General features: G+C 50.9%; 2 protein-coding genes, 1 long non-coding RNA gene and 1 pseudogene across 8 annotated transcripts; 1 reads left to right on the forward strand and 3 right to left on the reverse strand.

Annotated features, from left to right (window-relative positions):
- Positions 1–2,962: 2,962 nt before the first annotated feature.
- Positions 2,963–26,104, forward strand: PODN (podocan). 2 transcript variants are annotated; one of them, XM_063613845.1, is made up of 12 exons: positions 3,023–3,067; positions 4,054–4,309; positions 10,477–10,821; positions 12,189–12,282; positions 15,255–15,319; positions 16,507–16,616; positions 17,835–17,991; positions 18,330–18,445; positions 19,014–19,671; positions 21,371–21,519; positions 22,623–22,839; positions 25,095–26,104. In XM_063613845.1, exons 3-11 carry the CDS (start codon positions 10,510–10,512, stop codon positions 22,810–22,812), a joined length of 1,851 nt encoding a protein of 616 aa, XP_063469915.1. In that variant the 5' UTR covers positions 3,023–3,067; positions 4,054–4,309; positions 10,477–10,509; the 3' UTR covers positions 22,813–22,839; positions 25,095–26,104. The 2 variants fall into 2 exon arrangements, with proteins under 2 accessions (XP_063469916.1, XP_063469915.1); XM_063613846.1 differs by lacking the exon at positions 4,054–4,309 and having other exon boundaries at positions 2,963–3,067.
- Positions 13,731–14,057, reverse strand: LOC129458594 (HIG1 domain family member 1A, mitochondrial-like; annotated as a pseudogene).
- A 1,706-nt stretch (positions 26,105–27,810) lies between the features above and the next one.
- SLC1A7 (solute carrier family 1 member 7) lies at positions 27,811–79,338 on the reverse strand. Of its 4 annotated transcripts, none has more exons than XM_055234037.1 (11): positions 79,015–79,338; positions 70,902–70,981; positions 51,149–51,364; positions 42,693–42,735; positions 40,302–40,524; positions 34,059–34,158; positions 33,157–33,390; positions 31,211–31,405; positions 30,399–30,533; positions 29,478–29,580; positions 27,811–28,854 (listed from the first exon to the last, which is right to left on the reverse strand). In XM_055234037.1, the coding sequence occupies exons 1-11, from the start codon at positions 79,189–79,191 to the stop codon at positions 28,636–28,638; spliced, it is 1,725 nt and encodes a 574-aa protein (XP_055090012.1). In that variant the 5' UTR covers positions 79,192–79,338; the 3' UTR covers positions 27,811–28,635. The 4 variants fall into 4 exon arrangements, with proteins under 4 accessions (XP_055090012.1, XP_055090011.1, XP_055090013.1 ...); XM_055234036.1 differs by having other exon boundaries at positions 31,211–31,582; XM_055234038.1 differs by lacking the exon at positions 51,149–51,364 and having other exon boundaries at positions 27,811–28,873.
- Positions 79,339–97,845: 18,507 nt separating this feature from the next.
- On the reverse strand, positions 97,846–109,354 carry LOC134731989 (uncharacterized). 2 transcript variants are annotated; one of them, XR_010114767.1, is made up of 3 exons: positions 109,147–109,354; positions 108,471–108,618; positions 97,846–98,770 (listed from the first exon to the last, which is right to left on the reverse strand). It is a non-coding gene; the product is annotated as an uncharacterized lncRNA (long non-coding RNA). The 2 variants fall into 2 exon arrangements; XR_010114766.1 differs by lacking the exon at positions 97,846–98,770 and adding an exon at positions 105,638–107,889.
- Positions 109,355–124,419: the final 15,065 nt, after the last annotated feature.

Genomic DNA, 124,419 nt, shown 5'->3' on the forward strand with positions numbered 1-124,419 from the left:
ATTTTGAAGTCTGTAACCTTAGTTACATCTGCAAAGTCACTTTCATCACGTAACATATTCAAAGGTTTTAGGGATTAAGGTGTGGATATCTTTGGGGTGGGGGTGGAGGGTATTCTGCCTATCACAGTGGTATTTTAGGATGAGAGGGGAGAGCTTACAGAACATGAGATTCTTGCCCTGGAGGACTCACAATCCAGTGGGAGAAAGAGGAAAAACAGCAAGAAAATTCCAATAATAAAGAGTCTGTATGAGATGTTATAGGAGCCCAGGAGACTCCTTGTGTACTTGACTTGGACTGGAGATTTTTCATTATTCTCTTCTTGTTCCCTGATGAGTCTTGCCTTTCATCAAGGTCCTTCAGATGGAATTCATATACCCCAAACACCACCATGTAATTTGATTCCTTAAATGTCCAGAAAATCAAGCTGCTGCCATAGCTATTTGGGACTCTACTGCTTAATAAGGTCTCAGCCCTCAGCTCAAAGTAGAAGGAATTATTTTCTTCTTTGTTGATGAGGCATAACAAGAGCGCATTGTTCCTCATCTCCTGTTTCTCACATCAAACCCCACTGAGAGCCTTCTTGTTCTTTACTCCTAGCTCTCTCTACTGTGCCAATGTATGTCTTTCCTCCCTCCTCTTTGGAATGTTCTTATTTCTTATTGTTTTGAATTAGAAGGCACTTGTCCTGGGCAGTGCAGAGGTTACTGTTTAATTCTTGCCACTTGTCATTTCTACTTTAATAATGTTTCCTGGCTATTTGGTCAGGTCTGGGTGATAGTTTTGTAGTAATAACTACCATTTACTGAGCACTTACCATGTGCCAGGTACTATGTAAAGTTCTGTACTTGCATTTTCCAATTTAGACATACTGTGAGGTGTAGGTACTGTTTTTATATTCATTTGAAGCTAGCTAGGATTTGAACCCAGCTCCAAGCTTAAAGCTTGTACTTGACACGATGTACTTCAGTAATATCAAACAGGAGCTGAGATTGAGGAGCAGCATGAAGGAATTGAAGCAGCACAAGTAGATTCAGGAAACCTCAATTTCAAACTCTGCCTTTACAATCCTTCTGAAAGAGGATTTGCTTCTAGAGCACCAAGGTTGCCTCCATTTTTCCACCAGAGACACTCAAAGTGATTCCTCTTGCAGCTTGTGTCTATAGTAGCAGCCAACCACAAAGCACACATGGGCATTGGCTCAGCATTCCATAGAAGAGCCTATTTCTCTGGGAGGTGCTGCAGACTGGGCGTGTGGTGTGCCGTGTAGCTGGCCCCTGAAACACCCTGGCCTTAGCAGTTATAGGTATAGAGAATATCTTCCCCACAGGGTTAGGACAATTAAGATATTTTAAGGATTTAGGATGGTGCCTGTCACTTATTAGGCCCTCAATATGTGCTGGCTCTCATTGTCCTAAAAGATTTTTAGTTCATGAGTATTCAGGCTAGTAGAATCCTGTCCTTTTAGCTCTGCTTGAATCTAGGCTCAATGTTCAGGAGAAGACACGAGATGCATCTCTGTTGGTCCAGGTCCAATGCTGTGAATCATACCAACTCTTGTAAGTTTGAGCTCTGAAAGGACTGGAATTTGAAGCCAAAGAAGGCAAAATATTTTCCCTCCCCATTCTTGCTAAGTTCTTGAGTTGTTGGTGTAATGGAAACAGACAGTCCTGGGTTCAAATCTAGGCTCTACGTTTGCCTGCTCAAGTTACCTGCCTGTTTCCATCATGAGAAGAACTTGGGCTGTGGAGAAGGGTAAACCTGGGGTCAAAACCCCAGTTCTGCCAGTGAATGGGCATTTTACTCAGTCAAGTATCCTTTCTGAGGCCATCTCTTTTCTATGAAGTGGGGCAGCAGCAGTTCTTCCTTTGCAGAGTTGTGAAGCAGAGCATAATGCATGTGGTATAACCAGGCTGCCATGGGGACGGCAGCCAGTGAAAAGTCTGGAGCTGCTTTACAGGGGCCATTCATTCATTCATTCATTCAGGTTAAGGTTGAGCAAGCAGTCCCACGTGTGACTTACGCATCCTTCTCCCTCTTCAGTGGGAGGGCAGCCAGGTGAGGCAGCTGTGGGTGCCCTGCCCACAGGCCAGAGCAGGTAAGGAGAAGAGGCTTGCTACACAGTGGAGGTGCCAAGTACCACCTAAGCCCAGCCCCATTGCCTGTTCCACCGCCGAAGCCCCTGGCGCCAAACAGTGTTGCTTCAGCTGGGAGTAGTTAATGCTCCTTTACTTGGAAACATTTGCAGCTCCTGGGAGCAATATGGTGGCGTGAGGTTTCACTGTTCACCCGCCCTGTTTCTCTGTGACTGGGATCTGCATGCCCCTGACTCTGGCCCAATCTACCATTCTTCGAGGCTCACCAGGCTGTGGGCCCAGGGCCAACAGGGATGGGAGTGGAGGGTGGGGTGGAGCGTGGGGAACTTTTCCGGGAAGAGGCCCAGCAGGGTCTTGGCTGGCGGCCCCGTTAGCCACGGCCCAGGACCCCAGGGTGGGAGAGTGAACGGAAAGGTACTCGTGCCTGGAGCGGTTGCAACATCCTCTGTAATGAGGAAGATACAGCTCAGAGGCACTGGGTCGAAGGACCCCTCTCCCCAGCCCTCCTTTCAGGTGTCGGGGCCTAAAGGGGGTCCAGTTCCAGTGCGGAAGGCTGGGAACTAGGAAGCGTCGCGGACCAGACAGCCCGCCTTCCCGGTCTCCCGGGTGGGGGTTCGCGGGGCGTGGTGCGGCGGCCGGGGCTGAGAGGGGTCGGTGCAGCGGCTCTGCCTCCCCGGGAAGTAGGGCCCAGCCAAGCCCCGCGCGGGGAGGGGCAGGCTTTCTCCTGCCCGCGCCTGGGGGGACCCTACGCCTGTGTCCGAAGGAGGCCGGCGTCCAGCAGATGCTCGCGGCGGGGTGGGGAGTGGGGGAGGGGGGCGGGAGAGAGGCGGGGAGGAGAAAACCCACAACAAAACTTGCGTCGCGGAGCGCCCTGCTTGACTTGAATGGAAGGAGCCCGAGCCCGCGGAGCGCAGCTGAGACTGGGGGAGCGCGTTCGGCCGGTGGGGCGCGGCTCGGCGCTGGGGCGCAGCAGGTACAGGGCGCTGGCGGCCGGGGTGGGCCGAGGGGCCGGGGTCTGAGCCCGGGCAGCGCACTCAGACGTCCCCGCCTCTCCGGATGGCTCCAGTAGCTGCCTGGGGCAGGCCCGCCGCATCTCACCCCCTCTGTAGGACCCTGCACCCAGGGGACGGCCGGAGATCTCCTCCTCTGGAGTGCGACCCCCGCGCAGTCAGGACCCAGGCAGGGGCCTTCTCCTCTCTGAGCAGAGGCTGGTCCCCGTCCCCAGGCCCCTCCCGCTGCGCACATCTGGAAAGAATCTGAGGGCGGATGGGGGCGGGGGCTGGAGTGGGAGGACGCCGGCGAGCGACAGGGAATGTGGGGGGCAGGTGGAACTGTGTAGAGGCGGGGACCCCTGTCATGAGAGCCTGGGCCCGAAGTATCCCCGCGTCTTTCCACGTCAACTCATCAGGCCCCCTAGCGAGTCCAACCTCCACCTCTTTATAGATAGAGAAACTGAGGCCCAGAGAGGGGCAGAGGTCTGGCCCCAGGGCGCGCCGGCCGCCGGGTGGGTCCTCTCCGGGGCTCGGCTTCCCCGGCCACTGTGCCGCCCCAGTTTAGTGCCAACCACTAGTTGAGCTAAAGGTCTCAGCTGGCGGCCTGGAGTCCGTCTGTCTGTCTATGCGGCTGCTTCCCAGCCGGGACAGCTGGACGGAGGAAGGGGTTGGGGTCCGCGAAGCGCGAGGAGCGAGATCCGCGCCTTCCTGCGAATGCGGCAGAAGCCCCAAGATCCAGGTCCCAGAGCCACAGCCCGGCCTGGGGCGGGGGACGAGATCGTGGCGTTGGAATACCTGACGCACCGTCAGGTGGAAGAGGAGGTGGTGGCGGGGCTGTGAGGCTCCTGGCAGCCTCGGGGGCTGGGGCTAGGAGTGGCAGCCGCTGCCTCTGGAGAGGAGCAGGCGCGGCAGCAAGGGGCGAGCACCCTGGCCCCGGTGCGCGGCACTGACTGACCTGGTCCAGCAGGCGCGGAGGATGCTCACCCAGCGCTTGGAGTGAATTACTGACCTGTCTGTCCTTCGATTACCGGCTGGCCAGGGAAGGGGAAGCTGTGGTCTGCCCTGCTCCAAGAGGCGCCACTGGTGTGAACCGGGAGAGCCCCTGGGTGGTCCCGTCCCCTATCCCTCCCTATGCCCTTCCACACTGGGAAGGCAGCGGCGAGGCAGGAGGGCTCATGGTGAGCAAGGAGGCCGGCTGATCTGCAGGCGCACAGCATTCGGAGGTAGGTCACTCAGAAGAGCCCGTGGACTGCCCTGGGAAAGACCAGTGGGGACTGGTCTGGGGGTTCTGCTCCCTCATGTCCACTCCTAGGGCCCAAGACCCAGTCTACTCTAGCCTAGAGTGCAAGTTAACAAATGTCAGAGTCACATGACTGTTTCCATGTCATCTGTGGGAGCACACTTTATCCCTTCTGCCTGAGTCTAGGGTAGGGGATTACTAATGGTGGCACTTTTAGGCTTGGTGTAGTCATACATGAGAGTGCTGGCCGTGTCCTGCTTGGAACCCTTAATGAGTCCCTGTCACCAACACTAGCATGGCGGTGGAGGTCCTTGGCCACCTAGGCCTCCTGCCCTGTTGACCCTTCCTTAAACAAACGTCCCTCTCCTCTAGCCCCACCCCTGCCTTTTGATCACACCCTACCTCTGCCTGGAGGGCTGTTTCTCTCCCTTCGTCCACTTGGAGAACTCCTGCTCAGTCTTCAAGGCCAACTCAAGGCTCTGGGCAGGAGTCGGAAGACCCACATTTTACTCTTGGCCTTGGCTTTAACACACTAATTTGCAAACTGGGGGAGTCAGAGCAGATCATATTGCAGATCTTTAGATCTTTTCCAACTCTGCCTTTCACAAAGTCATTCATTCAGCAAACATTCCCCAGCACCCACTCCATGCCTGGGGAGACAGGGGAGGCTCAGCTGAGACTTGAAGGATAAAGCCGGCCAAGGTTGCTGTGGAAGCACCCAGAAACACCCTAAGCCAGCCAAGGGGGCAGGAGAGGCTTCCCTGAGCAGGGGCCTTTGAGCAGGAGCTTTCTAGGGATGGGCAGCAATGCCAGCCCTTTGTACTTGAGCTTCAAATCTGCAGAATAGGGAGACGAACACGTAGTCCCAGGAGTTCTATTAGAGTCAATAAGATGCAGCTGTTTGGGGCCCAGCACAGAGCAGGTGGTCAGTTGATTTGTACTGAATTTGAGTGGAGAAGGAAGGTAGTGCTGGGGGCTGAGGATCCGCCTCTTGATTTGGGGCTCCCTTTCCCTTCCTTCTAGTCCTACCTTAACCTCACACTTTGGGCCTTGAGGTTTGGTTCCCTGGTGGTGGTCAGGGGAGACAGTGGGTCCCACTTACTTTCTCAGTAACAGTAACCCCTGGTGTGTCACACCTACTTGATGCCAGCGGCGACAGGCTGAGCCTATTTCATTTAATTCTCACAAGTAGCTCCCGACTCCATTTCTTAGACTAGTAAACAGAGGCTCGGAGCAGTAAAGTGGCTCATCCAGGCTTACACAGCAGTCAGAATTGGAACCCACGCCCTTCTGTCTCTAAAGCTCTCCACATGGGAAACCCTCACTGCTGGCTGAGCTGCCCCGCTGTCCAGGGGTTTGAGCTGTTCCTCACCAGGTGGACTTGAAACTCCTGGAGACCAGGGAGCTCCCCTATTCTTCCCCACATACTTCCCACATGGCTGGGTACACAGAAGGGGCCTTGGGGGCTTATCGTGCTCCATTTTTAGAAGAGCAAGGCTGGATACAGTGGCTCATGCCGAGGCAGAAGGCCAGAAGTTCAAGAACAGCCTGGGCAACATAGTGAGACCCCATTTCTAAAAATAAAAAATTAGCCAGATGCTAGGTGTGGTGGCACATGCCTATAATTTCAGCTACTCAGGAGGCTGAGGTGGGAGGATCACTTGAGCCCAGGAGCCCAAGGCTGCAGTGAGCCATGACTGTGCTACTGCAGTCCAGCCTGGGTAACAGAGTGAGACCCTGTCTCAAAAAAAAAAAAAAGAAGTTAGAAAATTTAGACTCAGATGGGTCAGTGGTATGGCCAAGGTCACACGGCAAACCAGGTAGTAGGGCTGGACCTTCCCAGGGTCTCACAGCCCTGAGAGTGGCTGGCCAAGCTGGAGGGACCACTCTCCAAGCCCTGTCTGTCCTTCCTACCTCTCCCTCCATTCCTGCAGTCCAGCACCCCTCTCTCTGCCAGGGGCAGGCCCCTTAGCCCTCACCTGTCCCAATTGCACAGCCTCACGTCCACCCACAAACCTGCCTGTGTCACGCTCCTGCCCTTCAGTGATCCTCGTCTTCCAAAGACAAGGCCCACACTCCCTAACCTACCCTTCACGTCTCTCCTTTGTGGCCTGGGCTTGTGGCGACTGTGCCTTTTTGTATCACTCCCAGTCCCTATCCCCCACCAGACAGTCTTGTGAGTGTGAACTGTCTTGCCTCTGGGCCTTTGCACACACTGACCCCCTTGCTTGTATGACCATTTCCCTTTTGCCCGGTAGTCATCCCTTAGAATGGGATTATAATACTCAGCTTATACATAATGCTGCAGACCAGCACTGTCCAATAGAAATATAATGTGAGCCACAAATGCAAGCCACATATGCAATGCAAAATTTTCTAGAGGTCTTTTTTTTTTCTGAGACCGTCTCACTCTGTTACCCAGGCTAGAGTGCAGGGGTGCGATCACGGCTCACTGCAGCCTCAACCTCCTGGGCTCAGGTGATCCTCCCACCTCAGCCTCCTGAGTAGCTGAGACTACAGGTGCATGCCACCTCACCTAGCTAATTTTTTGTATTTTTTAGAGAGATGAAGTTTCACCATCTTGCCTAGGCTGATCTCAAACTCCTGAGCTCAAGTGACCTACCTGTCTCAGCCTCCCACACTGGGGTTACCGGCATGAGCCACCTTGTCTAGCCAGAAGCCACATTTTAAAAAGTAAAATGAAACTGGTAACATTTATTTAACCTGTTCAAAATATTATCATGTAATCAATATAACAATAAACGGGATTTGATGTCATTAATATTAATATTAATAAGGTATCCTACATTTTTTTTTGTACTACGTCTTTGAAATCCATGGACACTACATTTTACACTTGTGTGTAAATGTGGACCAGCCACATTTCAAGTGCCCAGTAGCCACATGTGGCCAGTGGCTAATGGAGTGGGCAGTGCAGCTGTGGGCCTCTGAAGGGCAGAAGCCACGCTGAGTCTTCTGTCTGGGTCCCCTGCTTCCTGTCAGGCTTGGCCTAGGGGAGAGCAGCGTAGCATTGTTGATATGATGTGGGCTGGGAGCTCAGCTTTGCCACTTAATGGCTGTTCACTGGCTGACCCCATTGGGCCTCGGCTCCCTGAGTTGTAAAGTGGTGATGATAACATTTTCAGTACGGTGCAGAATGTTAATATAAATTCAATATTTTTATGGATAGAGTTTACAGATTTTTATAGATACCAAACGGAAGGCGAGGAGGCAGAACAGCCTGCCTGGTGCGTGCACAGGATATGTGAGACCAGAGGTCCTTCCCCTGGATTCTTCTCCTTGGCCTTCTGCCCTGATTGAATTTGGGACCTGGGCCTGTGCCCACACTCCTGCTCTCAGAACCCCGGACTACAGTGGGGTCAGATGGGCAAGGGGCTGACGGCTGTTGAGCTGGCTGTGGAGTTTATGATGTGCTGTGGGAATGATGGTCTGTAGACTGATGTTGGGTCAGGGGGCAGGGGCAGCAGGGCTATGGAGGAGTGAGCGTACGGCTGGGCTGCTGTGGGTGCCACTCGCTGCTGCCGACTCATCCCTGGAGCCTGGAAGCTGCAGATGTGCCGGGCTCCCTGGTTCTCTGCTGGGCCAGTGGCTGAGACCTGAGTCTCCATAAACCACGTGGATCTGTAGGGTCAAGCAAGCCTGGCTGCCACCCCTCCTGTCTCCTCTAGGGTCTCCTACTCCTTGGGACCCCTTTTACTCTGCCCCCCCCACCCCAGTCTGGGTGGGCAGTGGTTATTGGTACCGGGATCTGCTGCCCCCTCCAGATGGAGGACAGGGATCTTTTCCACCTCACCTGTGTCCCCAGTGCCCAGTTTAGGCCCAGGCACAAATAGGCCCTTACTTCAGAGAACTGGATGAGCCACCGAGTGAGACAAAGTGGTATCTGGAATCCCACAGCCCACAGGGCAGCAGGAACTCAGAGGCAGCTACGATGTCTGCATCATCTTCTGGGAGGAGGTGGGCCTGGGATTGGGTCAGAAAAAACCCAAACGAAGGACCAGGCCAAGTGGCTCATGCCTGTAATCTCAGCACTTTGGGAGGCAAAGATGTGAGGATCACTTGAGGTCAGGAGTTTGAGACCACCTGGGCAACATAGAGAGACCCCATCTTTACAGAAAATTTAAAAATTTGGCTGGCGTGGTGGTGCACCCCTGTAGTCCCAGTTGCTTGAGAGGCTGAGGCTTGAGGAGCTCAAGATTACAGTGAGCTATGATTGCACCACTGCACTCCAGCCTGGGTGACAGAGTGAGGCCTTGTCTAAAAAAAAAAAAAAAAGCCCAGCAAGATCTACAAGATCTAGACAAGGGAAGGAAAAGGAGCAGGAGCAGAGGATTCTGGAGTGAGCAGTGGTGTGGCAGGGGTGTAGACCATGCCCACGGAACAGACAATTAGTGGCAGGAAAAGCTAACGTTTATTGAGCACTTACTATGTGCAACACATGCATTTCACTGACCCCTCTCAGTCTTCCCATAAGGACAGTGCTGTTATCATCCCCATTTAAACGATTATAGTCACGTAAGAGCCAGAGCTGAGGCCAGAGCCAAGGTTGCAGCTCTGGCCGCTAGCTCCAGACATCAACATCATTGTCAAGCTCCCCAGTTTACGAAACCCTCCTAGGTCCAGGGTCTTGCCAGACCCTTCTAGCTGCTTTATGGTCGTAGTTTCTGATCTGGTGATGGGGAGAGAGGCTTAGCCTGAGCCAGTGCTTGTGGCCACTCAGCTCAGGAGTGAATGTCCTCCGTGCTGGAGGCGTCCACAGCAGGTCCTTGCCGCTGTCCCTGCTGCTCACTTAGTGCAGCGTGTTACTGTGTGTCATTGCTGCAGTGGTGACAGCAGCTCCTCACCACCTAATAGCATCACCTTATCACCTCATCACCTAAAAGCCAGGTGCTTTGCGTCTAACCTTACTCCACAGAAGCTGTGTGTTTAGATGTATTATCTGCATTGTACAGACAAGGAAACTGAGGCTCAGCAAGGTCAGAGGTGGGACTCAAACTGGGATTTGTGGGACCTGAGAGTCAGTGAACCTGAGCTACCAGCATGTCTTGTCAGAGCCCAGAGATGTCTGAGTCCCTGTAAAGAGAAACCAGGAACCCACCAAGAGCCAAGCCTATACCACGGGACTGCTGGGACAATGGCATCTTCCAGCATCTTCCTCTATGGGCCTGAGATCATCCCCTGTACCCCGTCCTTGCCAGACCCAGGGGCAATGCCGGGGAGTGGTCTCTGGCACATGGCAGTGGTCACTGAGCACATCAGGCCCTGGGGAGGGCAGCTGAGGGGATACACATCGGTAATGGGACTTGGGAGGCCATGAGGGCGGCGGCAGCTGTAGTTGCTGATGCTTTCTCTGTGCTGGGCTCTGGGCTTGACCTATCCCCAGACACAGAGGGTTGCTCACAGCTCTCTGTGGGAAGAAGACACCTTTGCTATTCAAAACCCAACCCATCTAATGCTAAGCTCTGGGTGAACACAGTCATGGGGAGCCCCGGGGCATCTCAGCGTCCCGCTGCTCCCGCTCTTCCCATGTTCATAGCACTGGAGTTGGTTCCTAGAAAAGAAAATGCTGATTGCACAAGACAGAGGAAGGGCACTCTAGGCAGAAGGAACAGCATGTGCAAAGGCCTGGAGGGAGGAGCTATTCAATAGTCCTGTAGAACTGGGGGCAGTTGAGGGGACAGTTGGAAGAGAGTCAGGACCAAGTCAGGAAGACCTGAGAATGGCGAGCTGGAGAGCCGGGACGCACCCTGCCAGCGCTGGCTCACCATGGCCTGTGGCTGCTGGAGGAGGCAGGGGGTCTTCCCACACTGCCAGTGCCAGGATAGCAAGGGCTCAGCACAGTCCAGGTCGTGTCTCAGCTTCCCCTTCTAGGAAATAGGGGTACAGACTCCTTAGGGCCAAGCCTGCGGAATGAAGGCTGCAGAAGGTTTTGCAGACCTGCCAGAGGACAGGGCTTTACCTCGTCCCCCACCTCTGGAGGGCAGCCTTTTGGGGGTTGGGCAGGTGCGGAGGGCGGCAGTCAGTCCTCGGCTGGGCTCTGAGGACAGTCCAGAGTGGGTCCTGCTTTGTGCTCGGGAAGTCCCTGTCATGACTTTCGAGGGCCCCAGCTGTGTCCACTGTACCCCACAGGTTCCGTCAGCCCTGGCGCCCCCTGCAGGCACCATGGCCCAGAGCGGGGCGCTGCTGCTCCTGCTGCTTCTGCCGCCACAGCTGCACCTGGGACCTGTGCTTGCCATGAGGGCCCCAGGATTTGGCCGAAGCGGCGGCCACAGCCTGAGCCCCGAAGAGAACGAATTTGCGGAGGAGGAGCCGGTGCTGGTCCTGAGCCCCGAGGAGCCCGGGCTTGGCCCAGCCGCGATCAGCTGCCCCCGAGACTGTGCCTGTTCCCAAGAGGGCGTCGTGGACTGTGGCGGCATTGACCTGCGTGAGTTCCCGGGGGACCTGCCTGAACACACCAACCACCTATCTCTGCAGGTGAGGTCGGCGTTGCACCCGTGGTCATGGGGGCTGCCCCACACACCCTTGGCTCCCATCCCAGAACCCTGACACTCCCAGCAAATTGTTCACCCAGAACCTCCAATATGTGCGGCTTTCCACTCCCAACCACAGGGTGCTGGGGCAGGTCAGATTTCTGGGGCCCTGGCCGCACCAGGTGACACCCTCCTGATGTCCCAGTCACGGAGCACTGTGATAGTACAATAAAACCCACTTTGCTCACTTAGAGTCCAGGCTGGGCCCAGTAAGTTGAGCCAAGCTCTGTCTGATAATGGACACAGACCTGTCCAGGAGCTGACCCTCTGAATGCACAGCCACCATTACACGGCCAGGGAAACCAGAGCAAAGTGGACCTGACAGAATACTCTGGGGCCTCGGAGGATGGAGCGCTGTCTCCAGCCAAGGGACAGGCTAGAATTTGGAACCTTGAGAGGTGGGACACAGTGTCCAGACCGGGAGCACCCTGGAGTGCAGGTGCACCCATCCTCGCCTTGTGCGGCCCAGGCAGCCCTGGGGAGACGGAGGGGCTGCGGCACCCATTCCCACAGGTGATCAGGCCCAGTGTGGGAGAGTGACTTGCCTACTGTCACCCACACTGGTGGGTCTGAGCTGGTGGCCGTGGGAGCCCAAGGCCAGGGCAGCCACTGAGAGAAAGGGCCACACTGAGGGCAGCTCTTACTGTCGGTTCCTTTGCTCTTTCATCCACACATCAACTCTCTCAGGCGCCTGCACTGGGCCTCTGGTCCTGTGTGGGGGCTGGGCATGGAGGCAGGGCTCGGTGTTCCCTGCCCTGTGCTTACAGTCAGTGGCAAGGCAGAGACTTAAACAGATAGAGGCACCAGATGGAAATGGAAGGACTGTGTGTGGGGCCCAGAGCAGCCTCCTAATCCAGCCCCAGCCCAACCCAGGAAGGCTTCTGGAGGAGGTGGTACCTGCCCCAGCTTTCCATGCATTCCAAGGGGAGAGGGGACTGCAGGGCCAAGGAGGGGAAGGAAAAGTGGTTTCTGGCTTGGGGAGCAGCTGCGGTTGCCTGTCACAAGGTGGGAACGCTCCAGGAGCAGGCCTGGAGGAGATAGCATGTTGAGTTTGAACTGCCCGTAGATGTCCATGTGTGGGCTCCCTGAAGGCAGGATCCACACACCTGTGGTGATCACTGCTGTGACCCACAGCCCATATGCAGACCTGGCCCAGAGCTGGCACTGGGGGTCTGCTGCCATGGGGGAGAATTCTAAGGGAGGTGGCCAGCAGGTGGACTGATTCTAGGACTGGAGCTACGAGTAGGGAACGGAGTCCAGGGCACACCCCACTAGGCTGATGCTGCTTCCTTGTGGCCCCTTACCCCCCAGAACAACCAGCTGGAAAAGATCTACCCTGAGGAGCTCTCCCGGCTGCACCGGCTGGAGACGCTGAACCTGCAAAACAACCGCCTGACTTCCCGAGGTGAGGGGCCACCCAGAGCCCAGGGTCAGGGACACCAAGTGGGGCCTTGGGGGCCTGAACGATGCTGGGTGCCCAGGGGGAAAGCTTGGCCCTGCGGATCTTGGGGTGTGGATGGAAGAGAGCAGGCCCGGGCTGGGCTAGCAGTGGGGCTGCATGAGAACCAGCTCCACACGGGCAAGGGGCTTCCCTATTGTTGCCTGAATACTACACGGGTATTTCTTTTTTTTTTGACATAGTCACTTACTTTAAGAACAATACATATACCGTGTTATCACCATGGAATGTGAATTCAGGTTAGACAAGATAATTTCACAAGTGTAATAATATTCTGTAGTATATAAAAGTTTGTGTATACTGTCTGGCCAAACCAGCATGTGCTCATAAGTCATTCATCAATTCCATTGCAGGTCATTTGTTTAGTTGAATGTTTATAAGCAAAATAAAATAAAATGAATAAAAAATAAAATAATATAAAATAAAATTAAGATAAAATAAAATAAAAAATAAACATAAGCAGTGCACACATTTTTAAAGTGTTCACTTACTTTTGCAAGAGTTAAAATACATGATTCTATTTCAAGATGACATTTAAAAATGATTCTAATATAACAGCAGCAAAAATATAATTATGCAATTATGAAAGAACTAAACTAGAATCCTTAAGTTATTTTCATGTTTACAATTGTGATTCTTTAATAAATAATATTACTGTGCAACTCTATCGTAAGCTTTCTAAATTTGGTTTAAACACACACATAGATAATATCAGTTGTGGGAGGCTTTACAAGTTATATTCCATGCATTTTTGGACAGAGTTCTAAAAGAGCCAGCCAGTCCACAAGACAGGCAGAAAAAAGTTAAATTAACTGGGGCAAATAGGACCCTTATATAACATCCAAAACGTGAGATTCTGCAGCAACCGGGAGTACGTCAGGGTTGGCCTGGACAACCCCAGTGCCCTCCCATTCTTGTGTCTCCAAACTTTTCTACTCCTTGGACTTGAGACTCAAAGGTCTGCCTGCCTCCTTGACATTTTCGCTAGATGTCCCTGTCTTCTTTATAACTAATTTCATCTGAACAGTTTAAGAAGGTGGACATTTCAACACCATCAAGTACATTCAGGTGACATGTTTCAAGATGTCTAACTAGGCCGGGCGCGGTGGCTCACGCCTGTAATCCCAGCACTTTGGGAGGCCAGGGAAGGTGGATCACCTGAGGTCAGGAGTTCGAGACCAGGCTGGCCAACATGGCGAAACCCCGTCTCTACTAAAAGTACAAAATATTATCCTGGCGTGCTGACAGGCACCTGTAATCCGAGCTACTCAGGAGGCTGAGGCAGAAGAATCACATGAACTCAGGAGGTGGAGGTTGTAGTGAGCTGAGATGGCACCATTGCACTCCAGTCTGGGCAATAAGAGTGAAAAAAGCTGTCTAACTAAAGCAAGCTCTTCCAACAAGACCAAGACAGGATCTCTCCTTCTAAGGCTTAGGATTTGCCCAGAATTCCTGATACACGGACTAGCCCATACCAACAGTCATGGCTCCTATAACAAAAGCTTGGGCTGCCACATGCATGTGGATCAGATGAAGGGACATTTTCGTATTTCCCCTGCTCTTCAATTTGTATAATCCCTATGCAACAATGGCTGCAAAGCCTGCCATTCCTATGGGACAAATGGTGCATCTTTAGCTTTCTGAAGAAGTTTGGATCCCTGATCTTCATCATGTGAAAAATGGGAAACCTCTGTGTCTGTTGACATAGTGATTGCTTGAAGAACCTCCCTAGAGTGAGAAAACCTCTTATACGCCAACCAGCTTCTGATCCCTCCCGTGCACCCCAGGCGGGTGTTTCTAAGACCTGGGGGATGCGCAGGAGAGAGGCTTCAGAGAAGCTGAGCTTCCAGAACCTTGTCGCAGGATCTTCGGTTCCGAGGGCCTTTAGAACCCAAGAGTTGCAGGGTCCTCACATTTTAAAAAGACATTTTTTTCCTGATGATGAAAATAACATCTGATTGGGATAGAAACTTTGTAAAATAAAATGGAAAGAGAAAATTTCTCATAATTTTGCCACTTGGAATTAACTACTATTGACATTTTGGTAAATTTGTTTCCATTTTTAAAAAAGCAGCTTTTTTGAAGTATCATTTATATATCGTAAGATTTACCCAATTTGAAGGTATAATTGGCTGAGTTTTAGTCAGTGGCGCAGCCGTCACCATAGTCCGGTGGTCTTTTTTCCTTTGTGTTTTAAACTTGCGGCTGAACACATGCTATGATATCACAGCCTGCTTTGTTTCGCTTAGCTGTCGGCTCAGCCGCCTCTCTCGTGTTGCTAAAGCCTCTCATTGACCATCATCTTACATAGCGGCAGCAGGGTGTTCCATGGAGAGACATGCCAGTTTATATAACTGTTCCCTCTTGTTAGATATGTGGGTGAGGTCCAGCATGTGGGGGTCTTGGAGCCCAGAAACGAGAGTCAGAGGCCGGCCTGGCAGGGCTCCCGGTAGCAGCTGAGTCCTGACACATCTGCCAGATGGAGCAGGGGTGAGCCAGGTGGTGAGGAGGCCCAGAGCCGCAGCCCCACCCTGCGTGGAGCCATTCCCAGCCCAGCCCACCTGCCTGTGGACGTGGCTCTGACCTTCTGGGTCTCTCCTGGAGGGAAGCACTTCTTTCTGGCAGGAAAGGCTCAGGCTGGGTGCTCTGCTGCTGGCCTGGCCTCTCAGGGGCCATCCCCACTCAGAGCGAGGAGTCAGTCTCTCAGCAGACAGCTGCCTGCTCCTCTGAGCCTGGGCTCATGTGAGCAAGGAGAAAGAACAGGGCTGGGCAGGCCCCCCGACTGCTCGGGAGGAGATCTGAGCTGCCTCTGCCTCCCCAGTCCTGGCAGGCGGGTTGCGGGGGAGGGTGGGTGCTTGCTGTGCTTCCCTGTAGCGTCTCCTCCATCCAGGGCTCTGACCGATGCCTGTCCTTTGAAGGGCTCCCAGAGAAGGCGTTTGAGCATCTGACCAACCTCAATTACCTGTACTTGGCCAATAACAAGGTGAGGGGCTTGAGGCAGGGTGGGGGGATGCTGCCCTGTCCTCCAGGCATTGTCTTTCCTGAATTCCATGAACTTTCACCAGGGCCTTTCTGGACTGGCTGCTGGGTCCCTGTTGCTGCTCAGACATGGCCCTGGGTCGGGGTTGGGGGAGACACGGACCCCATGCCCATAACTCAGGGCATCAGAGTGCGTCAGGTCATGAAGACAGAAACCAAGGCCCACAGGAGTGTAGAGGGGGAAGAGCTTGTCCTCACTGGGGAAGGCATACCTGGAGGGCTTCCTGGAGGAGATGCTATTTGAGCAGGGGCAGGGAGGTTAATAGGATTCTAGGCAGGGGCCCCAGGGTGGGGGGCTCTGCAGTAGAAGGAATGTCATGAGTGAAGGCACAAGGGTACTCATGTTCAAAATATTTGGTGTGCTCCAGAGCTCTGTCCCAGCCCCAACTCTCTGAACTCTCTGGAGGTGACCTGTGCCCTCCCAGACTCTGTCTCCCGTCTGCGTCGTGGCCATGTTCAGTGGCTGTCTCCAACTCTTTCTGCTCCTTAGACTTGAGACTCAAAGCTCTGCCTGCCTCCTTGACATTTCCCCTAGACGTCCACTGAAAGGAAGTTACAGCTTCCCGCCCACAGCCCCCAGACCCAGTCCTCCTTGTCATCCCAGCTCTGTAAGGGGGCATCTCCAGCCACCTACAGCCCCACTGGTCCAAGCCACAAATGGTGCCTCTGGGCCCTGAGCTTCCTCACCATGTCCAGTCCCACTGAGGTCCTCAGCTCTTACCGCACTGGCCCCAACCCTCACCTGGACGCTTGCCTCCTCACTTGTCCCCCATTCTGGGAACAGCCAGAGCAACCTTAAAGTCACACCCATTGCTTCTCGGCCTTTTGGCTAAGATCAGGTGTAAAAGCGACACCCGCCTCTGCCCCTTATCCACTCAGGATGAACCCAGGAGGACGGGCAGGGCAGGGGACAAGTCCTGAGGGCCTTGAATGCCAAGCTGAGTGCTGAGGAGAGCCAGAGAGGTTTTGTTTTTGTTTTTGCAGAGGGGGTGGGACAGGTTTCAATTTGAGAAAGATGGCCTGGTTGCAGGGAGACACAGTGAAGGGGCCCCGGTGGGCAGCAGGCAGTGGGACCCACAGCTGGCCTCTGCTCCTCCATTGCTCTTTCGGCCCCAACTCTTCCCTTCCCAGCTGACCTTGGCACCCCGCTTCCTGCCAAACGCCCTGATCAGTGTGGACTTTGCTGCCAACTATCTCACCAAGATCTATGGGCTCACCTTTGGCCAGAAGCCAAACTTGAGGTCAGAGGTCGGGGGTGGTCAGGGCTCGGGCTGGGGCAAGGGGAGGGGCTGAGGTGGAGGCTGCCATCCTGTGTGAGGCAGAGACAGGTCCCGAAGGAGGCCCTGCAATCGGGGCTGTGGTGGAGGGACACCCAGGGGCCCTAACAGAGGAGGACGACTCGGGCCAGGAGGTGAGGACAGAGAGTGTTGTCTACAGGAATTGTGGTGAACCAGTGAGGATGTCCCCACTTTCCCAGCCCCTGGGGAAGGGAAGCATCTTTCAATAGGCAGAACTGCCCTTCGCTGAGCTGCACTGGGAGGAGCAACCGCCCCCCAGCATAGGTGTGTGAGACAGCAGAGTGGTGCGGGCGGGGTGGGGGGCTGCCGGGGAGCCGCCCCCAGGACAGTTTGGGGGCTGGACAACCCCAGTGCCCTTCCGTCCCTGCGTCTGCCATCTCATTGACTCTCTCCATCTGTCTGAGGACCCAGGACCACTGTACATGGCCCCATCCCACAGACGGAGGCTCAAGAGAGGCCACACAGCAAAACTGAGCTGTGTCTGTCACAGATGACCCTTGTTCCTTGTCTTCCCTCCTTCTAGTATGTTGGCTCCACGGGGGCAGGGTCTGTCCCATTGGTCATGTCCACTGTTATGCCCTCAGTCTAGAACAGCTCTGGCATCTTGTATATATATTTATTTATACACCTTTTATATGTATATGTATATATCTATATTTAATACATTATATTACATAATATATTAACTATATATTTGCTGAATGGATGAGGGTCACCTCCTCTGAGACGGGCCCTGTGCTGGCACTAGGGCCAAAGAGGCAGGCAGAGATAGGCCCTGTGTTTAGGAAGTCCTAGGAACTCAGAGCCAGGCTGCATGGAGTTGACAGGCAGGGATGCAGGGGCCGTGAGTCAGGCAAGGACTCCAGGGCTGAAAGGGTCAGGGGTCAACTGAGACCTTGAAAGGTGTGGAGGGGCCTCCGCCAGGGGTCAGGAAATCCTATTTCTCCCACTAGCTTATGGGACCAGCTGTGGTGGGGCACGGCCCCTTCTGGTCCTTGGTTCTGTCAGCTGTGTAGGCAACATCTGAGGTGCTTCTAACTTTGTACCCTTGAGTTTGGATGGAAGGAGAGCAGCCTGGGCAAGGGTTTGGAGGCTCACCAGGTGAGCTGGCGCAGGGCCCGGGGAGCCCAGGTGGGTGAGGACCTGTGCCTCGACCCCCAGGTCTGTGTACCTGCACAACAACAAGCTGGCGGACGCCGGGCTGCCGGACAACATGTTCAACGGCTCCAGCAACGTCGAGGTCCTCATCCTGTCCAGCAACTTCCTGCGCCACGTGCCCAAGCACCTGCCGCCTGCCCTGTACAAGCTGCACCTCAAGGTGGGCAGGGGAGGGGTAAGGAGGAGCACAGCAGACCCCATGGCCAGGGCACTGGGGCAGGGGCCTGCAGGGGAAGAGCTCAGGCCCACATGGGCACAGGTGCTGCCCAAGTGGGGCCCTGGGGCTGAGAGCAAGGAGTCTACTGCGGAGAAGTGGGCAGAAACCCAGGCACCTGGCCAGTGGGTTGTGTGTGGTGTTGGTGGCCCCACACCTGGGTTGCTTCAGGTCTGAGTGCCTTCCTGGTGGCTTCCCAGACTCCTCTCCACACCTCATCCCGAGGCCCTGACCTTGCCCTCGGCCCTCCCTCACACTCTCCTCCCTTCCCTTCCATCCCCCAGAACAACAAGCTGGAGAAGATCCCCCCGGGGGCCTTCAGCGAGCTGAGCAGCCTGCGCGAGCTGTACCTGCAGAACAACTACCTGACGGACGAGGGCCTGGACAACGAGACCTTCTGGTGAGTCCTTGTCTCACCAGGTCCTTGGCGTGACCACGGGGCCCGGGCAGCTCCTTCAGGGCCAACCATCCAGGCCAGCCCAGCCCAGCCCCTCATGCACGTCCCCTGCCACCTTCCCTGGAGAAGGAACTTTAAGCCTTGTGCCTCTGTTGACATTTCTGTCCCTGGGAACAAGGACTCTGTAGAAGTGAGGCCTTCCAAGATTCCAGTGGGGCAAAGAAGAGTTGGTGGAGGCTGGCTTCTTGGTACGAAATATAGACTCGGGCATTCTTGTTGAAGGCAAATACATTTTCATTTTTATAAGGGACCAGGGTAGCCATAAAAGGCTATCAAAAGGTTAAACAGTGGTCTTCAAGTAAACTCCTGTGTGTCAGAAAATGCCGGATCCTTCCTACACCAGAATATCATTGAGTCAACCCCAGGAGCAAGGACTGAGGGCCCACAGTCAGTGAGCAGCAGAGCTGGGAGGAGCTAGTGGCAATTCCCCAGCCACATCTCTTGGGAATCGTGGTGGAAACGAGCACAATGTGGGCTCTTGCCAACCGTCCTAATTCCCTCCCTGCCCCAGGAAGCTCTCCAGCCTGGAGTACCTGGATCTGTCCAGCAACAACCTGTCTCGGGTCCCAGCAGGGCTGCCGCGCAGCCTGGTGCTGCTGCACTTGGAGAAGAACGCCATCCGGAGCGTGGACGCGGACGTGCTGACCCCCATCCGCAGCCTGGAGTACCTGCTGCTGCACAGCAACCAGCTGCAGGCACAGGGCATCCACCCACTGGCCTTCCAGGGCCTCAAGCGGCTGCACACAGTGCACCTGTACAACAACGCGCTGGAGCGCGTGCCCAGTGGCCTGCCTCGCCGCGTGCGCACCCTCATGATCCTGCACAACCAGATCACAGGCATTGGCCGCGAAGACTTCGCCACCACCTACTTCCTGGAGGAGCTCAACCTCAGCTACAACCGCATCACCAGCCCGCAGGTGCACCGCGACGCCTTCCGCAAGCTGCGCCTGCTGCGCTCGCTGGACCTGTCGGGCAACCGGCTACACACGCTGCCACCTGGGCTGCCTCGAAATGTCCATGTGCTGAAGGTCAAGCGCAATGAGCTGGCTGCCCTGGCACGAGGGGCACTGGCGGGCATGGCTCAGCTGCGTGAGCTGTACCTCACCAGCAACCGGCTGCGCAGCCGGGCCCTGGGACCCCGTGCCTGGGTGGACCTCGCCCATCTGCAGGTAAGTGGAATGAAGGGGGCTGGGCCATGCCTATGGAGGGGGGTACTGGCATGGCTGCCCTGAGCCCACCTGTCTGAAGGGTGAGGAGAGGGGCTGGGTGGTGAGGGAGGTTCCTCTGGTATGGCCAGGCTGAGCTCATTCACCTTCAGGTATCTGCTGGGGATGCTGGCTAAGGCGAAGCTAGGCCTTAGGGGAGGCAGGAGGTGGGTCAGGCAGAGGGTGTGGCTGGCATGCCAGGGTGAGCCCTGCCCACCTGCAAGTACAAGAGTGAGGGGCAGAGTACAGCTGGTATGGCCAAGCTGAGCTCACCACCTGCAGATACAGGTTTGAGAAGGGCTGCGGAGGTAAGGAAGGTCATGGCTGCAGGTAGGGGCCCCAGGCTTAGGAGGACCAGGGGCCAGTTCGGATGGTATGTATGGGAGAGTCAAGCTCACCCGTTTGCAGGCACAGGAGTAGGTATGTGGAGAAGGCTGGGCTTTGGGATGGGAGGTAGAGGGGACAGCCTGAGCTGTGGGCCCACCTCACCAGTCTGCAGAGGGCTGGAGGTGGGGATCTACTCATGCTTTCTGGGGCTGGCCAGTTGATGTGGCTGCTGTGACCACATGGTCAGAATTAGGCAGGGATGCCTGGGCACATAGTTCACTTTGGTAACAAAACCCCCAACTCAACCAGTGTGGGTGAAAGAGAAATCCACTCTGTACGCCAGCTCATGCCTGAATCTCAGCAGTTAGAGAGGCTGAGGCAGGAGGATCACTTGAGCCCAGGAGTTTGAGGCCTGCCCGGGCAACATAGTGAGACCTCATCTCTACAAAAAAATAAATTAAAAAAATTCAGCCCGGTGCAGTGGCATGCACCTCACCCTGGGAGGCTGAGGTGGGAGGATCATTTGAGCCTGAGGAAGATAGAGCTGGCAGTGAGCTATGATCACGTTACAGCACTCAATCCTGGAGGACAGAGTGAGACCCTGTCTCAAATTAAAAAAAAAAAAAAAAAAAAGGAAACTCATCAGAGAACCTGGGAGGGAGGGTGGGGTGCTGCCAGGTTAGGCGCTGCCCAGCGGCTTCAGTGGCTCCCTGTGGGAACCCACTTTCCTGACTGCCCTCCCCTGGATGCCAGGCATGTGATGATCTGAGACAGAATGGCCTGGGGTCTGGCTGTTGTGCTGGGGTCACTGTGGGTCTCACACCCTTGCTCCTGGCCTCTGCACGTGTGGCCCCTGAGGTCCATAAGTGAGCAGTCCCACTCAAGCAGCTCCCACTGCACCATCCAGGGCCAGTGGGGTGAGATTCAGTCTGGAGGATCCCTGGGCTCTGCACATTTGAGGTCTTTGGGAATGACCAAGTCTAATGGGAATGACAAGTGTGTCAGGAGGAAGGACTGTGACACCCAAACATCTTGGCTGTGGGTTTATGTGGGAAGGCACAAGAAGCTGGGTAGGACATTCATCAATTAGAATAAGGGTTTGGAGTCAGGCGCACCCGGCTACAGCCTTTTATAGGTTATGTGACTTTGGAAAGATCACTTAACCTCTCTGAGCCTCTATTTCCCAATCTGGGAAGTGGGGATAATTATAGACACCCCCTCCTCCACACAGGGTTATTGTTAGATTTAGATGGGCTGGGGGCTTGGTGGGAGTTTTGTAAGCTGTTAAGTGCTTTGCACAGGTGGGAGTCCCTGACTCCCTTGGTCGCCCCTGCAGCTGCTGGACATCGCCGGGAATCAGCTCACAGAGATCCCTGAGGGGCTCCCCGAGTCACTTGAGTACCTGTACCTGCAGAACAACAAGATTAGTGCGGTGCCTGCCAATGCCTTCGACTCCACGCCCAACCTCAAGGGGATCTTTCTCAGGTAGGAGCCCACTCGCGGCACTGTACACGCCCCCGTGGGGCCCACCCCAGCTCCAACGGGACAGGTGATGCACATGGGAACAGCTCGGCTCCACTGCTGACTGTGTAACCACGGCTCAGCTCTCAAGGGTGGGGCCAGTCCTGGCCAGGCCTGATATGGTTCCTAGGTTTGTAAAAGGGCTTTGGAAACGTTAGAAACCAGTGCGCATGGGTGTTGTGAATGTTACTGTGGCAGAAAGGATGCCAGACAGCATCTTCCCGGTTTGCAGCTGAGAGAGCTGAGGCCCTGAGAGCACAGGTGACTGCTGTGTCTGCAGCCATCCAGGCTGGGCCCGGGCCTCACACTCAGGAATAGATGTTCAGGTCCTCCCTGGGTTCTGGGGCTAAGAGATGGGGATTTGGAGTGATTCAGGGGATGCAGCTCCCTGAAGATATGAGGGGCTTCCATGCAGCAGAGCCAGGGTGGTTCTTCCCAGCACTTCCCACAATCCCTGCCCCCAAATCAGAGAGAAGGAGACAGGGCAGAGATGAGGAGTGTGTGCTCCTACGAGCTCGGCTGCCCAGAAAGCCCGGGGCTGGATGACATCAGGGTGGCTTGACGTGTGCCTCAGGCATCTGCAGGGGAGCCGAAGCACAGAGAGTGAGGGGCCTGAGATCAGAGCCACAGCCTCTCCACCCCTGAGTGTGGCCCTGGCCCGGCTCAGCGCTGGCCTTGCCTGTGTGCCACTCCGCATCAGGCACTGCGGTGACCCCTGGCTACCGCAGCCCAGGAGCCTCAGGCCTTGGGGTTAATGCCAGGGATGGCATAGAGACAGCTCCCAAAGTTGTGGCTTCCAAAATAGCAGTGAGAGTGTGCGCAGAGAGAGACCCCTCACTTTGCAGAGACCGGCCCAGTGCCAGCCCCACCACAAGCTGCAGCTGCCCTGACCGGCCCGTACCTTCCATCATGTACTGCGCTCTCAGCCCCCGGGCTTTCCCGCCTGCTGCACCACTTTTCCGGAGGGCCATTCCCTCCCCTGTTACCTTCTGGAGAGGTCAGTCGGGGGAAGGGAGGGTTCCTTGGGGGTTGGGCTCCTGGCATTGACTGCCTTGATGCTCACACAGGTTTAACAAGCTGGCTGTGGGCTCCGTGGTGGACAGTGCCTTCCGGAGGCTGAAGCACCTGCAGGTCTTGGACATTGAAGGCAACTTTGAATTTGGTGATGTTTCCAAGGACCGTGGCCGCCTGGGGAAGGAAAAGGAGGAGGAGAAAGAGGAGGAGGAGGAGGAAGAAGAGGAGGAGGAAACAAGATAGTGACAAGGTGATGCAGATGTGACCTAGGTATGTGGCCTGTATGGGGCAGCGCTACTTCTGCTCCCTGCATTTTCCCCTTCCTGACCCTGGTAGAGGGCCTTTCTGTCCATTCTTCACCCTCTGGCCTCTCCTTCATCCGCCCATTTAGCAAATTTATAAGAGCGCTTAGGATGTACCGGGCCCTGGGTAAAAGGTTGAGGCCCACACCTTCCAGAAGATTCTCACCCAGCGTGAGGGTGCTGTCACGGGAGTGACCGGGGGGCACTGGACATGTGGGTTGGGGCTCAGGAGTGAGGTCTGGTCTGGAGAGAGGGATCCAGGCATTGTTAGCCTGGAAACAGTCACTCAAGCTGCAGGGGGCTGGGGAAGCTTGCCATGGGAGAGTGAGTGAGCGGGGCAGGTGACTGAGACAGAGCAGTTAAGAAAGGAGGTAGGAAAACCCCAGACTGCCATGGGCAGAGGGCGTTTGCACATGTATGTAACACAGGCACCCACATGTGCACATGCACACAAATGTACACGGATGCACCAACACACATACATTCATGTGCACACACGTCTCAACATGTACACACATCCACAAACCACACACAGGCAGAACACACACACCACGCACATGCACACAGACACACATACATGCTTGTACCCCATTACACATTTGCATGCCTAGACTGTGTACATACTTGCACACACGTGTTACGTGTGTGTGAGTACATGCACACAAAACACCCATGCGTACCCACGTATACAGGCTCTTACATGCACACCTGCATGCACACACGTACACATGATGCGCGCATGCACAGGCCTGTCTAGAAGTGGGGACTTGGCTGTGTCAGTGCTGCTGAGGGGCTGAGGGGCCTGAGCACTGAGGGAGCTGAGCGATGAGGGAGCTGAGCACTGCGGAGCGCCCACTGGGTTTTTCCACCTGGAGGTTGTCTGTGACTTTGTAGCAGTAGGGGAAGCTGGGATGAGGAGAACAGCTGGAAAGGAAGTGGGTCCAGGCACTGCAGGCCAGCCTTTTGAGAAGTTTGGCTGTGAGAGATGAGAGAGGGCAGAGGTGGGAATGGGGTGTGAAGTTCAGGAAGCGCTCCTTTTCTGAGCCTCACAGGAAGCAAAGGCCTCTCGAGGGGAGCCCTGTGTGAGGGGCTCTGGGAAGATGCCCTGACACACATGCATCTTCCACACGCATCCTCGTAATGGAGGGGGCTGGCTTGGGTGCTGGTGGGAAGAGGCTGGCCTGGAGGGGGAGTTACCGATATAAGAAAGAGCTGGCTGTGAGGGCCCCTGTGGGAATGGTAGAAGTTGCTGGCTTTAGCAGGCGGAACAAAGGGCAGGGTGGCTGCTGTCACAGGCAGGTTGGTGGCTTGGTGGCCAGATGTGAAGCCATGTCAGCCGGATGCCTCCAGTCTTCCGTTTTCTCTGTGCAGCAGGGAGGTGCTCCGCAGACCAAAGGTATGGAGAAAACGGACAGGTGGATCCACCCACAGCTGGGTTTTTCAGCCAAGAGTTCAGGACAGGAGGGCAAGGAACAAGGGAGTGCATTGGCCGGAGGCTGGCTGCAGGCGTGGGTCCTGGGGTCAGGCTGCGTAGGGAAGGAGGGGCAGATAGGAGGGCTGGTGGGCAGGGACTCAGAGAAGGACATTGGCGAGGAGCCAGGAGCGGCTGTGTGGTCCGAGGAGAGAGGAGAGCTGGTGAGGAGTGAGCCAGGCTGGGGGTCACAGGGCCAGGGCGTAGCCGTGGGAGGGGCTGCCGGGCCACTGTTGAGTGCTGACTGAAGTAGGGCCTGGGACAAAGAGGAACCAGAAGGGGCTGTGCACAGGGTCGGGTATCAGTAAGTGTGGAGGGGCTGGCAAGAGGCTGAGCTTGGGGGTCACCTTCCCCAGCTCCCAGGGCCCGGGAGTATGAAGGTGGAGCTGGTTCTCTGAGGCATTGTCCTCACACAGAGTTGGGGTGGGCGACAGGGTGACTGGCCATTCATTGAGGACACCACAGCCCTCATGAGGGGCTGTGGAGTCCTGGGGCGGGTGAGGATCCGCCCCATCTCAGGTCAGTTGAATGGGGCTCTGGAAGAAGCCCTGGGGAGTGGCTGGTGGGACCCAAAGGCCTTCTGGCACCCCGCTGGCTCTGGGCTCCCAGGGCCAACACTCCCTCCCTACTCACAGTAGCCTGGCCTTTCCAGAGCCCCCTCCAGCAGGGCTCCCCACAGCAGGCCCCCTCAGGCTGCTTGGGCTGGTGGGTCTGCCCTGAGCTGGCCCCTGACTCTCTGACATGTTCCACAGGACGATGGACCGCCGGACTCTTTTCTGCAGCACATGCCTGTGTGCTGTGAGCCCCCCACTCTGCCGCGCTCACACAGACACACCCAGCCGCACACATGGGGCATCCCACATGACACGGGCTGACACAGTCTCATATCCCCACCCCTTCCCACGGCATGTCCCATGGCCAGACATGTGCACACACGTCACACCCTCACACACCCAGCTCAGCCACACACAGCCCGTTACACACTGCCCTCCAAACCACCACAGTCTCTGTCACACACCCACTACTGCTGCCACGCCCTCTGAATCATGCAGGGAAGGGTCTGCCCCTGCCCTGGCACACACAGACACCCACTCCCTCCCCCTGCTGACATGTGTATGCGTGTGCGTACACACCACACAAACACACACACACACACACACATGCACAAGTCATGTGCAAACAGCCCTCCAAAGCCTATGCCACAGACAGCTCTTGCCCCAGCCAGAATCAGCCATAGCAGCTCACCGTCTGCCCCATCCATCTGTCCGTCTGTTCCCTGGAGAAGACACAAGGGTATCTCCATGCTCTGTGGCCAGGTGCCTGCCACCCTCTGGAACTCACAAAAGCTGGCTTTTGTTCCTTTCCCACCCTTTGGGGACAGGAGCCTTCAGGACTGCTGGCCTGGCCTGGCCCACCCTGCTCCTCCAGGTGCTGTGCGGTCACTCTGCTAAAAGTCCCTCCCTGCCACGCCCTGGCAGGACACAGGCACTTTTCCAATGGGCAAGCCCAGCGGAGGCAGGACGGGAGAACCCCCTGGGTGCTGCTGGGGCCTCGGAGCAGGAGTGAAGCAGAGGTGATGGGGCTGGGCTGAGCCAGGGAGGAAGGGCCCAGCTGCACCTAGGAGACACCTTTGTTCTTCAGGCCTGTGGGGGAAGTTCCGGGTGCCTTTATTTTTTATTCTTTTCTAAAGAAAAAAATGATAAAATCTCAAAGCTGATTTTTCTTGTTATAGAAAAACTAATATAAAAGCATTATCCCTGTCCCTGCAGCCTGTGGCTGTGTCTGTGCTTGCTTCCTGCCAGGTGCTGGCCTGGTGCCGGGTGGAGGGGGCAGGGTACAAGCCCCTCAGTGCCCTGGCCAGACCAGCAGGCATCAATGGAAAGTCCAGTTCTGGGGGTCCCCAGAGTAGCTGCACAGGCAGGCATCCCGGGAGAACAGGGCATAGCCTCCGGCGAGGGGGCCTGAGGTGTGTGCAGATGGCCCACTCAGGAATAGTAGGTGAGGCCTGAACCAGCACACGCGGCCTGTGAGCTTGCTGTGCATTCCCAGAGGTGGAGGATCCAAGCAAAGGACCTCCTGGGCTTTGGGCCTGTTAAGGACTCACCTGGAGGGTCATGGGTCACCTTTGCACTGAAAGGGCATCACCACCACTGGTGGTGGAGGAGAGCAGGGGACTGGAGGCAGGCCTGGGACCTGGAGCAGAGCTGACTTGGGGGCCCAGGTCTCTGAAGACCTTCCCAGGAAAGAGCTAACAGATGCACCCAGTGTGCTCCCCACCCCAGTGGGGGCAGAGCTGGGACTGGGAGAGGAAGCCACCGGGAGGTGGTACCCAGCTCTGAGCTAAGAAGAGCCTCTGATGGGCAGAGCTGCCCCACTGTGGGTTGAGATGCTCGGGAAGTGGTGACCTCCCTGCTGCTGGAGGTGTGTAAGGATGCTCCTGCCAAGTCCACTAAAGAGCAGACTCCTGCCTTGTGCTGGGACAGACTTGGTTGCTCAAGGGGTCTTAGAGATGTGACACCGAGAAGGGGCTGCTAAGCTTGTCCGAATGAAGGTGGGATGACCGATTGCATGACATCTGACCTCTCCCAGGTGAGGAGGCCTCAGGGAAGGAAGGATGCTCTCGTGGAGGCTTGCAGCCCCCAGCCTTGCAGTAGGAGGAGGTGTCCTGGGGTCATTCTCTTCCCAGACTCCTCAGACTCCACCCCGGGAGGAAGATGGAAGGAGTTCAGGAGTGGGGCACTGGGAGCAGGTGCCCTCCTGACGCTGAGTGACCTGGGGGAGGCCTGTCCCCTCCCTGGGCCTTAGTGTCTTCATGGGCATCATGGTGCAAGCCCCTCCAGACCCCAGAGCTGTATCTTCTCCCCAAGGCATATCTGGAACAGGCTGTGTTGCCAGGGTCCTTCTGTGTGCCCTGCAGGCCTCCTGGAGGCAGCCTGGGGTGGGAGAATGAGGGAGACCATCTGGAAATGTCCCTGGGCACGCCCCTGTCTAAAGCAAAGAATTCACCACGGGGAGCCAGACTGGAAAGGAAATCTGTTTCTTCTTTGGGGACTGATCTCAAGGCCCTGCCTGCAGAGCAGAGCCTAGGCCATGGCAGAGAGGTCTGTCCACACTGGACAACGCCCAGCTGCCCTGTGGTTATTGAGACAGGCTCCTGGGTAGGCTAGCTTGTACTCTGTCTTCTGCATGTGACAGCTCAGACAGGACTGTCCTTACTGCAGCCACCAGGACAGGCTCCTCTGCACTCTGGCTGCCCATGCAGGCCTGTCCACACACTGGCAGCCTAGACAGACCTGTCTACACTCCAGCCAAATGGACAAGCCTGTTAGATTCTGGCCACCTGCATAGGCCTGCCCATATCCTGGCTGCCCAGACAGGCCCGTCTGCACTCTGGCTGCCTGTATTAATTAGCTTAGTAGCTAATATCATATTCGCTGGCTAGCATAAGGTGTTGAAGCCCACAAGAAGTGAAAAACAAAATACCTTTATTTAGTTAACACTGAATTTGCAAACACAGAAAGGAATAGAAAACCTGACTCCACTTGGATGCACAGGCCTTTGGGGAGTTCTGACACCAGGGCCCCATCGGCAGCTCCACCAGAGCATCCTGGCTGCACCTCCTTCCCGGAGTCCTGGCTTGCCTACCTATCCCGTGGGAGGTTGGCCTGGATGTGTCGAGGGGGCCTTTCAGCTCTAGTAGACATCTGTCTCCATATCCAAGGAGCTTTGCAAGAGACATGTGGCAGGACAGGAGACTGGACGCACTGTGGCCTGGGGAAGGCAGCGGGGCTTGGCCCTGGGCTGCTCCCCTTGGGGAGAACTATGTGGCTGAGGCCACCTGTTATGGGGTTGGGGCCTGGGCCTGGACACAGCTGCAGGCTGCCCTGTCCTCTAAGAGGAGAGGCAGGGCTTGAAAGGTTTGAGTTAGTGTCTTGACCTTAACGTGAGACCTTGGACAAGTGTTTTCAGCTCTCAGGGCCTCAAGTCTGTCATCCAGAAAGTGGGGCCGGATAACCCCTGCCTGCCGCCCTCACCGGGCTCACACTGGGGAAACTGTCACAGCAGGGCCTCGGGCAATGCCGGGCCCATCACTCCCTGGTTGGGGCTCCCCCATGCAGCCTTTCCTTTCTCTGAGATCCATTTTCCGTCAAGCGGGGTTAATTCCAGCCTCTCAAGGGTGAGAAGAATGAGTGATCCTGGCCCCTGCCGGCTGCTCAGGAGGGTTGGAGAGTTGAGTTCCTGCCTCTGGACCCTGCCCCTGGAGGCCTCGCCCGCCCCTGCAGCTCCGCAGGCTCAGACATTGGTCTCCAGCTCGCTGATCTGGATGGTGCAGTGGTCCAGACTCGCAGCGGGTGGCTCCTCGTCCTGCTCCACTTGAACGGGGACGTGGTGGGGGCAGGTGGGGCCCAGGGTGAGCTCGGAGGCCTTGGCTACACTCTTCACACAGCCATTCTGCTGGGCTGCCACGATCTCCTGGAGGCTCACTGGCTTGGTCTCGCCGGGCAGCAGTTTCTGGTGAAGGGAAACAGGCCTTGGTAGCAGCAAGAGGGACCAAGGTTAGACATCAAGGAGGACTGAGGGCCAGGGGGGCAGAATGAGCTCAGGGCTAGGAACCACAAGATGGAGTTTCCTGCAGACACGCTGTGTGACCTCGGCAGGTCATGGCCTCCCTGGGCTCCTCTTCCCAAGCTGTCCTGCCTCCCACTGGAGCTGCTTAGTAGAGGAGGGAATCAGTGGCTCCCCTGCCTGACCTCAGCTTCTTCCCCATGATGTGGGGACAGCCTTCTCCGTTTGCCTGTAGAAGGAGCCTGAAGCCCACACAGCCTGCACAGACCTACAAATGCTCACATGGTGGCTAAACTGGACAGACCATCCCGACATGAGGGCGGGGAATTTTATTATATCTTGTTCCACTGTTCCTCCTGTGTCTATGTCAGCGCCAGCCACAGTGGGTGCTCAATAAATAGATGTTAGAGGAATTAGTCACCCTGTTAACGGATGAGGAGACCAAGGCCCAGAGGCATGGAGGGAGGGATTGGCTGGAGGCTGCCTAGCTGGTTGGTGGAAGATTTGGTGCCCTGCCCACCCCGCCTGGCTCCACCCTCCTGGCGGCCTCTGGACCTCACTGCTCTCACCTCGGTGCCTGTGTCCCGAGCAAAATCCTTCCGACATATATGGGCCATGATCCCCGCTGCCAGCGCATCACCCAGCACATTAATCATGGTGCGGAAACGGTCCCTGGTGAGCCAAGGTGGGGGGTGAGTGGTGGGCACTTGAAGGGGAGCTGGAAAAGGGCAGTGCTCAACCCACTGCAGCACAGCATGGCCGGTGACCAGCTGTCATGCAGGGCCTGCAGCCAGATGGCTTCCTGGCTCCTCCCAAGCCCACCCTTTGGCATCATTGAAGCAGCTTCTTGGCATGTGGCAGTGGGTTCCACAGGTCCCCATGCTTAGAAGGGTTAGGTTTGGTTTAATCCTCTGCTGTTTCTGTCTTGAAATTCTTTATAGGTTTGTTTTTTTGTTTGTTTGTTTGTTTTTTGAGACAGAGTCTTGCTCTGTCACTCAGGCTGGAGTGCAGTGGTGCCATCTTGGCTTACTGAAACCTCCATCTCCCGGGTTCAGGCAATTCTTGTGCCTCAGCCACCTGAATAGCTGGGATTACAGGCACATGTCACCACTCCCAGCTCATTTTTTTTTTTTCTAATTTTTAGTAGAGATGGGGATTTTGCTGTGTTGCCCAGGCTGGGCTCTGGAATTCCTGGGCTCGAGGAATCCTCCTGCCATGGCCTGTCAAAGTGCTGGGATATATAGGCGTGAGTCATCATGCCTGGCCTTTATAGTTTTTGGACTGGGTTCCACATTTTCATTTTCGAACACTGGACCCTGCAAATTACGCAGCCAGGCCTGTGCTGATGAGTAGGGCACTCCCGCGGTGCCAAGTGGGGCAGTCCCCAGCCTCCTACCCTGGGGAAGGGACTCAGACCCTCACCCTGATCCCTGCTGACCCTGAAGTCAGCCCCTCCCGGAGCGCTAGAGCTGGAGGCAAAGTCCACTCACAGAGCCCAGTCAACGGCAATGATGAGAGTGATGTCATCGGTGGGCAGTCCCACGGAGGTGAGCACGATGACCATAGTGACGAGGCCGGCCTGGGGGATGCCAGCTGCCCCAATGCTGGCTGCAGTGGCTGTGATACTGCAGGGGGTGGGAAGGGGAAGAGGAGCAGCAGGAGGGGCGGGGTGCATTGTCAGGGTCTGGCTCCAAGGAAGAGGTTGAGTGTCGGGGCCTCTGGGACAGCCATTTGGTGTGGGGGGTGGGTAGAAATGCCACGCCAGGGAGCTCTCGGGGTCAAGTCCCTCCTCACAGTCCTGTAGCCCCATGGACCCCCATTCCTGGCCTCAGGAGAACCCCTGGGGAATGTGCAAACACCTGTGTCTGAAGCTGTGCCTTTGTGGGTTCCAGGTAGCTATATTGCTATGGAGCTGCCCAGGGACTCTGATTGACCCCCACGTGGCTCTGCCGGCTTCCCTCTGGGGCCTGGCCTCCAGGGTCAGACCTGTGTGCTTGGCTGGCCTGTGAGGCCTCCGTCAGCCTCAGCCCCATCCCAGCACTCCTTCCTCGGCTCCTGCCACACCGGCGGCCTCTCCAAGGTCCTGAATCCTGTCCCTGGCCTTTGCTCGCCCTGTGCCCACCAACAATGCCCTCCCTCCTGGCCTGTCCTCCAGGCTCGGAGCTCCCAGCCCTGGCCCTCTGCCTGCTGTGCCCCGAGCCCAGGCTCGCTCGCTTCAGAGACCCCTCAGGTCTGGGAGCCTGGGAATGCCCAAGGCCCCCAGCCCCCGCCCCATCCACACAGGTGCAGTGTCAGGGAGCACCTGATGGTGATGATCTGGCCAAAGTCCAGCTCGTAGTTGTTGACCTGGGCGATGAAGATGGCGGCCACGGCCTCGTAGAGCGCAGTGCCGTCCATGTTGATGGTGGCACCCACGGGCAGCACGAAGCGCGCGATGCGCCGGTCGATGTGGTTGTTCTCCAGCAGGCACTTGAAGGTGATGGGCAGTGTGGCTGAGCTACGGTTAGAGGGGCTAGTGTCTGCCCAGCACCCTCCTCCAGGATGGCTGGGGCCTCCGTCGGGAAGCTCACCCCACCCCAGGCAGCCACCCCACCAGGAGTGTTTGTGCCCCTGCGGCGCTGCTCCAGCAGGAGGGAAGGACTGCAGGCACTGCAGTGCTCTCACTTGGTTCTTCCTATGAGGGAGGTGTTTGGGTGCATTTTACAGATGAGGAAGCTGACGCCCAGAGGGCGGGGCTGACCCATGTCACACTGCTGTGCCAAGGCATGTGGAGGTCTGAGCAGCAGGGCCCTGGGCCAGGCTGTCTGGGCTTAGATTCCAGCCTCCTGTCAAGTGGCCCTGGCAAGTTCCTGAACCCTGTGCCTTAGCATCTTTGTCCCAAAAAGACCTGGGTCACAGAGCTACTAGGAGGATTAAACGACTACGGGCTTGAACAGCACCTGGCCCATTGTACCCACTCAGTCAGTGGTGGCCATGACTATTATTGTTACTATGTTTGTCATGAGAGTTCCTAGTGGCAGTGCTGGGACTAAAACAGGCCGGTGTGGCCCCCATGTTTTCCTCTTCCCCGGGCCTCTGCCTGGAAGGCCGGTTCTACTTGCCAGAGCCTCTCAGGAGCTCCAGACCTGCTGGGCTTGAGGCTGCGGTTCCTGCTGGCAGGAGATGGCCAGGGGGCTGCTGGCTCTGGCAGGCTTGGCCCCTGGCATGGGAGCTGGCATGTTGGGGGCTTTGTCCTGCCCCCTGACCCCCTATCTTCGGGAAGGTGTTCCTGGCAATGGCTCTTGGGCTTTTCTTCACTGGGGTCTGCTCCTCCTGAGTCCGGCAGGAGGTGCATCTGCTGCCAAGGGTGGGTGTCATATGACTGCTGGGTACAGAGGCCTGCAGGGCATTTTACAGATGGGGAAGCTGACGCCCAAGTGAGGGCTAGAGGGAAGAGTGAGGCCTTCAGTACCAGAAAGATGTGGGTTAAGTTCCTGCGACTCCCTTAATGTGGAGCTCAGACACTTGCCATGGGGAGAGCCACCCTGCCTTCACAGCACTAAATGCTCCACAAGGGACCACTTCCTTCTTGCCCCCTCCACCAACGACGTGGTTTGCACAACTCTAAGTTCCTGAGGTCTCTGCACTGGGCTGCGGTTTGGGATCCTTAAGGCCAAAGTGCTGGTTCACCTGGCCCAGCCTGGCAAGCAAGAGCTCAGCCTCCACAGCAACCCTGTGCGCTGGAAGCTGGAATCTCCCCCAGTCTGTGCATGAGGAAAGCAATGCCCAGGCACAGCGAGTGAGTGACAGAGCCATGGCTCAAGTCCCTGAGGTCTAGCGACACTGCCAAAGTTGTGACAGGGCACCCAGCCAGGCCATCCCAGCAGCAGTGGACAGGCCGAGCTCCTAGAGCAACACAGAGCCCGACTCCAGGAGAAGCACCTTGTGGGGCAAAAGGCAGCAGCAGTGCGTTGCTGATGTGATTTCCCACTGACTCGACTGCGCTGTCTGCCCTGGCGCGTCGAGGCCGTCCCCATGCGGACTCAGTGAGCTTGAGGGCTGGGGCCGTGGGGGAAGGGGAGGCCTCGACAAAGGCCAAAAGTCCCCCACGTCAGTCTTGTTACCCTAGCACCAGCCGTCCCCGCATTTGTGAGGTGGGCCACACTGGCGCTTTGGTGGTTCTGTAGCTATGAACAAATGATGGCTGGACAGACGGACAGGGCTCACCCCCTCCCAGCTCCCAACCGTCCTGCCCGTCCCCGGGGCTACCTGGAGGAGGTGGCCAGCGCGATGAGCAGGGCCTGCAGGATGCCGCGGATGAAGACGATGGGGTTCTTCTTGGTGATGAAGAAGTAGAGCAGGGGCAGGATGAAGAGCCCATGGAGCACCAGCCCGCACACCACGGTGACCGAGTAGAAGCCCAGCTTCTTGCCGACGGCCCTGGGGTCGTCCATCTCCAGGATCTTGCCGGCGATGAGGAACACAATGCCGAAGGGGAAATACCTGGGGGCGGCGGGGCAGCCAGGCTCAGGAACCAGGCGGGCAGACGCACCCCGGCCCCAGCCCCGCATCGCTGCGCGGCCTTCTCCCTGAGCTTCCTGGGGCTCCTGCGAGGACAGAGCGAGACTGTGCCAAGGTGCCCGGCCCAGGCTCAGCACATGGCGTCCTTCATACCGTTACCTCCACCGCCCCAGCTCCGGACAACCTCTGCCACTCCTTCCCCCGCCCTGCCTTCAGGAGGCCCCCATTTCAAGCCTAACAACGCCAGAGCCTACACAGTGCGCCTGGGCAGCCCTCCCTCTGCGTTCCCCACTGAGCTCCTGAACTCTGAACTCTGGACCAAGGAATAGCAGCTAGTTCTCACCGCCAGCTTTCTTTTCTCCAAAAGCTGAGCTGATAAGGCTCCACGTGATGGAGAAACTGAGCCCAGGAGAGCAGCAGAGCCAGGCTGAGCTCTTAGACCAGGCTGGAAGGGGCAGGCCCAGGGCCGGAGCCAGGCCTGGCTGGGGCTGGGGGACCCATGGCAACACATGTAGCTCCAGAGGCCCCGGCCCAGGGCTGAGCCTGGGCGCAGCTTTCTGCTCACTTTAGGGGAGAAGAGGGTGGGGTCATGTCTTCCCTCCATCCACCCAGGGCTGGCCGGGGTGAGGTGAGTAAATGAGGAGGCTTACCACACAGCCACCGCCACGATTTTCATGACCGACTCATTGAGGCACTGGCAGAAGCTGACCAGGGGGGCCCCGCTGTCACCCATGCGGCCCAGCATGATGCCTGCGGGTCAGGGACACAAGAGCATGTCACACCCCCAGGCAGGGGTGTAGGCACGCTGTGGTAAAGCAGGGACAGACCCACAGGCCCACATGGGTCTCAGCATAGCTGGCTTCCCAGCAGCCTTGATGCTCCAACACTTCTCCCACTCCCCCCACTCTCTCTCTCCCTGTCTCCTCCTCCACTCCACCACCGACCCCACAGTGCTCTCACGTCTTTCTCCTCTCTCACCTTCCTCCACGCAGCAGCCAATGTCATCTCCTCAAGATAAAAATGCTCCCTGCCAAGCGCACCCCTGGCTTTGCTGTGCACTTAGGCCATGACAAGCTCCCCGCGGCCTCACGCAGCTCAGTGCCTCAGCCCCACTCGAGTGGGCCCTGCCTGCCCCTCCCTCCTGCTCCTGCCCATCTCACTGTGCCCTGGCACCACTGGCCTTCTTAAGTTTCTGGAAAGAGGGAGTCCAGCTCTTCACTGCCTCAGGGCCTTTGCGCAGGCCATTTACAATGCCCGGGGCACTGGCTGCCTGCTCTCCAAACAGCTTGGAAGCCATCTCCACTCCCCTTTGCAAACTCCCACTTATTCTTCAATATCTCACCTCTTAGGGCCTATTACAACATAACTGTCTGGGTTTTTTCCTATCTCCTCCGCGAGGTTAGCTCAGCGAGAGCAAGAACTGCATCTCCTTAGCTGGAGCATGTTAGATGCACAGTGATCAATGGTGAGTGAGGACTGGGGCCTTTCCTGATGCTCCTGGTGCTTCCCCGGGCATTCTAGGCCTTCCTCCCCAGCTCGCACACACCAGGAAAGGGTGGTGTGGGAACGGCTCCGTGGGGTGAGCGCCATCAGGCCAGTCCTGAAACAGGGACTGAATGGCTGCCCTACCTCCTGGTGAGACCGACGTGGGGAGCAGAGCACTCTCTACAGCTGCCCTCATGAGGCCCACTGTCATGGTGCCGGGGCTCAGCCAGGGAGGCAGGGTGGGATTCAAACCCTGGCCTGTGGGACACCAGAGAAGGGCTCCTTCCCTGTCCTGAGAAGCCTGAGCCACACAGTCTATGGAGCAGCTACCCCGTGGTGACAGGGTGAGGTGGGAGCCCTGCCAGGGTGGGCAGGAGAGGCTGGAGTTGGAGGTGACCCTGGGCCTACCCCTGCCCACCAGTCTTCCTGCCGCCTGGCTGATGTGGACCCAGATTCCCCTGCCAGCTCCGCCCTCCCCAGGCTCCACCACCACCATGCACGGGCTTCCTGCCCCTCCTCAGGCCCATCTGGATTTTCCCCGGGGGGCATCCAAGGACTGGCTGCTGGGAGCCAGTGTGCATGGAACCCTGGTGTGGCATGGGGGCTCCCTCACGCAGGGCCAGCAGGACCTTAGCACCAGCCACATCCCAGGGATGGGATGGGGAAAGGAGGCTGGGTTGAGGGGACCAAAGAAAGCCCTGCTTGGAGCCGCTGTGCAAGTGTGCTCACTCACACACGAGGACAGACACTGGTATCTGCACCAACAGGCACGGGCACCGGCAGATGTGGACACTGACAGGCACAGGCACACACAGAAGCAGGTGCACACAGACACAGGCACGGAAAGAACAGGCACACGCTGATGCGGGGACACAGGGATGCAGATGCACACAGACATGAGCACAGGCAGATGTGGGCACACGCAGGCATGAGCACACACAGATGCAGGTGCACATAGACACAGGCACAGGTAAGCCAGGCACACGCTGATGAGGGAACACAGGGACACAGGTGCACACAGACACAGGCACGGATGGGCCAGGCACACGCTGATGCAGGGACACAGAGATGCACGTGCACACAGACACAGGCACTGGCAGATGTGGGCACATGAAGGCATGAGCACACACAGAGTAAGCCACCCACTGCCTTGGTACACACACACCACGCCTCGGTACGCTCCCACCGCCTCGGTACACTCACATACCCCGCCTCGGTACACTGACACACCCCGCCTCAGTACGCTCCCACCGCCTCGGTACACTCACACACCCCGCCTCGGTACACTCACACACCCCGCCTCGGTACACTCACACACCCCGCCTCGGTACGCTCCCACCGCCTCGGTACACTCACACACCCCGCCTCGGTACACTCACACACCCCGCCTCGGTACACTCACACACCCCGCCTCGGTACACTCACACACCCCGCCTCGGTACGCTCCCACCGCCTCGGTACACTCACACACCCTGCCTCGGTACACTCCCACCGCCTCGGTACACTCACATACACTGCCTCAGTACACCCACACCACCTTAGTACACTCACTCTGCCTCATTACACTCACACTGCCTTGGTACACTCACACACCCTGCCTCAGTACACTCACCCTGCCTTGCACTCACACACCATGTCTCATTACACTCACACTGCCTCGAAACACTCACACCCTGCCTCGGTACACTCACAGCCCGCCTCTGTACACTCACACACCCTGCCTTGGTACACGCACACATACTGCCTTGGTAGGCTCACACATACCACCTTGGTACACTCACACACACTGCCTCGGTACACTCACACCACCACAGTACACTCACAGCACCTTGGTACACTCACATAACCTGCCTTGGTACACTCATACATACTGCCTTGGTACAGTCACACTGCCTCAGTATAATCACTCTGCCTCAGTACACTCACACACCCCTCCTCGGTACACTCACACTGCCTTGGTATCTCACACACCGCCTTGGTACACACACATACCCCACCTCGATACACTGACACACACCACCTCAGTATGCTCACACAGCCCGCCTCGGTATACTCATACACCCTGCCTTGGTACACTCACACACCTCGCCTCAGTACACTCAGCCGCCTCAGTACACTCAACCGCCTCAGTACACTCACTCACACCACTTTGGTATACTCGCACACCACACCTTGATACACTCACACACCCCACCACGATACTGTCACTTTGCCTCAGTACACTGACACATACCACCTCAGTACACTCATACCCATTGCCCCAATATATTCACACCACCTCGGTACATTCACACTGCCTTGAAACACACACACCTTGCCTCAGTACACTCACACCACCTCAGTACACTCACACACACCACCTCGGTTCACTCATACCCCTCCTCATTACGCCCACACACCTCACCTTGGCACACACCCTGTCTCAGTACACACACCGCCTCAGTACACTTACACACCCCACCTTAGTACACTCACACACCCTGCCTCAGTACATTCACACACACCACCTCGGTGCACTCGCACTGCCTTGGTACACTCACACACCCCAACTCAGTACACTCAGAAACCATGCCTCTGTACATTCACACACTACATCACCTCGTTATACTCACACCATCTCGGTACACTCACACACCCCATCGGAGTACACTCGCACACATTGCCTCAGTACACTCACACACTGCCTTGGTATACTCACACACTTTGCTTCAGTATGCTCACACATCCGCCTCAGTACACTCACATCACCTTGGTACACTGCCACACCCTACCTCAGTACACTCACACACTTTGCCTTGGTACACTCGGACTGCCTCGATACGTTCACACACCCCACCTCAGTCCACTCACACACTCTGCACCAGTACACTCCCACACCCTGCCTCGGTCCACTCACAAACACTGCCTTGGTCCGCTCACACACACTGCCTCGGTCCACTCACAAACACTGCCTTGGTACACTCACACACACTGCCTTGGTACACTCACACACACTGCCTCGGTCCACTCACACACACTGCCTCGGTCCACTCACACACCCCGCCTTTGTCCACTCACACACCCCGCCATGGTACATTCATACAACCCACCTCAGTACACACACACACCACCTCGGTACACTCACACACACCACCTCGTTATACTCACACACACTGCTGCAGAACACTCACACACCCTGCCTCGGTACACTCACACACCCTGCCTTGGAACACTCACACAAATCATCTCGGTACTCTCACACTGCCTTGGTACACTCACATACCCACACACACCACCTCGGTACACTCACACACCCCACCTCGGTACACTCACACACCCCACCTCGGTACACTCACACACACTGCCTCATTACACTCACACACCCTGCCTCGGTACACTCACACACACTGCCTCATTACACTCACACACCCCCCCCCCGGAACACTCACACATACCGCCTCAGGACACTCACACACCTCACAACAGTATATTCACACCACCTCGAAACACCCACACACACCGCCTCGGTACACTCACACACCCTGCCTCAGTACACTCACCCTGACTCGTTACACTCACGCACCCTGCCTCAGTAGAGTCATACCTCCTTGGTACACTCACAGAACCCGCCTCAGTACACTCACACACCTTGCCTCAGTACACTCACACTCTTCATCTCAGTACACTCACAAACTATGTCTCGGTACACTCACACACACCACCTTGGTACACTCACACAGTGTCGGTACACTCATACACCCCATCTTGGTACACTCACACACCCTGCCTTGGTACACACACACACCGCCTCGATATACTCACACACACTGCCTTGGTACACTCACACACCCTGCCTCGGTACACTTATACACTGCCTCGGTACACTCACACACACCACCTAGTACACTCACACGCCCGCCTCGGTACACTCACACTCTTTGGGTATACTCACACGTCCCACCTCAGTACACTCACATGCCCTGCCTCAGTACCCTCATACGCCCCGCCTCAGTACACCCACACAAATGTTCACGGATGCATGGACAGTTACACATGCGCAGTGAATGCTCAGTGAGTTGAGTCCAAGGGTCTCTGGTTCTTTTGCTCTGCCAGCAGATGCCCTTTCCCTATGTTCCCAGCCCTGAGAAAGGCTGAGTTTGGGGACTGCTTGTCAGATGTGCCGAGAGGCACTTTCAGACGTTGTCGTTTCACACACTTGGGTCACCGAGGCCCTGGCCCCTCTGCACGCCTGGCGTTTTGGCCCAGATGAGAAGAGCTCCATTACCCATTGTCACCCAGCCGTCCACCCATCTCCCTACCAGGTCTGCTGAGTGCCTGCTCTAGCCACGGCAGCGGTGGGCTCTGGGGTGGATGGAGACAAGCCCGTCTGCCTGCGTGGGGCTGGTCGTGGCTGTGCAGACAGCAAGCAATGATATCCTTGCAATCGAGTCTAGTGCTCACAGAGTAACCAGGCAGTGTAGCCCGGGGCACTCGGCCTAGTCTGGGGAGGACTCTCCTGAGGGCATGGCGCTTGTGGGGAGCACCTTGAAGATGACAAACATGGAGGGGGAGTGGCAAGAGCAGCCAGGCTGAGGGAGGCAGTGGCCTCCCGTGAGTGGCGGGGCTTTGAGGAGAGGAGCACATGGACCAGTCTCACAGGGCTCTTCAGCTGGCACTAGGGGTTTGGCCCCTTTCCAGGGGCAATGGGCAGAGCACGGTCAGACTTGTGACCTTCTGAGCTGGACACACCAGCAGGGACAGCCCTGGAAGCTTTCTAGGCAGCTTTCACAGGAACCAGGCGAGAGACCACACGGCCTTGACCCGGGCAGTGACCTGGGGTAGAGGGAAACGCGCGGCTTGGAGAGGACTTTGGGGGCACACCCGACAGGATGCAAAGGTGGGGACCAAGGCAGAGGATGAGGTAGAAAGTCACCCCCAGAGTTTTTGCATGAACGAGAACGGTGAGGTCTTTTCCTTGACAGGAAAAGCCAGTGGAGGAGTCGGGGATGGCAGGCAGGATGTTTCCACAGGCTTTGTGGGGTCTGAAGCTTGTGTAATTTGGGACCCCTCTTTAAGAAAAATAACACAAAATTTAAAAGCCAAGGTGCGGGCCTCCAAGGAGCTTGCATAGGTGAGGGGCCTGGCATCCCAGAGGAGGGCAGCAAAGGGAAGGGTGCGGCAGGGATGCCAGCTGTGGGCCTAAGAAATGGCCCAGACAGGCCTGAGGCGGAGGTGCCAGGGAGAAGCCCCTGGGGCGGGGTGGAGAGGCGAGGGATTTAAATAAACAGGGGTGGTAAATATTTCCAGTTTTTCACAGTAAACCTCTCCAGCATTCTCCCCAGACCTCAGTAAGAGGTGGAGGAGCAGGCTGCTGGGAGGGGCTGGGGGCCCGGCTCCACAGCACTGCTGGGCAGGTGGGCAGCACATACCCATGGTGGCAGAGAAGAAGACGATGCCCAGCACGTTCATGCCATCGCTGGTGCCTGGCTCTGACTTGTAAACGACCTCGGGCGGCGGGGTCAGGTCCAGGGCGAAGTTCTGCACACGGGAGCCATTCTCCTCCTGGACCCCGTAGATGAGGATCCGCCGAGGAGGGGCCTCCTCTGGTGCCACCTTGGGGGACTTGACAACTGGGGTGGTCTTGGTGCGGTACTGGTGGGTGACACCCCACGCAGAGAAAAGTCACGGCCAAGGGTTGTTATTAATATTAACGACAACAATAATAGCATCTTGAAGGCACATTTGTATCCATTCCTATCCTATTTGATTGACAGTAACCCTGTGAGGCAGGCAGAGCAGGGATTGCTATCGATATTTTACCCAGAGAAAGCTGCAGCTCCTTCCTCTACCACCACACCACCCAGCCACGCTGCCTCCTGCCTTCATTCCTCTGCTTCCTTCTATACATCATCACCCCATCTGGGTCCCTCTGAACTGCCTGCCCAGCCCCTTATCCACCCAAGTAACCCTTCATCCACCCATCTGTCCTCTCCCAATCATCCAGTATCCATCCACCTGGTGGCCTGCTGGCCCTGCTGCCCACTAGGTGGAAACTTGGAACTTCTCTTTGAAGAAGCATAGCCTGCCCCAAGCCTTGTTGATGAGATGAAGCCCATGCACAAGAAAGTGACCCTCCTGAGCCACGTACTTTTCCCTCTCGGTCCCCAGAGCATTCATGGGTCTCACCCCATCATCCCTCAGGTACTGGGAACCCAACAAGGGAGCCTCCTCTCCCCTCAAACATCACTGCATCGATAAGGCCAACCACACAGGAAACATATGAGACCTGAAGTCTCTGCTTCCTTTTCCTCCTCTGTAAAATGGGATCTACTGCATGAAATGAAATGAGATGATGTATATAAAGTGCTTACAACAGTTCCTGGCACGTGGTAAGCCCCATGGAAGCATTACTGCTACCATCATCATCATCGTCATCATTATCATGTTGAACACTCTGTGCTGGTTGCTGGATATGCACAAATGAACTTGACATGATTTCTGCCTTGGGGAGGGAGTGACTAATTGGCTGAAAGAGTTAGACAGCTTCACAAAGAAGGGAACATTTGACTTGAGTCCTGAAGGATGGGTAGGAGTTTGCCAAAAGAAAAAGGGCATTCCAGATAGTTACAGAGTAGAGCAACATTCTTTCTCTTTATCTCTCACACCCTCAATGATTCCCAATCACAATAGAAACTCCCTAGCCTAGCATTCAGTCCCCTTCACAATCTGGCTTATTTCATAGATGTCAGGAGAGACGCGGCAATTTGCCAAAGCTTTCACAGCTCCCTATTCAGAAGCCTCCTCTCTACCCCTCAGCCACTTCCTTTGTGTCCCCAGGCTCAACACAGGGCCCAGCCCAGGAAAGGGGTTCAGGAAACCCTTGCTGGATTAAGTCAACCAACCAGCTGACAGTTTAGAAAGGGAAAAAAAATTGGAAATTATTCAAAGGGCAGGCAAAGACTGATGCACAAGGACATTCACCACAATTTCGACAAAGGAAAAACTTTGAAAACAACCTAAGGGAACACTGAAAGGGGGAGTGGGAAATAAATTACAGCCCAGCCTTATCACAGGCCATTGTAGTACCACTAAACATTGTACTTTTCAGAAATATTTCATAACCGGGGAAAATGCTCAGGATATAATAGAAGTGAAAAAAAAGCAAGATGAAAACTGTGTATGCACTATGATTATAATATTATTTAAAAATATGTAGAGGAAAAAAAGACTAGAAATATACCCTCTGCTACCAGGGACTACGTACTAGAACTAGAGATGATTTTTATTTTCTACTTTATATTGTTTAGTATTTTCCTAATTTTCTACAGTGAACATCATTATTATTCTTGTTGGGGGAGAAATGATTACTTTAAAAAGAAAGAGAAAACAGGCTAAGAAGATGGGCCTGGGTTTACCTACTGGCTTTGTCATTTACTAGTGGTATAACCTTGGGCAAATCATTGATTCCTCGGAGCCTCAGTTTCCTCATCAGGAAGTGAGGCTCGTCCTACCTCAGTGCTGAGTTACTGTGAGGATGGGCGAGATGGTGTACGTGGAGGCAGTGCAGGCACTCAGTGAAGGCTTCTCTCCACCCCTACACTTTTTCATCATGAAAACTGGAACCCAGGACAGGGATGTGGCCATGGGGGGCTCTAAGGATCTAGGTTCCCCAGCGTACCCTCCCCTCTAGGATCCCACCTCCAGGAGACAGCGTGACTGGCCAGTACACCAGTCACTTCCCAGCCATGCCACTAGCCCTGCTGCCTGCCCTCCTGCCTGCTGCCCCTTCCCTCCCCTCCACCGCCCAGAGACCCACTCACCTGTTTGAATGTGGCTTCTACTAGGTTGGCTGGGAACATGTTCCTGGGAAGAGAATCAGCAATTGAAAAATTCCAGATCCCAGGACGGGAGGGCCCTGGCGGTGGGCCCTTGGGGTCATCTGGACATCTCCCTTGGTGGCCAGGCCTTCCTCAGGCCAGCCTCCTCTGCAGTCTCACCCCCCACATCATGGACACTCCACGCCGCCAGCGCCTGCCGCCCCCAGACTGTGCCACGTACTTTCCAGAGCCAGGCATTTGTCTACACTGTTCCCTCTGCCCGGAATGCCCTGCCTGCCTCTCTGTCTGGTAAACTCCTTAAATCTACCACAGATCAAGCACCTGTTCCTCTGTCCAGCCCTCCCTGACTGCCCTACGAGATCCTGTGGCCCTTCTGTGTGTGGGTCACTGCCACTCCACCACACCACTGTGCGGTCTCTGGCTCACCTGTCTGCCTCCCCCATATAGTGGCCGCCTTGCAGGTGGGACTTGGTTGTTCATGTCCTGTCTGTGGGGCCCAACACAGGACCTCACACACAGGTGGGCTTATTATTCTCAGTAACATATTTTATTATAAAGCTGAAGGTGGAGGAGTCTTTCCTACCAGATAAAAAACGGTGGCTCACGCCTGTAATCCCAGCACTTTGGGAGGCCGAGGAGGGCAAATCACCTGAGGTCAGGAGTTGGAGACCAGCCTGGCCAACATGGCAAAACCCCGTCTCTACTAAGAAATACAAAAATTAGCTGAGTGTGGTGCTGCTTGCCTGTAGTTCCAGCTACTCGGGAGGCTGAGGCTGGAGAATTGCTTGAACCCAGGAGGCGGAGGTTGCCTGGAGCTGAGATCGCGCCTCTGCACTCCAGCCTGGGGACAGAGTGAGACTCTGTCTAAAAAAAAAAAAGACAAAGAAACCATAGAAAGTTAGAAGAAATATAGGTTAGATCTTATCATGTCTCAGTATCGGAAATGACGCTCTAACAACAAAATGAGCAATAAATCAGTAGATTTTACTACATGAAAATAAAGAAATCCCTAAGCGCAACATAGCATCCTGGACTGGATCCTGCAACAGAGAAAAAGGACATTCGTGGAAAAACTGATGAAATCCAAACGAGATCCGTAACTTGGTTAATAGTGTTGCACCAATTTAATTTCTCAGTTTTGACTAACGTACCCTAGTTATGTAAGCCGCTAACACCAGGGGAGGCCGGGTGAAGGGTGTGTGGGATCTCTCTGTACTGTCTACAACTTTTCTGCAAACCTAAAACTATGCTAAAATGGAAAGCTGAATGCTTGAGAAGCTCTCTAAGACAGATTGCAATACAAATATAACCACAAAGCAAGTGACGAGCTGGAGAGACTGCGTGACCAAGCACTACCATCCTAAATCTACTAAGAGCTTTTACCAATCTTGGCCTATTTCTACCTTCACTATCTCCTCTCATCAGAATATCAGCTCCCTGGAGGGCGGAGACTCTCTGTTTGTTCACTGCTGTGTCTCCAGCCCCGGGAAGAGTTCCCGGCACATACCAAGTACTCAGTAAATATTTGCTGCGTAAACCAGTAGACCACAAAAACCCGACAGGAAAATGATGGAAAGATACGACCAGGCAATTCGTGTTACAAAAGAAGAAAAGTCAATGGCCAAAAATGCTTTTTAAAATGTTTAGTTTCATCAACAAATTCAAGATATTTCCACCTGTCAAACTGACAAAGTATTTTTAAAATGACAGTGCACGGTGTGGGAGGTTTGGTGAGATGGGCACCCTCACATGGTCCCGGCAGCAACCTTTCTCTAAAAGCATTTGTATCTTTGTCTTCACAGTCCCCTTCTAGGAGTGTGTCCTGTGAGAAATGCCAACTCTGAGGTTAGCATCTGCTAAGAGGTTTCCGTTGCGTGCCTGCTCTTCCTCCAACCTGCCGCCCCACGCTCACACTGCCTCCACCTGGGTCGCCTCCCACTCACTCTTTTCCTCGGTAACCCTCTTCCCCTCTTTCAAGACTCAGCTCACACACACATGGAGAACGTTTGGACGGTCCTAAGAAGCCAAATGGAACTTATACCTGTATAGACATTTCTTTACAACTTCCTTTACAATTACAATCATTTTAAATGTGGGCCCTGGCAGGGACAGCTAGTTGCCTATGCAGTCTCCATTCTCCCGTCCTTCCTTAATAGAAGTCCTGTTATGTTGTGGGGACCAAATGGGACCTGCCATCAAGCCCTGATTCTCTTGCTAATGGGGTGGCCATCGAGAGGTGAGTGGAAGTCGTTGGGTGGTGATTCCTGGAAAACTCTTAAGGAGGCGCCCATTCAGCCAGGACCCTTTGGTCCATTCCTCCAACTTTCTTCTTTCTGCCTGGAACATGGAGATAATAGCTAGAGCTTGAGCAACCTTCATGGACCATGAGACTCAGATGGCACAGCACACAGAAGGGCAGGGCCTGGGACCCTGGTGACTGCCAGCTACCCACCTCCCACTTCTGGACTGCTCTTCAGGAGCAAATGCAAACCTTACCTTACTTAAGCCTGTGCTGATCTGGCAGCTAAAAGCAAGTCCTGACTCGTGCGTGCTCATACTAACAACCAATGAATTTATCCTGCAGATTTTAATCAAGAATTATACCTTTGATTATTAAATGGGGAAATGTACATTTTCTTTTGGCTTTGAGCCTTCGCGGGAAGACTTTTCTGCTTGTCCCATGAGGTCCGTGCTCCTGGTGGCGGCTACATAAAACACAGAACGTGCCTGGGGACATTAATAGCCATGCCTACACACTCTGCAATACCCACACACTCTGCCCTGTGCCTCCCTGCACTTTTTCCAGGCAGAGCCAGAGTCCACCTCTCAGCTCCCCTCTTCACCTGCCACTTGCAAATTCTCACTGAGATGCTTCCAAACCCACCCCTAATAACATGTCACCAAACCAAGCCCTAAAGGTGGGAATTGTTCCTTCCCAAGCACAGCTCCTGGAAGCTTCTTCCAATCCCTGAGAGGGTAGCCGGGAGCTATAAATAGAGCCCAGTCATTACTTAATCTCTGTGGTGTTTTAATAAGATTGGAAGAAAAAGAGAAGGGGCCAGACCTGATTAGGGCTCCGCTTGGGTTTCTGTTTTGCGCGCTGCACTGTGAGCAGGCGCCAGCGTTCTGGAGCACCCCCCCGGAGCCTTGGAAAATGAATTCCTGTCTTGGCGGGTCATCCAGGGACATGGCCTGTTGTGTTCCTCTGGAGTCAAAATCTTTGAGACATGGATGCAGATCTTTGCCCCTGAGGTGTGCCTTATGTCCCCACGCAGTGTGCTCCCGCTTTTAATTTGTCCCACTTGCCCTGGTTCTCAGTTCTCTTCCTGGTCATCCGTGTTTTTGTTCAGTCTTCAGCACCTGGTAGGCACCTGTTCTGGGCCAGGGCAAGGGTCAGGAGGCCCCTGGTCCCTCACTGCCAGTGTCCCCATCTCCTTCACAGCCTCTCAGAGCATCAGGAGTGGCCGTCAGTGCACCCACTTGTCTGTCTGTCCTAAGATGGTGGGCAGCCCTGCGGTGGGGGCGTGAGGAGCATTTGTACTTGCTCCCCAGCTCCCAGCACAATATCTTCACCCGGAGCAGCAGCTGAATACAGGGGAGCTGAATGGAAAGGAAGTGACCGTGCCCCTCCCAGGGCACCCCATCCATGCTTCTGCTCACCTTCTGTCCACTCCACCCTGCTCTAATCCATCCTTCCCAAACCCACCAGCTTCCCATTCCCAAAGCCTAACAGCCAGCCCCTCAACCTGGGCTTCCTGTCTTCAAGGTTGGGCTCTGCCCAGCCCTCCCAACCTCATCTCCCAGAACCTGCCTCCAGAAGCTTCGGTTCATGCCCTGCAGCCTCCTCACTGGCTCATAGGCCTTTGTGTTTCAGAACTACAGAGCTAGATGGGATCTTGAAAATCACTGGGGAAACTGAGGCCTGGAGAGGGGAACTGGCCTGCCCAGGGTCACACAGAGACTTATTATTGTGAGAGTGCAGATGAGGCCACAGGTCTCCTAGGTTCTGGTTTCCTGTCCCAGGACGCCTGTGTTCTCTCCCTGCAGCCCCGCTCTCTGACCAAGAAATGGTGAGAGCGAGGCCCAACACCCAGCTTTGCAGAACAACTTGCCTGAGGGTTGAGAGCGGGTGGGGTAGGGCTGGGGTGTGGGGGGTGCGGCTCTAAGCAGCAGGATCAATTTTCACCACGTGAAAAGCAACCCAAGAGCAGGAAACACTCTGGAACATTTGACTGTGGCACGTGTGTCTGATCTGGAGCCCTGCAGCCCCTGAGCAGGGGCAAGCGGTGGTGAAGCAGGCAGCACCGACACCTCCTTCCACCATGTGGAGAAGCCATTCTGAATCATAAGACCCAAGAAACCATGAATCACAGTTACCAGATCCTAGAAATAACAGATCTTACAAATGAGGTTTCTTGAAGTTCCTCTTTCCTCGTCTTTAGGATATCCACTCTCCTAGTTCTCCTGCCTCTCTGCTTGCCCCTGCTCTGTTTGCTGTGCAAAGCCCTCAGTGCAGCCGTGAGCCAAGGCCTGTCCTAGGCCTCTGCACCTGCTTGCTGGGCACATTCTCCCTGGACCATTCTAGCTCCTCCTGGGGGTCAGACCCCAACGCCACTGATGACCTTGAGCCCCATGTGTGCATTCAGCAAACTCTGTGCATCCACTCCGTGCCAGGTGCTGTCCTAGGCTCCAGGATACAGCAGGGAGCAGAGGTTAAAGAGCCAGGCTTCACGGGGCATATTACATTCCAGTGGGAGGAAAAGAAACACACAGATGTGATCATATTGGGTAGTAAGAAAGGCTATGAGGAAAAGTGACTCAAGAGAAGACAACAGAGAGACAGAGCCTGGGAGGTCTCAGGAGAGGTGACACCCAGGAGAGATGTAAATGGAGTGAGGGAAGGAGCTGCATGCTTTCTGCAGGGAGGGCCACCCAGTGAGGAGGCAATGACATCCAGACAGGAAGGACAACGAGGCGGGTGGGGCTGGAGCCAGGGCAGGGAAGGGGAGAGTCGGGGCAGAGGTCAGAGTCTGATGTGTGTCAGCAAGTGCCTGTAAGCTGCAGTGCGGGCTATGATTTTGTTGCCATGTGCTAGGTTGAGAGCAGGTTTCGAAAAGGATGCCTCTGGCTGCAGTGCTGAGAACAGACGACAGGAAGCAGAGAGGAAGCGGAGGCCAGGCCGGACACCGGAGGGGGCGGCAATGGTGGGAGTGGCAGGGGAGGTGGAAGGTCCATGGCTTGGGATTTGGTTTTCAAGGTAGAGCTCACAGAATTTGCTGAGGAACTGGCTGCAGGGTATGAGAGAATGAGAGATGTCAGACCAAGACGGGCAGGGCAAGAAAAGGGCAGATTTATGGAGAAATCAAGAGTTGAACTTGGGCCTGTTAATTTTGAGATGCCTCTAGACACTTTATGTGAGAATCTGGAACTCAGGTGAGAGGTTTCCAGGCTGGATACTAAATTCAGAAGTGCCAGAGTCCAGAAGGTGTTCAAAGCCCTGCTATTGGATGAAGTCTCGCCGGCCAAGTAAGCATACACAGAATAGACCCTGCCTGGATCTCTTTCTGGCTCCAGACCCTATAGGTGACAGCCACGCGATAGGAACAGCATGGCAAGTATTTGATGTTCTTTAGTTCATCAAACACTCTAAAGGGTAAAAGAGAAGCTGAAGATCTTCCTGGAGAAATGAAGAGAGTGGTAGACTGATTACATCGACGGCCTCGGTTTGTAGACTCCATTTCCCTTGTAACATTGTGGTACCTTCCCGCCTTGAGTCTGGGCTTGGCCACCTGACTTGCTTTGGCCAAGAGGATATTAGTGGACTTGCTGAAAGCAGAGGCTTGAGAAACATTTGCATGTTTTGATTTCCTCTCTTGCTCCTCCACCTTTGTTATTAAAAATATGCCTGGGCTAGCCCTCTCCTGGAATCCTGTCACCACCATGAAACAAATCTAGGCTGGCCTGCTGGAGTACAAAGATCACAGAGTATAGCTGAATCATCTCAGCCAGACTCCCCTAGACCAACTGTTCCCCAGTTGAGCCACCAGCTGCCTGCAGACATGTGAGCGAGCTCAGTCCAAACCAGCAGAACTTTCCAGCTGACCTATAGACTTGTGGCTGTTGTTTTAAGCTGATAAATGTTGGGTTAGTTTGTTATGCAGCAGTAACTAGCTGATACAGGGAACAAGAGTTTCTTTAGAGAGCGGGTGGGAGCCTGTGTATGGGCATCTATCCCCATGGGGGAGGAAAGGAATGCTTCTCCACAACCTTAAGCCAAGAGAACTATGCAGAGACCTTGGCTTGAGTCTCTTAGAATTTGAGGAATGTAGGGGCTGGTGCCTGACTCATGTCCAAAGGCCCTGGGAAAGGCCAACACTTCCAATAGGGATATGTATGCTTCCCATGGGCCAGATATGACCCAACAGGGTCACCCAGAGGGGTGAGGTGACCCCAGCAGAGGAGTCAACCGGAGCCTTGGTCTAGGGGATGTTATAAGTAGCCAGATGGCATAAATTGACTGAGTCCAGGGGACAGCAGGTGAGAGATGCGAGAGAGGAGGGGCTCCAGAGAACCCATAGAAGTAGTCCTGGAGAGACACAACCAGGGAGCACCTGCTCCAGCTCACCCCACTCCCAGTCTGGGCAGCCCTTCCTAGCCCACTCCCTCACCTCTCACCAGGGAGCAGGCAGAGCAGGAAAGAGAAGCAAACTCACCACGACCCTCTTCCCACTGCAGCCTTCCCAGTCTGAGTCAGATCCAAAAGGCTAAGACAGGGTTAGTTTAAACTGTGTGAGTTTAGAGTTTTAATGTTAGGCCTAGACTTCTTAGATCTGAAATTGGCCAGAAAGTGAGAGGTACTAGAAGGTGTTCCCTGAGCGGGTTTACTGGGGTAGCCTGTGGAGCCCAGCAGACCATTCCTGGGTGGGGCTTCCCAGGCTCCATCCCAGACCCTGCTCTCTCACCACCTGTCCTGCAAGAGCCCCTCTGCCACTAGGGTAGCACCTAACACCTCTCCCTGGCGACTTCCAAACCTCTGTCTCCAGCTTAGACTCCCCCATGAGATTCTCATCCACGGGCCAACCATCAGTGGACACCTACCTCAGGATGCCTGCACCTGCTGCAGACCATCCATTGCTTGGTGACCACACCACCATCCACTTGGATGCCTGGGCCAGAAACCTTCATGCTGGGTGATGAGCACACCTCACCTCCTACTCACCCGCCTCCTGCTAAGGATCCCTCCTGAGCAGTCCTTCCACCTGCCCCTTTCCCCAGCCCCAGGGCCACCGCTTGGCCCTGTCCCTGGCTCTGCCTTCCCCTCCTACCTCCCCTGAAACTCTGACCCCTGGTCAGAGCGAACCTTCTGAATTGGATCATGCCGCTTCTCTGTATAAAACCCATTTTCTGTGGCCTTTAGGATAAAACTTAGCTTTTGGCCTGGTTCACGGTGACCTTTGAGGTCTGTCCCCACCTGAATTCTCCAGCAGGGGTTTCTGCCCACCTCTCACCCCTTCTGCTGTGTCACACTGATTGTGCTATGCCTTCTCCCCCGACACGGTTCCCTGCAGCTCAGGACCTTCGCACAGCTGTTGCCCCCATGCCTGCCCTCCCTGCCTCCCCATCTTCCCCTCCCTTAGAAGGGCAGTGGCTTCCTGCTGTCACCGGCAGCCCCAGCTTCCCCATTGCAGCCCCAGGCCCCCACGCTGTCCCTATCTGCTCATGGGTCTGACCACTCCTCCAGGGCAAGGGCTGGCTCTGAGTCCGCTGGTCCAGGACCTGGCACAGAACTGGCACTGGTGAGGGAGCGAATGCACGAAGGAGAGGAGCAGGGGTGACCTGCCGGGGACCCGGGGAAAGGGAGTGGAAGGTGGCTGTGCCGCTGGGTCTGCAGTGCTTCCCTGGAGAGGGAGCCTAGGTCTGAGAAGCAAGGTCAGCTGCACTGCTGTGGCTAGGATGTGGCACTGCCGTGGCTAGGGGGTGGCACCACAGGGCAAAGGTCATCGTCCTTGGAGTCAGACAGGACTAGGTTGAATCCTGTCTCTACTACCTACCTACTGGTGACTCTGGAAAAGTCACGGCACCTTTTTGAGCCCCATTTCCTCATCTGTAAAAAGAGGACCAATAAACAAAGGGAGGGGCCGATAACCGCCAGCCTCCCACCCTACAGGCTGGGCATCAGCAAATGCTCACAGGCACCTGCTCTGCGCCCAGCCACAAGCAGAGAGGGGCAGACCCCGTCCAGCCTGCAAGGTGCTTGCAGCCTGGTGGGGCAGACGATGCAGCATGAGCCTGGCGGGCAGCCCAGAGCTCAGCCCACCAGGGTGATCATGGCCTCTGTGATCACCCCCATCCCCACACCCCGTCCTGGCCTCTGGGGGACCCAGCAGGGCAGGCTCGGGCCTGGCGTTCCCAAGCGGGGTGTGGGCGGCAATAGTTACCGGATGAGGTCCAACAGGGCATCTGCTGAGCTCATGATGGGCTTCCCACTCTGCTCCGTGGTCTCCTTCTGGGCCGCACTGCCTGGGTGGATGATGGAGACCATAAAGATGCCCACGATGACAGCCATGAAGGTGGTCCACAGGTAGTACGCCACGGTGAGGACGCCCAGGCGGCTGGAGGTCTTGGCATCCAGGGAGGCAAGTCCAGACATCAAGCTGGGAGGGCGAGGGGGTCAGGGGCTGTGGTGGGGAGGCCAGGGCCTGGCCGGGCACTCAGCGCTCACTCAGCCCCTCCTGGCCATGCCCAGCTGCCTCACAGTGCTCCAGGGAACCCCGTTCTTCCAACAATCCAGTCCTGTGCTCCTTCCAGCCTCTATTTCTGCTCTGCCCTCTCCCTCACGCCCCGAGGCGCAGGCCACGCACGTCTGCGCCTTGAGACCTCTGCACTGCTAGGCAGAGAGCCCAGGCCAGGGTGGCTGTGGGACGGTGGGGAAGCTGTGGGGAGAGTGAGAGATTAATTAAGGAAATACCTGTGCTTTGCTTTGTTGCCTCAAGTTTCCCATGCTTGGTGTCTTCTCAGGAGCTTCCTTCACTCTCCTGACCCCTGCCCACCAGGCAGGACCAAGCTCGGGCTACCTCTGAGGTCTACCTGCCTCTCCCCCAGAGCGAAGAGCCCATTCTAGGACCCCCACAGCCCCTGGCTGCTCCATCAGGACCCTGCCTGTCTGTTTGTGAGAGGAGGAATGAGTCTGACTTCCCTGTGGGTCGGCACTGCAGGCGGTTCCTGCAGGCTCATGGACAAGCTAACGAGGGAGTGAGTGAGAGCGCTGGGCTGGGGGCTGGTGACCCGGGTCCTAGTCCCAGCTCTGCCAACTGGCTGTGTGGCCTCAGGCAAGCAAGTCACTCCCCCATCTTTGGGCCTCAGGATGTCCATCTGTAAAATGGGGACATCTTGGGTTTGTGCCTGGGCCCAGGCTCCTTGTCATAGGGGGCTGTGTTGAGAGGGCTGTGGTTCTCTCTCCTCTCGGCTCCTCCCCACCCCTAGCCACCCTGGCCTGGGCTTTCTGCCTACCAGTGCAGGTCAGCCCCAGAGTACTGGAGCCCCGGAGCCCCACAGCGACGCTTCTTGCAGCTGTTGTGGGGAGTGTGGGATGGTGGGGGGCGTGGGGGGAGTGAGAGATTAATTAAGGAAATGCTTGTGCTTTGCTTTGTTGCCAAAAGGATTTTTCACCAAAGCCCTTTCATTCTTTCAGATAAAGAAGTATTTGTCTGGTTTTAATCATGTAAACAAGAGCAGATAATCCCCAGCCACGCTCCTCTTATCATTAGATTCCACGCAGCAGCATCCAGCCCCAGGCTGAGCGTGAACAGCGGCCCCTCCCCCAGCGGGAGCCACAGCCTGTGAGGGCCCTGCCCTGCCTGCTTGCTGGCGTAATGGCTTACTCTTCTGGTAAGACACAGTTTGAGCGTCCCCTCCTCCAGGAAGCCTTCTCTGACCACCAGGCTGAGTTAAGCCTCCTTCTCTGGCTCCACAGTCCCTGTGCCTCCCACTGTCTCTGCGCCTCCCACTGTCCCTGCCCCCACCTCACTGGACTGCGGACTCTTTACTGGAAGCGCCTCCAGGGTTCGGCCAGGTTCTGATTGAATGCTGGGTCCACTGTTTGGTAGCACCGGTGAAGGAGTGAATGAATGAATGAATGAATGAATGAATGAATGAGTGTGTACAATCTCTGCTCATCCTCGTCTGCCAGGATGCCATATGTTAGTGATGGGCTTAGGGTGGGTCTTAGACATAAATCCTGAAGGGCTCATAATGGGATTGTGCAGCCAGATGAAATGGGGGGCTGCCCTGCAATCATTATCCAAGAGAGATTATCCCACGCAGGGCCGGCGCATCAACCCAGGGCCAAACAGTCCTCCCACCATGACAGAACTCCCCACAGTGGGGTCCAGCCACCTCAGGCCACAGGGAAGCCATGTCCCCGAGAGCAGGCCCTGCCTGAGATCACACAGGACAGCAGTGCCCGGCTGGGCCAGAACTCAGGGCCAGACCTAGGCCTGTCCTCTTTCATTCATGTGTGTTCAATCCTTTTGCACATGCCCACTCCGTGCCATGCCCTGTGCCCACAGGAAGAAATCAGAGCCTGTCCCTGACCTCAAGGAGCTCTTAATCTGCCAGAGAATGGGGAGGGAGATGGAAAGGACACTGGGCCACAAGTGCACTCAAATGGCCCCTGGACTATGTGCGAGCATCAGAACCACAAGGGAAGCGGGGACAAGGAAATGCTGTCTTTATTCAGAGAAAGGGGAATCACTTCAAGCTAGGGAAGTCAGGAAGGGCTCCCTGGAGGAGGTGGCATTTGAGCTGGTTCTTGGAAATGGGAGAGGATTTGGAGATGGGGCAGACATGCCCAGCAGTGAGACAGTGGAAGGCAGAAGGGAGGCTGGAAAGTGTGAGACACCGTGCTGTTCGATGTGGTCCGAGCTCAGGTAATATCAGAGGATTAGTGACAGGTTGGTGACAGAAGGGACAGAGAAGACAGGCTGAGCTCAGGAGTAGGGTGGCCTTGTGGCACTTCAGCACAACTCAGGCAGCAGAATTTGCTGGATGTCTAGAAGGGAGAACTAACAATTCCTTCCATTTGAGAAGATCAAAGTACACATGGTGTACTGGGAGGGTCACTGAAGTAGTATTTGTAAGATCGAAAACCTGACCTAAGAACTGGCCAATGCAGATTAGATAGACAGGGACGGCATAGCAGCCATCAGGAGTGATCGTGTCCCTGGAAGGATGTTCCTAAATCAATGCTAAGTGGAAAAGCAAGTTACCAGATTGTTTGCATCTCTGCAGTGAGCCCTGGAACCTCCTGGGATGGTGGACTCCCCTGGATTTGCAGTCTAGGCACATAGACGTGTCTGAGGGATTGCGTGGAGTGGGGTGCAGGTGAGGACTGGATTTCAGAAAAGGATAAAGGCCCCTCAGAAGGCCCCCCCCGGGGACAAAGAGGCCTAACACGGGGGTGGCGCCAACTCAGGGACAGACTGAGATGTGGGAGGGAGTGTAGGTTTTAGACAGAGCAAGAGGGACCCCTGAACCCACCCTGGGGCCCCCATCGGCTCTAGACAGGAGAGTACCCATGGACGAAATGGAGAAAATCCTGGGACCCAAGTCGTTCTGTGCTGGAGCCTCCCTCCCTTCCCACAAATGGCGGAAGGGAGAGATGAGCAGCCGCGGGAACTGCTGGTGACAGCCTCCCCTGGCGTGCCAGGGTCACCGCAGGTGAGGGCGGAGGCCAAGAAGAATGGAAGCTGGGCATGCAGAGGGCGTGGCTTCCACTCGGAGCTCACAGGCACAGAAAGGAGGTGTAAGGCCCTGCCCTTTGGCTTTTTGAGGGGTTCCTCCCTGCTGAGGCTCCTCAAGGTCCCAGGCTTCAGGGTCAAGCTGTAAAATGTGACTTTTCTGAGAACTTGCAGCTGGTGCCCAGTGGTGGTGGGGGACCAGGTCACGTGGACAGGCACGGAAACAAGCAAACTCTATAGGAAATGTAACTGTTATCTTTGGGTGTTATAAGTAATTTTTGTTTTGTTTTGACTAGTCCTTCACATTCTCTATTCTTTCTAGATTGAGCCCGTCTTCTTGTGTGATGGAGAAGACACCTCCTGGAGGATCCAGCAGCCTCAGAAGCCATCATCTCTCTGGGACTTTACTGTTCCCCGGACACCTGAACACCCAGCTCACTGGATCCTTAAACAACTTTCTGAGTGAAGCACTGCGGACTTCCACTGCGAGCCACATTTGTAATTTAGAATTTTCTAGTAGTCACATTAAAAAGTAAAAAGAAACAGGTGAAATTAGTTTTTTGGTGAAATAAAGATTAATACTTTATTTAACCTAGTTTATCTCAAATATTATCATTTCAATGTGTCATCAATATAAAAATTTTTAGGCCAGGCCCGGTGGCTCACGCCTATAGTCCCAGCACTTTGGGAGGCCAAGGCAGGCGGATCACCTGAGGTCAGGAGTTCGAGACCAGCCTGACCAACATGGTGAAACCCCATCTCTACTAAAAATACAAAATTAACCGGGTGTGGTGACACATGCCTGTAATGCTAGCTACTCGGGAGGCTGAGGCAGGAGAATCGCTTGAACCCGGGAGGCAGAGGTTGCAGTGAGCTGAGGCCGCACCATTGCACTCCAACCTGAGCAACAAGAGTGAAACTCCGTTTCAAAAAAAAAAATTATATTGCTTCAGGTTTTAAACTTTAAATTAAATTAAATAAAATTAAAAGTTCAGTTCCTAAGTTGCAATGTCTACATTTTGGGTCTCAGTAGTCTCCTCTAACTCGTGGCTGTTGTATTGGACAGCCCAATACAATAGTTCTGAGTTACAGACGGGGAAAATGGAGCACAGGGAGATGGAGGCAACTGGCCAGGCCTCCCGGTTGGTGAACCATAACGTCAAGATTGGAACAGGGATTTCTGATTCAGAACCTTGTGGGGTTCCCCCCTTCCACAGTGTCTCTCTGTGGTACAAACCTGGTTTAACTCCAGTGGTGGGGGAAAAGGTCTGGTTTGGGCTATGATTTTATTTTTTATTAATTCTTTGAGACAGGGTTTCACTCTGTTGCCCAGGCTGGGGCTCAGTGGCACGATCACAGCTCACTGCAGCCTTGACCTCCTAGGCTCAAATGATTCTCCCACATCAGCCTCCCAAGTAGCTGAGACTACAGGCACTCAACACCAGGCCTGGTGAATTTTTTAAAATTTTTAGTAGAGATGGGGGTCTCTTGATGATGCCCAGTCTGGTCTTGAACTCCTGAGCCCAAATGATCCTCCTGTCTTGACCTCCCAACGTGCTGGGATTACAGGTGTGCGCCACCCAGCCCAGCTGACTACGATTTTAATGTGATCCAGCCCATGTAAAGCCTTTTTAGTTCAGTCTTGGAGTTCACAGCCTGCCTGTGGTAACGAGCCTCAGATTTGTGGTGGTGAGCTTCCCGTTGCTGGAGGCATCCAAGTGGATCCTGGATGGCCACCTGTTGAGATGCTGGATGGAGGCTTCCAGATAGAGTGGGAGGTTCCATGAGGATGACTTCAAACATTCCTTCTGGCTCTGTGATTTATGGTGAGGGGAGAATAGGCAACCACCTCTCTCCCACTCCACGCTTGGCTGGGTGCTCCCGGGAGCACCTGAACAGTTGGAGGGCCCCAGGGAAAAGCCTCTGGGAGTCTGGAGGCTGGAACTCCCTCCTAAGCCATCTGGCCACCACTCAGAGCCCAGGGATTGCGGATCAAGAGATTGCAGTGATTAGAGACATTAACCCGCAGAGGCGGTGGGGAGGCCCAGCCTATCTCAATCTGGTAATTGCTCCACTTGCAGGGGTGGGGGAAGGGAGGCAAAGACTGCCAGGCTCCCCGTGGAGGGAGAAAAAGGCTGCTGACTGACCCTCCCCTGGTTCTTGCACCAACCCCTGAGGTGGGACTCCTGACCCCATCTCACACTGGGAGGTGCGGGGCAGCTCTGCCATTTGCCAAGCACTGGTTACAAAGGTGAGGCATTAGAAACCACGCCCCCACGAAGTCGAAGTTGAAGTTGCACCTCCCTGCAGAGAGAGCCAAGAGAGTCTGCAGGCTGCCCAGCTGCCAGGTGCCCCTCCTCCAGTTTGGGGTGACTCCCCATTGCCCTCCACAACCATCCCAGCTCCTTCCCTGCCCTGGGTCCGCTGGGGCTGGGCTGCTTTCTTCCTCGTCCACTCTGCTCCTGGAAGTACCTTTGCACTGGATGTTCCTCCTGCCTGGAACTCTCCATCCACAATCCCTTCCCCAGCCCTGGCCCAATGTCCCCAACCCTGGGTCAGCTTAGACATCACTGCCTCTGGGAAGCCTTCCCTGACTGCAGCCATCTCATCCACTTCCCCAGGGCACCCTGTGCTTCCCAGTTTGTTATGGAGCACCCTGCTAGTGGGCTCAACCCAAATCCCCAGGGCCTGACCCAGAGCCTGGCACAGGACGGGCTGGCAGGGAGTGCCAGGAGCCCAGTCCCCGCCTGCTTCTCCTTTCCTGTCATCTGGATGCCGCTCAGCTCTGAAGTCTCCGCTCAGGCACCACCGCCCCTGAGCCCTAGGCAAGGCGAGGAAGCTCCCGTAAGCATCCCTCACTCACTGGGAGCCCTTGGGCATGTGACTGAGCCTTGGTGTGCCTCAGTTTCCACTGAGGATGAGTGGGGATGATGCCGGTTCGCTGTGAGGCCAAATCTTGGGTTGGAGTGGCGCCTGGCATGTGGTAAGTACGCACTGCATTTCAATTGTTATAATTTCCTCTGTCATCGCTGTCTGTCTGTGACCACCTGCCCCAGCAGACTGGAACTCCTCCAAGGCAAGGCTAAGTCTAGTCTGGCTCTAGGTCCTCAGAACCCAAGGTCTGGCACAGGCCTGGGTGCAGGGTTGCTGATGTGTGTGATGCTGAACCAGGGTGACATTCTAGATCAGATGTGAAAAGGACGACTTGTGTGCCCTGGTGACTGAGCAGCCATTGAAGGTTTCCTGAGAACAGATCACCAGTATCAGCCTTGGTCCTCCGATGGGCTTAGGGGAATGCCCGTGGCATTGTGTGTCTGTGTGACATCGAGACAGTTGGCACCAGAAATCTGGAAAGAGATGGGGGCTTGGTGAAGGGACAAGGAGCTGAATGACTGTCCCGGGCAGTAGAGAGGGTGTCTAGAGGTCGGCTTCAGGACTCTGCTTTCGGCCCTCTCCTTTCTGGTCATTTTAATCAATGGCTTGGCCAAGGCCCCCGACAGCATGTGGAGCAGATTTGTAGAGGACAGGAAGCTGGGAGGAACAGCTAATGTGTTGGATGAGGGAGTTGGGAATCCAAGCAGACCCCAGCAGGCTGGGACCAGGGGCCAATTGTGACACAATGAGCCTGAACACAGACATGTGTTGGGCCGCACTTGGCTTCCACAGCTTGGAGTTCACAAACACCGGGGTGGGAGGGGGAGGCCGAGCCGTGGCTGCACACGTGGGGAGGGGACTTTGGGCTTTGTTTGCTGCCAGCTGGTGAGTCACCTGGGACGCGGGGCTGCCAAAGGGCTGGTGGGCCCCCCGCCTGTGGCTTCAGAAGCGTGGGGGCTCGTGGAGGCTGCTGCAGACCTGCCTTGACTCATTGAGAAAGGGACGGGGTGGGGTATGTGTGTCCTGTAGAGGGCAGCTGGGGTAGGCAGCAGGTGACAGAGGCACGTGCCTGGTTGCGGGGAGCAGCTGGGGGGCTGGGGTGCAGGTGCTGTGTGGTCCGGAGCAGAGCAGACCTGGGAATGCTGGGGACGATGGAAAAAGCCCTGGGGCTCTTAGCTCAGCACCAGGAATAACTTTCTGGCAGAGCTGTCCTGCTCTGGCAGGAACTACCTTGAGAAGTGGTGACCTCCCAGTCACTGGAGGTGTGCAAGCAACTTGCTAAAGTCACACAGTAAGTGGGTTCAAGCCCTAGTCTGCTAGCATGACAGCATCCAGTCACGACCTCCTGGCAGTGGGAGGACCTGAGGGACAGTGAGGAGCCCCAAGCCCTGCAGCCAAGTCCTTGGGCTCCGGCCTCGGCTGACCTAGCCACAGAGGCTCTCCTCAGCTGGCCCTGGGATGCAGCTGCAGGAAGTCCACCAGACAGGCCGCAGAAAGGAGGCTTCAGGGGTCTGCGGGCAAGAGGGGTCCCTTCAGTCCATCTGAGCATCATGGTTCACTCTTCTTTTCCCCTGAGCAGAAGGCAGGCCCAACAGCTGACAGCCAGTGCCATGCCCATTAGCGCCAGCTCCAAGTCATGCTTCCCAGACGGCTCTGCCAAAGCCCCACGCTCAAGCCGACTCCTCCTGAGGCCTGAGGCAGCATGCCCAGACTCCCACTCAGCTAAAGTCTGGGCCATCTGGTCTCAGCACCCCCTCCCAAGGGCAGAAGTTCCCCCACCACCTCTGCTTGCATATCTCAGAGGACAGAGAACTCACTACCTTCTGAGTCAGCCCCTCCACTATGAGCTGGTGATGCTTATTAGGAAGTCCTTCCTGGTGTCACAATGAAATCTGCCTCCGGGGAAGAGCATGGGGCCACACTGGGCCCAGCCAGCCCTCTGGAGCCACATGGACCAAACCTCTTTGCCTCCACCTTGATTTCCATGGGGGGAAGTTGGGAGAGAGTGTGGGGCTCAGAGTGTGGGCGGTGGGTGCTGCTACCCTGGCACGCCCTGCTGCCCCCTGAAGGTCCCTCCTTCCCAGGCCTGGGTGCCAAGAGGGCGCTCCACTGGGACCTGTGCGAATGACAAGCTTGAACTGGATCAAAAGCAAAAGCTGGAGGAGCCACAGCTGCAGCCCTCAGACTGTCACTGAGGGCTGCAGTGACAGTCTGTCAGACTCACTGTCAGACTGCCGGCCATTCTCAACCATTCTCCACCAAGAAGGCTGCATTCCCTAAGGTAATCAGGGCCAGGTCCAGTTTCCAACTCCACGTGAGCTGAACCCCCCACCCCTTCCTTGCCCATGTGGCAAAGACCATGAGGAGTCAGGGGAACTCAGGTCTCCTGCCTCCCCTCCCTGCACCAGCAGGGCCCCTGGAGTCTGCCTGGCACAGGGCTCAGGCGGGGCTGTCCTGTGGGCCTCTCTCCGGCACAGCGGTTCTCCACAGAGAAGGGCAGCAGCACAGTTTTCAAAACCTCACCCAACTTCCCAGGCTCTGAGATATGTGCCCACCCTGCCCGGTGTTGAACATTTGCACTGGGTGCTGTGGGGCTCAGAAGGGAATGAGGTGGGTCTGTGTTCTTCCTGGTGCTCCGGCCAGCGGGTGGGGAGACCTGCAGCAGAACAACACCAAGCCGGGGGTGGGGGTGGCTGTGACTGAGTGGCCAGAGCAGGGCCAGCCCTCTGGGCATCGGGCTGGGCCTCCCAGAGGAGGGCACAGCTGGACGGAGCCTCGAAGGCCAAGTAGGAATTCTCTAACTGGAAGGGAGTGAGAGCATGGAAGTCTGTGGTGCAGGATAAAGCCTGGGAGTTTTTCGAGTCACCAGGCTGGAGGTCTGACCCCACCCGCAGCCCACAGCGGGCCCCGTTTCCCCTCTTGATGAGTAAGGCAAATCATCTGACTGGGCAGGAGGGCCAAAAGCAGGTCCCAGGGCTCACACCAGAAGGTTCAGTGGAGCTCACCGAACTGTGGCTGCCCCGTGACTCGGAGGGCAGCGTCTGAAGCACAGGCTGTGCCGGTTTGGCCCTCTGGCCACCCGCTCTTCTGCCTCCTCCTGCTCACGGCCTGTCCTGGGGAGTCCGGGCAGCCCCCTGCACACTGGCTCCCAAACCAGACTTTGACGGCTGCTTGGCCCAGGCCCATTTCCAATAAGTTAGAATGTGGGTGTTTGGGAATTTTCTGCCAAACTAGAGTTCCTCAGGAAGGGGAGAAGGGAGTGTTGAGTTTCTTTGGCCAAACATGATTTCCTGATTCTAAGAAAAATCAGTTTAAAGTCCTTACAAGAAATAGGAAGGAAAACAATACATACACAATACAACACACACACGCACACACACACACACACACACACACACCCAACACAGCTTCACAGACAAACCCACACCCATGCTTGGCTGTCTTTGCTATGATGTGGAGCTCACAGAACACTCTACCATGCGCAGCCCTAGTGAATCACAAACACATGGATTCAGTTTCCCCTGAACGACGCTTGGTTTAAGAAACTGAAGAATGAGGGGAGAGAAGGGTTTGGCAAAAAGCAAGTGGAGAATTGGAGGCTCTAGCTGGATCCAGATGCTGGTCTGACTTACCCCTAATTCCTTGTGTCAAGCTTGTCTGGGGATGTGTGAAAACAAGTCTCAGTTGACCTCCCAAGGTGAGGTGCAAAGTCTAGCCTCAGTGGAATGGGGCCATAATGGGCCACACACACAAACACACATGCACACAAACACACATGCACACAAACACACACACAGAGCACCTGCCGGGATCTGCTTTGTAAATTAGCAGACAGCATTGTGCCTATTTTATGGCTGAGGCTAAGAGGGTGAACTTGAGGTGAGACCACAGTCCTGGGGCAGGGCAGCTCCCCCAAGAGTCTAGCAGCCTCCCAAGTGCCTTGTGACAGGAAAAGGGCTTTGCAAACTCTATGCCTCCTGAGTGGGTAAAACAGGATCACCAAGGTGAAGGTGCAGCGTGGAAATTCTTATGACATCACATTGGGGGAAAACCAAAGCAAGCAGGCTACAGATTTATTTTTATGGAAGATACTTTTGGGGTTATACTGTAAATTGAAAGCAAAAAGGATTGGGGTAGTGACAAATGGCCTGCTGGGGGGAGAATGGGAAAGTAAGGCTCCCAGGCCCTAAAGGCTTGACTTTTCTAAATAAAGATGTAATTGGCATGGCGTTAGCGGACTGTGGCAGCACATGGAAGACAGCTGAGGAGGGCAAACCCATGGGAGGGGGGCCCCAATGCAGGTCCCGTCCAGACGATTCGTTCCTATACTAATGTAATGTGAGGCAGAATTTTCTAATTTTTGTCCAAGGCTTCTCCGTTCCTGGGTGGACAGAGCAAGTTCCCCTGCAGGCAATTTTATTTTGCAAAGAATCTTTTTGAGCAGCAAATGTCGGGTGAGAAGGCAGCACTGTCAGGGGAAGGGAGGCGCTGTTGTGGCTTGATGGATGCCTCCTCCTTGAGAACTTGAGATCTGCAGAGTTATGGAAAACTGTGCCCATTTGCACCAGAGGATCAGGGCCTTCTGAGAGGAAAAAGACTAAGACCTGAGCCCCAGCTCCCTGTGATTTGAAGTTAGCACCAGGGTACACTAGAGTCCCCCAGCTGAGATGGCCTGGCATTCAAGGCCCCCAAAATGAACCCAGTAGGAGGGAAAAGGGAATTGGGGCTCAACTCCCGGGGAGCTGATCTCAGGACATGACTGAGGCTGCTTTAGGAACAATTATCGAGCACTTCGTGGGGACCTAGGGGTCTGGAGTCATCCCTGTGGCCTGAGCAGCGTTGTGCACCCGCAAGGGGCAGTGTGCAGATTTCTATCAGACCGTGCGGGACGTGCGTTTCATAGGGCCACCACGTGGAGGGAACCAGAGCAGCAGAGCTGGTGGCAGGACCCCATGTTCCAGCTCTGTTTACACCAGAAGCTTCCACTGAATGAAATAAGCTGACTGTGGCCATGGGGTGGAGGCCTCCAGAGGGAGACACTGCGCTTCCTGCTGGTACAGGGGAGTAGGACCATATTCAGTGTATTCAGTTTCAAGTCAATAAAGCAAAAACAAAGTATAATTAATTTTGCCCTTGAAAATCTCTTAAGTTGCCCATAGAGTCCAGGAGGTATAGTTTTGTGTAAGTTCATTCAAGACAGTTTTCCTTCCAGCCTTGGAGTGGGTTGCTGTTTCTTTAAGCAAACACCAGATGAGACCAGCAGCATACACTTAGAGGCCGTGATCTAAAACACCGACCCCTCTGCAGGCCCTAGAAACTCTCTGGCTTCAGGGAGGTGCTCACTGTTCAGGAGGTGCCTGGGCACAGAGGCTGGTGGAGGCAATTCAGGCCCTCCTGTCTCGTGGCCCTCATCTGGGGCAGAGCCCTTGGAAGGAGGAGTCTCCTGTCTCATTTAAATGATTTCCTCCCTTTTTCAGAGCACATGTAATTGAATTCACTTAAGTTAAATGCACATATGATGGGACTCCACTATAAGGCGGGGGTGGTGGGGAGGGCTGAAATAAACTGAAATGGCAAACCTGGAGTTACACTGGGTTATACAGTTAAATAATTAAATGTACCCACCAGCAAGCAGATTTCACCAGTGGGTTCCCTGCATGGTGAGCCCACAGAGAGGCTCTGGCCAGAGCCTGCATATGACTGTCCTTGCTGGCAAGTGTCTTGATCTCTAGGAATGAATAAATCGGTATGTGGCATATTTGATTGCCTCTTGCTAGCATCGGGGGACAGACCCAACCAGCTCTGGGGCCCAGACAGTTGGGCTTCTGATCCCATCAGCCAAGGACCTCACCCTGCATCTGATGAATTCACCAGTAAGAATAAGAACAAACCTTATAGAGAAGAAATCACAGTGGCAGAATTAGCAATGTGGAGTGAGAGGATGGTTTCTTCTCTGTTATCCAAAATGTTTGTAATTTGCTTATCTAATTTTTTTTTTATGAGACAAGGTCTTGCTTTGTTGCCCAGGCTGGAGTGCAATAGTATGAATATGGCTCACTGCAGCCTCAACCTTCTGGGCTCAAGCGATCTTCCCACCTCAGCCTCCCAAGTAGCCAGGACTACAGGTAACCACCATCATGCCTGGCTAATTTTAAAAGTTTTTTTTTTTTTTTTTTTTTTTTTTTTTTTGTAGAGATGAGGTCTCACTATGTTGCCAGGGCTTTATCTAATTTTTTAAAATATGAAAACATCTTTAAAGGTCAGCTCCTAACTGTCCTCCAGGGCCCATTCAAATGCTGGTGGTGAGGCTTTCCCTGAACTCTGCTGCCACTGCCCTCCGCTGCTTCTTATTCATTGAAAATGTATTATCAGGCATGGGTAGTGCAGGCCCTGTACAGGGCAATGAGAAATCAGATGAAAGGGGGAGAGTTATGTTCTTCAGAATTATTTTTACAGTAAGGGAGCAGTCCTTGTTCAGAAGAAAGTTCTTGATGAGCTACTTGGACAGAAGCTAAGCAGCGGCTCCACCCACCCCAAGCCAGCTCCAGGGAGAGAGGTGAGCAGAAGTGACTTCTGAAAGACATCCAGCTGCTCTGGGGACAGAGGAAGAGAGAAGGAAGCTTCCTTCACCTGACATTTGCTGCTCAAAAGATTCTTTGCAAAATAAAATTGCCTGCAGGGGAACTTGCTCTGTCCACCCAGGAACAGAGAAGCCTTGGACAAAAATTAGAAAATTCTGCCTCACATTACAGAGGAAGAGAGAAGGAGGTGGACACGCCCTCAGGCCACCCCGATGACCCGAGCCCTGGTATATCCTCCTCCCGCAGTGTGGCAGTGCCTGTGACATCTATGAGAACATGACAAGGTGGTGGGATGGCTCCCTGTGGTTATGTGGTAGAAGACTTTGACTCAGAGGACTGGAGAGGACAGGGCTTCCTGCTGGCCTCAATGATCTACAGTGCTATGCTGTGAGCTGCCTGTGGAGATGGCTGGGGTGGGGAGCTGCAGGCAGCCTCTGGGACCTGAGTGTCTCCACTGCACAGCTGTCAATGCTGGGCCCTCAGGCAGCAGCCATGGGGAATCACTTCTGTCCATACCTGAGGGAGCATGGAGGCAGATTCTCCCTGGTTGGGCCTCCAGATGAGAACAGAGCCCAGCGGACACCTGGATTGCAGCCTGAGACTCTGAGCAGAGGACTCAGCCAAGCCCGCCCAGACTGCTGGCCCAGGGACTGAGGCAACCATGAAGTGTGTTTATGTCACTAAGTTTGTGACAATTTGTTACACAGCAATGGTAACGAATACACACAGACACACACACAGAGAACCAGGAGATAACTGAAGGCACTACTTGAAGCGAGGAATGCTAGTGTGAATGGGAAGCTGATGAAGGCTGCTTGGTTGTAGGAGTGAAGGGCAGAGAAAAGCAAGAGGCAGTAAGAATAGGAATTAGGCCGGGTGCGGTGGCTCACGCCTGTAATCCCAGCACTTTGAGAGGCCAAGGCAGGAGGATTCCTCGAGCTCAGGAATTCGAGGCCAGCCTTGGCAACATAGTGAGATCCCCATCTCTACCCAAAATTTAAAAAATTAGCTAGGCATGGTGGCATGTGCCCATAGTCCCAGCTACTTGGGAGGCTAAGTCGGGAGGATCAATTGAGCCCAGGAGTTGAAAGTTATAGTAAGCCGTGGTCATGCCACTGCACTCTAGCCTGAGGGACAGAGTGAGACCCTGTCTCAATTAAAAAAAAAAAAAAAAGAATAGGAATTTATGACAGATAAGGAGGTTTTGACTGTCATGGTGCAAGGAATGGCTCTGGGCACCAGGTGAGTGCATCATGGAGAAGTGGGCAGGACCTGGCCAGTGCCCCTGCGGAGGCCCTGTGGATGCACAGGTGTGCACGACTCAGGTGAAGCAGGGCATGCTGCACGGTCTATACCGGTGTTGAGGGAGCACCCGGGTGTGCCTCAGTCAAGAGTGGCTTTCCAGGGCAGGGGACAGGTGAGCTGCAGGTGCTAATTAGAACCATGAAGATGGGAGAGGCCATCCAAGGGGCTTCCTGCTGAGAGCAGTGACAGAGGTGGCCACGGGCTGGGAGAGCATTCATGACACATCTGAGGAGCCTGGCGATGCTTTAATAAGTTAGAAAAACATGGGACATCTGCCAGGCATGGTGGCTCACGCATGTAATCCTAGCACTTTGGGAGGCCAAGGTGGACGGATCACCTGAGGTCAGGAGTTCGAGACCAGCCTAGCCAACGTGGTGAAACCCTGTCTCTACTAAGAATTCAAAAATTTGCCGGTCATGGTGGTGGGTGCCTGTAATCCCAGCTACTTGGGAGGCAGAGGCAGGAGAATTGCTTGAACCCGGGAGGTGGAGATTGCAGTGAGCTGAGATTACGCCACTGCACTCCAGCCTGGGCAACAGAGTGAGACTCTGTCTCAAAAAAGAAAAAAAAGAAAAAAGGAAAGCATGGGACATCCACAATGTACCAGGAGCCATGCTGGGTCTTCATGTACATTCTCTTATTTACTTTTAGTAATAACCCCGCAAAGGAGGTATTCTTTCCACTTTATAGATAAGGACACTGAGGCTCAGATGCTAAAAGGCTTGTTTACGTTTGCACATCTAGAGAGTGACTCCAAAGCCCTGTTCCTGCCCTGTAGCCTTTGCAGATTTCACCCACCCCTGCCCATGCTGCCTGCTCCCCTGCCACATTGTGACAGATGAAGCCACCACTGGTCAAGCGTGGGCTGCACTCAGCTGGACTGAAGCACACCTGTCTGAGGGGAGGGACTTGGGCCAGGGGCTGGGTTGGAGAAATTCTAGAAAAAAAGAGCCCACAGCCGGAAGATGCCAGATTATGGGAAGAGTGACTGAACTCGGCTCCAACCCCGCTGGCCCCACTGCCCTCCCACTGGGCCTCCTTTCTCCAGAGCAAGGTGTGTCTGTGACCCCTCCATGGCAGCCCAGGGACCTTTCAGCCCTCACGTCCACCCTTGCAGTCACCCACACTTCTTTACACCTCACCACCTCCCTTTGCTTGTTGTTTAGATCTCCAGCTTCTGAACGAATCTGTCATGCTGAGTACCGGGCAAAGGTCAATGTGAAAGACAAGGGGGTCAATGACCTGATCCCCTCCTGGGATCTCAGACAAAAACAAAGATGCACATGACCCTGCCCACGGAGGGGGCCATGCCACCAGCCCGACCCCTCGACAGTGGCCTTCTTGTTCAGTGAGATGAGTGGCTCTTCCAAATAGGGATACTAGTTGGTTTGCTCATATAGACGTCACTACTGGACTAAAAGATGCCTGTCCCCCATTGTGTGGCATGCCAGCTGCGACCACTGGGCTAACAATACTCAGCTCATGCAGGTCACACACAGCGTCAGCATTGGAGACAGATCATCATCCATTTTACCAACAAATGGGGAGGTGGAAGGACTTCCCACACAGAACCTTGAGCTAGGTCTTGAATACAGAGTGAGACTTTAAATTAAAAGAATTTAAAGAGGGCGTGCATGGCAGGGGCTGGGCAGGAGCAGGAGTGTGGAGATAGACCGCTGTGGCATGCTGTGGGACTAATGGGTGACCAGCCTGGTTCCAGGGCTTGGCATGGGGACAGGGTGGCTGTTTGTCCTGGAGAGGAGGTGGGAACAGATGTCATGGGAGCCAGGCTTCAAGGACCAGACCTGCAGGTGGTTGGAACTGGAAGCTGGTGAGCCCAAATGTAACCCCCGCCCCCACCCCCCCACTCCCCAGCCACTGCCCTGTAGCCGGGACACACTGCAGAACGCCCTTGCCTTCCTGGGTCACAGCTGGGAGCCCCTGGGGATGGAAGCACCACAGCCTCCTGCTGGGCTCCTAGGCTGTGGAGCCAGAAGGTCTGACCCCAGGACGATCAAGAGGTTTAAAATCCTCAGAATACTTTTGGAGCTCTGAAAGCAAACCTCTGCTTGGACCCTTTGGGGTTCTGGCTCAGTCAGCTCAGGGTCAGGCCTGACATCTGAATTTTTCAAAGCAACTCTGGTGATTTTGCTCTGCCCTGAGTAACAACCTCACACCAGAGTGGCTGTTCCTCACAGGCAGGGACACCCAGCCCCGGGCTGGCCAGGAGCAAGAGCTCAGGGGACAGTGTGGATGGACTCCTAGCCAGGATGGATAACAGGCCAGTTTGAGGCCAAAGGAGGGAGAGTTCAGGAACGAGGGGTTTTAGGACTCAGAAATGTGTCATATTTCCCCCATGAAGGTTTGATTCTCCCTTCATAGGAAAATGTTAAAGCGGTTCCATTTCTCAGTGACACAGTTGCTCTGCACCAGTCCAAACTCTATAATAAACAAATGAAATGTATGAACACGTCCTGGCTTTTCTCAACTTAATACCACATGCATTTCCAGCCAAGAGAACACTGAGTCTGGTGGAGGGAGACCAGGCATTTGAGAGCCAGAAGGTGGAGAGCTGGACAGGCCTTTGTTGCTGGGTAAAGAAGCCCAGGGTTGGGGGCCTCACCTCAGATCACATGATCGCTTGTGGTGGAGGCAGGTGGAGGACCCAGGCCTCTGACTTCTGAACAGGATTTTTTTGTTTTGTTTTGAGTGACTTGTCCAAGGCCACACAGCTAATACATAGCAAGGCCAGGCTGTGTGACTCCAGGGTCCATACAATGGCCTCTGAGGTGCCTCTGTTCTGAGAGAGGGGCAATGCCCAGGCAGTTAGGACAGTCAGCAGGAAAGGGCAGACAGAGCTGCCTGCCAAGGGTCCTGGCTTCCTCCACCAGTGCACTTATCTAGCTGTTCTGTGATTGTCTATTTTCCTGTCAGTCTCCCCAGCAGTCTGTGAACACCACAGGGCAGTCTCTCCATCTCTGTGTCTGCAGCACCCAGAACAGGGCCAAGTGTCCAGAAAGCACAATGCATGATTGCAGGATCCATTAATTAATCCACTTGACCAGTATTAATGAGCACCTACTATGTGCCTGGCACTTGGCTAGGTGCGGACAACACAGAATTGAATCTAGGCAGAGTAGCCTCGTTAACTTTGCAAAGCTTACAGCCCGGTGGAAGATAAACTAGTCAACAAGTGAATGCATATAGAATGACAACATATGATACTTGCTGTGGCCGGAAGTGAACAGGGTACAGTGAGGGACAGCCAGGGTGGCATGAAGGGGTTGGTGGGGAGGGCCTTCCTAAGAAGATGATGTACAAATTGAGATGGAAAAAAAGAGGAAGAAGAAGAGGTGTAAGATCTTAGGGAAGCGTGTTCCAGAGGAAGGAACAGCATGTGTGGAGGCCCTGAGATGGTAAGGGCTTGGTCTGCTTAGGGAACTCGAGGCTGGTGGGATTGGAGTATGTGACATAGGATGAGGTGGGGTGGGCAGGGCAGATCATGCAGGGCCTCCTAGACCAGGTTAATGGTCTGCAGGTTGATTCTACATGTCATGGAAGCCGTTGAAGGTAAATGAGGGGCAGGGCCCAATCCGCTTTTCTCGAGATCCTTCTGGCCACTGGGTGGAATGGATGGGAGGGGGACAAGAAGTGAGGCGAGAAGACCAGTGAGGTGGCGGTGGAGTCTGGACGTGAGAAGAGAGTGCCTGGGCCTGTAGGGTGGGGAGGAAGCTCCGTTCTTCGACTGAGTAGGCAGAATCTGCTGGAGCTGTGGATGGGGCTGTGGGGTTGAGAGAAAGTGGATAGCCACTGACAGGCCTGATGGAAGACCGGGGTGATGGAGCTGCCATTTGTGGACAAGAAGAAAACAGGAAAAGGAGGCAGTTTTCTGGGTGGAACTTCAAGTTGGTGACATTAAACTTGAAGTGTGGCTGGGCACAGTGGCTCACGCCTGTAATTCCTGCACTTTGGGAGGCTGAGGCAGGTGGATTGCTGGAGCTCAGGAGTTTGAGACCAGCCTGGGCAACATGGTGAGACCCCGCCTCTACAAAAAATACAAAAAATAACCAGGTGTGGTGGTGTGTGCCTGTGGTCTCAGCTACTTGGGGGGCTGAGGTGGGAGGATCACTTGAACCCAGGAAGCCGAGGCTGCAGTGAGCTGGGATTGTGCCACTGTACTCTAGCCTGGGTGACAGGGCAAGATCCTATCTCAAACAAAACAAAACTTGAAATGTTCGTGAAACATCCAAGTGGAGATGTCAAATAGGCAGTTGGTTAATGAAGTATGGAGCTCACAGGAGAGGTCTGGGGAGATCTCCCTCTGGGGTCATTGGGCTTGTAGGTGATATATGAAAGCTATGAAATTAGATGAGAAAAGGCTGGAGAAACTGAACATTTGGAGGTTGAGTAGAAGGAGAGAGACCAAGATGGAGGGGCAGAAAGCAGGCAAAAACTTAGGAGAGTGGGAGTCCATAGGGAAGGGCATTTCATGAGGGCAAGAACAGTCAGCTGCACCCATGGCTGTGGAGAGGCCGTGTGGAAGAACTGGACATGTCGTACAGATTCAGCAACATGAACTGGCTCAGTGAATGACTCCAAAGAGGCAGAAAGAGGAGGCAGTCACTAGATTGAGTTGAGGAGTCAGGGAAGGCTTCCTGAGGGAGGTAGCATTTCAGCAGAGCCTTGAAGGCTGAGTCCTGAGAGATTTAAATGCTGTTTGCAGAGGCCTCTGTGCAGAAAATACAAAGCGCCCTTGGCCTGGGGATTATCTCCACTTCACAAAGGGGAGAGGTCCAAGGAGCTGGCTTACTGCTCAGCAGCAGGGACGCCAGGAGGCAGAACCCATGCAGAGGCTCATCCTCTGTTCTCTCTGCAGAGGAGTCCTGGAAGATGAAGATTTCTCATGGCCTCAGAACAAAAGGCTCTTAGACACCACCGGGAGCAGCCACTCATTGTACATCTGGAATACTCGAGACCTGGGCAGGGATAGGGTTGCTCAAGGTCACCTAGCACATCAGTGAAAGGGACCAAGTGATCTCCCATGATTTCCATGGCCCGCACCCTACTGGGTAACGTCTGAATTCTTCAGCCTGGTGTTCAAGGTCTTTCATGATTGGGCAAGAGCTCACCCTCCAAATTCATCTCCCACCATCCCACCCTTGTCCCCAAGTCCCAACCTCCTGAGTGCTCAGCATACACAAGCATATAGTCTTCATGACAACCCTTCGACATAGGTGTTGTTATTCCCATTTTACAGATGAGGAAACTGAGGCGTAGAGAGGTGAGGTAATGTGTCCAAGGTTACACAGCCGAGCCAGGATATGATCACTGGAGTATCCTCAGAGTTAGTTCTCTTTTCCCTAGGCCTTGCTGCATCACCATGAACAGCCCCTCCTCTGGGAAGCCATCCCTCAACTGCCTGGCCTTGAGCTATCTTGGAGTCAGGTCATATCCGTTGACTCCAAATCACCTGTTCCATCCACTAAAAATTCTACTGGATGGAACCAACAACTGGGGCCACTGAAGGACTCAGAAGCCAGCAGGCCACGGCACTGCCCATAAAGGCCCCGCAGTCACACTCATCCCAGGGCCTGTGGTTGCCATCCAGCCACCCACAGCAGAAGCAGGGCAGCAACAGAAGCCATCCTCTCCCCTCCTGGTTCCGGACCACCTGGTCACACCCCCGCTCTCACCTGGAGACCACCAGTGGCAGGATCATCATCTTCAGCATTCTCATCAGGAGCTCTCCAGGGAACTGGAAGTAACTAATTTCCTGAAAACACAGTAAGAACTGGGGTTATAGCAAGAGATGCACACTGCACAGTGGTTCTGTTCTTCACAGTCTTTGAAGCACTATCCCATCTGACTGCCCTGTCTAGCACATGGCAGCAGAGACCATGGAGAAAGAACTGGCTTTGGAGCCACAGAACTGGGTTCCAATCCTGGTAAACACCCCGCCCCCAATCCCCCACAAGCTGTGTGGCCTTAGGCATCCTCTGTGACCACTCTGAGTTTTGTGTCTTTCTCATCTGTAACATGAGGGTAATAACTACAGTAGTCCCTACTTATTCTCAGCGGACAGGTTCCGAGGCCGCCAGTGGATGCCTGAAACCACAGAGACTGAACCCTGTGGACATTGTTTTTTTCCTATATGTACATACCTACGATAAAATGTAATTCATAAATTAGACACAGTAAGAGATTAACAGTAACTAATAATCAAATGGAGCGATTAGAATATACTGTAATAAAAGTTATGTGAATGTGGTCTCTCTTAAAATATCTTACAGTACTGTTTTCACCCATTTTCAGACCATCGGTAACTGAAGTCACAGAAAGCAAAACGGCGGATAAGGGGGAACTGCTCTGCCTCACAGGGTCACTGGGGGGCTTAAACTGGAGAATGCATGCAAGCACTTAGCACAGCGCCTGGATGACAGTCAGTGTTTGGTAATCCTGTAAATAACAGCTCTCCTCCATCTGCACCGTGCATCTGCCTAGCCATGGAATAAAATCTCTCTCGTGTAGCAGATGGTAGGTGACCAGAGGACAGAGCCGAGTACTGTTCATGCATTCATTCAACCCACATCGTGCCAGGCATCACGGTGGGTACCCCAACATGAACTAGGCAGGGTTCCTGCCCCGAGAAGTTCCCAGCCTAGCTGGTGAGGAGACCCCTTCCTAAGCAGACCATGGGCTTCTTGCGAGTCAGTTTCTCCATCTGTTTTGGGTCCATTCTCTAGCGCTTCTCCCCAAAAACGCTGAGAGAGAGAGGATCAGATTGAATGGGTGCGACACCACGCAGTAGAAACAGCTCCCCTTTGGCAGAGTTCTTACGCCTGACCCCTTCCTAGGCCGCTGGCTCCAGCCTGTCCACGGATCTTTGACTAAGGCGCCAACTCCTTGCCCAATAAGCTGTCTCCCAAGTAACAGTCACGTGACCAGGACCTGACAACTGAAGCAGAAGGGCTGCTAAGCCCAGTTAAATCAGACTTTCAGATAACAACATATAATTCATTCTTATACTAAAAAAAAAAAAAAAAAAAATGCTGTTTATCTGAAACTCCAGTTTAACTGGGTGTGCTGTTTATAAAATTTTTTAACTTAATTCAGTTTTGCTACTTCTGGCAACCCTGGCATGGGGCCACCTTCTTCAGAGGGTGAGGTTGTGGGTGAGGCAGGCAAATGGACTTTCAAACATCATCCAAGTTGAATTGTTGTACTTGCAACTATTATTTTTTAACCAAAGCCAAACATACTTGGTTAATGATCTGATGCTTTAAAAACCTCCAAATCATCAAATGTTGGTGCTGTGAGGGGACTCTTGAGATCTTCTAGCCCAGCCCACTCATGTGATAGATGAGGAAGCTGAACCGCGAAAGGGAGGTGACAGGCCCACCCATTGTTAACCGCAGCACAGGACCAGGACTGCTAACATTTCCAATGAACCAGAAAATCTGCTTTTTAAAGAAATATGCCCATTATGACTCTCTGTCTATATATATATTATATATTATTATATATAATATATAATAATATATAATATAATAATAATATATTATATAATAATATATAATATAATAATATATTATATAATATTGGTTATTATATAATAATAATATATTATATAATAATATATAATATAATATAATAATATATAATATAATATATTATATAATCATATATTATATAATATATAATATATATAATATATTATATAATACATTATATAATATATTATATAATAATATATTATTTTATATATTATATAGTATATATATTATATATATATTTTATAAATAAATATATATATATATTTTTTAGACAGAGTCTTGCTCTGTCACCAGGCTGGAATGCAGTGCAGTGGTGCCATCTCAGCTCACTGCAACCTCCGCCTCCCAGGTTCAACCAATCCCCCTGCCTCAGCCTCCTAAGTAGCTGGGACTACAGGTGCGTGCCACCATGCCTGGCTAAATTTGCGTATTTTAGTAGAGACGGGGTTTCACCATGTTGGCCAGGATGGTCTCAATCTCCTGACCTTGTTGATCTGCCTGCCTCGACCTCCCAAAGTGCTTGGATTACAGGCGTGAGCCACCATGCCCTGCCAACAATATATTTTTAATTAACTTTAGTCCATATATATATTAAAAAAATATATAAATATACATATATATATATTTTTTTTTTTTTTTTGAGACAAGGTCTCATTCTGTTACCCAGGCAGGAGGGCAGTGGCATGATCTCGGCTCACTGCAACCTCCACCTCCTGGGCTCAAGCAATCTTCACACCTCAGGCTCCCGAGTAGCTGAGACCACAGATGTATGCCACGAAGCCCAGCTAATTTTTGTATTTTTTGTAGAGACAGGGTCTCACTATGTTGTCCAGACTAGTCTCAAACTCCTGGACTCAAGCAGTCCTCCCAGCTAGGCCTCCCAAAGTGCTGGGATTATAGGTGTGAGCCACTGCACTGGCACCCACATGTATATATTCTTTAAGTTAAAAGTGCTCTAATAGCCAGGCTCGGTGGCTCATGCCTGTAATCCCAGCACTTTGGGAGGCCAAGGTAGGTGGATCATTTGAGGTTAAGAGTTCGAGACCAGCCCAGCCAACATGGCAAAACCCCGTCTCTACTAAAAATACAAAAATTAGCTGGGCATGGTGGTGCATGCCTGTAGTCCCAGCCACTCAGGAGGCTGAGGCACAAGATTTGCTTGAACCTGGGAGGCGGGGGTTGCAGTGAGCTAAGATCACACCACTGCACTCCAGCCTGGGTGACAGAGAGAGACTCTATCTCAAAAAAAAAAAAAAAAAGTGCTCTACTGATAAAAAGGCAGCTCTTTCCTCACCTCTCTCTATCCCTACCTTGCAACTTCCCAGTAGTGAACATGCTCAATTCTTCTAGCTGTTTCCTGTAGTATCACTATTTCTAGATAATATGGTCATAATGCTATTTCTTGATTCATCATTTTGACATCTATCGACTTCCCTGCCATGATTGATGAGGACTTAGTTCTCACTCCCTTTCTCTCCACCTATTTCAGCATTATATTTATATCAAATTTTTGGTAAATCAATAGTCAAGATTTACAATGTTTTGATCACCAAACAGTGTTTACTGTTGAGCCAAGTAATGTACTACAACCATGCCTCCTTGCTTGTAGCCTAAAGTTAATTGACTGATTTTTATTTGTCTTGTTTTCTGGGAATCACCCACTAATTTCTTCCAAACATTTTAACATGTCTACTAAACTGCCCAACAATAGTATTTTCTGCTCTCTCAAGCACATCGGTTCTCTTTTATCCTGCCTGGGGCCTTGGTCTGTGAGCTTTCCACCTTCCTGCTCCAGTTTGGACTGACTGCTCTCTAGGCCCAGTGCTTGTCATGGTTTCCTTCTTGGTTGTCATTCTGGGACTTATCCTTTAGAGGGCTCCCTGTTTCTGGGATCCCTTGTCCTCTTGGTTTACTTCCTTGTTTTGCTGAAACATCTCCTTTGGTAGCTTTCTGAGAAAGAGTGGATGGGAAATAAACTTTTCTGAGTCCTTACATGAGTAAAAATGCCTTTATTCTACCTTTACCTCTGATAATAGCCTGGCCATGTGTGAGATACTTCGTTGGAAATAATTTCCCCTCAGGTTTAGAAGGTGTTTCTCCCTTGTCTTCTAGCTTCCAGTTTGCTTAAGGTGTTCAAAGCCGTTCTGATTTCCTGTTCCTTAGATGAGGTCGGTTTTATTCCACCAGAACCATCTGTTTATCTCCACTTTTTGGTAATTTCATGGTAATGGGCCATAGTATGGGGTTTTCTTTCTTTTGTAAACAAAATTGATAGTGCTGTGCTTACCTTTCACTTCTGAGAAACTGCTTAGATTCTCTGCAAACTGTTTCTCCTCTATTTTTCTTCTGTTAGTTCTCTCTCCAAGTGTCATTAGGTAGCTGGACATTGAACATTCTAATTTTCTTATATTTTCTTTTTCTATTTTCATTGATTTTTGTTCTAGTTTCTGGGAGATTTCTATAACTTTATCCTAGTTATTGACATTAATTTTTTTTTTTTTATGGCGATGGGGTCTCACACCATGTTGCCCAGGCTGGCCTTGAACTCCTGGGGTCAGGCAATCCACCCACCTTGGCCTCCCAAAGTGCTAGGATTACAGGCATGAGCCACCAGGCCTAGCCAAAGTTTTTATATTAATATATAATATTTGTACATATTTATGGGGTACAGTTGGTATATTGTTACATACACTGTGTCATTACAAAGTATGTCACAGTGTACAGTATACCCTGTCAAATCAGGGTATTCAGGGTCTCCAACACTTCAAGTATTTATCCTTTCTATGTGTTGGGCAGCTACTCACATTTTTATCTTAGTTCTTCTATTTTTAATTTCCCCAGATTCTTTCTTGTTCTCTGATTGTTCCTTCTTTTTGCATCCCCTCATCGTATGGTAACTTTATCTTCACTCACAGCTCGGGAAAGCTTAAGAGGAGATTTACAAAGCTTCCTTCTCCTCCCCGCCTTGTCTCTGCTTCATTAGAGACCCGCTTTTCTCTTTGTTTCTCTCATTAGACATCCCCTTTTCTCTTCGTTTACTCTGTTTCACGTTAGCAGCCTCCTCACATTTCTGGTGGCATGGCTTTCTGCTCATATCTAAGTTTGAAGCGCTAAACTTCTGCATGTATGAGTAGGGCTTGTCAACTGACGGCCCTCAGGGCAGGGTGACAGGTGCTGATCTGGCTTTTTCACTGGGGTTGGGTGGGATGGTAGAGGAGTCTCCTTTATAGCAGAATTTAGAGATATTTTCTCGAGGCTTCAGTGAGAGAAGTCTCTTCCTGCCTTTGGCTGAGGAATGACATGGTGCCTAAGCTCAGCTGACAGCGATCTGAAACCATGCTGGGGACCCCACTCAGACGAAGATGTCTGTTAATTAGTTTGAAGTAGGTGCCTCAGCATGGCCCGCTCTCCAACACACACAGGGGTGGCCCAATACCCCCAAGTCCAGATTCTCTGGTTCCTTGGGGCAGGCAGGGGGTGGAGATGGGTGAATGAGTCCCCCGACTGAACTGGAAGGTCCCTAGGGGTCTAACTGCTCTGGTTACAAAACTCCAAACCATGCCCGGGCTTTCAACCCCAGCCTCACCCTGCCTAGTGCAGCATCTTGCTCTTTTATGTTCTGGAGTCTGCAAGACAAACTGACTTGGTATCGACTTCCACAGACTAAGATTCCAGCTTTCTGTGAACGAGGTCATATCAGCTCCACCCACCTCCATATTATCTAATTTGTTGTAGCCTCTCGATTTCTTTTTCTCAACTGTCTCCTCTTATATTCTCTTTATTCTTGGTGGTTTTACCTTTTAAAAATCCCGTTACTAAAATGTTCGTGGAATTCTAGGAAGGAGGGAAAAAAATGGATACAACTGTGATTCACCACGGTTTAACTGGAAGTCTTAAAATGCTCAGTATTTTTAAATGAGATACTCATACCCCAAGATAAAATCCTGTGATTTTCTAAGTTCTTTTCACAAATAGAACATTCTACCATTTTCCAAATTGTTTATGATTTTTGCCTGTTGCATAAGCTTACAAAACAAGAAGGGTTTAGTTTCTGAGTCACAGGCAAAGAGATCAGAGAAATCCCAGATTTCAAAGTAAGATGCTGAGAAAGCCAGTTCCTGCCAAATAATTGTTCTAAGCCTCTACATCCTTCCTTCAATTTATCTGGCAGGTTAATCCAGACCGGAATACATTTGCATTTCCAAACAGATGGGAAAGGCAGCTTTGGCAAAGGAGGCCCCAGATGAGTTCGGCTTTTAATAATAGGCATTCCAATTTGTTTTCACAAAATAATCTTCCTGCAGGAGATATGTTTTTGTTGCTGAGGAAAATTAAAGAGAACAAATTGCAGATTTTTTTGTTCCATTGCCAGTTTAATGCAGCAGATAGTTGAGCGTTCTCTCTGTGCCTGACACATGGCTAGGCTCACGTTTTGGTTAAAAAACAACAACCCATCTGTTGTTCAGCAGTGTGCAGCTTGGTGGGAGAAAGAGACACCCATGTAACTAGCTCTGAAGCTAGGCGGCCAGCGGCAGGGTTACAGTTACTTTCATCAGCTATGGGCGATGGGATGGTTCCTGATGTAGATAGGACTTTAACAGGTAGATAAGAGAGGGAGGGCGAAGTAACATGTAGTAAGCACCTACTGTATGCTGGGCACTGATGAATCCTTGGTTTATTCCTCATAACAATTCTAGTAGACATATACTGCCCCACATCCCATTTTACAGACAAGGAAACTGAGTCCCAGGGAGGAGAGAGGATATTGCCCAGCCATTTGCTAGCAGAGTCAAAGTTCAGGGTTCCTCTGCCTCCAGAGTCCATGCTTCTTCCTAAATAACTGCTCGAGGCTTAACAGGGTCACTAAGTCGTGGCTCAGTTCTCCAGGAGTGGGTGTTTTCCTTTTAATGGAAGACAAAGGCTAATGCCTGACCCCAGTCGTAGAGATGGCATTAGACATTAGTGAGCTGCGGGAAGAGGACTTTCTGGGAACAGGGACTCTTCCAGGAGCCCATTGACAAAGCCTCTCTCCTTGACCACACTTCAGACAGGCTCCTCTGAGCCCTCTTTTCCACTGGGCTTTGTCCTTGGGCCTTGTCTTTGGCCTGCATAGTCCAGCTTTAGCAAAAGTCCTGCCAAGTCAGTTTAGTGAGGATTCCTCACCCTTCGGCATCCCGATACTGGATCAAATTCCTCATCCCAGATCAATGTCTGATCACCCTGGCCTGCCTTCAACAAGAATCCCCGTACCCTGATCCTGTAGTCATTTTCTGTCCTTGACCCCCTCCCTCCTTTCACTGGCTATAAATCTCCAGCCGTCTTTGTTGTATTTGTGGTTGGGTCCTATCTCCCACCCCAGGAGGTCTTGACACCTACCTGCCTACCACAATAGTCCTGAACAGAGCCTTCCTTACCGGTTTAACAAGTGGCAGAATGATTTTTTCCTTAACACCATGGGAATGTCCCTCCCTCTCCTGTAGGAGATGGGGGCTGACAGGGAAAGGGGCTCTTTCCCAGGCAAGGCAGCTTCCCCATGGCAGTTACACAGGCTGGAAACCTGGGGCCTGGCTCCCCTTCCTGTCCCCCAGCCCACATCCAATCGGCCCCCACATCCTGAAGCTTCCCGTTTTGAAAACAGTTCTCACATCTGTCCCTTTTGTCTGCACTGCCACATCTCCCCCAAGCTGCCCCTTCTCGGCCCCCTGCCTGCCCCAGTACCCCCCCCTCTCCACTCGGCACCTGAGGGGTCTCCCAAGCTCCAAACTGGCCTGTTGCTCTTCTGCCCAAAAGCATCTCATGGATGCCGCAAGCCTATGCGTGGTGATGGGACCTATGGGCCTGCTGGCCTCTGCGCTCCGGCCCCTGCACCTGGCACCTGCTGTCACCTCTGCCTAGAGCGCCCTTCCTGGATCTCTTGTCGTTTGAGCAGCCTTTAGGAGGTGTTCTCTGGTGCCTGTTTGAACTCACACAAGATCCCCCTCTTTCCCCGCCACGGCTCTTGGACCTGTGTTTGTCGTCACGAGGCACCCTCGCCTCTCCTCACCTGGTGGTGCTGGGTTTGTAATCACTCCCCAGAACCACATGACTGGTTCCTCCCTCTAGTCCTGCAAAGTGTTTATCACACCCATGTTACCAATGAGAAAACCAGGACCCAGAGGGGCAGAGGGACTCACACACTGTCATGGCACCCCAGATCCCTCAGGCCCACACGCCCCTCCTGGACAGGGACCCCGAGATGCTCTGGGTGGCTGACCTGTGGTGAGAGGCGCCGGGTCCTCAAGAAGAAGCCAAGGAGGCAGCCCACGATGACAGACAGCACAGACAGGATGAGTAGTCCATTCCGCCTGCACACGTCCCTCCCCCGTGCCAAGATGGCATGCGGCACCATGGCGAGCCTGGCCTGCTGGCAAGGGGCACAGCACCATTCCATGCACGAGAGCCCGGCCGGGGGCACAGGGTCTGGGCTGAGGGCTCTAGCCCCTCAGCAGGCAGGTGGTCGGAGTTGCTAAACACCAGTCGCCAGCCCCACGGCCATGCCCGTGTGGCCGCCTTAGAGGGAAGCCACAATCCTATTACCAGCTGCATCATTAGGAGCTGGGAGCAGATTAGGGCCTGGGAAATTAGAGCAGACCACGTGGTCTGGGAGTTCAGGCCTCAAAGCCAAGTGTTCCTCTTAAACAGTTGAGTGGACCAGGTACTGGGAGGAACAAGAGGAACATTTGCTTGGTTCGTTTGATCTTTACCCCTGCTTCCTTCCAGAAAGAATCGAAAAGAAGACAGTAAGATATCAGTTTCCCTCAACGTTAATTAAGCATTTACTGTGCCCCAGGTGCCATTCTAGAAGAATATTACGTGTACTGGCATATTTAATCCTAACACCAATCCCAAGAAATAAGTACTATTAATATCACTATTTTACAGATAAAGAAACTGAGGTGGGTGAGTGCATGTGCTGTGGGCCAGGCCTGTGCTGGCTGCCTTAGCTATGCCAATCATAGGGAATTGTGCCAAAGACCCCAGGGTTCCCACCTTCATTTTTCAGACAGGGAGGATGAGACCCCAAGAGCCAGTCCCTTGGCCATGGTCACAGAGGCCAGAAGTCAGGGCGAGGCCCGTCTGTTTCTACCATATGAACAGGCAGATAGGTTCAAGGGTGCTTGGCAGTATTGCGGGGAATGTAGATTCGAGTCCGGGGGACCTGAGTTCAAAGGTGGGCTGTGCCACTCACCAGGAAATAGGACGTAGATGCTCCAGGGCTGTTTCAAGCCTGGTGCTGGGCACCCTGCAGGCTCTCTGGGCCTATTATTTTTTAAAGATGATAGAGCCCAAGAGACCCACATTCAGGTCCCAGCTCTGCCACTTACTAGCTGTGTGATCTCAGGCAAACATTTCATCTCACGGTGCCTCAGTTTCTCCATCTGTAAAATAGAGATGATAAAAGCATCTACTTTGTTAGGGCTGGTACAAAATTCGACCCAGAGGGTATTTGGAAACGCAGTGTGAACCCTGGCATGCTGAACAGGGGAACGGACTCTTAGGGTCATTATCACACTTAGTGCTTTGGAGAATGGGTGTCTTTTTGCTATTTCTTGTGGCCTGGCCTGCCCTGCCCTGTAAAGCCAGGGGGTATTAACCCTTGTCTATTTCACCAGAGATCTGTAATCTCATTAGGGACAGTCAGGCAGCAGGGAGCGGGAAGTGCAGTCTGCAGTGAGGGTGGGAGGTAAAGGGTGGGGTGCGCACAGGGGCTTCCTCCTCCTGACATAGGAGACAGGGGCAGAGGATGAAGAGGACAGGGCCAAGGCGGGGCACTGTGGGGGCATGGGGGAGAGGTAGGGAGAGGGGACTGGGACACAGGCTCTGAAGCCACGGACAGAGCTCCCGACTGAGAAGATTCTGATCCCAATTTAATCAGCTCTGTGACCTTGCCATCTCTGGGTCTCAGTCTTGTCCCTTTTAGAATGAGAGAAATGGGCCCAGGTACCTTTGTCAAAGGAACTTCATTTCAACAAACCAATCTTCCAAAGCCCCTGCTCTTTGCAGTAGCTTGGGGGTGGGGGGTGGGGGTGAGTACAAGTCTGAGAGTTTTTTTTCTCTGACTTTGACTCTTAAAACCAAAAGTTTCTTGCTACACCTTCAACTGCAGCAAATGCCTCATTTTCCAAATAATCAGGTGGTTAGTTACTTCCTAGAAGAGAAAACATGCTAAGTGGGTATTTGGATTTGTGTTTTGATCACCTCCTGGGCTCAAACAATCCTCCCATCTTGGCCTCCTAACGTGTTGGGACTGCAGGCATGAGCCACCACACCCAGCCCAGACCTGGCCTTTAGCTGTGCCATGATATAGGTGAGTCTTTCTACTCCAGCTCCATGACTCCGATTCCCAGGACATCCCCCCACAGCCACCACTGACTCCTCTCCCCCACATGCTGACCCTACCGCTACCTGCCTACCAGACTATAGCCTTTCTTTCCACTGTTCCTACAGTCTTCAACAGGAGAATTTCAACTCATTCTAGCAAATGTTCTTATAGCACCATTTAGTGCCACACCCCCTGGGTACTAGGAACACAACAGTGAATCAGACAGTACCTGCCCTGCCCTCAGGGAGCTTATAAGAAAGTGGAGAGACCCCAAGAACGGACTAATTCACACTAAAGTGTAAGTGACTGATAATGAGTTTACTAAGAATATTTGCAAATCAAATCAAGTCTCCTGGGTCAGAACCCTATAATAGTTCACCATTGACAAAGAATCAACTGCCTTTTACAATGTCACTAGATGTGCAAAACAATTTTTCCATAATTACATCAAAAGGAAGTTTGGGAAATGCTGGAAGAAACAAAAAGTTAAGCAGGTTATTTCCTCTGAGACAGCTCAAAGTCAGACTGCTAGAGTTAAAACCTCAGCTCTACCTTCAACTAGCTGTGTGATCTTGGGAACATTTCTTAACTTCCCTGTAAAATGGGGATAATGCAACAGTACCTAGATCATAGGGTTGTGATGTGGGTCATACAGTGCTGCATGCACCGTGGTTAGAGTGTGGCCCAGTGCCTTGCAGATAGCCCCAGGTAGTTACTATGAAAGCCTTTACAGTAGCAGCCGTGTTGGAGGAGGACTGCAAGTGGAGAACAGAGAATCCCACTCCTCCTTTGGAGCAGAGAACTCCCTGGGCCTGGTGTTTGGAGAACACGCCTGGGAAACCCCAGTCTCCAGCAGCAAGTCTATGCTCCCCTGCAAGGCACTTTCACCCTTTTCCTCACCCCTTCAGCATTACCTCCTACTCCTTCCGTCACCCCTGCAGCTCCTATGACACCAAACTGCTGCACGGTCCTGGAACGTTGCATCCTGTCTCAGGCTTCCGCACCTTCGCCTGTGCTATTTCCTCGGCCTAGAATGTCCTTCCTTGTCACTAAAGTCACAGGTTAAATCCCCCTCTTCTTTGAAGCCTTCCCTGATTACCCTAGATACAATACCTTCTCTTTTTCTCACTCTAACCCAGGCCCTTCACACTCACCAGCTGGGGATTCACCTAGCTCCCTTTTAAGTGGCTCTGACAAGGAAATAAGAATCTATGAAAACAAAATCAAATCTCTGTTTGTTACAATGTCATTTGAAATCACCTCAATGGAGAATTCTCAAAGTTGGAGGGTATATTGGCAGGGGCAGGGGGGTGCTAGGGATAGCCTGAGGAGCAAGGAGTTGTCTAATGGGCAGTAGGTGGCCTGAGAGATGCTTCTGAGGAGGCTTGAGCTGCACAGACTGAGATGCTATGGCAGAGAAGAGACATAGTGGTGGCAAAAATGAGCGCCAAGTCACAGGTGCAGCTGCCTCACCCTGCAGAAGCAGGCGTGCAGTTGAGCTGTTCTTCACTGGGCCCTCTGCTGGGGTTATGCTGTGGGGAGAGCAGCAGGGGTTGACTTATTTGCTAATGATTAATGATTAATGATTCTCCAGGGCTACAGGCAGGGCCAACTCAGCCTGGGAAGGCGGGGATAGGAAGGCTTCCCAGAGGAGACGTGGTTTAGTCAGAGGCCTCAATAAGCCAGGGAAGGGGGTGCCGGTCAAGGGAGAGGGGAGAGGACAGCCTGATTTAGGCTGGAGGTGTGACAGCAGGGCCTCTCAGGGCTAGCAGTGCATCGGTGGGCTGCAGTGGCCATCGGGGCTGGGGCCTCACACCTTCCACCATGTGTCAAAATAAGTTTAGGTCTGGCCGGGTGAGCTCCCATCTGGGTCTGCCATGACGACAGCTTGGAGTATGTTGGCTGCTTTCCGGAGACATACCACAGGCGCCTTAATCTCCCTGACACGTCTTTCCAGCTCTCTGGAAGCTGGGCCCTTCCGGGAAGGTTTTCTGTGGGCAACAAATCCAGCTGATCCAGCTGGGTGTGGATTCCTGCGAGCTTTAGTCACCGAGGGGCTGTCCTGACCTCGCTGAGGGCTAGTCCTTTCCCACATTTGCCTCAGAGGATGAGGGAAAGTGACTCTGTGGTGGCAGCTCACACACACCTTCCTTCTTCCCTTCCAGCCCCCCATCTAGATCTGTCACTTAATGGAAATGAGGCCTGGGCATCCATAAGCCCCTGAGCAGCTCTGTGTTGAGCACCAACTGTGTACCAGGCTCTGGCTGGGTACTCTGACACCTTCACCTAGAAGGGTCCTGACCAGAGGGAGCCAGGGAGCCCTCCACATTCACTGGGTCAGTCAAGCCTTGGGGCTCTAAGTCTGTGTAGTATAATTACATAGCATCCGCTACACTACTTAAATTGAAATTAATCAAAATTAAATAGGACCAGGCCCAGAGGTTCATGCCTGTAATCCCAGCACTTTGGGAGGCTGAGGTGGGAGGATGGCTTGAGCCCGGGATTTTGAGACCAGCCTGGGCAACATGGGGAGACCCTGCCTATACAAAGAATTTTAAAAATTCACTGGGCATGGTGGTGTGTGCCTGTGGTCTCAGGTACTTCGGAGGCTGAAGTGGAAGGATCATTTGAAGCCTGGGAATTTGAAGTTGCAGTGAGCCGTGATGGAACTGCACTCTATGCTGGGCAACAGTGTAGGATCCTGTCTCAAAAAAAAATTTATATAGTTTAGAATTCAGTCCCTCCATTGCACTAGCCACATTTCAAGGGCTCAATAGCCATATGTGGCCAGTAGCTACCATGTTGGACAGCACAGTTACAGAACGTTTCCATGATCACAGAAAGTTCTACTGAACTCTCTACAGTCACTCTGAACCAACTTCGAAGCTCAGCCCTTTTGCTTGGAAGCTGTGCGACTTTGCCCAAGTTAGCGAACCTCTCGGAGCCTCTTTTCTGTGCCTATAAAAGCCCATGCCCTTTACATTGCATCATACTTCCTCTTATTTGCATATAAAAGTTAGGACAAAGTATAAAGTTAAACCCTCCAGCCAGTTCAGATTAGGTTTCCAAATTAGTTAGGACTTTTGTTAATAAATACTGGGAAACTAAATCAAGCTGGCTTTGGTAAAAAGGGAATTTGTAAGCAGGGCTGACTATGTAATTTGTGGGGCCCACTGCAAAATGAGCATGTGGGGCTCTTCTTTCAAAAAGCAGGAAAACAAGTGCATCAAAGGTACTAAAATATATAGCTTTATTTCTTCCACAGTTTCTCTCTCTCAACTTATCATGATTTTTTTATTTGTGATTTTGTCATTCTTAAGTAAATAAAAATAACAATTTTAAATTACTAGCATTAACTTTACCATTCATCTTTTTTTTTTGAGATGGAGTCTTACTCTGTCACCCAGGCTGGAGTTCAGTGGCTTAATCTCAGCTCACTGCAACCTCTGCCTCCTGGGTTAAAGAGAATCTCCTGCCTCAGACTCCTGAGTAGCTGAGATTATAGGCGCACACCATCACGCCCGGCTAATTTTTGTATTTTTAGTAGAGATGGGTTTTCACCATGTTGGTCAGGCTGGTCTCGAACTCCTGACCTCAAGTGATCCTCCCACCTCGGCCTCCCAAAGTGCTGTGGTTACAAGCATGAGCCACCATGTCTGGCCCTTCATCTTTACATTCACTGTGCAATGCCAGTTTTAAATGCAAATATAAGAGCATTTAACTCACATGCAGAATCGCCAAAGTTATACAGTTTGTATTTAGTAGCTCATACATGCGTGTGTATTTCATTTTTACCAGATGGTGGAAATGCTGCACAAAACTAATCCAGCTGTTTTTATTTCACTTCTCAATGCATATCCATTCTATCTGTCCTCTCTACCTTTGAGTCCCTGATGAGTAAGGAAGAACTGAAAAAAAAAGGAACTCTGGTGGTCCTCTCATTCCCTTGCTGTCGATGTTATCATTTTCGGTGTTTAAGTGGTTGGCTAATGCAGGTGAGTAACACTAGTAAGAAAGGATATGATAAAATTCCTTGGTCGCTTGCATTTTTAGAATGCAATTTTTTGTTCTTCCTGTGTTTGAAACAAGTTCTGGTTTGAGGAAAGTGAGGCTTCTCATGAGTCTTGGTACCTCTGCTTACTTAGTCGTAGACATAACACGCTTACCTGACACCTATTTGAGTCTTGCTGAACTCCCATGTGTTGCCAGTTTACCGGAATTCTGTGCTCATGGGGCATCACACACGCTGTATGAGGATGGAGTGGCAATGACCAATGGCGGCATGTATATTGATGTGTTTTTTCTGTTTGTGTGTATACTCTATTGTCCCATCAGACTTTGCTTATAAGACCCAAGTTCAAAGATAAAATTATTAAGAATTTAGTGATGGTGACAACAGAGCATTAAACCAAGCACAGGGGCCCTTCTGAGCATGGGGCCCTGTGCAACTACTCAGATCATAGAACCATGAAACTGGTCCCATTTATAAGACCAGGTGAGCATGGGTTTCACAGAACCCAAGAACAAGAGCAGAACTGAGCTGCAAAGACCCTCTGAACCAGGTACTTGATTGTTAATGGAATTATCTCTCACACCAGCTCTCCTTTCTACATGTCTGATTTGTCCATTCATTCTTCGTTCAACATATATGTGTTGAGAGCTGGCATAAGGTATTGATTAAGAGCACAAACTCAGGAACCAAATGACTTGTGTTTGAATCTTAGCTCCTTCACCTACTCTTTTTGGAACTGTAGGCAAGTTACTCTGTGTCCCAGTTTTAGTTTTCTCATACGGAGTGTAGGGATAATAATAGTCTACCTTACAGGGTTGTTATAAGGAGCAAATGAATTACATGTATGAAGCTTAGGACAGTTGTCTGATCGTAGTAAGCACTATCTATCTATCTATCTATCTATCTATCTATCTATCTATCTATCATCTATCTATATCTATCTATCATCTATCATCTATCTATATCTATCTATGTTACTATTATTACTATGTGCCAGACATATTCTGGATACTTGGAATACTGTAATAAACAGAAGTAGACAACAATCCCTGCTTTTATAGAGCCTACATTTGGTGATGACATTTATGTTACATTATTCTTTCTCTAACGAACCCATCTCCACTACTACTCCAGTCCATAGGGAGGAAGCATGGCCACCAGCAACTCGGTTTCACTCCAGTGCCACAGTTCTCAGGGAAGGTTCTGATTGGCCCAGTTTAGACCAATCACCTGCAGCCAGTAGGGGCAGGGAGCGGGGTCACATTATTTACAGTTGCTGCTTCTTTGGTAACTCTGTAGATATGTGTAGTAGCAGTTAGAAAAGTGGATACGCGAGGCAGACACAGCAAAATATCTAGTACATTGTCCCAGGCACTCAGCTCTCGGCATGGCTTGCTTAGTAAAACCTTAGTTTTCTGTTCTTTCTTGTGTAAGATGCCTAACATCTTATCTCCAGTGAGGCTGCTCTAGAACTTAGGGTTAGTGGCTCGAGGTTCCTTGTTGCTTGTCTTCTCTGATGTCTGCCTCGGCCCTTTATGGCAGCAGGCACCTGGGGCCTCACCCACAGAGTGCACAGGATTCACCAATGTTGTTGAGTTGTTGATTCATCAATGTTGTTGAAAAAAATGTTAATTTTCTTCTCTGCAATATAACATTCTATGATATGAATGGAATATTATATATAATCTACTGTTTATGGACATTTGTGGGTTTTTTTCCAGTTTTTGACCATCATTTTAACAACGCTGCTAGGAACATTCTTGCATACTAATGTACGTGTACAAGAGTTTCTCTAGGATATATACATAGCAATGGAATTGCTAGGTCACAGATTATGCAGATGGTCAACGTTAGTAGGTAATAACTGTTTCCAAATTAGTTTTACCAACTAATACGTTCATCCACAATGTCTGTAAGTTCCCATTGTTCCACATGGTTACTGACATTTGATATTGATTAATTTTTAACTCTTGCCAATCTGGTAGGTGTGAAATGGGGTTCCACTGTGGTTTAAATTTGCATTTCCCTGATTACTGAGACTGAATATATTGTACTATGTTTGTGAGTCATCCGTGCCTCCTCTTTGGTGAAATTGCTGTTCATTTGCCTATTTTTAATTGGGTTGTTTGTCTTTTCATATACATTATAAATATTCTTTATAATCTGGATATTAACTCTTTATTGTTTATATATGTTTCCCTGTTTATGACTTATCTGTCTTTAGACAAACAGAAGTTATAACTTTTAATGTAACTGAATCTATCATTCTTTTTTGTTATGACTTGTCTGTCTTATTTTAAAAACCTCCCCACTCCAGTAAAGTTATTCTTCTGTGTAAATTTCTAAGAGTAGTTTACTTTTCCTTTTCTCATACAGGTCATTAACTAACCTGGTTAAAGACTGATGTAAGAGTCTAATATCCTGTTTTAAGATCTACTAATTGTCCTAGTATCACATATTGAAAAATCTATCCTTACACCTGAAACTAAAATGGCTGCTCTGAAATAAAATCAAGTTCTGTATATGTCTGGGTCTGTTTCTGGGTTCTCATTGGTTGGTTTGTCTATATCTTTGTCAATACCACTCTTGTCTGGATCACTATAAGTTAATAATAATTTTTGATACTTTGCAAGGCAAGTCCTATCTTTGTCTTCTTCAGGAATGTATTAGTTTTCACTGGGCATGGTGGTTCACAACTGTAATCCCAGCACTTTGGGAGGCCGAGGTGGGTGGATTACCTGAGGTCAGGAATTCGAGACCAGCCTGACAAACATGGTGAAACCCCGTCTCTACTAAAAATACAAAAATTAGCAGGGCATGGTGGCGCATGCCTGTAATCCCAGCTACTTGGGAGGCCGAGGCTGGAGAACCACTGGAACCTGGGAGGCGGAGGTTGCAATGAGCCAAGATGGTGCCACTGCACTGTGCTCCAGCCTGGGCAACAAGAGCAAAACTCTGTCTCAAAAAAAAAAAAAAAAGGAACGTATTAGTCTTCAATAAAACATTTTAAAGGAAAACTTGTCAAGTTCCAGAAAAAATTTGAGATTTTTATTGTAATTGCATGGGAACTTTTAAATCAATTTGAGAGAATGAACATCTTTATGATATTAACTCTTCCAATTTGTGAACATATCTTTCAATTTATTTAGATCTTGTTTCTATAGTTTTCTTTTGCTCCATAAAAGTGTTGAATAACTTTTTAAAGATCTATTCTCATATATCTTATTTTTACGCTACTGTAAATAGTGTTCTGTTTTATTGCATTTTCTGTTTTTTTGCTAGTGTATAGACATAAAATTGATTATTGCACCTTGATTTTTTTCTTTTCTTTTCTTTTCTTTTTTTTTTTTTTTTTTAAGACAGAGTCTTGCTCTGTTACTCAGACTGGAGTGCAGTGGCTCTATCTCGGCTCACTGCAAACTCCGCCTCCTGGGTTCAAGCGATTCTTCTGCCTCAGCCTCCCGAGTAGCTGGGACTACAGGCATGTGCCACCATGCCCTGCTAATTTTTGTATTATTAGTAGAGATGGGGTTTCACCATATTGGCCAGGCTGGTCTTGAACTCCTGACCTTGGGATCCGCCTGCCTTGGCTTCCCAAAGTGCTGAGATTACACGCATGAGCAACCGCGCCTGGCCTGCACCTTGATTTTGTATTCTGTTGACTGACTATATTCTCTTAATCTTTGGGGTTTTCCATGTAGATGAGCATATGATCAGCAAACAATAATAGCTTTGTGTCTTCCATTTCAATCCGTACACCATATTTTATATATGTATATTATGTATGTATATATTTTATGTATTTTCTATTTGTTGCTTGCTTGCTTGTTTGTTTGTTCACCTTACAGCCCTGGCTGAGCCCTCTAGCACAAAACTGAATAAAAATCATGATGTGAGGCACTCAGGTCTTGGTCTTGATCTTAAGAGGAATGCTTTCAACATTTTACCATTAATATTGCCATTGCTATAGGGGTTTTTTGCCCATGCCCTTTATCAGATTAAGAATGTTCTCTTTTATTCCTAGTTTGTTAAAAAGGGGTTTTGCTTTTTGGTTTTTTGATGTTGAATTTTATTTTATTTATTTTTATTTTTTGAGACAGGGTCTCGTTCTGTCACCCAGGCTGGAGTACAATGGCATGATCATAGCTCACAGCAATCTCCACCTCCTGAGCTCAACTATCCTCCCACCTCACCCTCCCAAGTAGCTGGGACTACAGGCATGCGCCACCATGCCAGGCTAATTTTTGTAGAGACGAGTTTCACTATGTTGCCCAGGCTGCTCTCACGCTCCTGGCCTCAAGTGATCCACCCACCTCAGCCTCCCAACGTGCTGGGATTATAGGCATGAGCTACCGTGCCCTGCCAGATGTTAAATTTTTGTCAAATTATTTTTCTCTTTTAATTTATTAATGTGGTGAATTGTATTAAATAACTGTGAAACATTGTAACAATCTTGTATAACAGAAATAAACACAACTTGGCCATGATTTCTTCTTCTTATTATTATCATTATTTTTATTTAAACGTGGTTGCTTTATATTGCACTTTTAAAACTCACAAAAAGCTTTACAATATCTGCATTCCTCTAGTTAATCATCAAAGCTTTATGGTAAGACAATGAAAATTTTATTTCATCAATTGGGCATACTAAAAAACAATGAAAAATTAACAAACAAATCTCCTTAATCAAGAACATTCTGTAAAATACACACTCTGGCATGCATCTGAATTCATCCCTCCTAAAATTAGACTTTAAAAGGCTTTAAAAAAAATCTCAAACAGATTTCAATACTGACTAGCCTACCAGAACAAAGCTGATAGCAAGCTATAAACAGCTTTCAATGTTGAATGTAATTTGGGGGAAGTGGAGAAGAAATTATCTATTGAACCTACATTTAAGTGCATCTGTTAGTAAGACTTCTCTAATGAATTTCAACAAAGTGAACAAGTTCTTTGCCTTTGGTAGTTTCTCGAATTTTATTTTTAAACTTGTGACATCTTGACTAAAGGAACTGAATCCTGGGACTAGAATATTTAAAGAAGAGGACAACATTGAGGTGAGAAAGAGGAAAAATAAGATTAGTACTTTCTTAGATAGCTAAAATGGGTAACAAATAATCCCAGCTACTCAGGAGGCTGAGGCAGAGAATTGCTTGAACCCAAGCGGCAGTCCGATTTTAGAACACTTCCACATCCCCAAGAGTCCCTCATGGCCACTTTTAGCCAATCCCCATTCCCATCTCCAACACCAGGCAATCACTAATATGCTTTCCATCTCCATAGATTTGCCTCTTCTGGACATTTTATAAAAATGCAGCCATACAATCTGTGTTCTTTTTTTTTCTTATTTTACTCTGCATATGTTCTAGGCTCATCCATGTTTGCCGCATGGATCAGTAGTTACTCCCTCTTACCATTGAATGGTAGAGAGGGGTGGAGCCAAGATGGCCGAATAGGAACAGCTCCTGTCTCCAGCTCCCAGCCCCAGCGACACAGAAGACGGGTGATTTCTGCATTTCTGCTTGAGGTACCGGTTTCATCTCACTAGGGAGTGCCTAACAGTGGGTTCAGGACAGTCGGTGAAGCGCACTGTGCGCGAGCCGAAGCAGGGCGAGGCATTGCCTCACTCGGGAAGCGCAAGGGGTCAGGGAGTTCCCTTTCCTAGTCAAAGAAAGGGGAAACAGACGGCACCTGGAATATCGGGTCAGTCCCGTCCTAATACTGCGCTTTTCCAACGGGCCTGGAAAACGGCACACTAGGAGATTGTGTCCCGCACCTGGCTCGGAGGGTCCTATGCCCACAGAGTCTTGCTGATTGCTAGCACAGCAGTCTGAGATCACGCTGCAAGGCGGCAACGAGGCTGGGGGAGGGGCGCCCGCCATTGCCCAGGCTTGCTTAGGTAAACAAAGCAGCCAGGAAGCTCGAACTGGGTGGAGCCCACCACAGCTCAAGGAGGCCTGCCTGCCTCTGTAGGCTCCACCTCTGGGGGCAGGGCACAGACAACCAAAAACTCAGCGAGGACCTCCACAGCCTTAAATGTCCCTGTCTGACTGACAGCTTTGAAGAGAGTAGTGGTTCTCCCAGCACACAGCTGGAGATCTGAGAACGGACAGACTGCCTCCTAAAGTGGGTCCCTCACCCCTGAGCAGCCTAACTGGGAGGCACCCCCCCAGTAGGGACAGACTGACACCTCATTCAACCGAGTACTCCTCTGAGACAAAACTTTCAGAGGAACTATCAGACAGCTGAATTTGTGGTCTCACAAAAATCCGCTGTTCTGCAGCCACCGGTGCTGACACCCAGCCAAACAGGGTCTGGAGTGGACCTCTAGTAAACTCCAACAGACCTGCAGCTGAGGGTCTTGTCTGGTAGAAGGAAAATTAACAAACAGAAAGGACATCCACACCAAAAACCCATCGGTACATCACCATCATCGAAGACAAAAAGTAGACAAAACCACAAAGATGGGGAAAAAACAGACCAAAAAAACTGGAAACTCTAAAAAACAGAGCACCTCTCCTCCTCCAAAGGAACGCAGTTCCTCACCAGCAACGGAACAAAGCTGGATGGAGGATGACTTTGATGAGTTGAGAGAAGAAGGCTTCAGACAATCAAACTACTCTGAGCTACGAGAGGAAATTCAAAACAATACCATTGAATGGTAGATACTACATTGTATGGATGAACCCCATTTTTTTTCTACTCACCGATTGATGGACATTTGTAGTCACATTTTGGCTTTTATGAATAATGCTGCTACGAACCTTCATGCAAAAGCTTTCCTGTAGACGTGTTTCATTTATCTTGAGTAGCTACCTATGAGTCCCATTGCTACGTTGCTGGATATATTTATGTTTACCTTTTTAAGAAACTGCCAAGCTGTTTTCCAAAATGGCCGCACCATTTTACCTTCCTGCCACCAATGTATGAGGATTCTGATTTCTCCACAGCGTTGCCCACAGGTATTATTGCCTGTGTTCTTCATTACAGCTGTCCCAATGGGCATGAAGTGGTATCTCATTTTGGTTTTAATTTGCATATTGCTAATGACTAATAATGTTGAGCATCTTTTCATGTGCTTATTAACCATTTATGTATCTTCTTCAGTGAAGTGTTTACTCAAATCTTTTCCCTATTTTAAAAATTGGGGGCTGGGCGTGGTGGCTCACGCCTGTAATCCCAACACTTTGGGAGGCCGAGGTGGGTGGATCATGAGGTCAAGAGATCGAGACCATCCTGGCTAACATGGTGAAACCCCGTCTTTAATAAAAATACAAAAAATTAGCTGGGCATGGTGGCATGTGGCTGTAGTCCCAGCTACTCAGGAGGCTGAGGCAGGAGAATCACTTGAACCCAGGAGGCAGAGGTTGCAGTGAGTCAGGATCGCGCCACTGCACTCCAGCCTGGGTGATAGAGCAAGACTCCATCTCAAAAAAAAAAAAATTGGGTTGTCTTCTTCTTATTGAGTTGTATGAGTTCCATATATTCTGGATATGAAAGCCTTTTTGTTGTTGTTTGTTTTGTGTTTTTGTTTTTTGGAGACAGGGTCTCACTCTGTCGCGCAGGCTGGAATGCCAGTCATGTGACCATAGTTCACTGAGGCCTCAAATCAGTTCCTGGGCTCAAGCAATCCTCCTGCCTCAGCCTTCCAAGTAACTGGGACTCCAGGTGCATGCCACCACGCTCAGCTAAAATCTTTATCAGCGGCCAGGTGCAGTGGCTCACACCTGTAATCCCACACTTTGGGAGGCCGAGACCGGCGGATCACCTGAGGTTAGAAGTTTGAGACCAGCCTGGCCAACATGGTGAAACCCCATCTCTACTGAAAATGCAAAAATTAGCCAGGTGTGATGGCAGGCGCCTCTCATCCCAGCTACTCAGGAGGCTGGGGCAGGAGAATCGCTTGAACCCGGGAGGCAGATGTTGCAGTGAGCCAAGATCATGCCACTGCACTTTAGCCTGGGTAACAGAGCAAGATTCCGTCTCAAAAAAATAAAATAAAATAAAATAAAAAACCTTTATCAGAATTATGATTTGCAAATATTTACTCCCAGCCTGTGGCTTACCTTTCTCATTTACTTAATAGTGACTTTTAAAGTATAAAAGTGTATAATTTTTATTCACTCCAATTGATTGATTTTTTTCATTTATGAATTATGCTTTTAATGTCATATCTGAGAACTCTGCTTAATTGGAGGTCAGGAAGAGTTTCTCCTACGCTTTCTTCTAAAAGCTTTATAGTTTTGTCACTTAAATTTAGGTCTACAATCCATTTTGAGTTAATTTTTGTGTGTTGTATAAGTTAAGGATCTAAATTCACCTTTGTGGTTGGGTGTGATGGCTCCCACCTATAATCCCAGCACTTTGGGAGTTGAGGCAGGAAGACGGCTTGAGGCCAGGAGTTTGAGACCAGCCTGGGCAACATAGTAAGACCCCCATCTCTACAAAAAAATTTTCAAAATTTAGCCCGGTGTGGTTGTGCATGCTGGCAGTCCTAACTACTCAGGAGGCTGAAGCAGGAGGATCCCTTGAGCCCAAGAGTTCAAAGTTGCAGTGAGCTATGATCATGCTACTGCATTCCAGCGTGGGTGACAGAGTGAAACCTCATCTCAAGCAATCAATCAATCAGCTCATCTTTTTTTATGAGGATAACCAATTGTTCCAGCATCAGTTTTGGAAAACCTTGTGTTATGGTTTGGATATTTGTCCCCTCCAAATCTCATATTTGAAATGTGATCCCGGATGTTAGAGGTGGGCCTAGTGGGAGCTGTCTGGATCATGGGGATGGGCCCCTCACGAATGGCTTGGTGCCATCCTCGCAGTAGAGTGAGTTTTTGCTCTGTTAGTTCACTCGACAGCGGGTTGGTGTTTGAAAAGAGTCTGGTGCCTCCCTTCTTTCTCATTCTCTTGCGCCCTTTCTTGCCATGTGACACACTTGCTCCCCCTCACCTTCTGCCTGGAGTAACGGCTGCCTGAGGCTTCGTCAGAAGCTGGGTGGATGCTGGAGCCATGCTGGTACAGCCTGCAGATCCATGAGCCAATTAAACCTTTTTTCTTTATAAATTACCTAGTCTAAGGTATTCCTTTATAGCAGCACAAAATGGACTAATACACCTTGTTGTTGATTTCTGATAACCCTATTGTGGTGAGAAAATGAGAATATATGATAGTAATCCTTTGAATAGACTGGCTTTATGATACTCAGTTTTCATAAATGCCCCACATGTGCTTGGAAAGACTGTGTATTTTGCAGATAATGGGCCCAGTGTTATATGCATATCCATTAGATTAAACTTGAGAATCCATTCGTTCAAATCTCCTGTATCTGTGCACTTTTTTTTTTTTTTGGTCTACTTGATCTATCAATTGATTGAAACATGTTAAAATCTACCATTCTGAGGCCGGGCGCAGTGGCTCACGCCTGTAATCCCAGCACTTTGGGAGGCCGAGGCAGGCGGATCATGAAGTCAGGAGATCGAGACCATCCTGGCTAACACAGTGAAACCCCATCTCTACTAAAAATACAAAAACAAAATTAGCCGAACATGGTGGAAGGCACCTGTAATCCCAGCTACTCGGGAGGCTGAGGCAGGAGAATGGTGTGAACTCAGGAGGTGGTGCTTGCAGTGAGCCAAGGTTGCACCACTGCACTCCAGCCTGGGCAACAGAGCGAGACTCCATCTCCAAAAAAAAAAAAGTGTTTGATTAGGTCACCTTCTCCATGATTCCTTCATTAGTAAGTTGTTCCCAGAAGTATTTTGTGAACACTCTGGGGACTTGGCCTCCGCCTTCTCAGAGCTTAGCGTTGAGCAGCAGATAGAAAATGTGCCATCAACCTACTTACAAATCTGCAAATGGGCTGCCTTCCAGAATTTCACTTGTAAATCGATGTTTGGTTATCAGAATAATTTATTCTTGTGGGGGATAAATAAGTTATACACTCTTCTGTATATTGGATTCTTGGCCCCATTGATGGAAAAACATTTCTTCCTTTATACATAATTATTTACAGCTACTTATGATGGGGTTATGGCTCAGAAAATCCATCATGAAGTCAAAGAATGGTTAAGTCAAGCCATCCTAGGTTGGGAACCACCTGTATAGTGATATATATTAATATTTGTATTGAAAAATCATAGGAGAAAACGTGTAGCTAAAAAATAATACTACTTTATTTGTGCCTGACACAGAGTGGATACTACATAAATATATGTATAAAAATATTATAGATAAAGCCAACTTTCTTTTGGTATCTGTTACCTTCTTTAATTTTCAAAGTTGATTCATAAGGTGGATTAAAGGAAGAAAAGGTGGTTGAGGGCCACAGGCAGAGAAGCTGGTTCCCTCCCTCAAGTCCAAGTGGAGAGCTCGGGCCAGAGACTGGAGATGAGGCCAAAGAGGTCTGCTGGACCCTGAACCAGAATGAGAACATCTGAATGACTTCTGAGCAGGGCAGGGGCCCAGGCATCGTGGCTGCCAGTCACACGGGATGTGGGAAGCCTGGCCTGGGCCAAAGGTCCAGGGCCAGAGAGTATTGTCCTGTGAAGGCAAGAAGGCCCCTAGCCCCAGGCCCCTCCCTGTTCCCACAGTGGGATTGTGCACATGCTTGCTCAGATTCCACAGGGCAGGTGTCACATAGCTGAGGCCACAAAGCCAGTATGGGGAGAGCCTGGTGCTCCCCCAGCCACCTGACTATTTCCACTCCCTGTGGCTGGTCCACAGGGAACCATGGCATCCTGGTTGCAGGTACCCACCTAGAGAGGAGTGGAGGGGAAAGGAAAAAGGGATGCCTCTTTCTTGAGGGAAGGGGCCTGGTCATTTGCTTCTGATAGGCCCTGATCAGCCCTGTAATAAATTTTGAATGAGTTACTAAATTCTGATTTTCAAGAACTAAATTTTAGATAGAAAACAATATTAAAAATTAAAAGTCAAACCAAAATTTAAAAAACGACTTAAGCGGCCAGGCCCAGTGGCTCACGCCTGTAATCCCAACACTTTGGGAGGCCAAGGTGGGTGGATCACGAAGTCAGGAGTTTGAGACCAGCCTGACCAATATGGTGAAACCCCATGTCTACTAAAAATACAAAAATTAACTGGATGTGGTGGCACACACCTGTAATCTCAGCTACTTGGGAGGCTCAGGTAGGAGAATTGCTTGAACCTGAGAGACGGATGTTGCAGTGAGCCAAGATCATGCCACTGCGCTCCAGCCTGGGTGACAGAGACTCCATCTCAAAAAACAAAACAAAAACTACTTAAGCATAAGTCAAAAAACAAGAGACAAACTGGGAAAAATTATTTGCAGCTCATATCACCAAGGATTAATTCCCTTAATATATAAAAAGCTTCTAGAAATAAAGAAATAGAAGATTATTAATTGATATGGTTTTGCTGTGTCCCCATGCAAATCTCATCTTGAATTGTATTATAGTTCCCATAATCCCCATGTGTTGTGGGAGGTAATTTAATCATGGGGGTGGTCACCCTCATGCTGTTCTCATCACAGTGAGTGAGTTCTCATGAGATCTGATGGTTTTATAAGGGGCTTCTCCCCCTTTTGCTTGGCACTTCTCCTTGCTACCGCCTTCTGAAGAAGGACATGTTTGCTTCCTCTTCTGCCATGATTGTAAAAGTTTCCTGAGGCTTCCCCAGCCTTCTGAACTATGAGTCAATTAAATCTCTTTCCTTTATAAATTACCCAGTCTCAGGTATGTCTTTATTAGCAGCATGACAATGAACTAATCCATCAATCTAACTGAAAAAAGAGCAGAAGACACAAAAAGGCAGTTTACAGTCAAAGAAATACAGATGGCTTTAAACATATGCAAAGGTGGGCAACTTCATTCAATAAATATAGATTAAAACTACACTAGGTGGCTGGGCAAGGTGGCTCACACCTGTAATCCCAGCATTTTGGGATGCCAAAGTGGTAGGATTGCTTTAACCCAGCAGTTCAAGACCAACCTGGGTAACATAGAGAGACTTCATCTCCACAAAAAAAATAGAAAATTAACCGGGCACAGTGATTTGTGCTCATAGTCCCAGCTACTCGGGAGGCTAAGGTAAAAGGATCTCTTGAGCCTGGAAAGTCGAGTCTGCAGTGAGCAGTGATCATGCCACTGCACTCCAGCCTTGGTGACAAAGCAAGACCCTGTCTCAAAAACAAAACAAAACAAAGTACACTAGGCTACAACTTTTCACCTCACAGACTGGCAAAATCCCAACACATTCTGTTGGTAAGTTTGTGGTGAAACAAAATGCTTTCATTCATTGCAGATGGGAATCCTTAAGGAGCAGCAATTGACAACATCTATGACATTTCCAAGTTTATTTAGCCTTTGATCCTACATCTCACATCCAAGAATTCATCCTCTGATGTGCACAAGCACGAAATGACACATGTGCAAAGTTAGCAACTGCCGTAATAGCAAATAGTAACAGCAAAAGATGGAAATAACCTACGATCATTCAGTGGGAATTGGTTAGTCTGTGATACATCCACACAATGACATGATAGGGATGTATAGAAAATAATAAACTTTGTACTTAAATAGAAAGATCTCTAGCATACCTTAAGTAATAAAACTATGGTGCAGATTTATAATTGTGTAAGAAAAGAGAAAACAAGAATAAACATCTGTGTTACCAGTATTTACGACAGAGATATTGGAAAGACACATAAGAAACTAAGAGGAATGTGTGTTTATTAACAGAGAGCAGCGTTCTCAAACTTCAGCGTGGATTAGCATCACAGGGAGGGCTTGTTAAAATGCAAACCACTGGCTCCCACTCCTACAGCTTCTGATTCAGTAGGTCTGGAGTGCAGCCACAAAACCTGCATTTCTTTTTTTTTTTTATTTATGCTTTTATTTTTCCATGATTACAAACACAACTGAATATCAAATGCACAAAGTAAGAATTATACGGGGAAAAAAATCAGATACGTTCATATATATATCACCTTTTCAAGGCTATTTCCATCCAGAATAACCTTGGTTTGCCAGGGCCAATATAAAGAAGTCACTAAATCGCCTTTAGTCAAATGTGTGTGTTTGCTTTCTTCTATAATTCCAATACCTCCACCATCAACGACTTGAGATAGCTGCCAAGGTGTTATATAGTCAGTGCCAGTGTCTTCATTCATTCTACAACGAAGGCTGTCACTTCACACTTGGAAGGTTGCACAGCGGCCAGGCAGAGGCGCTCCTCACTTCCCAGACGGGGCAGCCGGGCAGAGGCGCTCCACACTTCCTAGACGGGGTTGCGGCCGGGCAGAGGCTGTAATCTTAGCACTTTGGGAGGCCAAGGCAGGCGGCTGGGAGATGGAGGTTGTAGCGAGCCGAGATCACGCCACTGCACTCCAGCCTGGGCAACTTTGAGCGTTGAGTGAGCGAGACTCCGTCTGTAATCCCAGCACTTCGGGAGGCCGAGGCGGGCAGATCACTGGAGGTCAGGAGTTGGAGAGCAGCCTGGCCAACACGGCGAAACCCCGTCTCCACCAAAAATACAAAAACCAGCCAGGCGTGGTGGTGTGCGCCTGCAATCCCAGGTATTTGGCAGGCCGAGGCAGGAGAATCACGGGAGCCCGAGGCAGGGAGGTTGCAGTGAGCCGAGATCATGCCGCTGCACTGCAGGCTGGGCAACAGAGGGAGACCGTCTCAGAAAAGAAAGAAAAGAAAAGGGAAGGGAAGGGAAGGGGAAGGGGAAGGGAAGGGAAGAGGCATTTCTTTTCTTTTTTCCTTTTTCTTTTTTTTCTTTTTTCTTTCTTTATTTTATTTTATTATTTGAGACAGGATCTTGCTGTGTCACCTAGGCTGGAGTGCAGTGGCGCAATCCTAGCCCAATGCAGGCTCAAACCCCTGGGCTCAAGTAATCCTTCCACTTTGGCCTCCCAAAGCTCTGGGATTGCAGGCACGAACCGCCGTGCCCTGCCTAAAAATGTGCATTTCTAACAAGTTCCCAGGGGTGCTGATGCTGCCAGTCAGGGAACAAAGTTTGGGCCAGAAAATGGAATGGAGTTAGAGGCTGGAGCAGGTCTTCTCAGGGTACATCTTTTCTATTTTGATTTTTAAAAAACTTGCAAATCTATTACCTACTCAAAAATAAGCTTAATTCAAAAAATGTTAAAAATGTTCAATAATATAAGCTGCTCCTCAGTCACTCCCTACTTCCTTAATTTGTTTTATTTTTCTTTATAACAATTAATATTGTACTTAAAATTATGCTATTTTTTTTTCACTTTCTCTCCCAACTAGAATAGGGTAAGGACATTGTCTTCTATTCCCCTCTATTTCCAACACTAATATTGTGCCTGCCACATAGCAGGTATTCAAGAAATAGCTCTTTGACCAGGTGTGGTGGCTCACACCTGTAATCTTTGGGAGGCTGAGGTGGGTGAATCACTTGAGGTCATGAATTCGAGACCAGCCTGGCCAACATGTATTTTTCTCTACTAAAAATACAAAAATTATCTTGGCATGGTGGTGTATGCCTGTGGTCCCAGCTACTCAGGAGACTGAGGCAGAGGAATCTCTTGAACCCGGGAGGCAGAGGTTGCAGTGAGCCGAGATCGCGCCACTGCACTCCAGTTTCATTGACAGAGCAAGACTCCATCTCAGAAGAAAGAAAGAAAGAGAAAAAGGAAGAAGAGAGAAAGAAAGAGAGAGAGAGAAGGAAGGAAAGAAAGAAAGAGAGAGAGAAGGAAGAAGGAAAGAAAGAAAAAGAAAGAAAGGAAGGAAGGAAGGGCTGTTGAATGAATAAAGTGAACGAATGAATTCTCTTAGTCTTCAGTAGATCAGTGATCTCGGTAAGTCACTGGAGAGCTTTTAAAACATACCCATATCCCCATCAAATCCCCAGTTCTGAGTGAATTGTTTGGGGATGGGGCCCTGCATTGAGTTGAGGGTGATGGGAGCCCCTGGTCTAAACCACAGCTATGTAGAGACTTATGGTTTAGATTGTGCATATAAAGTGAGTGTATTAGTATATAGACCCTGCTGCATTTTTGTACATTGCTTTGGGGACTGGTTCTGAGGCTGTTTTTGATCTGGAGACCCTAACATCCTTTCCCTCTCTTTTCTCTTTCAGTTGCCTACAGATCTGGAAGCCTTGCTGAAAAGACACCTTAATGGCCTAGCAGCTCTTTTAGGCAAGGACCAATTCAGATGTTGAATGATGGAACACAAAAACCCATAGCAGACATGGTGGCTCATGCTTGTAATCCCAGCACTTTGTGAGGTTGAAGTAGGGGGATTGCTTGAGCTCAGAAGTTTAAGACCAGCCTAGGTAACATAGTGAGACCCCATCCCTAAAAAAAAAAAAAAAAAAAAAAAAATTAGCTGGGCATTGTGGTGCACGTCTGTAGTCCCAGCTTCCTGGAAGGCTGAGGCAGGAGGATCTCTTGAGCCCAGGAGGTCAAACCTGTGGTGAGTTGTAATTGTGCCACTGCACTCCAACCTGGGTGACAGAGCAAGACCTTGTCTCAAAAAAAAATAAAATAAATGATGTTGCCGTTAATGGTCTTCATGTAGGTTTTTCCCGCTGTGGAGCAGGGCAGGACAATGAGTCTGGATGCTGGCTCCCCTGCATTTTAGTTCTGCAGAAGTTGTGGGGCCTGAGGGCTCAGGACACTATGCTGCAATCATGCTGCATAGTCAGAGTGAAAAAAGACTGGGTTAGTGAGTCACAGAGTCACAGCATCCAGCCCCATTGGCCATTAAGCAATTCTGTGACCTTCCATCTCTGGTCAGTTTCCTCATCTGTAAAATGGGGATGCTAATGCCTGTCTCTTGGGGCTACTGGGAGAATCAAATGTTAGTTATTTTTCGGCTTTTCAGTTGAGTTATTGCATCAGCTACATTCGTAGTTTTCCCCCTTGGTTTATTAAGTAATAGTTGTAAAAGTTTATAACAGGTCACGAATTGGCGGCACCCTTGTTTTGATTGGCACTCAAAGTGACTTACAAAAAGTTGACTTAGTTGCCAACATTTAAAAACTAGGGATCTTACATAAAAATCTGGATTTGTGGCTTCATTGAAAACATCTGCATGACCACAACTGCTGGAGCTGAGAGTCAGCTGCTTGTTCCTGATCCCAAACCCCACGACTCCCGGACACCTTCTGCCTCCTACCCCTTATCTCCCTGGATTCCCTGAGTGGCTTGCTGCTGGAGGCTGTGAGTACCTAGTTTATAACCCCAGTTGATAAAGTGCTTTCACCTGCTTCATCTCATTAGCCTTTTACCTACGAGGGAGGTGTTAGTATTGTTCCCTTTACAGGAGAAGAAACTAAAGCTGAGATGTTACAGGACCTACTCTGGGTTAGTAATAACAGCAACCGCAATCAATAGTAATTTGTACTGGGTGCCAGGCATTATTCTAAGCACTTTACATGTTTAATTCTCTCAATCTTGTTAGATATTGTCATTATTCCTATTTTACGAATAAGGAAATTGAGGTAGTGACAGGTCAAGTAGATTTCCCAAAGTCACACAGCCAGAAAGCTCAAAATAAACCGAAGGCTTCTGGGTCCTAATCCGCACTGGTTCCAGAGTCCTGCAATGCAGGCTTTCCTTCCTTTCTCTCTTTCTCTTCTTTAAAATGGGTGAGTCTATGGGGCCCAGCTTCTGGTAAGAGTTTGTAAGTGTTGTTTGGTGGGAGGGGTGGGCTCGTGTTTTGTAGGATTTGTTCCCTGCTGCCTCCTCAGCACCTACAGCAATGCCTGGCATGTGGCAAGAGCACAAGAAAGAGTGAAAGCCAATGGCAACAGGGCGACATCGGCAGCTTTCAGGGCCCCAGTGTCTCTAATGATTGGCACACGGGCGAAGACCTACTATGTGGCATGCAGTGGGTGGGCTCCCAGCTCTTGAGCAGCTCAAGTCCAGGTAAGAAACACTGACAAGTGAAATTCAAATATGGGGTGTGTGTGGACATGAGTCACTTGCCAAAAAGTTACCTTTCCCCTTAAAAATAATCAATGACCCACTTGTGATATTTGCATTAAAGGCTAAACATTGAATCAGGGAAGTCAAGGCTGCAGGGAGCTGTGATTGTACCACTGCACTCCGGCCTGGGCGACAGAGTAAGACCCTGTCTCAAAAAGGAAAAAAAAGAAAGAAAGAAAAAGTACGCCAAAGAAAAACCACTCAGGTTTATGATTCACCTCCTTTTTGCTTTAGGAAAACAAATTATTGGCCATAATTCTCAAAATGGAGTTGGAAGCTGAGCTGCTAGCACTGGATGACCTCCATCAAGAAACTAGCTACATCTCAGGAACAAGATGGTTTCTGTTCAGCTCAGCCAACCCGAGCTCCTGCCTGGGCTGGGCGTTGGGCTGGGCACTGAGGCTGCGTAGCTGCTGAGCTCTGGCCCTGCCTCCAGGAGCTCAGTCTGTGGGATATGTACTGCACAGAGAGAGCTCGGGACTCTAGACATAGCTCGGAGGGTAAGGGAAGGCTTCCTGGGGGAGGTGTCAGCTGGGCTGAGTTTCGATGAATGAATGTTGTCCAGGTGAATAAGGGAGAGAATGGTTAGAAAAAGCGCAAGGCAGTAGTGAGACTCATGAGAGATCTGGAAACTTCACAGCTTCTGTGGTTCTCCATGGACTTGCTGTTGTCTGAGTGTCCGCATGAGTGAAGGTGGAAGAATGGGTGTGGGCTCTCTGTCCAGGCAGGTGGGGTCCCATCAGGGATAATCAGTGTCTGCCCAGTAATGAAGATTGTTTTGACACATCCAGGTGGTGCCGCACTCTTCCTTCCAACCACTGCCCATTAGGGGACAGGCCGAGTCAGTTTGTGCCTATCTTGCCCTATCTCCTTCAATGAAGAAAGTAAATGCTGCAAGTAATACATGTTCATTGTCAAAAACTAAGAAAAATGTAAATGAAAATACCCCATAGGCCAGGTGCAGTGGCTCACACCTGTAATCCCAGCACTGTGGGAGGCAAAGGCAGGTGGATTGCCTGAGGTCAGGAGTTTGAGACCAGGCTGGCCAACATAGCAAAACCCCCATCTCCACTAAAAATACAAAAAATTAGCTGGGCGTGGTGGTGCATGCCTGTAATCCCAGCTACTCAGGAGGCTGAGGCAGGAGAATCGCTTGAACCCGGGAGGTGGAGGTTGCAGTGAACTGAGATTGCACCATTGCACTCCAGCCTGGGCAACAAGAACAAAACTCCATCTCAGAAAAAAAAAAAAAAGAAAAAAAAGAAAATTCCCCATAATCCAACCCCAAGAACTAACTTTTTAGTTCATATTCCCAGATATTTTTCTATCTCTAAATTTTTTGTTTTACAGAAACATACATATTGGTTTTTTCTTTTCTGTTGTGGTAAAATATACATTACAAAAAATTAGCAAAATCATGGAACCAACCCAAGTGTCTACCAGTGGTTGACTGGATAAAGAAAATATAGTACACATACACCATGGAATACTATGCAGCCATGAAAAGAATGAAATCATGTCCTTTGTAGCAACATGGATGGAACTGGAGGCCATTATCCTAAGTGAAGGGGTGGCCTGCCCCTCCACACCTGTGAGTATTTCTAGTCAGGTGGGACAAGAGACTGAGAAAAGAAATAAGACACAGAGACAAAGTATAGAGAAACCACAGTGGGCCCAGGGGACTGGCGCTCAGCATACCAAGAACCTGCACCGGCACCGGCCTCTGAGTTCCCTCAGTTTTTATTGATTATTATCTTCATTATTTCAGTAAAAAGGAATGTAGTAGGAGGGCAGGGTGATAATAAGGAGAAGGTCAGCAACAAATGTGAGCAATAGAATCTATGTCATAATTAAGTTCAAGGGAAGGTACTATGACTGGACGTGCACGTAAGCCAGATTTCTGTTTCTCTCCACCCAAACATCTCAGCGGAGTAAAGAATAACAAGGCAGCGTTGCTGCAAACATGTCTCGCCTCCCACCATAGGGCGGTTTTTCTCTCATCTCAGAATTGAACAAATGTACAATCGGGTTTTATACCGAGATATTCAGTTCCCAGGGGCAGTCAGGAGACAGTGGCCTTCCTCTGTCTCAACTGCAAGAGGCTTTCCTCTTTTACTAATCCACCTCAGCACAGATGCTTTACGGGTGTCGGGCTGGGGGACAGTCAGGTCTTTCTCATCCAGCAAGGCCATATTTCAGACCATCACATGGGGAGAAACCTTGGACAATACCCCGCTTTCAGGGCAGAGGTCCCTGCGGCTTTCCGCAGTGCATTGTGCCCCTGGTTTATTGAGACTAGAGAATGGCGATGACTTTTACCAAGTACACTGCTTGTTAACATTTTGTTAACAAGGCACATCCTGCACAGCCCTAGATCCCTTAAACCTTGATTTCATACAACACATGTTTTTGTGAGCTCCAGGTTGGGGCAAAGTGGCTGGGGCAAAGCTACAAATTAACAACATCTCAGCAAAGCAATTGTTTAAAGTACAGGTCTTTTTCAAAATGGAGTCTCTTATGTCTTTCCTTTCTACGTAGACACAGTAACAGTCTGATCTCTCTTTTCCCTACACCTAAGTAAACTAACTGACAAGCAGAAAGTCAAATATTCCATGTTCTCACTTATACATGGGAGGTAACAATGGGTACACATGGACATACAGATGGAGATTACAGACAGCAGGAACTACAAAGTCGGGGAGGGTTGACAAATTCCCTATTGTGTACAATGTTCAATATTTGGGCAAAGCTCAACATGGTGGGGATTGGGATTCTAGTGTACCCATCACTAATAAAAATCAAAATAAAAAATCAAATTCACACTACACACATGCAAATATGTGACATGATGGATATGTTAATTAGGTTGATTTAATCATTCTGTAATGTATACATATATCAAAACATTACATTGTACCCTGTAAATATATACAATTATTGCCAATTTAAAAAATACATTGTGGGCCAGGCGTGGTGGCTCACACCTGTAATCCCAGCAGTTTGGGGGGCCGAGGCAGGTGAATCACCTGAGGTCAGGAGTTCGAAACCAGCCTGGCAACATGGTGAAACCCCGTCTCTACTAAAAAATACAAAAATTAGTGGGGTGTGGTGGTGCATGCCTGTAATTCCAGCTACTCAGGAGGCTAAGGCAGGAGAATCACTTGAACCCGAGAAGCAGAGGTTGCAGTGAGCCGAGATCATGCCATTCATTGCACTCCAGCCTGGGCAAGAGAGCAAGACTTTGTCTCAAAGAAAAAAAAAAAGGACATTGTGAAATAAAAAAAAAAAAAACTTTCTCATAAAATTTACAATTTATAATTTTATCAGTTTTTAAGCATGCAGTTCTGTGGCACTGAGTGCATTCAAATTGTTATGCAACGATCACCGTCATCCATCTCCAGAACTTTATTTTTATTTTTTTATTTTTGTTTTTTTTTTTGAGACAAAGTCTCACTTTGTTGCCCAGGCTGGAGTGCAATGGCACAATCTCGGCCCACTGCAACCTCCGCCTCCCTGGTTCAAGTGATTCTCCTGCCTCAGCCTCCCAAGCAGCTGGGATTACAGGTGTGCACCACCACGGCTAGTTAATTTTTGTATTTTTAGCAGAGATGGGGTTTCACCATGTTGGCCAGGCTGGTTTCGAACTCCTGACCTCAAGTGATCCACCTACCTCAGCCTCCCAAAGTGCTGGGATTACAGGTGTGAGCCACCGCGCCTGGCCCAGAACTTTAAAAATATTCTCCAAAGGAAACTCTGCATCTATTAAACAATAACTTCCCATTTTCCCTCCTCCCAACTCCTGGCAACTATCATTCTACTTTCTCTGAATGCCACCACTCTACCTACTTCATATAAGTAGAATCATAAAATATTTGTCCTTATGTGGCTGACATATTTCCCTTAGCACAACGTCCTCAACGTTCGCCCTTGTGGTAGCATATATCAGGATTTCCTTCCTTTTAGGCTGCAGTGAATTATGATCGCGCCACTGCACCCCAGCTTGGGTGACAGAGTGAGAACCTGTCTCTTAATCAAAAAAAAAAAAGAGGCTAGGCATGGTGGTTCACTTCTGTAATCCTACCACTTTGGGAGGCCAAGTTAGGAGGATCCCTTGAGTCCAAGAGTTTGAGACCAGCCTGGGCAACATGCTGAAACCCCATCTCTACAAAGCCCACAAAAATTAGCTGGGTGTGGCGGCAAACACCTGTGGTCTCAGCTATTTAGGAGACTGAGGTGGGAGAATAACTTGAGCCTGGGAGGGTGAGGCTGCAGTGAGCCAAGATCACACCACTGCACTCTATCCCGGGTGACAGAATAAGACCTCCTCTAAAAAAAAAAGAATCCTTCCTTTTTAAGTCTGAATAATATTCCACTGTATGTATAGATCACATTTTGCTTACCCATTCACCTGTCAATGGACATTTGGATTGTGTCTACGTTCTAGCTATTGTATATACTGCTTTTTAACCTAATCTATTACGAACATCTTTTCAGATGAATAATTAAATTTTCCCAATGTCTTTTTTAGTGGCTGCTTTATAGTACATTACCCAACTGTTCCACAATGTAGTTGACTATTCCTTGAGGGCTGGAAATTTAGTTTGTTTCTGATTTTTTGCTCTAATATACAAGGCTGGAATAAGTCCCCTACGAACAACATCTTTGCATGCCTGGCTCATTATGACTTTCAGACAAAAGAATGTGCACAGGTTTCGGCCTCCGGCACCCATTGCTGGGCCCTTGTTACAAGCAGCCTGTGCATCCCAGGAGGCCTAAGCCTGAGCTGCCGCACACATCCCCATCCCTGAAGACCAGAGGGCACCGTGATGCCAGGGGTCCCTGCGCCTCCTGGAAGTGAAGAATGTTGCTGCAGCTCCAAGCTCGTAGGGTAAGTCCATGGGAATAAATCCAGGAGGACCTTCAGGGAGATTCCAATGAACTCCTGGTTATTCTGATTCTTTGGAAAATGAAATTTTCTGGTTAATTGAACTTTCTGACTGGCTGAATCTAGTCTAAATGGCTTCAGATAGACCCCTCCCTGGCACACCATCATGCTTCCCTTTTGTTTTGTCAGTTTGTTTGTTTTAAATAAGGAGTTTCTCTCTGTCATCCATGCTATAGTTTAGTGGCATGATCCTAGCTCACTGTGGCCTCCAACTCCTGGACTCAGGTGATCGTCTTGCCTCAGCCTCCCAAATAGCTGGGACTACAGGCTTGTGCCACCACACCCAGCTGATATTTAAAAAAAAAATTTGTAGAGATGGGGTCTTGTTCTGTTGCCTGGGCTGGACTGGAGCGTCTCTCCTCAAGTGATCCTCCCACCTCAGCCTCTCAAAGCACTCCCAGCACCACGCCTGGTCCATAGTGCATCTTAAAAATGCAGATGACATGTTATAATTTCACAGATATTGTTGTGAAATGCCTTGAGTGCCCAGAACAGGGTGAGCCACACAAAAGATGCAGAAGTGGAACAATGCTGATTGTGGGGCTACATGCAACCTGGGAGCTGCTGTTGAACTAAGTGCCCAACAGGAGCTTGTTTTCTTATTATTTACTGATCCTAAAATTGAGTACAGACTGCTCTCATCCTCCTTCCATGGGATTCTTTCATTCTCTTGGTTGTTTAGACTGTGGATAAACGGGTTTTCGGTAGTTGCTGGGGAGAAAGGTCAGCAGCAGCAGTGATGAGAAAGCAGCATGCCCACAGGAGGAGGCCTCGGAAGGGGTTCCTGAGAGGCTGCTCCACCTGTGAGGTGCAGGAAGCACAGGGTCCTCCAGCTAGGTTAACCATGCATAGTGGCAGGCACCGCTCCTAAAACACAGAGTAGTCGATCTTCCTAGAAACTGCAAGAGGCTCTTCTGATTCCACTTTTTTTTTTTTTAAGTATTCAAAACATCCTTTTCAAGCCCTGTTTAGCTCTTTTTATAGCTGTGTTTGGACAGGCTGAACAAATGAAATTTACTTAACACTTCCAGTGTGGGTCTTTGGTTGATCACTACAGAGCCTATGTTTTGAATAAAATTTTGAATTTGCACATCAGCAAGAATTCTGCCATGAGAATTTATTTAAACATAAAAGCCAATACTGTTCTCCTTGCCTCCATCCCTCGGCTTTTCCTCCCCTCCTCCCTCTTCCCCTTGCTCCATCCACAATGGAATTCTCACCATTTTCCCAGAACACCATGCCCTTTCTTGTCTGTGTCTTTGCAGACTCTTCCAATGGGAAGAGGGCCTGGAGTGCCCTCTAGGTCCATCTAGTGACCCAAATAAGACTTTAAGTCTAAACACAAATGTCCCCTCTTTTCTGACGTCCTCATGGACACACCCCTGGTATAAAATCACTTCCTCCTCTGTGCACCGAATGGTGTCTCACCCATCTGTGACAGCACTTACCACACCGTGCACCTGCTCATCTGCTCATCATCTGTCTCCCCAGAAAGACTGCCAGCTCCTCAAGGGCAGGGACCACGTCTCCTTCACTCAGCACCTTTGGCTCAAGAACACTAAGATATTTGGACTCTTGAAGTCTCAGTTTCCTCATCTGTAAATTAGGAAAAACATAACGTCACTGAAGGAGATAGGGGAGGACTAAAGGAGCTGTGCTGTGCTTGGTACACAGGAAATATTCAGTAAACATTCACCATTTTCGGGGATTCGTTATTTTAGAAGTTTACCAGAATGCTCCCTTTCCTCTCCCCCTGCTTCCTCTCCCTTCCCCTCCCTCTCCTCTCCCCTCTCCTCCCCTCCCCTCCCTTCCCCTCTCCTCTCTTTCCTCTCCCCTCCCTCCCCTCCCCTCCCTTCCCCTCTCCTCTCTCTCCTCTCTCCTTCCTCTCCTCCCCTCCCCTCCCTCTCCTCCCCTCCCTCTCCTCTCCCCCTGCTTCCTCTCCTCTCCCCTCCCTGTCCTCTCCCCTCTCCTCCCCTCCCTTCCCTTCCCCTCTCCTCTCCTCTCCTCCTCTGTCTCTCATACACACACTCACACACACTATCACTTACACACACACACTCTAACACACACCCACATGCGTGCCCGCACACACACACACACACACACACACTTGAGATGGCTAACCTGGAGGCCACTGTTTGCCCCGGGGTAGATGCCAGAAATGGGCCAGCTTGAAACAGATGGCAAATCCTCAGCTCTGAAGGGCAAGCTGCCTGGTCTAGGTCTACAGGTATAAGAAAGAAGATATTTCAAGGAGGAAATGAAAAGGCAGAACAAGTTCCCCCTCCCCTGTCACCATGCTCGGCTCTGAGCTGGAGACAGGTGGGAGGGTTTGGAGGAGGAGCAAGGGCTCTAGATGTGAGTGTGAAGGGACCTCTTCCCTGCCTGGCTAGATAGCTTCAGGGTCGCCTTCCACATTCCCTCTTCACCCTCTCCACTCGGCTCTCTGCCCCAGGAAGTTGAGCTATAAACACACCAGTGGGCCTGTCTGACCAGTGCCTGTGGTTGGATTCAGATCATGGGGAAGAGTAACAGGACAAAGAAGGGAGGAGGAAAGTGAGGGTGGGTATTTATTCCGGGGCTTCCTTCTGCCAAGGTCCTATGGCTCTGGTCATGGTGGCTGCGGGTGGTAACAGTACCTACGTTACTAGCTAGCTCAGGGATACTGCATTGCACATGGGTTTCCCCGCACCCTGCCCACACCTTCATAAATTCTCTGTATTTAATTCTCTTCAAACCACACCGTTTGAACATACCGTTGGCTCCCTGCCCCTGCCCTTCCATCCCTGGCCAAGGAGACAGACATTAATATTCGCCTGGAACTTGAGGGGACCCAGGAGTGGAGAGGATTTGCTCCCTGCATACTGTCAGGAGTTTTTCGTGAGTTGCTGCCTTACAGATGTGTCTGACTCTGGGAATGTGAGGAGAACGATAAATGGGGTGGCATGGCTTACGTGGGCAAAACAGGGCTGGAGATGGTGTGTTAGTCTGTTGTCACACTGCTATGAAGAAATACCTGAGACTGGTAATTTATAAAGGAAAAAGGTGGGGGTTTTTTTTGTTTGTTTGTTTTTTGTTTTTTTTTTTTTTTTGGAGGCAGAGTCTCGCTCTATTCCCCAGGCTGGAGTGCAGTGGCACGATCTCGGCTCCACCTCCCAGGTTCAAGCAATTCTTCTGCCTAAGCCTCCTGAGTAGCTGGGATTACAGGCGCGTGCCACCATGTCCGGCTAATTTTTGTATTTTTGGTAGAGACAGGGTTTCACCATGTTGGTCAGGCTGGTCTTGAACTCCTGATCTCGGGTGATGGGCCTGCCTCAGCCTCCCAAAGTGCTGGGATTACAGGCGTGAGCCACAGCTCCCAGCCAGGAAAAAGCTTTAATTGACTCAGTTCTGCATTGCTGGGAAGGCCCCGGGGAACTTACAATCATGGCGGAAGGCAAAGGAGAAGTGGGCACCTTCTTCACAGGGTGGCAGGAAGAAGTGCCAAGCAAGGGGGGATAGCCCCTTATAAAACCATCAGATCTCGTAAGAAATCACTCACTATCACAAGAACAGCATGGGAGTAACCACCCCCATATCAGGAATTTTCCCTATAGTGACTCTGTTGGGGTACAGAGATATCAGAGAGAGAGAGACAGAAAGCACGCTTGCAGATCAGCTGCAGATGAACTGACTGTTGGTGTGAGGGATGTGGCTGAATTCTTAGAGTGCTGTGATGGTTAATTTTATATGTCAGCTTGGCTGGGCCATGGTGCCTAGATCTTTGGTTAAACATTCTAGCATTTTTCTGGATGTTTCTGTCAAAGTGTTTTTTGGAAGACATTAACATTTAAATGGGTGGATTTTGAGTCAACCAGATTGCCTTCCATGACGTGGGCGAGTGTCATCTAATAAGCTGAAGAACAAAGACTGACCTCCCCTAAGCAAGAAGAATGATGCCAGCAGGCTGACTGTGGGCTTGATCTGCAGCTCTTCCCTGGGTCTCCAGCTGCTGGCCTGTCCTGCAGACTTTGGACTTGCACCTCCACAATCACATGAGCCAATTCCTTAAAATAGACCTCTCTCTTTCTAGGTATAGATACATATCCTGTTGGCTCTGTTTCCCTGACAAGATGAGAGCCAATCAATTCCAGCAGAATGTGTGGGGCCTCATTCGAATGAATGTTTGTGCCCTCTTGGCAGACATGGCAAATTATTCAAGAGCAGGAAACCAGTTCAGGATGGAGCAAAGTGTTCTCCTTGACTTCTCCCTCCAGCTTCCGTCCCCATCAATCTGTGTAGTGGCCAACCCTTCCCACTTTCCCCATTTACTCTCTCTCTCACTGCTACTCCTTAATCCGAGCCATCCATGGAAATCCCCAGCCCATAGCACAGGACCCTTGACGGTCTAACTCTCAGCATTCATCCCTCTCGTTCCCAGCATTTGCTCTATGCATCAGGCATGCAGACCCTTCCCCACTACTTGTAGAGCCCACGCTCTTTTATACCTCTTGTATTTCATTCACCAAAAATCTCTAATAAGGGCTGACTGTGTAAGGGTGGAACATGCAGTCCCAGGTTTCAAGGAGCTCAGAATCTAAGGGAAAGAGAGGCTTGGAAACGGATTAAGTGCAATCACATCCAGGCTACAGAGGGGAGGAAAGAAGCCCTGGTGAAGGCTCTTTGCAGAGGGAGGGAACGTCTTTATTTTATGCATGTTCTTCCCTCTGCTACCTTGCGCCTCTTCACCAGGAAACATCTCATCCTGCAGCTGAATACCGTCTCTCTACTTGGTGGTATCTACTGCCACCTCCATGCTCTGTCCAGAGCTAGTTCATTGTTCCCTTTCCAGTGCTCCTTCATATTTTCTATTTACTACTTTCTTCCTTTATTACATCAAGTAATACTACCAAATACCTCTCCTCTAGCGTTTGCCCTGTGCTGCGCGTGTGCTCGCCCTGCGACCACCTTTGGGGCAGGTACTATCGTATCGTCATTGGCTCAGGGTATAAGTATCTTGCTTAGTAACTCGTGGCTCATGAAATTAGTCATTTCATAATCTCAAGTTGCTGAGCACTTGTCTGGCACGGAGTAGACAGTAGATATTTGTCTAATGGAAGTGTGTTTGTGAAAATGCTGGGCTGTGTAAGCTGAACACAACGGAATAAAATCAGCTAGAGGGGTTTGCTAGGGAAGACTTCAAAAGCAGAGGGCATTTGTTTCTCTCTTGCCACCACTAATGTTTCTCAGTGTCTGGGGCGAGAGCCAGGAGAGAGAAGCCAGGTAGTCCCATCGTTGGAAAAGGCCACAGCGCCTTGCTGCCACCCACTGACGGCAGCGTGGGGCTCTGCAGTTCCGGGACTGCCTGTGCGGGGGGTCATCCCTGGTACCGTGCCCCTCTCCCTTCTGTGTGCCAGCCGGGCTCTCTCCCTTTCCTGGCCAGGGCTGTCCCTGCTGAATGCCAAACATCTGCAGACAGGGTTTGCAAACAGTTGGCTCAAAGTTCTGAGATTTTGTGATCTCATCCAAGTGCCTGGCTATGGGGAACAGGCTTGTTTTCCTGGGCTACCAGCTCTGGAGTGGTGGAAATTACATTAGACTTGGATTCAGAGGCCTGCATTTGATTCTCAGCCCTGCCACTTTACAGCTAAATAAATGATACTGAACCTCTGTTTCCTTCACTGTAAAATGGAAATGAGGATCATTCCTACCTCATAGGGTTGTTAGGGGAGTAAGACAATAGACATGGGGCATGCTTGTAACTGTGTTCTGCTGAAAACATGTGAGAGAGTGTCAATAATTAAAAGAAGCAAGAGTTCCTCAAGTCACAGTCATGCCAAGATGCCTAGACAATCCCTTCAGTTTTTTTTTTTTTTTTTTTTGAGACGGAGTCTTGCTCTGTCGCCCAGGCTGGAGTGCAGTGGCGCAATCTCGGCTCACTGCAAGCTCCGCCTCCCGGGTTCACGCCATTCTCCTGCCTCAGCCTCTCCGAGTAGCTGGGACTACAGGCGCCCGCCACCACGCCCGGCTAATTTTTTTTGTATTTTTAGTAGAGACGGGGTTTCACTGTGGTCTCGATCTCCTGACCTCGTGATCCGCCCGCCTCGGCCTCCCAAAGTGCTGGGATTACAAGCGTGAGCCACCGCGCCCGGCCTACAATCCCTTCAGTTTATCTCAGTTCATTATTGAGATGCGAGGTCTACATAGCAGGGAAATTAAGTGTTGCACTGAATGGACCAGATTTAGTTATTCATCGAGGTGGGCTGACACTTTGGGACTAGCACAGCATCTGGAGGCAGAAACTCTGGAAATGAATCCCCAAGTGCTGTTTGTGTAATCTAAGCATCATTTCTTCAGTTCTAAAATTGGGGCCATAATCTCCACATTGTACATGCCCTTGGACCCAGCAATCTTGCTCTTGGATTATATCCCAGAAGGTGTGTATGGTGATGTGTAGAAGGATATTCGTTGTGGTGGTGTTTGTGGTAGCAGACAGGAGAGATACTGGAGGTTTTCACCACCAGGGAATGGATAAGTCAACCACAGTGGATGTGCCTGTGGAATTCCGGACAGCAGGCAGAAGCAATGGACTAGATGCACACAGAGCAGCATGGAGAATTCTTCAAAACAGTGTTGGGTAGGCCGGGCATGGTGGCTCACACCTGTAATCCCAGCACTTTGGGAGGCCAAGGCGGGTGGATCACGAGGTCGGGAGATCAAGACCATCCTGGCTAACATGGTGAAAACCCGTCTCTACTAAAAAACATACAAACAAAAAAATTAGCCAGACGTGGTGGCGGACGCCTGTAGTCCCCGCTACTTGGGAGGCTGAGGCAGGAGAATGGCATGAACCTGGGAGGCAGAGCTTGCAGTGAGCCAAGATCGCACCACTCCACTCCAGCCTGGGCAACAGAGCAAGACTCCATCTCAAAACAAACAAAAAAAGGAGTCACCTAATTAGAACAAAAGACATTCCTGTCACCCAGAAAATTCCAAGAGATTAGGAGTTCTGTGTCAGAAACTGGGGTCAAAGACAAAATATTAGAACAAAAGATGTGCCTAGCACTCTCACTGCAAATTACAGGTGTTTTAGGAGCTCTGTGTCAGGAACCATGGATGAGGAATAAAAAAAATCTTATTATAAATCATAATATTGGGAGTATAGAGTAAAACAAGAAAAGAGAAGAGCATTGCATAGATCAGTGATAATAGTAGACTGTTAACCTAGATGTATAACCAACTCAATTTCCTGCAGCAGAAAATGTTTTAAATGTCTATCCTGAGGTGTTGTAAGAATTAGACATAATATTCATAAAGGTTCCTGACACAGTGCTTGGCCCATGAGAGATGCTGCAGAAATGGAAGCTCCTTTCATCATTCCCTCATTGATCAAATAATGTACCAAGTGCCCACTTTGTGCAGGACGCTGTGCAAGGATCCATGGGAGAGACAAATACTGGATGTCTCTCAGGAACTTGAGCATAGCAGATGGGACAGAATGGCAATGGGAGGGGAGAACCCTCATCTGAAGCTGCAGAGATGACGCTGTCAGACCTCCTCAGCTTCCAAACTGAGGCTGAAAGAAGTGACTTGCTCAAGGTCACACAGCCAGTTAGGGGCTGAGCTAAGGGCGACTGTCTAGGTCTCCAGGGCCTTTTCAGAGCATCACCCAAGCCGGTGTGGCTGGTGGGGCGACTCAGATTCTTGACTTCACCACACAAAAGAATTTGAGAGTGGGTCCAAAGTAACAGTAGGCAAAAAAGTTTATTGCAATGTGAAAGTACACTCTCAGAGGAAGAGTGGGCTGCTCAGAGGCAGAGACAGCCCCCAGTGTCCCAAGGGAATTCCCTTTATGAGAGCTGTACATACATATGCATGAAATGCTGGTGAGGTGAAGTGCAAAGGCTGACCTATGGTTGGTGTATGCACTCAGCATCTACATGCTCTCACATGCATTGCATGTTATCACTAGCTTAGAAAATCACCCAGAGGTGTGTTTATTAAAATGAGGAAAAATCACTAAGTTAAACCTTGAGCCTAGCTGCTCATATGAGACCCAGAAGAAGTCCTTAGTCCACCCCCACAAGCCAGGAATTTGTAGCTAATAGCTTCTTGGGGTTTTAGTGCTGATTGGCTAGAGATTGGGGAAGCTGCATCACATCATGAACAATGGGTTTTTGTTCTCTCTCCCAGATGGTACTAGGTATCAGGAACTTGTAGCCATCTGGCAGTCTGCCGGTAGCCTGTAGGACTGCTTACAGGTAGGTGCTGATGCACAAGGGCGGCCTGCTTTGAAAGGAGACCACGGGGCTTCACACCAGGGGACAAGTCAGTGTGGCCTCCTAAACTTCCTTATCCTGCCTTACCAATACCTCTGAATCCAAGAGAGTAGAAGGCTGGTACCTCTTGTCTCACCTTCTGCTCTGACAATCCTCCCTCACACTCCTCTTTGGTTTACCCACTCACCCTTGTGCATGTGTGCAACGGAGAAATAAATTAGGAGATTGTTTTAAAAATGCAATTTGGTGGCTAAAATCTTTCCAAATAGGGGGTCCATGGGAAAAAAGTGAAAAGGTTCTGAACCCTGGCAGAGATGAAGCTCTAAGGAGCAAACCTCCTTGGGATGGTTAATTTTACATGTCAACTTGACTGGGCCATGGGGTGCCCAGATAGTTGGCTAACTTCTGGGTGCATCTGTGAGGGTGCTTCGGGATGATGTTGGTGTTTGAATTGGTGGCTGAGTAAAGCAGACAGCCCTCCCCAATGTGGGTGGTACCATCCAATCTGTCAGGGGCCTGAATAGAACAAACAGGCAGAGGAAGGCTGAGTTTGTCCTCTGCCTGGCTGCCTGAGTTCGGACATTTGTCTTCTCCTGCCCTCAGACTGGGACCATAGGCTCCCCTGGTCCTTAGGCCTTCAGACTTGGACTGAACGACACCACTGACTTTCCCAGGTCTCCAGCTTGCAGATGGCAGGAAGAGGTTCTTCCCAGCCTCCACAGTCATGTAAGCCAATTCCTTACAATAAATCTCTTCATATCTACACATCCTATTGCTTCTGTTTCTCTGGAGAAGCCTGACTAATACATTCCTGTTTTCCCTTTTCCATGCCTGCCCAGCTGCTTTAGTGATTCTGGGTCAGAGTCTTGCAATCAGAAGCAACTCCCACCCTCAGCCCTCAAAATCGGCCGCCTCAAATCTTACTAGCCAATGGCACTCCAAGGAGAGGGAGGAGCAGCGTCCCTATAAGCCCCTTCCAGCCTTTATCATCCTTTTATTTGTCCCTAAAATATCCTGTTCCCCAAAGATGGCAAGAGCTCCTCCCGAGAAGGAGGAGCAAGGGCGTCTCCACGGAGCCCCGCTCTCTGAGCTCTGACTGGGGGTGGGGGAAGGAGAGAACTCTGGGTCTGGCTCATGGGGTGCCATGTGTCAGGCAGCAGGTCCTTGTGAAGTCTCCAGAGATGTGAGGAGTTGATCATAACAGCCCAGGGAAGGAGAGGTGGACGTGGCAAAGGGGAGAGACAGGTCCCCAAAGGCTTTGCCGACATCTTGCCAGCCTTGATTCACCAGAGCTATAATGGCCTTTCTACTATTTCAGAAAAACCCAAAACTTTCCCCACAGAGTTCAAAATGAGATTGGCAAGGAGCTGAATACCATATTGGTTCTCTGAGATGAGCACAGTCAGCACACTAGCTCCGAGTCAGAAAGGACAAGAGAAGAGGGCGAGACAATTCTCTAGGTGATGGGAACCTTCCCTGTCTGGGAGTTTGGCTCAGCTGTGAGCTGGGTTAATGTGGCTGCGGAAGGGAAGCATGGCTCACGCCCAGCCAGCACGGACACTGTCCCAGCGCTGCGCTGACCCCTCATAGACTGGCTCCATTTACCTCTCACGCAGCACCCCATGAGCCGAGTGCGGTTCTGTGGCCATGTTACACATAAGGAAATAAGATGCAGAGCCCATGACTTGCCCAAGATCACACTACCGGGAAGTGGTGGAATTAGAATTTGAACCCAGATTGCGGAGCCCATAAACCTAACCACTAATCAAAACAGCAGCTCAACTGTAGCCGAGTCATTAGGAATCTCCCAGCTTATGGCCGAGAAAGCAAGAAAAACTCATCTTTACCATGCAGGGCCGGGATGAAAGGGCACGTCATTCAGTGCACATTTCTTCTGAAGAATATTTCTTACGGAAATGCATTCTGCGGGGGCACACTGGCTCATGCCTGTAATCCCAGCACTTTGGGAGGCTGAGGTGGGCGGATCGCTTGAGTCCAGAAGCTCGAGACCAGCCTGGGCAAATTAAGGAGACCTTGTCTCTACAAAAAATAAAACAATTAGCCCAATATGGTGGCATGTGCCTGTGGACCTAGGTACTCAGGAGGCTGAGGTGGAAGGGTCACTTGAGCCTGGGAAGTCGAGGTGCAGTGAGCCGTGATCGCACCACAGCACTCCAGCCTGGGTAACAGAGTGAGACCCCGTCCCCTTCCCTGACAAAAAAAGATAAATATATTCTAGGGAAACATCAATTTACAACCATAATTCCTATATTCTCAGTATCATCTCTTATTTTGTGGGGGGCTGCCTGCTCATCGAACAGCAGAGCATGGCATGGGGTTTCATCACATCCAACACACAACCTCCCTTCCATCCTAACTGATTTTCCAGTGTTTCTCAGCACTGGCACAGAACTACCGCTTATGGAATGTATGAACGACATTATTACAAGATATTTAAAGAGATTTAAATATAAAACCTGAATAAAAGCCACCACAATCACTTGGTGTGTGTAAACAACACCCCAGTTCAGACATCACTGACACACATAAGGTGTCGGGGATTTCACCTTACCGGCTAAAGTGGCGCCACCGTGTGGCAAGAATGTAAACGCTATTTGCGATGGACTTGGACAGGCAGCTTTGAAATTATGTGAGCCTTATTTATTTAATTGGTGAGAGTTGCATTATTCCAAAGTTGTAGGCATCAAGTCAGACTTTATTAGTATCGCGTGTCACACGATTTCTAATTCCTATTATTTAAATTGGGCCGATAGAGACCCCTCCATGCCATGTGGTGAGTGCTGGGATTTGGGCCTGTGCTGGGCATCTGGACATGACAGGGCCTAGAGGAGGAGGTAAAGTGTAGGGAGGCTCCCAGAGGAGGTGACCTGTGAGTCAGATTTTGAGAGTTTTCCAAAGGAACGCACAGAAGTGGACAGCAGAGAAAAGGGAGGATGATGTTCCAGGCACAGAGAGCAGAGTAGAGAATGCCAAAACATCACAGAAGGACTTGAGGTATTGGGGAAAGGTTGAGTGTTTAGCTGTTGTTTTGATTGGTGGTTAGGCTCATGGACTAGGGAGTAAGACAGTCTGGGTTCAAATTCTATTCCATCACTTCCCAGTAGTGTGATCTTGGGCAAGTCATCAGCTCTGCATCTTATTTCCATATGTCTTGAGAGGGGAGTGGAGGTGGAGCTGGGGCTAGAGAGGAGGGTCAGGGCTGGGTGGAAAATGCCATACGTGCCATGAGAAGGAGCCTTCTCCTGCAGGGGTGGAGGTCACTGAAGGACAGGCAGGTCTGTGTTTAGACAGATTACCAGTAGCAGGGTGGATGTTGGACTAGAAGAGAGAAGAAACCACAAACAGGGGAACTAGTTAGCAGACTGTTGAAGAAGTCTCCCATCCCTTCATGAATTCTACAAATACTTACTGAATGCCCACACTGTGCCAGCGACTGTTCTGGGCATTAGAATCTATAAGACAACAAAATAAAGACTGCTGCCCTCTGGGAGCCAACACTCTACTAGGGGGAGACAGTCAACAAACACGTAAATAATATGATATATAGTGTTTCAGATAATACGAAAAGCAATGGGAAAAAAATAAAGCAGGGAAGGAGGATAGAGAACGTGGGCAGGGTTGCAATTTTAGATAAGGTGATCAGCAAAGGCCCTGGTGAGAAAACGATTAAAAGGCCCAAAGGGAATGAGGGAGGAAAGCATTCCAGGTCCCAGAGAAAGCCTTCCAGGCAGAGAGAACAGCGAGGGCAGAGGCTGAGGTCAGAGCGTACCTGGTGAGATCTTGGAAAAGCAAGGAGGCCAGTGTGGCTGGAGCAGAATCAAGGCAGCCAGGGCGGGGGCCAGGGGCAACATCAGAGACATGGGGAGGGGGCGAACTGAGTAGGATGGGGTTGGCAAAGCTTATCTGTAAAGGGCCGGACAGTAAACATAATATTTCAGACTTTGCGCACCACGTGGTCTCTCTTGCAACTGCTGAACTCTGCCCTTGTAGTGTGAAAACAGCCACAGACCAAATGTAAAAGAATAAGCATGGCTGTTTCAACAAAACTTTACGCACAAAAATGGGTAATGGGTCAGAATGGCCTGCAAACCATAGTTTGTCAACCCTGGTGTAGGACATTAGAGGCACTGAAGGTCTTAGTTTTACTTGAATAAGATGGAGAGCTATTACAGGGTTTTGAGTAAAGAAGGAGCACACTGTAACTGATGTTGCATTCGGATCATTCTGGCTGCTGTGTGAGAATAGACTGCATGGGGGCCCAGGGTGGAAGTAGGGAGACCAACTCTATTATTTATTCTCTGAGTGACCTTAGGCAAGTCATACAGCCTCCCTGGCCTTCAGTTTCCTCTTTTGTAAATTGGGGTAATAGTGTAATGATACCTAGCTTATGGAGCTGTTGTGAAGAGTAAATGAATCAACATATGCAAAGCACATGGGAAGTGCCTGGCACACAGTAAGCACTATATATGGTAGCCATTTTTATTAATGCAGTCATTTAGACAAGATACAATGATGGCTTGAACCAGGTTATGCTGGTAGAAGTAATAAAAAGTGATCTGATTCTGGACATATTTTGAAGGTAGAGCAAACAGAATTTTCAGATGATTTGTACACAGGGTGGAGAGAAAGAGAGAAATTAAGGAAGATTTTAACTTTTTTGTCTGAGTAACTGAAAAATGGAGTTGTTCTTTACCTAGAAGAGAAAAGCTGTGGGAAGAATGAGTTTTCAGGGTAGCATGAAGAATTCAATGTTAGACAGTAGGATCTGTAAGCATCATTCAGAGGAGAGCTCATTGAAAGTTAAGGAGATGAGAAAGAACCAACGAAGATAATGGAAATGAGGCAGACAGCGAGGTAGGCAGAAAACCAGAAGGACGTGGCATCCTGGAGTTCAAGGGAGGAACACATTGCAAGGAGGGAAGTGTGCATCGAATTTTGATAGGTCAGGTAAGCTGAGGAGAAGAATCACTGGGTTTAGCAATGCAGAAGACTGGAGCAGTTTTGGTGGAGTGGTGGGTGCACATGCCTGAAGGAGCAGGTTTAACAGAGAATGGAAACTGAATGTTTGCAGACAGCAAGTAGAAACAGTTGTTGGGGAAAACTGGCTGAAAGGGGAAGATGGGAAATGAGGCCATAACTGGGGCAAGCCATGAGGTCCAGACAGAGATGACAAGTGATAATGGAGCAATAGATATAAAGGGCCTTGGAAGATGGAATGAAGACGAGTCCAGGGGCATTTCTGATGAAGAGGACCTGGAGACTGTTAAGGTGTGTGGAGTGAGGGAGAAGTCTAGGCTGGCTCCCGGGTTCCTGGCGTGCATAACTGAGGGGGTTGTTGGGAGCAGCATCCCTTCTCTGTGCTTTCGTAGCATCTTGGGCATGCTGCTATTGCTGCATACGTTGCACTGTCATATAATTGTTTATGAGTCTGCCTGCTATTTGAAGACTGTGCTATGTTCCATATTTATCTGTGTGCAACTGGTGCAGAGTGAGTGCTTGGAAGCGAAGCAGCAGCTCCGGGAAGGCCGCAGTTTCAGTGGTCTGGTCTTGACAAGACAGCGATTTCTTTCTTGCATGCCCCATGATAGAGCATATTTCTCCTGTTCTGTCTACATCTCTGTAGGGTCCAGCCCTACATGGCCTGTGGGTTTTTCTCTTCGTGTGCGGAGATGAGAGATCATAGAAATAAAGACACAAGGCAGAGATAGAAGAAAACACAGCTGGGCCCAGGGGACCACTACCACCAAGGCGTGGAGATCGGTAGTGGCCCCTAATGCCTGGCCGTGCTGTTATTTATTGTATACAAGGCAAGAGGGCAGGGTAAGGAGTGTGAGTCATCTCCCATGATAGGTAAGGTCGCGCAAGTCACGTGTCCACCGGACAGGGGGCCCTTCCCTATTTGGTAGCCGAGGAGGAGAGAGAGCGGACAGCTTACGTCATTATTTTTTCTATGTATTTCTTGGAGAGATCAAAGACTTTAATACTTTCACTATTTCTGCTACTGCTACCTAGAAGGCGGAGCCAAGTGTATAGGGCAGAACATGAAAGTGGACCAGGAGCGTGACCGCAGAAGCGCAGCGTTAGAAGGAGACGTTTAGGCCTCTGGATAGCTGTGGGCAGGCCTGACTGACGTCAGGCCTTCCACAAGAGGTGGTGGAGCAGAGTCTTCTCTAACTCCCCCGGGGAAAGGGAGACTTCCTTTCCCGGTCTGCTAAGTAACGGGTGCCTTCCCAGGCACTGGCGCTACCGCTTGACCAAAGAGCCCTCTAGTGGCCTTGTCTGGGCGTAACAGAGGGCTCACACGGCTTCTGGTCACTTCTCACCACGTCCCTTCAGCTCCCATCTCTGTATGGCCTGGTTTTTCCTAGGTTATAATTGTAGAACAAAGATTATTATAATATTGGAATAAAGAGTAATGCTACAAACTAATGATTAATAATATTCATATATAATCATATCTAAAATCTATTTCTAGTATAACTATTCTTATTGCATATATTTTTTTTATTACACTGGAACAGCTTGTGCCCTTGGTCTCTTGCCTCGGCACCTGGGTAGCATGCCACCCACACATCTCCACTGCCCTTCATTTCCAGAGATGCCAATGGATTCTTATCTAAGATGCCATAACTCAACCATAGTTAATAGAGAAGTATGGTTGGCATTCCATCAGGATCCCAGAGCTGAGTATGATAACCAGGGCTACAACCCAACTGTTTCCAGTTGAGTTTCTGGAACCCTGCTAAGTGTGGTTGTCTGGAATCTGAGCTGTTGCATCCCTATCCCCATATGACTGACGCTGACATATTTTAGAAGTTGATTCAGTGGTTCCCTAACATTGGTGTGGCCCACTGATCCTCCATGCCCAGAATCTCCCCATGGACGATTCCATTTTCTGCTTTTTAACATAAGCCAGCAATCAAAGCTCTAGCAAGACAAACTTTACACTGATGAAATGACTCAATACCTCTTGGTGCTGAGGAAGGGCTATTTTTATATTTCCAATGCTTTGTGGACTGTTGTGAGGCCTCAGAAATCCAGGCTCCTCTAAAGTACATCCTCTTAGGCAACAGCCCCACCCACAGTCCCCTGTCCTACCTGACAATTAAAAACTGAGACGTATGGGCGAGGCTGAGGGAGAAGCTGGTGAGCAATGGCAACACGAGGCAGTGAAGAGAGGGGACTTGGGAACGTGGCAGTGAAAAAAGTCAGCCTGTGTCTCAGTGATGTGTGTGTGAGGGACCCAAACACTCAACCCGGATCACATTCTATGGGAAAGGTGAGGATTAAATGAAATGACATAGATACAGCAAAGAGCACAGGCTGGGCAGTTAATAATTTTTAGCTGCCTTTTCTTTTACTATTTGAAATGTGCATTATAAATTACAAAGTGACAGATGCTAGTTGCTAGGATGAGGCAGGTACCAGTCCAATGGACTAGACCAGTGTTTCTCAAACTCTAATGTACCTAAGAAACGGCTGGGGATCTTGTCGATCTGTGGATTCTGTTTTGGCGGGTCTAGGATGATGTCTGAGATTCTACAGTTCTAACAAGCTCCCAGGTGATTCCAATTCATTGAACTCTTTGAATAGCAAAGGTCTAGAACCGTGGTCTTACCCAGGCTACACATGCAAATGATCTAGTGAGATTTATAAAGTACGGGCTTTCTGCTCTTGCACTCCATCTACTGAATCAGAATTTCCAGTGGTGGAGCTCAGACATTTACAGTTTTAATAGGCAAGCCAGATGACTCTAGTGTTCAGCCAGGACTGAAGACTACTGGCCTAAGGCCCTGTATTCTGTTCTCCGGCTAATTCTGATTCATTCAATCAGTGATACTTGTTGAGCTTCTATTCTCTGCCAGGCAGTGAATTTGGCAAGGAGAACAAACAAAAACACCAGCAATGACAGTGCATATGCTAAATGTTGGGCAGAGGATGCCTTGCATGGGAGCCCAGGACAGTGGGTGTGGTGATTTAGCCAGCTTGATTGGTCACAGGCAAGGAAGGCTTCTCTGTGGGAGGTGAGGGTAGGACTGAGTTTAAAGAAGGAATAGAACCAGTTAGAACAATAGGAAGAGCCATAAAATCACATAACATGCTGGAAAAGACTTGAGTTCACTCAAGGGAAGGGTAAGTAACTAGGCTGGAGAAGACATTAGGAACAAGATCATGAAGGAGTGGTAAGTTAGGAGTTTGACTTTCATCCTGAATGCTAGGATTTTAAGAAGACTGAATGTTGGAAAATAGCAAACACAAAACATTCAGCCTCAACATTATCATTATGATGTTACTATTATTATTATTACCAGGTTTGTGTTTTAGAAATATTATACTGACAGTAGGATGGAGAATGGACTACAGGAGACCTAGGCTAGAAATAGGGAAAGTAGTCACAAACTATTATAGTAACCCAGTCAAGGAATAAGACAGATATGGAGGTAGATTTGGCAGGACTTGGAAGACATGGTTCTTGCAATAATTTAAACAGTCCCATGTGCACATAGCAGTTTGCAAATTCCTTTCGTATAACAAACTTGAGAAGGAGTCAGCATAAGCATTAGTCCAATTTTACTAATAAAGGAAAGTGAGGCTCAGAAATGAACTGACTTATTTATGGTCACATGACAAGCATGCGAGCAATTCTGGTTTATCTGACTCAACACCAGGCATTCCTTTTGCTGTGTTGGGCCGCCTCCTATAAGGTAGACATCTTATATGAACACTGGGAAGGGTGGGGTAACCCCTCCTGGTTGGCATGTGGCGTGTACTGGTGTGGCCTTAAAGGGACCCTGAGGCCAGGCGTGGTGGCTCATCCCTATAATCCCAGCACTTTGGGAGGCTGAAGTAGATATATTGCCTGAGCTCAGGAGTTTGAGACCAGCCTGGGCAATATGGCAAAACCCCGTCTCTACCAAAAATACAAAAAATTAGCTGGGCATGGTGGTACACACCTGTGATCCAAGCTATGGAGGCTGAGGTGGGAGGATTGCTTGAGCCTGGGAGGCGGAGGTTGCAGTGTGCTGATTGGGCCACTGCACTCCAGCCTGCATGACAGAGTGAGAACCCGTCTCAAATATATAAATACATTTAAAATAAATAAAGGGACCCTGAGTTC

This window comes from Symphalangus syndactylus, chromosome 19 (genome assembly GCF_028878055.3).
Source record: "Symphalangus syndactylus isolate Jambi chromosome 19, NHGRI_mSymSyn1-v2.1_pri, whole genome shotgun sequence".
NCBI lineage: Eukaryota > Metazoa > Chordata > Mammalia > Primates > Hylobatidae > Symphalangus > Symphalangus syndactylus.

Excerpts from the sequence above, each read along its gene's own strand:
- SLC1A7 (XM_055234036.1), bottom strand. The coding sequence starts at position 79,191 with ATGGAATGGTGCTGTGCCCCTTGCCAGCAGGCCAGGCTCGCCATGGTG. Across the intron at positions 70,982-79,014 it reads CCCGGCGCCTCTCACCACAG|GAAATTAGTTACTTCCAGTT; the intron begins GTCAGCCACCCA and ends CTGTGTTTTCAG. Across the intron at positions 51,365-70,901 it reads CTGCCACTGGTGGTCTCCAG|CTTGATGTCTGGACTTGCCT; the intron begins GTGAGAGCGGGG and ends TCGCCCTCCCAG.
- PODN (XM_063613846.1), top strand. The coding sequence starts at position 10,510 with ATGGCCCAGAGCGGGGCGCTGCTGCTCCTGCTGCTTCTGCCGCCACAG. Across the intron at positions 16,617-17,834 it reads GGCCAGAAGCCAAACTTGAG|GTCTGTGTACCTGCACAACA; the intron begins GTCAGAGGTCGG and ends CTCGACCCCCAG. Across the intron at positions 21,520-22,622 it reads CTCAAGGGGATCTTTCTCAG|GTTTAACAAGCTGGCTGTGG; the intron begins GTAGGAGCCCAC and ends ATGCTCACACAG.